The sequence below is a fragment of the Crassostrea angulata genome, chromosome 2 (genome assembly GCF_025612915.1).
Source record: "Crassostrea angulata isolate pt1a10 chromosome 2, ASM2561291v2, whole genome shotgun sequence".
Classification (NCBI taxonomy): Eukaryota; Metazoa; Mollusca; class Bivalvia; order Ostreida; family Ostreidae; genus Magallana; species Magallana angulata.
Window position 1 is genome coordinate 11918375 of NC_069112.1, and position 144179 is coordinate 12062553.

Below are 144179 nucleotides of genomic sequence, written 5' to 3' on the forward strand. Positions count from 1 at the left end.
CCAACGAGTCCTACCATAGAACTGCAACTGCTAACATGCCCAAGAATGTGAAATTCTCAAGAACAATGGAAGGCCGTCTGCAATCCATGATTCACAGGAGGAATAACTTACCAGGAACCTCAAACAGACTCAAGTGTGAATCTGCCGGTGTCCAATACTCAGACTACGGCAAGCGACGACTAGCCAGGATTGATCAGCAGTTCCTCTACAGACAAGAATACCATAAAAAGGAAAAGATTAAGACCAGAAGAAACAAACAGCAGGGTAGGAAAATGGACGGACACCATCTATATCATCACGAACATCAAACAAAGTCTGACTACCGGAAGGGACAATTGGATATGAACCTACCTGCAGCACATGATCATCCCTACCACAGGAGAGGAGCATGCCAATATCATTTGAGGCCTCGCCCAGGATGTGACTGAATGACACTATACCCATTTCATAAATGATACTGACTATTACTAACCTTAAAGCTTGAACTGAATCCATCATCATGTACCATCAGGCATATACTAAAACCATTACTGTGAGGAGATATGCATGACTCTCCAATGTTTAGCGGTGTAACATTCTAATAAATATGATAAACTTACCTATTCCTTGTTTTCTCAATTCATGTCAATAATAAGGTCAAGTCTGCAAGGCAGGAAGGGAAAGTGGCACAGGCAGGTGCCCCTAGCTCGGCAGGTCTGTCACTGGTTGTTTATACCATGTGGTTAAAGGTCATATGAAACGATATCCTGACCATATTGAGTTATATACGGGAATGAGTTCATAAGTGCCTATTTAATAAGACTGACATTGTTTTTTGAATATTTTATGCAAAATGTGAGCGCCACAGTCGATCAAAATTACTTAATCGGGAAAAGGAACATTGACTTACGCGGCTTACCTCCCTTGCTTATGACGTCAGTAAGACCCAATCGCCTTATAAAGCTATGTTGTGAATACAAATATCCATGTCATTTTGCAGCATTTTAAAAGAAAAAAAATACTATTTTATATAAAAACTTGTATAATTATACAATAATCAACCACGTCAGTATTTTTTCTCTCAAGAAATGAAATCCTGTGCGTTTTTATTTACATGTAATAGCGTGTACATAATGATATTCAGTTTCGAGACTGCAGGGAGAATAAATGATTTTCTTCATAGATCCACATGCAAGTATTATATAATTTTAATATAAGCATATTTATATGTTTTATTTTGATCTTTTTAATGAAATTGACAAATTCAAAAATAAGTCTGATCGTTTTTTCCCATTTGCACGTCCATGCAATTCATTAAGATTTTTTTTCTAAACAACTTGTAGGCCTCATTGTGCCTCATTCGCTTCACGATTATATTGTTTGTTTCACTTTCAAATTCACAAATATGTTACCATTTAATTATTTTTAGTCTAAGAGAAATTTCTTCAAATGTTTTGTTTTTGAAACGTGTACTTGAATGTGCAGTGTTTTGATTTTAAAACGTGTATAGTCGGTGTTTACTCACAGATCCCTTTTATCTCGCTTTCTTCCGCAATGTTTTCTTTCGGGTTTTTTTTATCATTATTAATGCTTGTTCTTAATAAAATCTGTTGATTATCTTCACATTCGTTCACAACTATTTTTATCAAACAACCGATTTATTTTACCGATACATTTCTAAATCCTTAAATGCCATATTTCCGCGATCTAATTTAATAAAACGTTAATACACGTGTACACAAAGTATTTCCTAAAGATATTGCTACATGTATATAACAATAAGTCAGAAATTTATATTATTTCGAAATAAAATTTAAGAATAATTTTGCGGCATTTTATAGCAGCTCTTAAATACAAACTATGTACACAATGCCTGAAACATTTTCATTGGCCTGCCTTATATACTTTTTTATGTGACAAAATAAATCAAATCAATTTGAATGCTTTAATTCCCTTTAAATGTAGCTCAATCATTATACGTACCGAAGAAGAAAAGAATGTTTCTATTTCAAAAGGATAAGGATAATTCATTAATCAGCTGTAAATGTTGGAGCATTTCTTTCGTTAAATTTCCACTCCAGTACTGAATCTTCATCATGATTTTACTTTTGTGAGAAGCTGATATTAGATTTATTCATTAACGACCAATTAAAACTAAGTCATCTGTAGGCTACTACGAAATCAAATGATTTCATTTGAAAAGAAAGACACGTTCATATATGCAAAAATTACTAAAATTTAATCAATAAACTACTGTAAAATTACACTAGTTTTAATGCATTGTTTACATCGGTGGGTCTTTGTGACGTCATAAATCCACAAAATCAAGAACGATAAGCGGTCAAGAATTTTTTCAGGTGCTCAGTTTTCACGGTTATTTCTCAGTAATGCAAAGGCAAAAAAATCTTACATCATGTATTTTAACATTTGTTTATACCAAGCTTTATATTCATGAAAGAAAATCATAGTGTTAAAAATCGTTTCATATGACCTTTAAAGAGTGATGTGCTCCGAAACAACACACAGTGTGTTGTGGCACAAGTGTGATGCAACAATGGATGCAACCAACTCATGATAACCATGATGTACAGTACCCACAACGTTATTCTTTACAATCCTATCCTATCGTATCGTGTATCAATCCTATTGTAATGTGCTTGTATACTGTTCTATCATGCATTAATCCTATCCTATCATGTGTTAATCCCATCAGGATTATCGTTTAATTTTAACAGTTTTTCCGTTTATCCTATCGTGTTAATCGTTTTATGCCTTTATATAAGCAAGTACTGACAGTTATTTCAAAGTTACGAGTCAATCAGTGTGCCGTATACAGACATTTATCAAACAAAAAATGTAAATTCCTATCCAGCATTCTATCCTGATACTAAATTCTCAATTCTTTAGATCAAATTAACCAGTAGTACATGTAAATCATATCTGTAAGCAGTGGAAGTGAAAAATGATTGTAAACTATCCAAGTTCTAAGGAACATGGTAACATGTTTACCTGTATATCGAATATATTAAATCATACGCGGACTGTATACATTAACTTGTATGTAATATAATTCGTTTTGCATGCATCATTATTTATAGGAACAACAGTAATTATTATATAATTAATATTTACTTAAAACAAAAGTATTATTTTAATTGAACCCACTATATTTTCCATGTGATATTTGATCTCGGGCTAAAATGTTCCCGGTGATCGGCTTGGGTGTGCGGTAATAAAAACAATGTCAACAAATCGTACGCGGAATGTGCATCTGTGTTAATATTTTTTAACGTGTGTGCAATATAATTTATTTTAATGTTTTTTTTATTTAGAAATAAATGTATTTATGATAGATTTTATATTTATTTAGAGCAAAAGTTGTATTTTCATTGAGTCCGTGTTATTTGCTCTCAGGCTGAAATGTTCGCAGCGATCTGCTGGATTATTGAAAACAATGTTAACAATACAAATAATTGATCATTTCAGCTCATAATATTTGTTAAGAAAATTTAACTGGTCATTTTAATACATTATAATATTGATGCAGCGATTACAACAACTGGGCATTTGCTAATAACAAGAATTGCATGTATATCTTGATTTGTACGTGTTCTTTCTCAAATTCTGCCATATTCAGGTTTATCGTGAAGATCGTTTAACGCGGTTATACATTTATCATGAAAATCGTTTATCCTTTCCTATCGTGTATCAATCTTATCATATCGTGCGTGTATACTGAGTGTTCTAACGTGCGTGAATCCTATCCTATCATGCATGAATCCTATCCTATCGTTTATCTTGTAAAAATTAACATTGCAGGTACTGTAGCATATGACACTGATTCTATTTACATGCATGGTAACCCACTTGTTCTGTACTGGATGCTTGTAGCATACAACACCATATTTGTTGTTGCTGCTTCTAGCACCAGTCCAGATGTACGTGACACTTACCATTCAAACCAGGAGCAGAGCCCGAGCGCACTTTTTTTCTGTATTTTGCATGAAATTCGTCCATAGCCACGAAATATAAGTTGCAGATGACAGAAATAGTGCCAACGCATGATTACATAGAAATACGACTTACCTCATTTGCATATGCGGGTCATACTAATCACCCAACAATAAAAAATAAATCCACCCCCCACCCCCAATTTTTCCTCTATTTTGATGAAATGAAAGTTTCATAATTGAACAAAAGGCCCAATTTCTCCATAAATTACCTTAAACAATTGATATTTATTAAAAAAAGGGAGATAGAACCCCAAATAAGCAATTTCACTTTTGACCTGATAGGACACAGACCACAATTATTTTTACCTCTTATTCCTTTTTAAGACAAAAATTCATATAAAAAATTCCACCAGCTCAAATCTTTTCAAATTTGGCATAATAACAGACAAACATTAGTCCAACAACATTTCTGAAGTACAGGAAAATCAATCAAGAGGGGGCTGAGATATGGCCCCTACAGTAACCTCTACCCTGCAATATCCACTTTCACTTCGGAATATTTGTAAACATTGGCCTCTTTACACCCTTCCTTTTGCGCCTTTAAAGATCAACTTTCCCAATTATTTTTAGCAAGTATTTTTTTTCAAACCTTCTTCTTTCCATCCATGCCCTAAAGGCACCAAATTCGCCCATTTAGCACCCCTGGGAATATTTGGGAAAAAAACATACATTTTTAGAATAGAACTACTTGTGTGGTCAATGAGCACGTGGTAAAAATAGTGGTATGTAACCTAATAATATAGAACCAGATGAAATCTTGATCCCGAACCAAAAATTAGCTATCTGGGGAAAAAAAAGATTACCTCTTTCATAATTCAATTTTTTTTTTACTAAAAACTAAAAAAAACGAGCGGCTGGTTTGTAAACCTAAATATAAATATGCTGTCTTTATTATCATTTTTAAATTGCGGTTACCAAGCATTTATATATACTGTCTATTGGATTAGATTCTATGACAAATGCAACATGTATCATATCATTCAATTGAATTACTACCTGATTCATTTTCAGATAGATCTGATATTTCACAATTGTCTGTGTCCAAAGACGCTAGATCTACATGTACATTCAAATATCATTAACATACAATCCTTAAAGCGCCTTTCACAATTGGCGCATGTGCAGAAGCGACTGAATATTCGTTCGACTGATAAAATTAGATATGAATCATAAACTGTTGCCGAAATAATCGCATTTGAAAACATAGGTAATCACAGATTACAAAGCTCACCGAGACGAGACATCACCCTTATGAGACTTCACCTTTATGAGACCACCTTTATCATATTAAATGAAAATCATACTTTATGATCTTGGATATTCATGAATTCTGTTTTGACACAATATTGTATATCATCTGTTAAAAAATTGTATAATAATCATATGTTCATCTGTTAATCAATACAATAATATAAAATTAAATATTGCATCCTATCATATTTACAACATATATCATATAATACAATAAAATACCATCATAAACAATAATGAGATATAATAATGTAACGTATGGTATGACATTGTATTGTGTTTTAAGTTATTGTATTTGATCACATAATACAATATCATAATATATAAAACAAAATAGTATTACATAACAATATCATATTAAATAATACATCATAACATTAAAACATATGATATTATATTGTATAATATAGTATGATATTGTATGATACTGTATCATTTTTGAAACATAATATGAAATTGTATCATATGATACAATATAATTTAATACAACATTGTATCATATCAAATGATACAATATTATGTGATACAGAAAAATATATAATACAACATTATATTATACATATTGTATCATATGATACATATATATTTTACAATATCATACAATACAATTTCATGTTATTATATATCATATTATAAACCAATATCATATAATACAATATCGTATGATACGATATTATATAAATAGTGCCTGTTTTGGAGGGTAACAGTTGAAATTGACACCCCGAGAAAACCATTGTCAACCGACGCAAAGCGGAGGTTGACAATGGTTTTCGAGGGGTGTCAATTTCAACTGTTATCCTCCCAAACAGGCACTATTTATTTTGTTATACTGAATGTCTTAATTTTTAAGAAAATTTTACTGCTTTTATATAGGAATAACGTGAATTCTACAGCGAACCGTACGCGCATAATTTTCGTGCATGTAACATTTTTTAATGTTACCCGTTGCTAAGTGCGATGCTAACGCTGAGGGTAATAGAAAATATTATTAACTGCATCTTAACCAATCAGATTTAAGTATTTAACATGAAAGTATAACAATATAAAATATTACAGTATCATATTATACAATTTCATGTGATATAATTCTATATTACAGAAACTAATATCATATTATACAATATCGTATGGTACAATATTATAGAATATACAATATTGTATCATAGGATACAACATTATATTTTGCAATATCTTATGTAATAGTATCATGTGATAAAATAATAAATTAATAATACAATATAATATTATATAAATAGTGCCTGTTTGGGAGGGTAACAGTTCAAATTGACACCCCGAGAAAACCATTGTCAACCGACGCGAAGCGGAGGTTGACAATGGTTTTCGAGGGGTGTCAATTTCAACTGTTATCCTCCCAAACAGGCACTATTTATTTTGTTATACTGAATGTCTTTTTTAAAATTTTCAAGAAAATTTTACTGCTTTTATATAGGAATAACGTGAATTCTACAGCGAACCGCACGCGCATAATTTTCGCGCATGTAACATTTTTTAATGTTACCCGTTGCCAAGTGCGTTGCTAACGCTGAGGGTAATAGTAAATATTATTAACTGCGTCTTAACCAATCAGATTTCAGTATTTAACATGAAAGTATAACAATATACAACATTGTATCCTAATATACAATACTATACATAACGATATCATGTTACAATATCATAACATAAAATATAAAAAAAATTGATTCAATATCATATCGTATCATATCACTTTTAATAATATTACATATGATATTATATTGTATCATATTAAACAATATTGTTTTATACCATACAATACTATATCATAGGAATCATGTTATATCATTTATCAACAAACACATCTATCTATCAAGCAGGTTTGAGTGAGGTGGGAGATTTCTTTAGCATTCTTGATAATGGAGATCAGGCTCTGCATCTGAAGCAACCTCTGCGATTCATTTATAATATAGTTAAATCAACTATGCAAGCTATCATCTATAAAACATGTGACCTGTTCCAAAAAAACTAAATCTCATCCAGCATCCAAAACCTTTGGCTCAGATTCAGCATTCAAGCCTGTCAGGTGCATTGGTATACATAAGACGCATCTCCATGCAAGTTTGGTGAAGTTCAGACCAGTAATAACTAAGATATTATCATCAGAGGGCACTAACAATTAAAACCTTAACCTGCTCCAGCATCCGCAACCTAATATGGCTAAGATTCAAAATCCATGCCTGTCAGGTGCATCTGTATCATAAGACACACCATCCATTCAAGTTTGGTGAAGTTAGGACCTGTATTAACTAAGATATATTTTTTAGCATCCTTGATAATGGAGATCAAGCTCTGTATCTGAAGCTTCCTCTGTGATTCATTCATATTACAGTTTAATCAACTATGCAAGTTTGAAATAGTACTATTATCTATTACACGTGACCTGTTCCAAAAAACTTAACCATATCCAGCATCTGAGACCTATGGCTCAGACTCAGCATTCAAGCCCGTCAGGTGCATCAGTATAATAAAACGCACCATCCATGGAAGTCTGGTGTAGTAAGGACAAGTAATAACTAAGATATGATCATCAGAGGGCACCTGTTTCAAAAACTTCAACCAGCTCTAAAAACCTTAACCTCCCCAGCATCCGAAACCTATGGGTCAGATTCAGCATTCAAGCCTGTCTGGTGCATCAGTATCATAAGACACACCATCAATGCAAGTTTGGTGAAGTACGGACCTGCAGTAACTTAGATATTGCTATCAAAGGGCACCTGCAACAAAAACTTTAACCTGCTCCAAAAACCTTTACCTCCTCCAGCATCCGAAACCTGTAGCTCAGATTCAGCACTCAAGCCTGTCTGGTGCATCAGTATCATAAGACACACCATCAATGCAAGTTTGGTGAAGTACGGACCTGCAGTAACTTAGATATTGCTATCAAAGGGCACCTGCAACAAAAACTTTGGACGCCGCTCCCAAGGGTATAGCATAAGCTCCCCCTGACATCGTCTCAGTGAGCTAAAAAGTATTTGTATGAAATTCGCACAATCTAAGCAAGCGAAAGAAAAATGAGAGTAACAGAGGAAATAAAACAATTTTTAGAAATCAACGTATTTTGTATAATCATACCTTGTACATTATTGCATTAATGTTCAGGGAATATGAAGACTTATTCCCCAAGAAAAACAAATTTCCTGCGGCAGTGCCCTGGAAAAAATATGATTTTTCTTGGAGAAATAAATCTTCATATTTCACTCACCATCATGCAATAAATGTAAACTATAGTCTTTCCCAAGTTATTGATTCCATCACCTTTTGATGATTTTTAAGAAAAATACTTATACCTGTGAAAAAAATACAGTTGAAATCGATAAAAGGGAATATATCCAAAATATCTTCATTGAACAATTATCATTTTTCACTCATAAAAGTTCACAGGAATGAAAACAAATTTCTTATGGAGATTTATAATGGGAAAAGTTTACATCTTTTCTCCATTCGGAAGTACTCGGGATAACTCGCGCAATTTTTCAACATTATCATGCCGGCTTATTAATGGCTGAAACCATGCAAAATTCTAATAGACTTTCAAATTTTGGATGTGTATTGAAACCTAAAGCAGTAGAGGGGGCGTTTCAAAACAGATAATTTGGACATTTTTCATATTAGTGGATGAAAGTAGTTTGAGCACAAAGGTATTTATGATTATCCAAATATCAAGCAAAAAGTGGTGGAAGCAAAAACTCGGGACAGAGTATAGCTGTTGAATTGTGGTCTGAAACAGAGATGCTTATACAGGGTATAAATACTAGTGGCAAAGCATGGCATATTACTGATAAGTCGAGCAATGATAGTAAAACGTTGCAAGATAACATGAGACATGCTAAGCAACAGACTCATGGTCACACAATACGCGCATTAACAACTGCGATTCATTTTACGATGGTTACCAAGTGATTACCAAGTTTGGTTGAAATCGGCCCAGTGATTCTGGAGGAAAAGATGAAAATGTCCCCCTCATCCAAGCATTCCCCCGGATGTGATGGATGAGGGGCATTCTTGGAAGACAGTCTGAGGCTGAGGAGTATCAAGTAGCATTATTTCCTGGCTATTATGCTCGGGATCGCCCTTCAAAAAAAGCTAAAAACCTACCTGGAAGTGACGTCACATACCGTATAAATAGTGCTTCCATTGTGATAAACACTCATAATTTTAAAGCAGATTTATTGTCAAATATGTATTTTATTTGAGGTGGGATAAACAATTCTCAAAACCCATACAGGGAGGGAACCTTGATACTCCTCAGCCTCAGGCTGTCTTCCAAGAATGCCCCTCATCCATCACATCCGGGGGAATGCTTGGATGAGGGGGACATTCTTTTCATCCAGCCTTCGGCATATCGGAGTATCAAGTAGCATCTTCAAAGTATTTGACAATAAATAAAAATCCTTCCAAGTAGAGAAGATTCTCAATCAATGATTTAAATAAACATAGACCGTTTTAATAAAACACATCAAATGTACCCATTATTTTCCCCACCAATTTCTATAATAATTGTCCATATTGTGGCTGCATGATTAATGTTTTCTCAGAAAATAATGTTTTAAAACCATTCTGGCTCATTTCTCTGGGATATACCATAATAAAATACATTGTTTGTTAAATCCAAACTATCTAATTTTCTGTCTGTAAGATGTTAATAGAAAGAAGAATGAATTGCATTCATTGAAATGTCAGATTTTACTGTCTGATATATAGGGTACATTATAATAAACATATAATACAGCTATAATGTAATTAAATGTATGATCTTCTAGATTCCAATGTAATGTAGAAAACAAATGTTTTCTTCCTTGAATATAAAGTACCAGTATTATATTCATGCATGATTAAGTTTTGCAACATAACTAAGGTACAATGACCCTCTATTCAGAAAAATATTTACTCTTCATTAATTACTTATATGTCAATCATTCTTTTATAAACTAAAATCATATTTATATATACATGTATGTCCTATTTTGTCTAGCTCATATAGCTATATATTAGGATCAGTTAAGTTTTCTTTGAAACTTAGATATTATCAGTAAAAGCAATAGTATTCACTTGTGTACAGAAGGATGTCAGGTATAATTTGTCTGAAGTCTTTGAACATCAACGTTCCTTCCTTTGAAAATTCTTAAATCAATATCTATGACTTTCCTGGTATGTGGTATTTATACAAAAATCAAAATGCTAATCTTTCAGAACACATCCATTTTGATATATCTATACACTGTACAACCAAACTCTGCATGAATTAATTAGTTTTAAGAAAACTAATTTCAAAACTTGCAATCTTTTCTAAATTTGATAATTATATCTTCAATATGAAATAGGTTAATATAAATGACCTATATTAAGATTTTAACCTCTAGCTAGGTACTGTTTTCTCTTAAAGAATATGGAATTCATATTTCATTTTCCATAAATCTAATATATGTATCATTATAAACAATCTATTATTTATATTCATGGAGTATATATAACTTTTCCCTATAAAGTGGGAACATTGTATGACATTTATTTTTTGTGTATTAACAATTTATGACAAGACATGAAATCTAATATTAAGTTCTTTGTAATGTCATATTTTGGTCTTCAATATATCTATATTCATGTAATCACAATAAGACCAACAATTGGGAACTGTAAACAGGACTATTTTTGCCCCATGTTATTTTCTTAGATTGTAAACATTTTTGTCCCAATTAAAACTTGCCCAGACAAAGCTGTGTTTAAAAAGAGAGACAATGTAGGGCATCGTAATTCGCCTAGTCTTCATTAATACATGCACCCACTGGCAAAGAGACAAAAAATAAAACAGGAACAAATGTGTTCCCTGTAATCGTTCTTGGAATTTATGAATGATCAGATATGTTATGTCTATGGTAACATTATTTACATATATGCCAGCAGCTAAATATGAATAAACATTTCTTCAATAGTAAATATTGTACTATAATATCTTTGTCCTTTGATCGAGTGATATGATTAAACACAATCACTATCTTGAAATAACTTATTATAATCAAATTTCATATTAAATGAAGTAAGCGAAAGTATAAATCCTGTTAATTCATATATTCAATCAAAATGACACAATTAGAAAATACAGAAAAAGAACTTTCTCAATCTTTTGCAAAAGAAATTCAATAATCTTTAATATTTAAAAGTTTTTCCCATCATTATAATTTTCTGTTGCAGCTACTACATAGCCTTGTGTTCACACAATGTCTTAACACATATATCTGTAAAGTTAATATTTTCTAATCTATTCTGATTCAAATTCTGAATAATATGTACCAGAAACGTTCTAAAATCTGTTTTAAATTTGTAGTATCATATATACTAAACACCATTAGCAAGTAAATACATGCAACATTTGTCTTTTCATGAAGACTTCAGTTCTGATGATAAGTTCCGAAGAGATAATCAATAATTATTCACATATACTGGAAACCATTCCAATGCATCAACTAATACATATATGGTAAGTATATAATAAATGTATGAAAATCAGTTTGTTCTTTGCTTTTTCTCAATATGAACATTGTAAACATGGTGCTAGCTAGTGTATCGTAATTCCAAATTAGAGTTACTCATGTAACCCATCTTGTATAAAGAGAATCTCAAAAAATCAAATTTCAGTGTCTCTAAATATATAATCAAACATATAATCTCATGTTTCATATCGTATATTCAATACTCTATTCAATAACTTATAACTGTATATTGCCAATTTACCATTCAATTATATCTCTTCCATTGCAATATTCTATTACAAATGTATTTTTACATTTATAATCCTTATCACTGGATTTTTCCTTAAAGAGGAAGGTTGTAAAACAACTGATCTCCATTGACAATTTGTCTTGGTATAAAATTACTTGACATATGGTAAAAGTTTAATTCACCAAATTCTTAAGATAGAAATAAAAGATGGTCACATATAGTCTTTTTCTTTAATATATACTGTACTCTTTCATTTCAATCTAATTGAGCATGTACCATACTTTGGTAATAAGTTTTAATGTTTATTTTTATAACAAATAGGGTTATAGTGAACATTGTATTATTTCTGGATTTTCATTCTGACCACATTGATCCTCTTTCACTCTGAACCTTTTCTTTTGTATTATATCTCAGGATTTCAGCAATGTATCAAACAACTTCATTTCTTTATATCATAAGTGTCATAACAATACTTATCAAGCCTTAGTTTCCACGAAGTCTTCATTTAAATTAGCTTAAAATAAATTCATGTATGGTGTCTGAAATCAAATCATCTAAGTCAATAAATGTTTGGTTCTTTGTTCCTCATATCATCCTCATTAATCATATAATGATGTGCAGGTTTATGACTTTTGTAATACTTATGGATGCAAAAAACAATTAAATAGTAAAACCATATTAATTATTAGACTGAATACATGTACATTAATTACCGGTACATGTACTTATTTTAAAAGTACTTTTCAAGTCAAGTATCCTAATGTTTGTTTGATTTCTCTCTATTACTAACTTAGACATATATATGGCTTTCATTCAAATTTTTTAATCGATACTGGTACTCCTGTTTTCAACATTCACTGTCACATCAGTCAAACTTTATAACTCTTAACTCAAACTTTAAATCTGAATAAAACTGCACAAACAATTGATACAATTCAAAACACTGCATGGATTGTCTTTTGCACCCATTACAAACAGTGATCAATTTAATTCTCTAATATTTTATGAATCAGTTCGTCTTTCAAAAAATTCATGACTCTCCAAGATTTTAAGCTTCTTTCTTCCAAACTTCACAACATGCACAACTTGGACTGTACAATGTAATATAAATAAATGTAATGTAGACAATCATCTTTTCTGTGACAATAACTTGAAAACACCATATATTATGTGTTATAGAAAACATACGTATACGTAAGCTTCTCATCCCAGAATTAAAACATTTCACAGCCAATGTATTGCTCTGAGAAGCAAAATAAATTCCTGTTCATTAGTGAAATTTCTTGTTTGGTCTTCAATGACACCAAATAATATTACTGATATCATCAGCTGTACTTATTTCAACCATGTGCAAACTGATGCCTTAAATACTTCTTTTTTATCATGATCAATAAACCAACATTAATTTCATGTAATGTATTGCATCAGCCTGTTCCGATGTTCTAAATTGACATCTTCTTTCACCTACATGATTTAGTACAGTTGTATTATTAACCTGAATGTTATTTTGTTCAAACTTCAGACCTTTGGTCATTTTACTATGAGCATTACATTTTGTAAATTGTGGGTCGTAAACCAATTATCTCCAGTATCAGTCAGCAGTTAAGAGAAATTCCATCTCTTGTCTCATTTATATCCCTGATATTGAGATCAATAAAACCATAATAAAAATCTGAACACAGCGTGTTCTAATTGTGCTGTACTATTTAATATATACACAGCGTGTATATTATTCAACTTGCGGTGTAAAATCTTTTATATAGTCAAGTTCTGAACACAACGTGTTTTATAAACTTACTATCAACCAATACACAACGTGTACTGTAAAACTTGCGGTAAAATATATTCACGACAAAATTCTGAACACAGCGTGTTCTTATCGTGCATTCAACAAATACACAACGTGTATTGTACAACTTGAGTTGTAAAACCACATGAACCATGTGTAAAACGAAATGCACGGATTATCAATCCTTTCAAGCTAAGACTTCGTCATTGGTAGATTTAATTCGTTTTCAAAGGCTTTACAAACCTTGCAACTAAGACCACGTCTTAGAAAATTTATTAACACCGCAATAACCATATAACCGACAAGGGTTCATGTCCCGATGTGGCCAGAAAAAATATGAGTGTTTATCACAATGGAAGCACTATTTATACGGTATGTGACGTCACTTCCAGGTAGGTTTTTAGCTTTTTTTGAAGGGCGATCCCAAGCATAATAGCCAGGAAATAATGCTACTTGATACTCCGATATGCCGAAGGCTGGATGAAAAGAATGTGAAAAGTTTTCAATGACGACGCCAACAGACAAATTTTAAGCAGAAAATCTCACTTGAGCTTTCAGCTCAGGTGAGCTAAAAACTAATATTTTTAGAACGAAATGAGAATTGTTACATACCTGAATTCAGCCATTCACATAATGCCTACCCATTCATTTCTTATTACAATGTTTCTCTTCAAGTCTTGGTGTCTGGAATCAATAAAATAGTCTGTTTACTACTTGTTTCTGAGTATTAGTATCATGTAAATGATAATGAGTCAAAAATTATATTGATTTCCTTATAAGGGTAGATTCTACCTGGGTTTTAAGAAAACCTCCAAAAATTGATGAAATACTAGTAAATTAATTAAAATATACATGCTTTGTACTGACAAATTTGTAAAAAATGTTCATGTCATAAACATTTATTCATTATTGATTCTGATAAGCCAAACAAGATATCTGTGAGCCAATGCTCAAAAATCTGTTTACAATACTTAAAAAATTTGCTCCACACACAACATCATATTCTTAGAAAATGTCTACAAGTGTACAGTTCAATATAAATCATGGCAAAGAAAGGACCAAATGGCTACATCGACATCTACAAACAAGAGGCCCATGGGCCACATCGCTCACCTGAGGAACGATAGGTATGATAAAGTCAGTTTAATGGAGTCATAATACAAACAATCTGGACAATGTACAATAATACATGTAGATCCTGTATAAATAAAATCAATTTTTCCCCCTTGGATCTCGGATAGCCCTGATTGCTGCCAATATTTACAAGAGCAGACTTTAGTCACCGCTCCTGCACATATATAGGGACTCAATGTTACGCAGGCAGGGATGATCGCACACCTACGCAACTCAACAGGTACCAACGTTAACGCAAGCAGGGATAATGCAAGCAGGGTTGACCGCACACTTGCGCCAACAGCTCAACCTCACGTAAGCAGGGAGTGCGCACACTGAGCTAGAGAGGCCAGAACACCAGCAGGGATGACCATACACTAGTGCTCCGCCGCAACCACCACAAGCAGGTATGACCGCACACTTGTATTAATGCGATACAGGGCAGGAATGACCGATACAGGGCAGGAATGACCGCATACTCTGTATCATAGAATAGAAAACACGTAGATTAGATAGAGCAGGGGTGTCCACACACTCAATCTGTCCGTATTTGTTCAAGTTTAACCCTAAACAGTCGCTCATCATAATGCAATAGACACTGTACCTATATATGTGCCAGCCTACAATAATTCATAGTATCTAAAAATTGGAAATCAAAAATAAACAAACTAATCCGGCCTAACCCAAAACTACTTATGCAGAACAACTTATATACATTGAATATTTATTATTGTATAAAAATAATCATCACAATAATTGGTTAGCAGTGGATGCATTAATTAAAATAATCAAAAATCAATAAATTAAGGGCAATAACTCAATACAGTAATACAAAAAGATTGTAATGAAAAAAAGCTGCCTGCTTCAATTTTATAGTCATATCACATGTTGAGTATTGCAGTTCTCAAAAAGATCCTTTACAATTGTTTATATATGGGATATTTAGCTGCATCAAACTCTGAACCTTCTTGTGCGACCAAAGAATTGTCCTGGAGCCAAAGTCTTAACAATTATAAAGAATCATCTTGCTGATTAGTTTCTGAGAAGAAGATTTTTAACTATTTACACCCCCCCCCCCAATGTGGCCTCACCCTACCCCCAGGGATCATGATTTTCACAACTTTGAATCTACACTACCTGAGGATACTTCCACAAAAATTTCAGCTTTCCTGGCTGATTAGTTTCTGAGAAGAAGATTTTTAAAGATTTACTCTATATATTCCTATGTAAAACTTACACCCCCCCCCATTGTGGCCCCACCCTACCCCCGGGGGTCATGAATTTCACAACTTTGAATCTACACTACCTGAGGATGCTTCCACACAAGTTTCAGCTTTCCTGGCTGATTAGTTTCTGAGAAGAAGATTTTTAAAGATTAACTCTATATATTCCTATGTAAAACTTCGACCCCCCATTGTGGCCCCATCCTACATCCGGGGGTCATGAATTTCACAACTTTGAATCTACACTACCTGAGGATGCTTCCACACAAGTTTCAGCTTTCCTGGCTTTCTGGTTCTTGAGAAGAAGATTTTTGAAAATTTCTCAAAATTTTTCATTAATTTCTAATTATCTCCCCTTGAAAATGGGTGTGGCCCTTAATTTTCACAACTTTGAATCCCCTTTGCCTAAGGATGATTTGTGCCAAGTTTGGTTGAAATTGGCCTTGTAGTTCTTGAGAAGATGTTGAAAATGTGAAAAGTTTACGGACAGACGGACAGACGGACAGACGGACGGACAAACGGACGACAGACAAAATGTGATCAGAATAGCTCACTTGAGCTTTCAGCTCAGGTGAGCTAAAAAGGAAACATTCCTCACAACAAGGGCCAGAAGAGTACAGGGACCACCAGTCCCGTCAAGTGTCTATGTCTTATCAGTAGGCTGAGTAAAGAAGAGTTCAGGACATTGTACAGAAGCAGAAGGATGGAATATTTCATACAGTTAGCGATGCTGATCACAGAAACAGTCAATTAAATGAAGATCTTGCGACCCGGGTCAAGTGAAGTGAAGTCGGGAGACTCGTACATGGATGCAGAGTCACCGAACCCCAATGCCAAACTTTACAAAGTACTCCATCATGAAACAAGAGAAAAGCTGTCAATGTGACAGCAAACCAGGTTTTCTTTTGTGTGAACATTACATGTATCTATAATCCATTTGTCAACCCTGAATTGATGAACATTACCTATCCAGGGAAATGGGGTGCCCTATATGCATAATTTTGTTTCAACAGCTCATACTGTTTTCATAAATTGTCAGAAATCAAAATCCTAGCAAAATGCACACCTCTTATATATATGTCCAATTGATCTGACTAAGTTCAACAGCTGGTATTTTTTCATAAATAATCAAAAATCAAAACACTCAAAATATGCACACCTCTAATATATGTCCAATTGATCTGCAAAAGAACAAATTCCTATCTTGAAAACTATAGGAGGAGTTAACTGTACAATAGGGGTACCCTATATGCAATGTTTTGCCGAAAAATGACCAAGTTTAACAGCTTGTATTTTTTTCATAAATTATCATAAATCAAAATCCTAGCAATATGCACACCTCTGATATATGTCCAAATAATCTGCAAAAGAACAATTTCCTATCTTGAAAACTGTAGGAGGAATTTTCTGTACAATAAGGGTAACCTTTTGGCAACTGCCCGCCTGTCATTATCACCATATCAATAACCGGATTTTTCCATTAGAAAACCCAGTTAAAAACTGCAAGCTATGGAACAATCCTTTTAAAGAGCACTCACAGAAATTCCTGAACTGTGACAAATCAATGGACTGGAACCAGCATGGGGGGGAAAAGCAATGTCTGGCATGGATCCTTTCCATTTGATGTAAGAAGTGCCATTACACCAGTCACCATGAAAATCTTTACGAGGAAGTCAGTCAATCAGGAAAGGGACGGAGAGCCGCACAGCTTAATGTTGCCATGGCTGTTGGCCACTTGGCTACCAGCCTTACAACAAAGGATATGCATGGTATACTTCTAGGCACAAACATTGACCCGGCATCAGCCACCAACATTCATCAGACCTGCAACACAGTAGGCCAAATCATCACTGATTTGAACAAAAACAGCATAAAGAAAATAAATCAGGACATTCAAGAGCTTAATGAGATATGTGGATTTGCCAATACACCTATAAGAGCGGATGAAGATGCCTCGTTTTACAATGCCACCTTCAGTGCAATCGGGAAACTGCCACTCAAGTGACATACACTTTAAGGTCAGACAACATGTTCCTCGAGAATCTTTTTTGTATCTCCTCGTAATAAAGAGTTCCAATAAAAAATATTAATTTTATAATTACTTTAAAAATGATCAAAATTTACTTAGATGTGGTTATATGTCTAGATGGTCGAGTGGTTAGAACCGTGGCAGCTCACTGTCAGAAGCGTTTATAGGTTATAGAGGTCGTGAGTTCAAAGCTCCGCCCCGGCAGAGATGTAGTTCTAATATAGTGAATATCGCTGTGGTGTAGATGAATTTATTTTTATATCAGCAATTCAAGTGTATTTTCAAGAAGATTATATAGGAAATTGCATACTCTAGTATTTTGAAGAAATGCTTGGGAAGGTACCCTAATTTTTTGCAAGAAGGCTTGTCAAAGTAGTAGTAAACCATTAACAATTTCCTGGAAAAAGTTATCTAAAATTGAGGAACGTGTCGTCTGACCTTAAGTGAAAATGTTACCAAGAAGAATGGTGTGGCTGTGTTTTGTGGCAATAAACTATGCAAAAAAGGCACCTATTTTAGAACCAAGGAAAAGGAAGTTACATGCCTAGGACATGAAGACTGCATTGCAACCATTCCTCCTGAGATCACCATAGAAGATGAAAAGAGATGGGCTGCGGAATGCATCGTTGAGCTGCAAAGTGATGACCGTCCACTTGTCATTTCCCATTTCACCAGTGATGGAGATAGTGCTGCTGCTTCTGGTGCATCTGAAAAGCAAGGGCATATGATTGAAAAACTCAAAGACCTGCGCCACTTCTTTGACTCTCAAAGAATACAGACTGCTAAGTCTCCATTCAGGAGTGACATGTTTCCTGGAAGAACAAAAGCTATGAGAGAATCCATGCAGAGAAGTTTTGTTCTGGACCTAAAGCTTAGATGCAGGACGGAGTACGAAAACTCTAAAATCACTACTCCGGAGACTTACCTTTGAAGAAACAGGCCATGTCAACTGCTGTCAGTTCCATCATCAGCTGCTACCAAAGACAGTGCGGAAATTCCTGCCAACTTTATTCCTTTTCCTGTCGCGGACTGAAAAACAACAAGTGGTACCCTTCAGTGTTGCCTCATGACTTTGAATTGAGCATGACAGAAGAAGACAGATGCTTGTTAAATATCACACTTGCACACAAAAATCAGAATCTCTAAACAGGGCATACTTATAATTAAAATCAAATCCAAAATGTATTCCTAGTAGTAGAAATTTTGAAAGTAGAATACATAAAGTTGTGCACTCACTCAACCAGGGTCATGGACATTCAACATTGGAACTTTGTGAATCTGTAGGGGCACCTGTTGTGAAAAGAAGTAGAGTGGTCCATCATCTAAAACAACAGAAAATTGGGCAAAATTACTTTAAATGAAACAAAACTATAATTAAAATATAAATTCTACAGATCTAAAAGATATCAGCTCTACAATAAAAAGTCTAAAGACACTTAACGTAAATTCCCAACAGATCCAAAATTAAACAGGAAGTAGCAAAGTGTGGAAAGGGGGGGAAGATCATCATGGGTAGGTGGGTAGGGGGTGTATGTACAAGGGTTTTTCGGAAATTATTGAGACAGCTGGAATATTTCCCCTTCTTAATGATGAATTTTGGTGAAAATTGGCATAAACATTGAAGAACCCTCAACAAGTAATATTAAAAGAATATTTAATAGTTTGTTTAGTTAAACAAGTCAGTGGTCGGGGTATCCGGCGCAGTATGAACTTGGAGATTAAAAAACCTAAACATCTTCTTTCTAAGTTTCCGCAGACTTACAGCTAATGATAAAAGAAGTCAAATTAAATAAGTTCATTTTGCTATTTTCTGCAACTATTTTTTGATCGTTTCACTTAATATGTTTGGGTTGAAATACAGATATACAGTGGGGCCTCAGATATATATGACGCCAGATAACCGGACACTTCAGTTTACGGACGATTTTATTTGGGAACAGATTTTTTTATACGTTATTTTCTCTCATTTATCCGGAATTCTGTGTTCCGGATCTGGACGGTCTGTTTTTACCACAAAACATCGTTTTACTACTAATCTTGCTTCATTTAACTGGACAGTAAAAATTGATGATACCCTACTCAGTACAAAAGATTACCCCTGTCAATTAAGTTTCACACCTTTTTTACGTGCAAGACCCTCATGAGTAGCTTGTATAAACACACTGACTTCCCAAATCACTTTCAAAATTTGGAAAATTGCGAACAACAGTGTATCTTACACATATCACACTTGGACACAAATAATTTAGCTAGATTCGGTTATCATTAATGTCCGGTTAATATTTCATGACAAAATAATGAAATAAAGCAGAGTTCTTTATATCTATAAAAACGTTCATATCAACAGACAACTCTAGCATGTGTTGCTATATGGTATGAAAGGCAAAAAAAACTAGTATCAACACTGGGAGCCATTGTACATACAAATACATTATCATTCAAGACAACAATAGACACATTTCAGATATCCGGACGCTTCACTTATCTGGACGATTGGACTTGGGAACGAAAGTGTCCGGATAACTGAGGCTCCGTTGTATTGCAAATAATTTAGAGAACAATAGAAATTTAACAACGACTTTACCTAAAATTTTGACGTCAAAACGACGCAGCGAATATACATCAAACTCATGGAAATCTCAGAAGAAGACCTTTTAAGGCCACGTAATTGCTCAGACAAAAACTAAACAATGACAAGAGATGAAGGGCTTCAGTTCAACATCATATTTTCACTGATTGCTTATCTAGAATTAAGAAAAAGGAACTATATATTATCAAAACAACTTTGGTTGGATTTTTCTATAGCGTCACAATCATTTCTGTCAGCAATGTCATGCATGAATAATTATAGACGCCGCCGTTGTGAAAACTTTATGATTGGTCAATTCCTTTTCTTAGGCGGAGTTATCAGTACATGCTTATGCAATGCCATAGCTGAAGGATTTCTCAGAACAGTTCATTTTCCCCCAATATGGAGTCATTATCGACTATCCCCTATGTTTAAATTCTGTGCAAAACTCTCTCTCTCTCTGTAAACGGGCCTTAAACCATAGCCTCAAGCTACAGTCCAGAGTACGGCGTTATTTTTTATAATATTTAAAAATTGCATGTGCTAAGCGTTCATTTCATGTAAATACCATTAATGTATAATGCACATGTATTACCTACTAACTTGCCAGTCGAAGTGAAGTGATAGATCTATATGAATTCCTCGATTCCTCGATTTCTAAACTTTTCGATCGGCAATCGACAGTCAATAAAAGAATTGAACGATGGTGTGAAAGAACGAGAAGGAAGTGGAGAGTGCAAGGGGGTTTGTATATGTGCGTCTTCATTAGGCAAGTGTCCGATTCGTTTCTCTTCTGTTGCCCTATCACTTTCGGTGTAAATATATATACTAAAATATCCCCAAACAATTTACTACAGATTTCTTTATTTTACCTGTCTTTGAACCACCGGTCACCAGCTCCATACATGTACACTGGTTTGTTTACTTACATAAAAAATACAGCTCTTGATCCGCTTTCCAAGTTAAAGGTTGTTTAATCATTAATGGGAGAAAGTTTGGGCCAAGTAAAGTTACAATCATTAACAGTTGTAAACTAAATGATTAAAATGGATTATTTGCACAAAATGTGGTATGGTATGATGTAAATCTTTTTTTAAAAAGCGTATTTTTATGCTCAGTAAATTGCCGTAAAGTTTTTTGTACATGTAAGTATTGTATGCACTATAGCTTTATATTTACTAACCCAAAATTTTTACATAGAGCTACAGCTATATATGTATGTACCGTATGTATGTTTTATCACAAGTGTACACATACAAAAAATAGCCCAATTTCGACAGTCACGAGTACCCATGTAAATTTTTCATTCTCTGATATGTTGTTGTTCTGTCCGTGCATAATTTAGTCTGAGTTAACCAGCAACCAATCAGCGGTAAGCTGTATCCACCAATAAAAAAAATTGTTTATGTATGATGTAGTTAATAGAATTAAACATGACGCATCGGAAAAGTCCAACCAAATCGGTTATAGTAATGACAAGTACTTTTTACACACTAACTGTTGTGATCAGTTCTAATATACTTCCAAACTGACTACAGTAGACATTCCCAGTAAATTGACTTTCGGGTAGAAATAACTCAAATTTTTTTCCACAAAAAATCAAGAATTAGAGAAAATGTATATTAATGTAAATGACAACATTTTAAAATAAAAATAAAAGATGAGAAATAAAGAATTCTTATTTCTGTTTGTTTGTAATGCTTTTAAACACAAGAGCAATGAGAAGCGTTAAAATGATGTTGCCAAGAGTTTGCGATTGCGCCAAGTCACAGGACTAGGGCATGTTGATCCACTTACCAGGAATGATCTAATTATGCCATGGACAAGAAACTTTTCACATTGATATACCAGGGGTGCGCTTTACAAAAGAACTTACAACTTATGACCAACTAAATAAATGATAATTAATCACGAACTAATCAATATTTTATTCTAATGGCTGTAAAATATGATTGAAATCAAAATAGTAGTAAATAAATGGTTTTATATAAAAAAATTTCATTAAATTGAATCCATGAAACTGAAAATATTTACGACTTTGTCATTAGTTGTTTTGTAAAATGCATTCCTGATTTACGTTTTGATGAAGTTTCAAGGATTTTTTGTTTTCCCCAAAAGAATAAGAGAAAATGTCTCAATAATTTCTAAACAACCCTCGTAGTTAACATGTATGAAATGTTCGTTATACCTATCATGTGAATTTTGTATTACATTTAATGATTGCTATGTTTTAATAATGTGCACTGAATGTATGGTAATGTGTGAATGATGAGTGTGTGTAAAATGTGACATGTCCTTTCATGAGGTACTCTCACATGTAAATGTTATATTTTTTATTGTTCATCTTATTAAAATGATTTCAAACAATTATCTTGATTTTCTTACCTGTCTGATGTACACAACAAAGAAGACTGAGACAATTGGTAGAAATACGGGTATACAGGTGTCAAATTTCACTGTTGTTGACAAGACAGCATCCCACATTGTTTATCCGCCATTGTTGAACTTTATCAAGGGAGACAACTCCTGAAATTAGAAACATAGGTAATCACAGATTACAAAGCTCACCGCGACGAGACATCACCCTTATGAGACATCGCCTTTATGAGACCACCTTTATCATATTAAATGAAAATCATACTTTATGATCTTGGATATTCATGGATTCTGTTTTGACACAAAATCATATATCATCTGTTAAAAAATTATATGATAATCATATGTTCATATGTTAGTCAATATAAGAATATAAAATTAAATATTGCATCCTATCATACAATATATATCATATAATACTATACAAATATAGCCCTTTCATGAGGTAGATCCATAGATATATCGACTTCACAGAAAAGCATATCGACCGAGCACGAAGTGCGAGGTCGATATGCTTTTCTGTGAATGCGATATATCTATGGATCGACAGAGCGAAAGGGCTACATTCGATATATTATTTTCGAAGTCTTTTTTTACATATCTCCATCCTTCGTTCTAGCTTCCATGTAAAATTTAGCTAGCTTTTCGCACTCGAAATTTACGAAGTCTCGGCTCTCGCCTTTCGACTCGAGATATTCCCGAAAAAGCTTAACAGATGTTGCAGTTACCCTGTAATAGTGTTCCTGGCATAAATATTTTCCATTATAACTTTCATTTCCGCGTCATTAATTTTCGCAAAACAACCTTTCACTTTAACGTCTGCAACTTCCATCTTTGTTGTTTGTTAACGCGGAGAGAATTTTGATTGGTTGGGGTGAATCACGCCAGCCAATCAAATTCATTTTAACATTAGAGCAAAATTTCCCTTATCTATATTTAGAAAGTACAGGTCAATCCGAGTTTTTAAAGCTTATTTTTAGAATGTACAGGTCAATCCGCATTTTTATACTTCGACACGTGATATCAAAATAACCAATGATAAAATTCGTTATAACGCATGAATATAATATAATAAAATACTGTAATAAACAAAGATGATATTGTAAGTATGAAATGACGTTGTATTGTGTTAAACCTTATTGTATTTGATCACATAATACAACATCATTATATAAAATACAATATTGGATTATAAGATACAATATCATATTACATAATACATCATAACATTGAAACATATGGTATTATATTGTATAATATAGTATGATATTGTATTGTATGATATTGTATAATATTTGATACATAATATGATATTGTATCATATGAAACAATATAATTTGATACAACATTGTATCTTGTTATACTTTTATGTTAAATACTGAAATCTGATTGGCTAAGACGCAGTTCATAATCCGTTCTATTACCCTCAGCGTTAGCAACGCACTAAGCAACGGGCAACATTAAAAAATGTTACATGCGCGAAAAATTTTGCGATACAGTTCGCTGTAGATTTCACGTTATTACTATATATAAGAAGTAAAATTTTCTTAAAAATTTAGACATTCAGTTTGCATCAGTTGACAATGGTTTTCTCGGGGTGTCGATTTCAACTGTTACCCTCCCAAACAGGCACTATTTATATAATATCAAATTATACAATCATGTGATAATTTAAAAGTAAAATATTATATAATACAAAATTATATTATACATATTGTATCATATGATACAATACTATACAGAACAATATCATGATACAATATCATATCATAAAATATCAAAAAAATTGATACAATATTTTATCGTATCACAGGGTTCGACACTAAGGCACGTCCGACCGACATTGTCTAGTAAATGATAGGTCCGGTCGGGTTAAATGTCTGTGAACTAGCCCGACTGGTCGTGTGAAAAAAAAAGTGTGCACATACTTTTTCTGTAATATTAATATCAATAGAAGTAAAAGCACCTTTTCCTAACAGGCTTAAATTCTACAAACCGTAATTTAGGTACAACCCAAGGACTAACCTAGAGGATGAAATGGGGGAAATACTTTTTGATCGGTAACTTCGCCGGAATTTCCTCCGAACGAAAAGTCCAAGTCGCCCTGTACACGGAGTTCATATAATTGTGTAAATTAACCCCAAGGGCAATAAAATGATAACTATTTCAGTCTAAAGACGTCTTCAAAACTCAGTTTATGCCTCTTGTGATTAATTTAGTCTGTCTTATCTCTAGGGGTTATAAATACGGGTGATGCAACCACATGCTGTACAAAACGATGTTACTTTAAGGCTAGTGTTGCTATAACAGTGAATTTGTTGGTAACTTGTAATTAACTAATAACACTGCCAAATGTATGCTAAACTAATCAAAACCCTTTGTTTACAGTTATAATATCGTTTTAAAAAATCTAAATCCTCAACATATTGATAATGGTTATTGGGTTGGACTAATGCCACCAAAATACACTAAAAAACAGAGATTGATTTTATTTGTCATTTTAGTTAACACAGTTTAATACAAAACATTTGATCTATAGATGTATGAATACATCAAATACATGTAATTTAAATTAAATAAACTTGATAATTTTTTTTCAATTTTTAGAATTTGTTTTATTTTTTAATCATATTGACTTGTTTCTAATCTAATTTAAATTATTAAAGTTTAAATCTGTGTATATCTTCATTATTGTTATGCCATTGTCAAATAATAAAAGTCTCCCAGATTTCTCAAACTTCTCCATGTTTCTCTGTTAAGGAGAATATAAAGTCTATCTCCCTAAAGTTTTGTTGGTCCCTTGTCAACCATTGAATACTTGTATCATTATTAGTACAGTTTGAATAGAATTGAACCTTAAATAGTGTTTGAATGATTCATTATTGGTAAAGATAAATCAATACAATTAAACAGAAACAGGTATTTAATATTTTATGTTTGTCATTACTTTTAGTTTATTTTTGTCAACATTGGTCAGGGCTAGTAGTAAAAGAGTCAGGGCTAGTGAAAAATTGCTGAGGTAGCCCGACTGGTCTAGTAATTAAAAAACTTAATGTCAAACCCTGTATCATATAACTTTTTACAATATAACATATGATATTATATTGTATCATATTAAACAATAGTGTTTTATATCATACAATACTTTATCATAGGAATAATGTTATATCATTTAACAACAACCACATCTATCTATCAAGCAGGTTTAAGTGAGGTAGGAGATTTCTGTAGCATCCTTGATAATGGAGACCAGGCTCTGCATCTGAAGCAACCTTTGCATTTCATTTATAATATAGTTAAATCAACTTTGCAAGCTATCACCTATAAAACATGTGACCTTTTTCAAAAAACTAAACCTCATACAGCATCCATAACCTATGGCTCAGATTCAGCATTCAAGCCTGTCAGGTGCATCAGTATCATAAGACGCATCACCCATGCAAGTTTAGTGAAGTTAGGATCAGTAATAACTAAGATATCATCATCAGAGGGCACCACCAATTAAAACCTTAACCACCTCCAGCATCCGCAACCTATGGCTCAGATTCAGCATCCATGCCTATCTTGTGCATCTGTATCATAAGACACACCATCCATTCAAGTTTGGTGAAGTTAGGACCTGTAATAACTAAGATATATTTTTTAGCATCCTTGATAATGGAGATCAAGCTCTGCATCTGAAGCTACCTTTGTGATTCAATTATACAGTACAGCTCACAAGTATCCCGACACCCACCGTGTAAAAAACACGGTGGAAAACGGTCTGTGTCGCACCGTGCACACGGTGTGACACCGTGTATGTGTATTGGAAAATTCAAGAAAAAGCACCGTGTCGCACCGTGTAACTCCGTGGCCACTGTGTTACTCCGTGGATATCGTTACCTGAGACGTTGATAGATATAGCGTATGTTTAGAAATAAAGAAATTATGGCTAAACAAGGGTTGAAACATATACATCCTTTTCATATTTTAAAAAAAATATGTCGACTTAAGTTGCACGGACCCAGAAAGTTGTCGAGGCTGTCAACGTGAAGTTAATTTTTTGTGATCTGAAAACTCGACGTAAATGGGTACCTTTTAATTCATTTGTTCTTAAATAAATTGAAATAAATTCACCAAAAATATTTAAATTCAAATCAATTTAATTCATCTTGTTTTTTTTCTTAACACACGTGATGTTGTAACTGACGATCCTATTTAAATGTCGGGAGCTTAAACGTCTTATTTCTGTTATCTGTAAACACTTTCTGATTTATTAATTAATTTACTGCCTTACTTTAAACCAATTAAAAATGAGAAATGAAAACAATTCAGACCATGTTTTTAGAAAAACATGTGCTGTTGATGTGCTATAGTAAATAACAACCCCATATTACCGGTGACTCGAATAATTTGGACTTCAGCTATTTATGTAGCAATAAATAAACAAAATATCACTTTTATATTATATATTATAGATAAATGCATGTACAAACTCTTGTTAAATTATATTCAAGCATTGTACATGTATTAAAAATATACCCGCATTTCATAAAATAATTTTCAACTTTATTTCCGTATAGTTCGTAATGGCCTCGTGATTTCACATGAAAAAATCTCACTCGTGCGATGTACGGAAGCTGATCAGATACACAGCATTGTCTTTCATCTTGGGCTCTATACACAACAGGTGTTATTGTCTGTCTCGTTAGGTGTCATTGGAATTTACAACTAACTGTGTGTATATTTGGACGTCTGAACAGGTGCACTCGAGATGCCGTTATTCACACCTTTCCGCGAACACCTGTTTGGTAACTCATCACAACCCGTCGTGTGTATGGTCTGAATATATCTTACTTCTACTTTGTTAGTTCAATGATTTTTCCTAATCTCTAACAAACAAAAAATTGTCTGTAGATATGTACACAAACAACTACACGTAAGACTATCGGCGCGTGGATCCGGGGAACAATTCAGCAACTCTATAAATGCGGGAATTTCACAAAGTATTAATTTGCGATAAGAAATTATTTACCGGGTACACATACATGTATGTCCAAAAAAAACCTGATTGATTAAAAAGATGAATGAGATAATACCGGTAACTTTTTGCAAGCATTTAGAATAAACACAACTTTACTGATGTGAAATAGCGTCAAAATTTTAACGAAAAATCTTATTACATCGTGAACTTTACAAACTTTTAGTCATTGTGTTGAAATCGTTATTAAAACCATGGATCTAAAATAAATGAATTAAATTCATACAAATAGAACTCTTATAATTCTAAAATGATTGCACAAAAGTACACAGAGAGAGAGAGAGAGAGAGAGAGAGATTTTACAACTTAATATTCCAACCCTCATGCATGCAGTATAAAAATGCAGAAACTTAACATTTCAAACACTGAATACTTCATTGTTAAACATTTTTTCTATTTTGCGGACTTAAAAAAACAATAGAACGACATTTTTTCCATATCATGGAAGGAGCACGTGGTCTATCTCGCGGGCTGATTTGATTGACAGGGATAGCACGTGGACCCTGACTGTATATATTCTATCGCAATTTAAGGGAAAAGGGTTCAATATAATGGAAACTATAAATCTAACTTATTACACTGAATTAAAAGTAAAATGTAATTATATTAAATAATACTGGTATTCTCTCTCTCTCTCTCTCTCTCTCTCTCTCTCTCTCTCTCTCTCTCTCTTATATGACGATCATTAAACAATCAAACAGCAATTATTGCAATACTGAGTAGTTTCTTGGAACACAAATAATTTCTAAACTCAAGTTGCTATAATGATGAAATAAAAAATTATCAAGTACCGATCCACGGATTCTTAGCGCTATGATTGAATATGTACCTTGCGGTACTACATGGACAAGTACACATATGTATAAAAGAAAGACAATTTGAAAATATATTAGATATAAAGCTGTATAATTATATTATTTAGAGAAAGTTCATTTGTTATCAACAACCCGTTAGATTTGTTATCGTTGAATAGAGTATACGTGAGAAAAGATCACAGTTATGGTTCTATGCACTATTGAAACTGCCAAACTACAGTAACTACGATTACTACTACGTTTAAAAACGGACTGAAACAAAAACTTATGGAACCTTTTATTTGAATTTTAAAACGGAAAATAAAGTGTTAGTGTTTTAATTGATCAAACCTTTATGTGGGCGATATCGATTTTTAATATTAACAAAAATCAACCGTGTCAATCGCATGCGTCTGAAAATTGCGTGCATAAAATTTTCATTTATTTCTATTTCTTTGTCTTTCCTTTGATTCTCTTACGTATATCAATAAATATTTTATTCTTTATAAGTTTTATTCCTAAATCCTCCTTTTTTCACAGGTAAATACCGCGTGTTACACCGTGTTATTGTCCGTGTTGCATCGCGTTGCGCCGTGTCGCACCGTGTTTTTTCTCGTTCTTTGGCCGTAACAGAGAACAATAGATCAAAGGTACCGACACTTCCACGCTCAGCGTGGACTTTCAAACACGGTGGTCGGTGTTTTTGTCGGGATACTCGTGAGCTGTACTGTATTACAGTTTAATCAACTATGCAAGTTTGAAATAGTACAATTATCTATGTAACATGTGACCTGTTAAAAAAAACTTAACCTTATCCAGCATCCGAAACCTATGGCTCAGACTCAGCATTCAAGCCTGTCAGGTGCATCAATATCATAAACGCACCATCTGGTGAAGTTAGGACAAGTAATAACTAAGATATCATCATCAGAGGGCATCTGTTTCAAAAACTTTAACCAGTTCTTAAAACCTTAACCTCCTCCAGCATCCGAAACCTATGGCTCAGATTCAGCATTCAAGCTGTTCAGGTGCATCAGTATAATAAGACACACCATCCACACATGTTTGATGAAGTTTGGACCAGGAGTAGCTAAGATATAATCATTAGAGGGCACCTGCTCAAAAAACTTTAACCAGCTCCAAAAACCTTAACCTCCTCCAGCATCCGAAACCTATGGCTCAGATTCAGCATTCAAGCCTGTCAGGTGCATCAGTATCATAAGGCGCAACAACCATACAAGTTTGGTGAAGAAGGGACGAGTAGTAAATAAGATATTATCATCAGAGGGCACCTGCAACAAAAACTTTAACCAGCACTTAAAACCTTAACCACCTCCAGCATCCAAAACATATAGCTCAGATTCAGCATTCAAGCCTGTCTGGTGCATCAGTATCATAAGACACACCGTCCATGCAAGTTTGGTGAAGTACTGACCAGCAGTAACTTAGATATTGCTATCAAAGGGCACCTGCAACAAATACTTTAACCTGCTCCAAATACCTTAACCTCCTTCAGCATCTGAAATTTAGGACCCAGATTCAGCATCCAAGTCTTTCAAGTCCACAAGTAGGTCCAGATGCATCATCCATGCACGTTTGGTGAATATAGGACAAGTAATAGCTTAGATACAGGACCTGCAACAAAAGCTTTAACCAGGTCCGGACGCTGACGCCGAGGGTATAGCATAAGCTCCCCCCGACTTCGTCTCGGTGAGGTAAAAAATGCAGTTTAAATAAAAATTACATGTTTTTTTCATCAATCATATTGAAACAAAAATGTTTTAAGGTCTCACACAACGGAATTAATTTCACTTTATGTTACTATATAGCTTTAATTAAGTTAATTGATTAACTATACTCTCAGCATATAATTCATGAAAGAGAAATTATAGTTACCGTAATCCGGTGAATATAATACGCACTTTTTTCCCAGCATTTTTTACCTTCAGAAAGGGGTGCGTATTATACATCCCTATAGGATTTGGGCATATTTTTTCCTAGCTGAAGCACGGGGTATCATACTGCCGTATTACCTATGCTGTTCACAGACACAACTGATACCCCGCTATACATCGTAATATTCCTTCATTATCACATATATATTACTATGTGACCCCTTTAGGAAATCATTGTTATAGCATGTAATTAAAGAAAATGTTCACTTTAAGTCTGTTAATAAATAAACTGTTTCAAAATGGCCTTTAAAAATTAATTTGAACTGCCTATTCTTTATCTCCGTGTACGCCGCCATTACAGCTGTTATTAATAGAATGCGGACTTGGATGGCCACGTGCTATTTGACGCCGATCTTTGAAAACAGCTTACACATCATTTGGCTCATTTTTAACCATTTTCATTTAGGCCAGCATTTTTTTATTTTTAGATTTACGAAATATTTTTCAAATTATTTGGTGAGGAGGAGGGAAAAAAAATAAAAATAAAATTGAAAAATTTCTCCATCGAGAAAAAAAATAAAAATAAAACAATTTTTCAACAATATTTTTTTTATTTTTATAATAAGAACACGTGTCAAGGAGCTGCCATTTTTTTAAATATATAAGTAATTTTGGTTGTTGGTGATGTTCTTATCATAACACATTTTATCCATGGGCACTGAAAATTTGTGTTGATATATTGTACATGCATGTATAAAAACAAAGGTTCTTTTTTTATATATACAAGTACATACTGTACATATACATTAAGACCAAAAAAATTAAGGGAGTTTTCACTTCTTCCTTGCAGAAAAATAGGAAGAAGTTTGAGAAATCATTTACTTGATAAAATTAACAATGCTATTCACAAATTCAAAATTTAAAATATTGTTTCTGAAAATAAATTGGATTAGAAGCATGTCCATAAATGTCAGTGAAAAATCAAACAAGTTTTTTTATTTAAAAAAGACTAACTAACTTTTTAAATTTTATTTATTTATGTAATTATACCTTTAATAAAGGAAATGTTTCGTTATTTTGTTAGCTTAATGACAAATAAAATCATTCTCTTTCCTTCGGTCATAAGACTCCTGTGTTTAGTGTGTTTAGGGTTATTAGTCCAACCCTATGACCCACTTTCAACCGTTATGTAGAGGATGATCTATTTCCAAACGGTTAAATTATGATTATTTTAGAATTTATTTTGCAAAAATTTTTTTTTTTAAAAGTAACTTATCATTTTCTTGCCAATGAGGTTTTTTTTTTAAATTTACGGAATTGTGATAGAAAAAGACTTCAACTTCTCTTTCTTGAGGAAATTCTGGCTAAGTTGCCGATCACAAAACTTAATCATGTTAATAGGGTCGTAAATTGTAGGGTTGGATGAAAGCAAACAGGAGTAGGCTCTATGGTGGTTTTTTGTGACTTCTAGCGCCTGTGACTTGATCGGAAAGAACTTGGTCTTTTTAATCAATGCATGAACAACAATAATTCATTTATCATAAACATTTATTTTTATTTTTACCAGAAAGAAAATTTCGGGTCGGAGGAAAAAATAAAATTAATAGCTAGTTCAGGTCCTTTTATTTTTATTTGAATTTTTAAAAAAATAGGGTCGGCGGGTTTGTAAATCGAAATTTTAAAAAATGCAGGCCTTAATGCTAATTAATTTATTGCAAATAATTATGAATATAAATGATTCTATAACCTATTCCGTTAATTGAAGCCATTGAAACAGTTGTGGTTCCCCACCGCTAACGCTTGACACCTTGGGTATCTCAGACACCCCCTTAGGCTATGTGTACTAAACACAACACAACTATTTGTGCATATATTTTATTATGTTCCAGGCCTCTAATTGATCGCTTTGATCGGAGTCATTTAAGAATTTAATTACATGTAGGTCCGTTATCTCCATACCTGTACATCGTCCGTTTTTCACTTCACAGGGATTGTAATGACTAAACAATTATATCACGCTTGTTAAAAGTAGTTGATTTTATTTACGGTAGAATATTTAATACTAGGTCTATTAAAAAATTGATTACGAAATAAAGATATTACCACGATGTATTAGTTACAATAAATCCGTATCTAAGAAAATATTGTGTTTTTCTTATTTCCGGTAGCATATTCCCGCGATGAAGTTGAGCGTGCATACAAAGTAAAACTGCTTTGTTGATACTCAGGATTACCGTTTGGTCAATTTTTTTTATGCGTATTATACATCCCAACAAGCTTTTTTTCACCATTTTCAGGCCCAAAGTGGGGGGTGCGTATTGTACACTACTGCGTATTATATTCACCGGATTACGGTAAATGCTTCAAGAAAAATTTTAGATCAGAAAAATAATACCTTATGTGGCTTCTAAGAGAGATAATTGATAGTAAACATACCTACCCTCAAGTACACATGGGTTCCACATGTTGACAAACAGGCTCAGCACCATCCAGGAAGTAGCATCATGTGCATCTAAAAAATAGTTCCATTGAAATTGGTGTAACAACTCCACCAAAGTAATAATTCTCCTAGCCACCGAGTCCAAAATCAAAATTCAACATTTCCTTAACATATATGTCACAGGTGGTGAAAAGTCTAGTCTCAACCGGGACTCGAACCCAGGGCCTCTGGCGTACCGTGCCAGTGCTCTAACCACTGAGCTATTGAGACCCGATATATTGACTGACAGTCACACACCTGTGAACCAGGTGACATATACATATTACAGTCAAACTTGTATTAAGCAGTCACCTGCGGGAGGCACCCAAAGTGACCTCTTAACAGAGGTAACCTTTGAATAGAGACTTGTGAATTTGCCAACATCAAATTCCTTTTTAGAACAATTATTCAATTTTATTTTAATCATATACTTGATATTTAGCATAATGTATCAAAATGATAGATAAAGTAATTGATTTGATGTTTTATAGTATCTATTATATTTACAAATAAGTAGAAATACATTACAATGCATTGTGCATGCAATTTTTATATTTCTTTAAATTATTGATACTAATACTATTTTCATGGGTACCGTATATATAGAAAACAAAACTTTTCATACAAATCAACAATTACATTTTAACCGACCGTATCTGAACTCAAAATCATATTACTAAATCAAGCAATTTTCTCTTGCATCGCCGCGGACATTTTTGACACCTGTACTTCATTCATGTTTATAAAACAAACATATTGTTATACTTGTTTAAACAATTCACTTGATTCCCATTCGTATCTGATCTGCCAATTATGTATTATAAATACATCGATTAATTTGGTTTCTCTCGCCTCAAGCGTATAATAATTGCTTACATTTATTACCCGACATTCAGAAGCCATGTTTAAAACCCCCAGGTGTAAATCATGTGACCGGCCAATGCATGTGGACTGTACAGTTTCGGATAAAAATACGATGACCGCTGACCACGTTAGACAGGTGACCGCTCTTTTGAGGGCAATTATATAGGATTTTTCATCGGGAGGAAATAAAATGACCGCATACGAAAGGTGACTGCTTAATAGGGGTGACCGCTCTGGCAGTTTTGACTGTACATTTAAAAAAGTCTTGCTGGTTACTTCAAGATTCTAAGACAATAGCAATAAAATTGCTACAGTTTTAAAAATTTTGTAAACATTTTGTCCTCTAAACAGAAGCAGATTAACGTACAATTGAATAAAACCAGGACAAAACTTACTTTTTTTCCAAATTTTGTGTAAGCGATTTCTCAATAAACTACTTGACTCAGATTTATTCATATATTTCAATCTCAAAACCACTTGATACTGGTATAAAGAGACTATAAAATACATTAACATTTAAGATTTTCTAATTCAATAACAAAAACATACATGAAAATACATGTATAAAGAAAAGTAGCCTCGTGTTTTAATAAATGTGAAGTACAGCAACTACTGGGGGAGCATATTTGTTTTTTTCTAATAAATGAACATGATTTTTTTTAAAAACAGTTCTTAAAAAGATATATATTGTGGTGGTTCTGGCGATAGCGGGTAGAAATTGCCTGGCTACCGCCTGAACTTGCTGACACGACGATGATGTAATTACCCTTTGCCTGTCTTCCAAGAGACAAGACGTGCTTAATTGCTCTGTGTTTTGTACCATTCGTTTACTTTTCTCTATGTGTTAGTAATCCCAAATAAAGATCATATTACATACCCATAGTGTCTTCTCTCTGTGGCATCACCAGCGACCTAAAGTAACGGTTAGGGAGATACGCTATATTGGTGCTGCTAGCTGAGGATATTTTGCCTCGCAGGCACATGGAGACGCCATTTTGGATTTTTTTAAAATTATATATATGTTCGAAAATATAACTTTTAAGGTTAGCTTTTCTTGTTTTCTTGCGTGTGCTGCTGTGAATTTGATCCATCGTGTGGTGGATTACGCGCTACATGTCAGTTGTGAGTATATATAGTTGGGAGAAAATGGTCTGAGGGACCAGGAATGAAATTCAAATTTGGACGAGCCAGTTCTGGGAATCCACAGCCTGGTAGAGTTAGTTTTACTATAGGTGTTTGTGGTACACCTATGTTGGGAGAGTGCCCGGTATAATGTCACTTGGAGTGGGGAGGAGGAGATTTCACTGACTCAGGGAGCTTTAAGGGACCAGCCGAATGATGCACCATGGTTTGAGCAATTCTATGCCCTGATCCGGGAGAGAAAAGGTCAGGACGTTGGGGTTCTGCAGGAAGATATAAGCACACTTGAGTCTAGTGTAACCTTCCAGCTAAGCTCCATTGACAGAAATATGGGTACTATTATTTTTATTATTTATTACCCAAATGTTAGCAGGCATGTTGGGTGTGATAAGCCTCAGCCTGTTGTTACTCAGCCGCCAGAAGTCGGGGTAACTGGTAATCAGCCAGCGGTGGTCGGGAGCCAGTGCGGAACCTTGGTCTCCCTGGGGATTGACCGGTGTCTCAAAATAGTTTCCATTCCTCATCAGTCGGTTTAAATGCCTCAAGGACAGTCTCAGCTGTAATCGCTTATATACAGAGGTACCACCTAGTACTATTTGCTCAGACTCTATTTGGTCCGGCAGAAGTACAGTTTATCTCAAAGCAACGGGCCGAGGCTTGGGAATTCCATCATTCAATGTCAGCAGCATTGAGACTGTCGTGCTGTCACCGAAACTGCTAAGGTCCATTGTCAGCAGCATTGACACCTTGCTAGTCCCTATAGCCTTCGGGTCTGCACCTAGTGCAGAAGGCAGCCAGGATTCCGGCTGTCATCATTATGGTGTATTTGTGAGTCAAGCTGCAGCATCTGTTGGAGGACAGTCATCAATCTTTAGTGGAGGTGGAATGCCTATGTCTCAGAAGCTGATGTCGACCACTGCATATAGGTCACAGCTGCCAAGTTTGATTCCTCCTGGCAGCAGAAGCAGTGTTAGATTATCCCTGCTGAAGTCAAGGTTGCAGGCCTCTCACACTCATTTTTGGTACGAAGGTACCAAAAAGGTACAAAGGTAAGGGAGGCTACCTCCACTGTTGACTGTTATGCAGCAGTTGGGGGAGAGGACAACTACAGTACCGATCAGACCCAACCTAACACCAGAGTAAACCCCAACTAAACCCCGGGTTTACTTTCTGGGTTTACTTGGAGTTTACTCTGGGTTTACTTTTTGAAAAATTGGGTCCACTCGGGGTTTACTTTGGGTTTACATGGGGTTTACTTTGGGTTTACTTTGAAATTGCTTTTAAGGTCATCTGTATGCACTGAAGTGTGAAGCAGACTAGTATTTTATCTTACCATCCTACTTCCTGTTATTCCTACCCTTTGTATATTCCGAATACACAGTTAGCTTCTGCTTTCAGGAGTATACTTCTGACTGGGTTTACTTTCTGGGTCCACTCTAGTAAACCCGAAGTATACCCAAAGTAAACCCGGAAAGTAAACCCAGGGTTTAGTTGGGGTTTACTTTCTGTTAGGTTGGGTCTGATCGGTACTGTATGACTATATATCCAAACTCCTAGAAGATCTTCAAATAAATGCACCAGCGGAGGTGAGGGATAGAGCGGTAAGCTTGGTAAAGAAGTATGCTGATATATGTTTGCAGTGAGTTATCTAGATTTTGGGAATTTTACCAAGATTGAGCATTGCATAGACACTGGAGATGCTCGACCCATTAAACAGTGGATGCGCCGTATGCACGGTGTTTTCAAGGGGAAGGAGGAAGGTCATTTAGAAAAAGGCTCAAAGCCAACGTTAATCAACCATCATTCTCTGATTGGGCGTCTGCACCGGTACTGGTCAGAAAGAAAGATAGGAGTGTTCGGTGGTGTGTCGACTACTGGGCATTGAATAAGGTCAATGTCAAGGACACAAACGCATTGCCTCTTATCGAGGAGTGTATGGACACACTAGGCGGTAACCGCTGGTTCTCCAAGCTGGATGCCAATGCTGCATACTGGCAGATCAAGATACACACAGATGACAAAAAGAAAACTGAGTTTATCACCAAACATGGCCTGTTTGAGTTTACCAGGATGGGGTTCGGTCTTCGTAAGGCCCCTGCAACCTTCGCTAGGGCAATAAATTTGATATTGCACAGACTGAACTGGACAATAACACTTGCATTTCTAGATGATGTCTTAGTGCTTGGGGCTTGAGCAGAAGCTGACTTGGACAATTTGAGACAGGTGTTTGAGCATGTGGTGATTTTTCCTACTATTATAAGTGTGGGGGTGAATTCATCGTGCACCGCATGAATTTGCCCATGTGCAGAGAGATATAAAGATAAATCAATTGCGAACATTCGAGATCGATGTAATTGTTCAAGAAGTATATATAAAGATATTTAACGCCTACCTGGTAAGTTGTTGATCATTCCTATCGGTTTCCCCGATTATCTCGCCATCTTAGCAGTGGGAAACACGATAAACAGCGCTGCGAGCAGGGTCAATTTTGATGTAAGTGGGCAAGATTGAAAATTCAATGCCATGCCGAGACAACATGGTAGGCGCCATTTTGAAAAATATATTTTGTATGTCATAGTTTTGTACTTGCAGCAAGCCGCCAAGTGTTCATTTGTTGAAATATTGGTTTGTTTTATTTATGATTTATTGATTTAGTGTACTTTGAATGAATTAATGGCTCAGAAGATGCAAACAGCAGGTGTTGGTAGGGGGGCCCGGAAATGTTAAGTACCTCAGGGAATAGCGTCAGGGATGGGCTTTTATCTACAGGTAGGGTACATCAAACGACGGGTGGATCCAAGAGTCATGGGGAGAAGTAAACGGAGGATGATCTCGAGAAGAGGCAGTTTACAAGGTATGGTAGATGGTTTGGATATAGACTTCGAATGTCTGAAGAGTGAAGTCGATTCTATCAGGACAGGTATTGGGTCGCTCGAGACGTCCAGTATGACGGAACAAGTATGGCGCAGCAATGTTAAGGCGTCCCTATGCTAAAATACGGCTGAAAAATGATATTATTTTAATCATCGCAAAAATACTTTGACTGGAAGTATTTCTTAAAATCTATGTTAGGCGAGAGAAATTAAATTTTTAGTTTTACGGATCCGCCGACCCAATTTTTCCGATTTTGTAAAAAAAAAAATAATGAAAAAAAATTCGTATCTTCGGAAATTTTTTCGGAATTTTCAAGTTTGACCGATCTTGGTTTTAAAATTACTTTATTTGATTTGAAATCTGCAAAACGTTTGACAAAGGGAGCTTGTAAAATCAAGTGTAAGCGTCTCTATAACATGGAGTATTTAAGATGGAGGTCAGCCATGCATGGTTTGGCTTAAAAGTTTTTATGAAAAGCAAAGAAAATGTTATCCTGAACAAGTTTTAAGGTTAATACCAATGATCTTGAAACAAACACAAAGTACACAGTGGATAGTGGACAAATTAAACTTAATATTATAAGTTCAAGCAAATAATATGTAATTTTGATTAATAAAAGTTTGCCCACTTTTTTTTTTTTTTTTTTTATTTTCCCTCCTCCGACCCAAATTTTTTACAACAAAATCCGTAAAACTAAAAATTAAATTTCTCTCGCCTTACATTTATTGCCACCGATGTTAAACTTTATATTTGATGCATTTTTGTGACGTCATATGTACTCTGTAAGCACGTGACGGGCGATTCCTAATATTGCAAATGATCTATATAAATCACATCGGCGCAGGTGATTAACGACATCAAATTATACATATTTTTAAGAAAAATCTTTTCTTAAGTCATATATACTTTTAAGTTCTTGCTTGGGAAAGAAATAGATATTTCGTTTATGGAAGATATTGTTGAAACTTTCCACAAAATCAACAAAATAATGCACATTTTTACTATTCAAAAGCGATTTAGAAAATATTGGGGTAAATCCGTAGGTTTCCCAAGCACGATCCACATTGGTACTTATATTTTCTACCAATTTTACGTAAAATATTCTAAAATTGTGTTGATCTTTCACCTGCGCCAAGCTGGTTTTTCATGCATTAAAATTTCTTCATTCAGTTGTTTACACGTAGCAAGGAGTCTCCAAATATAAATAGTCTTTTACTTAAAACGAAGCTTTAAAACTGCCGATTATTTGATACTGGTTTTCAATATGAAAAACTTCTGTACGTCTAGCATTAATGGCAGCATCTATGTAAAGGAAACATGCGGTATTATACTGGTTTGATATAATTCACTTTTAACGTTAAGATACATATTCCCTGAGAACTATCGACAGGAATGCAGATAGTGACGTCAAACTTAATTATGACGTCATATCGTATGAAGTACAGACAAGTGACTTTCTACATATCGCTGTAAAATCCATCGGGAAGCCTTAACATGCCCACGGGGGTGTTAGTTCACAGATTAGGGAAATGTTTCAAATGTCAGGTTTGTCGAGTGGAAATAAATCTCCGGAAATTCAAGGTAATGCTGCCAGCTTCGGGCCAAGTCAGTCACAAATTTCCAGTAGCCAGGGGGGTCCTTGGGTTCCTGGAGAGGCTGTACAAACAACTTCAGCAGATGGGGGGAATGCTACATTCTCTGGGGGTCCAAGGGTTGTGTTGAGCTCGGTAAGTTCTGTTTCCGCAGGGGGGCAGGCAATTCCTAGCTTTCCCCGTGTCATTGCAGAAGTCCCTAAGGCAGATGTAAGCTTCATGCCATGGCCAATGCCTGGTGACAGAAGCATTAACGCAAGACTCATAGGTATAGTACCCAACCAGTCTAGGGAAATGTCATCAGGAGTCATAACCCAGGGTAGTGTAGCTAATGTCAGTAGCAGTCAAAGCCCTGGGGTTGGGGGTCAAGTTGGGGGAGCCCCTATGCAAATGCCAATGACCCAGTCCTGTCCAACACAAACTTGGCATTTATGTCAAATTATCAGGGAACTCCGTCTGGACAACCAACAAGAGGCCCATGGGCCACATCGCTCACCTGAGGAACAATAGGTATGATAAAATCAGCTTAATGGAGTCATAATACAAACTATCTGGACAATGTACAATAATACATGTAGATCCTGTATAAATAAAATCCATGTTTCCCCTGGATATTCTTATGTTTATAATCATTAGTCCCTTTTCTAACAGGATGATTTTATAGTCATATCATATGTTGAGTATTGCAGTTCTCAAAAAGATCCTTAACAATTGTTTATATATGGGATATAAACATACATCAAACTCTGAACCTTCTTGTGAGGCCAAAGAATTGCCCTGGGGCCAAAGTCTTAACAATTATAAAAAATCATCTGGCTGATTAGTTTCTGAGAAGAAGATTTTTAAAGATTTACCATATATATTCCTTTGTTAAACTTTGACCCCCATGTGGCCCCACCCTACCCCCGGGGATCATGATTTTCACAACTTTGAATCTACACTACCTGAGGATGCTTCCACACAAGTTTCAGCTTTCCTGGCTGATTAGTTTCTGAGAAGAAGATTTTTAAAGATTTACTCTATATATTCCTATGTAAAACTTCAATCCCCAATTGTGGCCCCACCCTACCACCGGAGGTCATGATTTTCACAACTATGAATCTACACTACCTGAGGATGCTTCCACACAAGTTTCAGCTTTTCTGGCTGATTAGTTTGTGAGAAGAAGATTTTTAAAGATTTACTCTATATATTAAAGATTTTTAAAGATTTACTCTATATATTCCAATGTAAAATTTCGACCCCCCATTGTGGCCCCACCCTACCACCGGGGATCATGATTTTCACAAATTAGAATCTACACTACATGAGGATGCTTCCACACAAGTTTCAGCTTACCTGGTCTTATGGTTCATGAGAAGAAGATTTTTAAAGATTTACTCTATATATTCCTATGTTAAATTTCGACCCCCTATTGTGGCCCCACCCTACCACCAGGGGTCATGATTTTCACAAATTAGAATCTACACTACATGAGGATGCTTCCACACAAGTTTAAGCTTTTCTGGCTGATTAGTTTCTGAAAACAAGATTTTTAAAGATTTACTCTATATATTCCTATGTTAAATTTCGACCACCCATTAAGGCCCTACCCTACCCTCGGGGGTCATGATTTTCACAACTATGAATCTACACTACCTGAGGATGCTTCCACACAAGTTCAGTTTTCCTGGTCTTATGGTTCATGAGAAGAAGATTTTTAAAGATTTACTCTATATATTCCTATGTTAAATTTAACCCCCAATTGTGGCCCCAACCTACCCCCGAGGGCCATGATTTTCACAACTATGAATCTATACTACCTGAGGATGCTTCCACACAAGTGTCAGCTTTCCTGGTCTTATGGTTCATGAGAAGAAGATTTTTAAAGATTTACTCTTTATATTCCTATGTAAAACTTCGACCCCCCATTGTGGCCCCACCCTACCCCTGGGGATCATGATTTTCACAACTTTGAATCTACACTACCTGAGGATGCTTCCACACAAGTTCAGCTTTCCTGGTCTTATGGTTCATGATAAGAAGATTTTTAAAGATTTACTCTATATATTCCTATGTAAAACTTCGACCCCCCATTGTGGCCCCACCCTACCACCGGGGATCATGATTTTCACAACTATGAATCTACACTACCTGAGGATGCTTCCACACAAGTTTCAGCTTTCCTGGTCTTATGGTTCATGAGAAGAAGATTTTTAAATATTTACTGTATATATTCCTATGTTAAATTTCGACCCCCCATTGTGGCCCCACCCTACCACCGGGGGTCATGATTTTCACAAATTAGAATCTACACTACCTGAGGATGCTTCCACACAAGTTTCAGCTTACCTGGTCTTATGGTTCATGAGAAGAAGATTTTTAAAGATTTACTCTGTATATTCCTATGTAAAACTTCGACCCCCCATTGTGGCCCCACCCTACACCCGGGGGTCATGATTTTCACAAATTAGAATCTACACTACCTGAGGATGCTTCCACACAAGTTTCAGCTTTCCTGGTCTTATGGTTCATGAGAAGAAGATTTTTATAGATTTACTCTATATATTCCTATGTTAAATTTCGACCCCCCATTGTGGCCCCACCCTACCACCAGGGGTCATGATTTTCACAAATTAGAATCTACACTACCTGAGGATGCTTCCACACAAGTTTAAGCTTTTCTGGCTGATTAGTTTCTGAGAACAAGATTTTTAAAGATTTACTCTATATATTCCTATGTTAAATTTCGACCACCCATTAAGGCCCTACCCTACCCTCGGGGGTCATGATTTTCACAACTATGAATCTACACTACCTGAGGATGCTTCCACACAAGTTCAGTTTTCCTGGTCTTATGGTTCATGAGAAGAAGATTTTTAAAGATTTACTCTATATATTCCTATGTTAAATTTAACCCCCAATTGTGGCCCCAACCTACCCCCGAGGGCCATGATTTTCACAACTATGAATCTATACTACCTGAGGATGCTTCCACACAAGTGTCAGCTTTCCTGGTCTTATGGTTCATGAGAAGAAGATTTTTAAAGATTTACTCTATATATTCCTATGTAAAACTTCGACCCCCCATTGTGGCCCCACCCTACCCCTGGGGATCATGATTTTCACAACTTTGAATCTACACTACCTGAGGATGCTTCCACACAAGTTCAGCTTTCCTGGTCTTATGGTTCATGATAAGAAGATTTTTAAAGATTTACTCTATATATTCCTATGTAAAACTTCGACCCCCCATTGTGGCCCCACCCTACCACCGGGGATCATGATTTTCACAACTATGAATCTACACTACCTGAGGATGCTTCCACACAAGTTTCAGCTTTCCTGGTCTTATGGTTCATGAGAAGAAGATTTTTAAAGATTTACTCTATATATTCCTATGTTAAATTTCGACCCCCCATTGTGGCCCCACCCTACCACCGGGGGTCATGATTTTCACAAATTAGAATCTACACTACCTGAGGATGCTTCCACACAAGTTTCAGCTTACCTGGTCTTATGGTTCATGAGAAGAAGATTTTTAAAGATTTACTCTGTATATTCCTATGTAAAACTTCGACCCCCCATTGTGGCCCCACCCTACACCCGGGGGTCATGATTTTCACAAATTAGAATCTACACTACCTGAGGATGCTTCCACACAAGTTTCAGCTTTCCTGGTCTTATGGTTCATGAGAAGAAGATTTTTATAGATTTACTCTGTATATTCCTATGTAAAACTTCGACCCCCCATTGTGGCCCCACCCTACCCCCGGGGATCATGATTTTCACAAATTAGAATCTACACTACCTGAGGATGCTTCCACACAAGTTTCAGCTTTCCTGGTCTTATGGTTCATGAGAAGAAGATTTTTAAAGATTTACTCTATATATTCCTATGTTAAATTTCGACCCCCCATTGTGGCCCCACCCTACCACCGGGGGTCATGATTTTCACAAATTAGAATCTACACTACATGAGGATGCTTCCACACAAGTTTCAGCTTACCTGGTCTTATGGTTCATGAGAAGAAGATTTTTAAAGATTTACTCTGTATATTCCTATGTAAAACTTTGACCCCCCATTGTGGCCCCACCCTACCCCCGGGGGTCATGATTTTCACAAATTAAAATCTACACTACCTGAGGATGCTTCCACACAAGTTTCAGCTTGCCTGGTCTTATGGTTCATGAGAAGAAGATTTTTGAAAATTTCTCGAAAATTTTCATAAATTCCTAATTATCTCCCTTTGCAAAAGGGCGTGGTCCTTAATTTTCACAACTTAAGATCCCCTTAAACTAAGGATGCTTTGTGCCAAGTTTGATTGAAATTGGCCCAGTGGTTCTTGAGAAGATGTTGAAAATGTGAAAAGTTTACAGACAGACGGACAGACAGACATACATTTAGACATATATTGGGTACATAATGTCCAAAACTTTATTGGGTATCATTATTGGGTACAAGACATGGTTTCACACGAGAATACATTTATTGGGTTAAATTTCTATGCAGATTTATTGGGTATCAATAAATGTCCATCATCTTCTTGGGTACATAATTCTAGATACATGTATTACCATGCATTTTTGATATAAAATTATCAAAATAATTATTTGTATTTAATTCATGAAATTTTTTAAATAATTCACAAAGCATAAAAAAGTAATTTTTAAGTCTATTATTACAGTACCACAACAAAGCATGTGTTACTAGATTAGATAAAGTAATACTCAACAGAGAACGAACAGGCCTGTGACCTACTTTGTTTTAATCCAGTTTAGGAATTTATTTGATTAGGAACATTAAAAGGGGGGGGTGCTACTAGGTCATAGATTTGGGGATTACCATATAAAGTGACCTATAGGGTATTAACCAAGTAAGCATTGATCATTGTCCATGTTTCGTTGGATAATACCCTATAAGTCACAGACTTGCCCATGCTTTGTTGGGTAATACCCTATAAGTCCCAGACTTGTCCGTGTTTTGTTGGGTTATACCCTATAAGTCACTGACTTGTCCATGAATTGTTGGGTAATACCCTATAAGTCACAGACTTGTCCATTTTTTCTTGGGTAATACCCTATAAGTCACAGACTTGTCCATTATTTGTTTGGTTATACTTTATAAGTCTTTCACTTCTCTATGCTTTCCTGGGTATTGTTCTTATAATAACCCAATAAATAAAACAATAAGTTAAACACTGTCACTGTTTTTGGGGGTAAATACCTATACTAGTATCCATTACCCATTAAGTCACAGACTTGTCCATGCTTTTTGGGGTTTATTCCTTATTACATTTACCCAACAAATTTAAAGCATGGAAAAGTTTGTGGCTTACTGGGTAATTACTAATACAGAAATGTGCAATTTTAGCCAACAAAGTAATCCAGGGAAACATCTGAGTTAATTAAAGTGCTATCTTTGCAACATGTATACAATACCGCAATTTTTGCAATGATCTACATGTAATTTTCGCGACCACTTTTATATCTTAATTTTTAAAATTCACAGAAATAATATCCTGTATTCTTTTTTTTTTTTTTTTTTAGAAATTTTTCAAATCGCAAGAAATGACTGACGCAAATTAAAAATACATATTACATATCTCTCCCATTTTCGCAAATTTTGTGACACGTAAAAAAAAACACCCCTTTTATAAATTCTCCCTCACTACGCTCGTCCAAATATAAAATAATAAAGTGCTAAATGAATAAAAACAACAAGTGTTACATAGGTACGCTGTTCGCTAGCTCTAATTTATTTTACACAAAAACACATTAACAACCATCTGTCAGCCCAAAATCAACACTTTCCATGTCATAAGCCATTTTACCCTTACATCGCAACAGTGTTCGGACCTATGCACACATCATCACTGCTGACAAGACTTAGTACTTTGAAATAATTAATAATTTTGTTGTAATGTATTCAAAAGCATTGTTTTTCACAGAAACTTATTTATAAATACCTTGAAAATAGTCAGATTTTGAATGGTACGAACAATTTAGATATTTTTTGTAGTCTTATGTATTCCTTCACCAAAGTTCAAAATTGCTGGGATGCAACTTTGAAGATATATTTCAATTACTGATACATAATGCATGGCAGAGTTTGATGGTGTTAAATAATTTCTTGAAATTTACACAAATGCATGTACACAAATTATACTGAAACAAATTTATCAAATCTTACAGAAAGATAGTCAGACATCTTACATGTATGGTTAAGAAGATCAAACAGACCATTTATTAGACCTTTAAACTAGCATAATATTCAGCTCCATACAAACATGCAGAGAAAGTTTAAATATTCAACAGTTATTGTCTGACTCATAAAAAATACACATCGAAAAATTTTTAAAAAAATGTTCATATCAACATACTGGTACAGTTTGGCTTTTTTCTTAAAACAGTGACAAAGATTTTTGTATGTGAGGAATTACAATTCACATACTGTTACTCATCATAAACTTTGAAAATCTTAACACGATCAATAATTTCAATATTATATTTACTGGTATTACAATGCATATGCATGATGTTCTTTTCTATGAACACACACATATATAATTAACAATATCATCAAAGTTATATGTACACTAAGACATAACTCAATCAAAAGTGCAAATTACTCTTTTAAGATCATTCCATATTTTTTCTTTATGGTCTCCCATATCCTTTTCCACAATATTTTTCGCCCTTTTAGTTACATTCTGTAAGTCTTGGGCACATTTTCATTCATGGGAGTGTATTTGATGTGCAACAGTCTGAAAAATATTCCCTTACTTCCTTTTTCTCTTGTTTGACCATTTACTCTTGTCGATATATATAATATATAATATAAAAATATCGAATGTTTTTCTTGTATCAACATTCTGTATTGAAGAAAATTGTAAATGTTTATCTTCATAACCACCCTCTTAGGTCATGACCTACACAATGAACAAGAATATTTATTGTTTAGGGGTTGAAATCCCATTTGTTTTTAAGATATTTGGTCATCATTTCAAGTTTATGGGGGTTGAGATAATCAATTGTACAATTAATCTGCAAAATTAAGATATCCCTATCTTCGAAACTGTTGGGAGGAGTTATTTGCACAAAAGATGTACCCTATAAGCAATTGACTAGTTCAAAAGTGAGTATTTTTTGAAAAAATTTACAAAAGTTAAAATCCTAGCAATAATGCATATCTCGATAATATATATACAATTGACCTGCAAAACAAAAAACCTTTATATCTTGAAAACTGTATGAGTTGTCCAGACAAAGGGGGTACCCTTTTGGCAGCCACCCATCATTTCACCACTTCAATTACCAGATTTTTCTGATGGTAAACCCCATTAAATGCTTTCTAACACTAGCTGTGTATTTTCCTGCAATGCTTGCTACCTTCGTATCCACATGAAACGCCTGAGTACAGTCCACTGATGCATTTTCCATAGGCGGTAATGTAAATGTTCCTGTTCATAGCTCCAGCCCTATTTTTCGTTCAGCAACGAGGGACCTCTTGAATGAAAGCTCATCAAATTGCCTCTTTTCTGTTAAAGTTTTATGGTGTGAAGTCTGTACTGAAAAACTCTGAAAATTGAAAGTAAAAGAAGGGAATTTCAACAGTTTTGGAAAGAGTGTACGTCAAACAATTTCAATTCTTTCCTTCAAATGATTATTTAATTATGACACTATGTTTTAAAATTGCAAATCCTTTTTTCTAATATGTGTCAAGCATTCCGATTTCAAATGTCCCAATAAATGTATATACACTCTGCAATTTAGCAACTATTTTGCTTAAAGGAAATACTTTCTTGTCCTACCGATTCTAAAAATAGTTAGAGGTATATACCCAATATGAAACAGTCATTGTGGTTATTTACAATTCTAAGCTTATACATATTCATTCCACACACCATACAGAACCATGATTCCAAATTGGGAAAAAATCAATACATAATTATGAATTTTGCAGCATTGAGACACATGCATTAAATCTGAACAAAATTGTACAGTCAAAATTTAATTAAACAACATCTAGTTCATTAGCATCGATGTTCTTAAAAAACATATATTGAGGAAACTTTTATCTCAAAGATAAAAATACATGTAAAACATAAACATTCAAAATTTTACCAAATTTATTTTGTTCATAATCTAATGAAAAAACTCAATTATGTCTGATTTTATAAAAATTTTATCGCACAAATAATAAGTTTTTCTTTAGTTACAAAAAAGGAATTGTTTTCAAACACCATATGAAGAGGTAAAATAGAAAAGTATAAGAATTTTCCTATCCATCAATGTACATGTATTACATATAGGTATTGGTCTGTAAATAAAAAAGTTATAAGACTATATATTGTGAAACCCTTAGTTCAGTTTTTGCTCTATTTTGATGCTAGCTTGAGATTACCTCACCTATATGACATCATAAAGATGTCATAGTGATGAATTGTTTTTACTCATGTAAGTGTTATATTTGCTGTACTTTATTTAACCTTAGTTTCAGAAGAAATGCACCATTACTTAACCCATTAAAGATACATGTATGTCATAAGGAAAAGGAACTTGCTAATAAGGAGGTTTCTTTTACTCTTCTATATGATAACCATGGTAACATTTATAGAAAAACATGTCCTATGGCAAAGAGTCAGTTAACTAGAGTTTAAAATCTAGAAGAATAAAAAATACCCACTAAGTCTGTGACATATGTATAACCAATATAAAGTTTCCCAGTAATTATCTGCATGTCAAATACTGAATATACAGTTTTTACAGGTTCCTTCTTTCAAACTTGGACAAGTGTAATTAGACATCATTGTTACAAAAAATTTTTTTTACTTACATCTAGTATGTCTCATTGTTGTGGTTTAATCTTTGATGAAGTTCAATTTACAAGGTATCTAAAATGAAATGTTTTGAATTTACAAATTTGCATTTTCATGTCACAATCAGCCATATATTTAAAACTCAGAGAGAGAGAGAGAGAGAGAGAGAGAGAGAGAGAGAGAGAGAGAGAGAGAGAGATCAGCTAGACAACAAACAACTATATCTTCATACATTTGTACAACCTAAAGACCAACACCAACACCCCCCCCCCCTTTCAAACATTCAATATCAACCCCCACCCCCAAAAATTAATCTATTGTTTCAAAAGTATGAATAGATAAATACAGGTAATTACATGTATCTACATAAAATGATTACAGATAATTTCATTCAATACTTTGATTATGATTAACAAGGATAGGTTTTATGGATTTAGTACTAAGCAACATGGTAGGCTTTTACATATATTAAAGTGCGCATACGTACATCTACGTAGTCATAACACATACAAAACAGATTTGTTTGCGCAAGTTTAATGCACATCTATAATCATAAACATAGAATTGGAACGTACCAGGCATTAAATGCAACTCCCTTACAATGCAAACTAATATTACAGACCCTGAAACGTGCTACTACACCAGTTGCACGGTTTGGTTCGGTACACTTTTTGAGCAGTATGGTTCGCTTTGTGAAAGGTATGGTTCGCTTCTTGCACGGTACGCTTTGCTAAAAATAGCTGCATCCTTTGTGAATGGTTTGCGTGTTTTATTAATGAAGTAGGCGTGGCCTGAACGCTTTGATTTTTCTCAATATAATTTTCTTTAGTTTTCGTCCGATTGACTTCAGCAAGGTGGTAATTATGACAAGCCTTTTTTCTTTCTTTATATAATATATAATAAATGTATTTCAATCTAATTAAAATCAGAACTGCCATCCATTATCTCGTTTTTGATACATTGCATGAAACGTGTACTCACTGAAAACAGGGAAGCTGAGGGTAGTTTTAATTTTGATTAGTCTGTTAATATTCATACATGTATTTGATTTTATATATATGCAATTATTACAATAGATTAAAAGAAGTTTGACTTTAATCCGACATGTGTTTTTTACATGTAATTCAGTGATCTGGCGATAACAAGCATATCTTAAAATTATTATTTCTATACATGTATTGAAGTCATTAAATATTTCAAATCCATTTAAAATTGCTATGAAAAATTGCCCAGACTTTTCCCGATATATCTTTTCTCCATTCGAAATACAATCGGAATACATCGCGCAATTTTTTAACGTTATCATCCGGGCTTATTAATGGCTGTTGCAATGCAAAATCTCCGTAGACTTTCAATTTCGGGATGTGCATTGAAACCTGAAGTGGTAGAGGGGGCGTTTCAAAACAGATAATCTGGACATTTTTTATATTAGTGGATAAACTTAGTTTGAGCACAAAGGTATTTACTATTATTGAAATATCAAGCAAAAAGTGGTGGAAGCAAAAACTCGGGACAGAGTATAGTAACAAAAAAAAAATACGACAGCGATGGATAGAAACTCTCATGTACATGAATTATAATTATGAACTCGGAAGGAAATGGTTGTTGAATTATTGCAAATAGGAGCACTCTTTAAAATGAGGATTTAAGAAAGTAAACATAAAATTAAAACGTTTTCATTCAATAATTTTCTTCTACATGTAGCTATGAAGGAGGAGCCAAGTAGCACGCGGCGCATGGCGTGATCTGCTATACTTAAACTGATTGAGAGGCGAAGCACATGGAGTCCTGAAATAAAATCCCGCTCAAAAGACCGAATATAAAAACCTAAAGTAAACAATGGTTTAGGGATAAAACTTCAATTTAAGTAATATAATTACACAAGCTCTCTCTCTCTCTCTCTCTCTCTCTCTCTCTTGCCTCTTCTGTAAGATAGAAGGTCGAAAATGGGCGTGCTGTACAGGTTAGACAAAGACGTACGCAAGTTTGTAGTTTTTCTTTTGTCTTGAACAGGTGTGAAAACCCCAGAGGGCATGTTGTTTTGTACCCTGGGTTTGTTAATCACTATTCACAGGAAATGATCGCGACTTAAGCTTAATATACACAAGAAAGCCAAGTAACACGTTAGGATTCAATGTGCGTTAAAGCAACCAACAACTTTATATATGTATGATAAGTTTATTATTTGAAGGAAAAACTGATTTGTTAGTTGATTCCCAACACCTGTTCATTTCACAATTTACGACATACACGTGTACATGTATTGAAAGTTTATGGCGCTATGCAAAGAAAAGATTAAGGTCTAAGAATGGAAATAAGATTAAAACAATTTTGTGACAGTTTTAATAAAAATAATAGCATTAAATTTTAATATGTGTTATTTAATCCCATATAATTAAAATCTAGAAAATTTGGTCAGCGATAATATCCGTCCGTATTCATCGAAAGAAATTAGTCAATAATATAAGCCGTATGTGGAAGTCGCAAGCTTAAATTATTGCACGGTACAGTATGCTTTTTAGGCTGTTTTGGGGCAATCTTGTATAAATTATATTGCACACTTTTTGCACTGTACGTTTCGTTTTGTGAACGGTACGGTTCGCTTTGTGAACGGTACGGTTCGTTTTGTGAACTGTTAGGTTCGCTTTATGAACGGTACGTTTTGTTTTGTGAACGGTATGGTTTGTTTCTTGCATAGAACGGTACGGTTCGTTTTAAAGGTGTATTAGCACGTTTCAGGGTCTGTAGATATCTAGACACAGCTTAAATGAAGTATTTTCCTTCACTAGAAACTTTCTACTTCTCTACTTTCACTTTTACTTGCTTGAAATGATCGCACTAAAAACCAAATATATTTTTGATATTTTCTTATTTTTTTTAATAAAAAAACTCAAAATAAATTACTTTCAAGTCAAAATCAGAATTTCTTTAATTCATTAAATTGGTTTTCTGAAAATCCATAAGGGGATGGGGGGGGGGGGGGTGTGATGAATTTTTTATAGAATGAGTTATTTAAATGATCGAATTTGTTGGAAATTTAGGTTGTTTACATAATTGAGAAGATGTACAACAGAAAAATGCATGTTTATCATAATAATTGCAAATAAACAAGGAATATACCTTACCAGCATGGAGCTCAATATTGGTATAGTCCACTAATGCATTTCCATAGGCGGTAATGTAAATGTTCCTGTTCATAGCTCCAGCCCTATTTTTCGTTCAGCAACGAGGGACCTCTTGAATGAAAGCTCATCAAATTGCCTCTTTTCTGTTAAAATTTCATAATGTGAAGTCAGATTTGTTTTCCGGCAAAATGTGTCTGTATTGAAAATGCAATGTAGTGAATTTCACAGTTTTGGAAAGGATGCAGTACATCAATTTCAATTCTTTCCTTCAAATGATCATTTAATTATGACACTAGCTTTTAAAATTGCTAATCCTCTTTTCTGACACGTATCAAGCATTCTGATTTAAAATGTCCCAATAAATGCATCTAAACTCTGCAAGTATAGGAACTATTTTGCTTAAAGGCACTACTTTCTTGTCCTACCGATTCTAAAAATAGTTGGAGGGATATACTGACCTAAGAAAGCATTTCAATGTTAAAATATAACCTTACTAGGCAAGAAGGACTGTATTTTTATCTCTATATTTTTTTCCCTTATATCAAACATGTCAAATATCGTGATCACTATATAGTTTAAAAAATTAACTTACGTTTCTCATAAAGGTCAGGCAGACTGCTTGCTACTTCTGCAATTGATATAAAAAATACACTGATTAAATATTGAAATCAAATTTAATTTCTATTTAAATAACATAGATGATATCCCGCACAAGCATGGGAATTTGTTCATTTATATGATACAACGCTTCATGTACATGACCTTTATATATTCATTACAAATTGTTTTATTTTATATCAAATCAGGGAGTGGATGTATACTGTAGTGCATCGTATCTCTCTCTTTGCTAATTTTTTTAGGTCAATTAATTTTCATCACTGTCCCAAATAAGAATTTTCAGATAATTCAATTTCTTGTTTTATGCATGCATCATCTATTTATACAGACACAGAATTGTTAACACAATCTGTTCATGGTTCACAAATTAACGTACAAGCTCAGAGTACATGTACTACAGATAAGTAGTGGTATAAAAATGTATGTAATTTAATACTAATTTATATACATACATAATTATTTATTTGCATATCTTAATTCAAAATTTTCAGATCCAAGGTAACTGCCCGATGATTAACCCGCTCTACACTTTTCAGATTTGCCCATATAATACATTACATCATAAATCAAATTCATAGGATAAACCTTTGCCCTTCTGAAAGTTAACTAAAACTTGACTGAATGGCACAGCTTTGCCAGAAACCTTTCTGAACCTTTCAGTTTACAAAGAGCAGTTTTCTCTTGTAATTATTTTTTAAACATAGGAACCCATACATATTTAATGCACATACCTTGCCCCTGGCCTCAACAAGGTCTTGGGTGTCCAAGGTTTCTTTTCCAGAGTTGAAAGGTCTGCATGCAGTGATTTTTCTATGCTGCTAACCTAAATTCTGTTTACAAAAACTTTCAATCTACAAATTAGAATCAATATTTATGTGGGACATGTGTTTCAAATGACTGCTAGCATTCTTTTATCATTGTGTACAGCTGACACTTCACAATGAATTAGAACATTTTTCTTTGTCTCCAATAGAAATAATGCAATATAATAAGTTAACAAATTACAACGAAAGTCTTTTTTTTTTTTAAATGTATTTAGGTATGTTTAGAAAATTATTATTTATATTATCCAGGACTCAACTCTTTTTTCTACAGAATAAAAACATAGGTAATCATAGATTACTAAGCTCACCGAGACGGAGCATCACCCTTATGAGACATCACCTTCATAAGACCACCTTTATCATTTTATATAAAAATCATACTTTATGATCTTGGATATTCATGGATTCTGTTTTGACAAAATATCGTATATCATCTGATAATTTTTTTTATGATAATCATATGTTCATATTTTAATCAATACAATGATATAAAATCAAATATTGCATCATGTCATATTTATAATATATATCATATAATACAATAAAATACCGTAATAAACAATAATGAGATATGATATTGTAACGTATGATACGACATTGTATTGTGTTATATCTTATTGTATTTTATCACATAATACAATATCATAAAATATAATACAATATAGTATTATATTACAATATCATATTACATAATACATCATAACATTGAAACATGATATTATATTGTATAATATAGTATGATATTGTATTGAATGACACTGAAACATATTTGATACATTATATGATATTATATCATATAATACAATATAATTTGATTCCAACATTGTATCTTATCAAATGATACAATAGTATGTGATAAAGTGAAATATTATGAAATACATTATTATATTATACATATTGTATCATATGACACAATAATATATATTACAATATCATATAATACAATTTCATGTGATATGATAATATATCATATAAACCAATATCATATCATACAATATCGTATGATACAATATTTTATAATATTACAATATCATATAATACAATTTCATGTGATATAATTCTATTCTGAAACCAATATTATATTATACAATATTGTATGATACAATATTATAGAATATACAATATTGTATCATTGGATACAATATAATATTTTGCAATATCTTATGTAATTGTATCATGTGATAAAATAATGAATTAAAAATACAATATAATATTATACAATATTGTATCATAATATACAATACTATACATAACAATACATGATACAATATCATATAATAAAATATCAAAAAAATGATACAATATCATATCGTATCGTATAACTTTTTATAATATAACATATGATATCATATTGTATCATATCAAACAATATTGTTTCATATCATACAATACTATATCATAGGAATCATGTTATATTATTTATCAACAAACACATCTATCTATCGAGCTGGTTTGAGTGAGGTAGGAGATTTCTTTAGCATCCTTGATAATGGAGATCAGGCTCTGCATCTGAAGCAACCTCTGCATTTAATTTATAATAAAGTTAAATCAACTATGCAAGCTATTATCTATAAAACATGTGACCTGTTCCAAAAAACTAAACCTCATCTAGCATCCGAAACCTATGGCTCAGATTCCGCATTCAAGCCCATCAGGTGCATTGGTATCATAAGACGCATCATCCATGCAAGTTTGGTGAAGTTTGGATCAGTAATAACTAAGATTTCATCATCAGAGGGCACTAGCAATTAAAACCTTAACTTCCTCCAGCATCAGCAACCTATGGCTCAGATTCAGCATCCATGCCTGTCAGGTGCATCTGTATCATAACACACACCATCCATTCAAGTTTTGTGAAGTTAGGACCTGTAATAACTAAGATTTATTTTTTAGCATCCTTGATAATGGAGATCAAGCTCTGCATCTGAAGCTACCTCTGCGATTCATTCATTATACATTTAAATCAACTATGCAAGTTTGAAATAGTACTATCATCTCTTAAACATGTGACCTGTTCCTAAAAACTTAACTTTATCCAGCATCCGAAACCAGACTCAGCATTCAAGCCTGTCAGGTGTATCAGTATCATAAGACGCACCATCCATGGAAGTCTGGTGAAGTAAGGACAAGTAATAACTAAGATATCATCATCAGAGGGCACCTGTTTCAAAAACTTTATTTAACCAGCTCTTAAAACCTTAACCTCCTCCAGCATCCGAAACCTATTGCTCAGATTCAGCATTCAAGCTTGTCAGGTGCATCAGTATCATAAGACGCACCATCCATACAAGTTTGGTAAAGTTAGGACCAGTAGTAACAAAGATATAATCATCAGAGGGCACCTGCAACAAAAACTTTAACCAGCTCTAAAAACCTTAACCTCTTCCAGCATCCGAAACCTATTGCTCAGATTCAGCATTCAAGCTTGTCAGGTGCATCAGTATCATTAGATGCACCATCCATACAAGTTTGGTGAAGTTAGGACCAGTAGTAACTAAGATATAATCATCAGAGGGCACCTGCAACAAAAACTTTAACCAGCTCTAAAAACCTTAACCTCTTCCAGCATCCAAAACCTATTGCTCAGATTCAGCATTCAAGCTTGTCAGGTGCATCAGTATCATAAGACGCATCATCCACACAAGTTTGGTGAAGTTAGGACCAGTAGTAACTTAGATATTGCTATCAATGGGCACCCGCAACAAAAACTTTAACCTGCTCCAAAAACCTTAACCTCCTCCAGCATCCGAAACCTATAGCTCAGATTCAGCACTCAAGCCTGTCTGGTGCATCAGTATCATAAGGCACACCATCCATGCAAGTTTGGTGAAGTACGGACCAGCAGTAACTAAGATATTGCTATCAAAGGGCACCTGCAACAAAAACTTTAACCTGGTCCAACAACCTTAACCTCCTCCAGCATCTGAAATTTAGGACCCAGATTCAGCATCCAAGTCTTTCAAGTCCATAAGTAGGTCCAGATGCATCATCCATGCAAGTTTGGTGAAGATAAGACAAGTAATAGCTTAGATACAGGACCTGCAACAAAAACTTTAACCAGGTCCGGACGCCGACGCCGACGCCGAGGGTATAGCATAAGCTCTCCTTGACTTCGTCTCGGTGAGCTAAAAAAACTTAACAAATTGTTTGACAGGTACAAGATAATATAATAATATACATACATAATTATACAAGTGTTGTACATACCTTTTAAACTGTGAATCCAGGGCTCCACTTTTGCTCTTTGTCCAGATGTCAGTATAGCTCTGATCATCATCATCATCATCATGTGATTCTACAACAACAAAGAAATATTTCAGATTTTTTATAAAGTTATAACACAGGCACTTGACCTTATATAATTTTCTTGTAATAAAAAAATACTCTAATAATACACAATTAAGGTACACCTCGCCGCCATTTTGGATTTTTCTAGGACAGTCATACCTGCAGGAATTTCGGTGGAAATTCATTGATAAAGTTAATTTGCAATACTCTCCATCTTCAAATGGTCGTTCGACATCTATATAAGCTTCAACTAATTCAACCAAATCAATGCATTTTATCTGTCAACAATAAAAATGACCCCTCATCCTGCATCTACTGCTTTAGATATGGGATGGATGGTTAAACAGAGGACAGATTTGTTGACATTTTAATGTCATACTTAGGGTAATCCCTTCCAAAAAAAGCAATGATACAGATACCAACAATTCAAAAGGCGTTGATTTTGAATCAAGTAAAAACCATGGAAGTGGATATAAATACTGGCATTCACTACATAAATATCTAAATTGTTCGTATTATATAAAATCTTACTATTTTCAAAGTGTTTATAGATAAGTTTCCTTGAAAAAACAATGCTTCAGCATACATTACATCTAATTTTTCTGTTATATTCAAGAACTAAGACTTGTCAGCGGTGATGATTTGTGCTTAGGTCCAAACACTGTTTCACTTTCGGTTTGCCAGAGTGACTGCATAGGAGAGTTGATTAAAATCAACTCCCAAAAATGATTTATATATACAAACATTTTTCATATTCAGGTTTGGTATTTGATCGAGTCAAGTTCCCAATAATGTTTAAAAATCCATAAACATATTTTTGCCACAAGGTCATCAAATGAAAAACATTTAATTGATGTATTAAAGGGGCATTCTCACGATTTTGGCCAATTTTTTTTCCCGCTATTGATAATTATTTACAATATCCTTCAGTAAAGCATTTCTAATAGTCAACCAAAATTTGATTGTCAGTTATCGAGCAAGATATTGAACTCAAAATAAACAAAGCTCAGGTCTTGCTTTTGTTTACATTTTACAATTTCGACAAGAGAATTCCAGGTTTAGAGCTAAAATGAATGTGATAAGCTCTATAGGAATTGTTTTTTTATGTTCAAAACGAATTAGCAATTAAAAAAATCAGCTTGAAAAAGAATTTTTACCTTTAGACAATGATTCATTTTGATGTGCATCCTGCGTAAAATATGCACAAATTTCGCTCAGGATGCATTATTTCATTATAAGTGCATCCCAAAGGACACATCAAATTCAGAAAAAACACACATTTTCTCGCTAAGGAATTCCAGAACATTGATTGTTCTTTTTTTTTCACCTATTTACTAGACCCCCAATATGTTCCGAAGAAAAAATGGCACACTACAAAAACGGAAATATCATTGGTCAACACTTTATGATTAACCAATGAGAATCAATGAAACATAACATTACGGCGGGGAAATTGATGTCAATCATGATATCACTGAATAAAACAAAATCTCTCCCGAACCAGAATATATTAACCAATAAAATTATAATTGAGGGAGTTAATGTGAATTTAATAACAACAAAGAGGTTCATGATGAACGCTGATCAAGAACACGATAATAAATGGTAGTCGACATAAAGAAACAGAGAAAACTCGGAAAGGTCTTAGTGACAGCACTTCGCCTGTCTCCTAGTATGGTCATTTAGAAATTGAGTTTAATTAAATGTATATGAAAGAGTGCAAAATCAAGAGGATCAAAAACAGTTTTATGATTGAGTTTCAGGCTTAAAATCGGACTGAAGTTTATGTTTTAAATAAATTAATCCAAGCTATTAGGTGGCAGCAAATGTACCTTAATTGTGTATTTTTAGGTATAGGGTATATTTTTTTTTATTATGAAAAAGATATATTACATCATGCAGGTGCCTGTGAGGTACAATCATACTACATATCATCATAACACATGTACATACATTACACAAATGTTGTACATACATCATGCATGTGTTGACTTACCATTAAAAAGCTCATCCAGCCTTAATTGACTTCTACTTCCAGGTGCTAAATTAAAAGGGTCATCATCACATGATTCTGCTATATCAAAAGGGTCATCATCACATGATTCTACAAAAAACAAAGAAAAAGTATATGTATATGACCTAGAGGTTAGCTTATTTGTTCATTTTGGGGTCCAAAGAGGTCCATACAACTTTCCTTATACTGCACCCAATATTATATACATATAGCCATTAGGTTTCTAAAGATCCCATACCAATGAGAGGTAAATATCGGTAGCTCGAACAAGGGATATCTCGAATACCCTGCTTATGTTGAAGTCTACCGCCGGTCCCGAACGTTTTCTCTATATAAATGTAATGTTTTTAAAAACACCTGATATCTCGAATATGGTATATATTTTCGAATACCCTGCTTATGTAAGGTATATTGAAGGGCTTAAACGCTAATTTTACCTGATTTATCTCAAATTGGAGTCATTTATTTTTAACAGCTGCCCTGACATAATTGCATGGTATCATTACTTCACACGTCTGCCCACGGCAATATTTACACCTTTCAAACCTATAAAATACATTAGCTTCACAACCACAAAAAATACATTAGCTTCACAAACACAAAAAATACAAAAATTATATAATACTGTGTGTATTAGCTAGATAATTAAAATTATATGTGTTATTTGTTAAATTTCAAGCCGTATTTTTCATTTCATACGTGATAAATTTCAGTAATTACATGGTAAGTACTTCATCCCATTGCAAGTTGTAAATTGTCGAGTGACAAAAATTTTAAGTCATATTTAAAACGAAACATTAATTTAATAATTAATATAAGAATGGAATTAATCAGAAAGCCACTTTAGATATCTTGAACCCCTGGATACATGTATCTCGAAATTTTGTTGAAGTCACCTCAAGTTCAAGATACCGATGTTAAACCTGTATTTTTAATCTATTACCATTTACAATTTTCCCGAAATGTTTCTATGTTAGACCCCAAGATGTGGTTATATAGTTGATTTGGAACAGCTAAAGAAATTTAATCATTGAAACAATGTCAATTTTTAAGACAAAAAGTTAATTAAACAATTAATCACTATGAGATTTTTGTCATAATTTATTTTGCTGTTTTGAATGCACTAATAAGGCATTTAAAATGATTAATCGAAATGATTGTCAGTTGTTAAGTTTTATGCAAGATATAGTTCACTGTGACACAATTTAAGGCTTTGTAATGTAAACAAGGATTGTGCAATGATTTTGTTTACATACATTAAAGACCAGTTTTAAAACTCACTCGGAAATCAATGTGTAAAACGACTGGAAATGAAAATTTATGCTAAAAACACTCGCACATAGAAAAAATCTTCTTGAAGGAAAGTTTTACAATAAAACTTCTTTACAAACACAAGAAACATTGAAAAACTTGTTGGGTACTTAGACTAATTCTTCCATATCAGTAGTGTTGTTTATGATTAAAATAGATTTTGTCAATATCTTTAAAAATATGAAAGAAAAGAAATATATAAGACTTTAAAATAACTTACATTCTTATCCAGATAGCAATAAGGCCTTGAATGAGTTTTCTCTAGTTCCAGGTGATATGTTCATCTAGCATCTGTTTCAGTAGCCATTGCTACTTTCTGATTGGATAATCTTATCACATGTCATAGTTGTTTGGAACTCTTCTGAATTCTTCATTGTTGATGATAAAACCAAAGGCATTCCGAAAGATTTTGATTTCAACAAACAGTAAAGTCCATTAGATGGACTAGATTTTTATAGACAAATCTCAGACAAACATTTATTGGGTTTGTGTTATCCAATACCCAGTAAATGTCAATGGAACACAATGAAAGCAATTGGATTATTGGGTATACCCAATAAGTCAAAAGTACCCAATTAGTGTTCCAATGACATAAATTGAACCCAATAAATATTCTCTCGTGAACACGGACAGACAGACAGACAGACAGACAGACAGACGGACGACAGACAAAATGTGATCAGAATAGCTCACTTGAGCTTTCAGCTCAGGTGAGCTAAAAACAGGTATACCTGAGGGTAGGCAGCCAGTCATGTCAAATGTATGGCAGTCAGGGAGGACCCCTAGTCCTATATTGTCTAGCATTCATAGGTCTCAGTTACCCAGTCTTATACCCCCAGGTAGTAGAAGTGGAATAAGTCGGAGTATTCCCACTGAGGTAAAGGGTGTCAAGTATAATGGGGATGTAGAGTGGGGTCCATTCTACTCAAAGTTTTCAACCATTGCAGAATATAATGGCTGGTGTGATGCATATTGTTTGTTTGCACTTAGTTTGACACTAGGGGGGGGTGGCTTTGAAGTATTTTGACATTTTGCGCCGCAGGGGTACTACACTTACTTTTCAAGAGGTAATACTTCGCATGGAGGAGAGGTTTGGTCAGCTTCCCAGTTAGAGTTGAATTCAATTACTCAGAAACCTGAAGAGCCAATAGACCAGTGGGGTGATAGAGTAATGGACTTTTGGGAGTGGGACCTTGCCTGAAATTTTTCAGGAACAGTTGATAATGAGATTTGCTTTAGGATACTTAGACTGTGAGGTGGATCAGCAATTAATTGACTGACCGCCAGATACCCTAGAGGAGGCTATTAAGAGGGTTAAGACATTCCAGTTTAGTCGTTGTGCAATTGCTCATCACCAAAGGGCTGTAAGGTCAGTCCCAAATGAAGTTAGGTACCGAAGGTCAGTATCACCTGTAGAAAATCGTTCACTCGAGTATGTGTCAAGGGGGCATCTAGTAGATAGGTCTGGCGATGCTGTAGATAAACAAAACGCAGGCCAACACCACAGCCCAGTGCCATCTCTATGTTACTAGTTTGAATCGTCAGGGGAATAGAAGGCCAAAAATTTGTTATGGTTGTAAGCAGCCAGGTCACATGAAGCGAAACTGTCTGCAACGATCACATAACAATTATGCAGGTCCCCCAATCCCAACTATCAAAAATACAGAGCACAATGAGCCAAATGTTTCTGTTTCACCACAGACCATGAGGGGTTGGGTTACATTTGCAGAAAATCCGTCAGTTAGTGCTGCACATGTTTTACCTAATGTTCAGTCTGGTAATCGGGGTGAAGGTTCAGGGGCATGGCATGTGTTGGTTGGAATTGCGGGTATGGAGGTGAATGTTATAGTTGACACAGCCGCAGATATTACAATACATGTAGTATCACAAAAGGTTTGTCTCTATGCAACCCAAGCCGCACATTGTTGAGGAGTCAAATATAAGACTTGCGGGTGAGGTGACTGGTATGTGTGCTAAATTTTTGGGTAAAGTTGAGATTACAGTTGGTGGATATAGGTTTGTTCATCCAATTTATGTTGGTCCATTGCAGGATAAAATGTTGTTTGGAATTGATTTCCTTAAGTTACATGGTGCACAAATTTCCTGTGAGACAGGAGCTCTGAGAGTCAAAGGGGTACCAGGCATTATTGAAATGTCTAGTGGTGTGGATAAGTTGGTGCTAATTGCTGTATCATCTCGGCGGGTGCAGATTCCATCGCATACTGCTCAAGTGATAGAATATGATTTGGCTAATGAGATGTCAGATTTTATCATTGAACCAGCCAATGTCTTTCCATTGGGTATTGTTGCTTCCAGGACTTACAATAATTCTGGGAATAAGGGCAAGTTGTGTGTCATAAATATGACTGACCGCGGTCATTTTGTTAAAACAGGAAGTGTTGTTGGTATAGTGACAGCAGCTTGTGCAGTCAAAAACAGCGAGGCGTCAGTGCGTCGGGTGTCAACAGAAGGGCAAAAGGATTGTGAGCATGTCAGCTCGCTTATCAGAGATCTGAAGGAAAACGCTCTGACCGCCAGGAAGCAGTCAGTCTTGTAACTAAGTTTGCAGATATTTTCGCAGTCAGTGATTTAGATTTGGGCAATTTTGTAGAGACTGAGCATTGTATTGACACTGGCGATGCGCACCCCGTAAAGCAGCGGATGCGCAGCACACCTGCAGTTTTTAAGGAGAGGAGTAATCCAGTCCTCTACTTCAGACTGGGCCGCTGCTCCAGTGCTTGTTCGTAAAAAGGACGGAAGCGTGAGATGGTGCGTTGACTATCGTGCACTGAACAAGGTCACAATCAAAGACAGTTTTCCTTTGCCACTAATAGAGGAATGTATGAATACCCTATCAAGAAACAAATGGTTTTCAAAGCTTGATGATAATGCAGCTTACTGGCAAATGAAGATACACCCAGATGATATGAAGAAAACTGCCTTCATCACGAAGTTTGAACATTTTGAAATATCGCAGATGAGATTTGGTTTATGTAATGCCCCTGCAACATTTGCCAGAGCTATCAATTTAGTGCTGCACCGCCTTAACTGGAAAATTGTTCTTGCATTCTTAGATGATGTGCTAGTGTTGGGCAAAACTGAACAAGAGCATTTAGACAATTTGCGCCAAGTTTTTGAGGGTTTCCGCAGTTTTGGGTTAGAGTTCAAACCTCGCAAATGTGAGCTTTTTTGCCCTTAAGTAGAATTTTTGGGGCGCACAGTAAGCAAAGATGGTGTAGAGATGGGGAGATCAGTATTTAGAGACAGTACGGGAATGGCCCATGCCAAAAGATGTCAAAGCAGTTGAGAGGTTTCTCGCAAACTATCACATTATAATATAACGTTCTGCATTTCTCTAAAATTGTATTATACACACAACATGTTCCAAGTTTTAAAAATAATTTTTAAAAAAATTAACCTTTAAAAAATCCTATCAATATACCCTAGTTTTTGTTTTGGGGACTGTACATTAAGCAAGGAAAAAAATTCCCAATTTCTATCAAAACGTTGCATTTTTCCCAATCCATTGGCCCTGGCCCCAGTACCAAAAATGGGTGTGAGAGGCCTGGGAGACGACAAGTCGGTGAGTCAGCTTGGAAAGGCAATGCTCAGCAAGAATCCGGAGGAGGGTTCTGATCATGCAGCTGGGGAAGGGATATCTCTGTCTTCATATTCTGTAGAAGACATGGTTAAGCTGCAGAGTGCAGATAAGGTATTGACTTTCCTTCACGCATACTTAGAGTCTGGGGTTTTGCCAAGTGAGAGTGAGTTGATGACCTCTAGTCCTGAAGAGAAATGTTATTTTTGTTTCATGTTAGATGATAGGGGGGGTAGTTTGGTATAAATCTGCTGAGGATAAAGATGCCCTGCAACTTCTTGTGCCTAAAACTATGCGCGAAGAAGTGATGTATTAGTGCCATGACATTCTTTCATCAGGACACCAAGGTATTCAGCGTTCTAAAGTGAATTTTAAGTCGAGTTTTTATTGTTGGCGGATGGTCGCTGACATGAAGAACTATGTTCTCACATGTGATGTCTGTTATAAAAAAGTGGGGTCCATTACCAAATTGTTCTGCTTTGAAGAGTTATCAAGCAGGTAGTCAAATGGAAAAATTCATCTTGATTTCCTACGACCATTACCTCACACAGAGAACGGAAATGAATACATACTCATGATGGTGGAAAGCTTTACAAAGTGGGTGGAGTGTGTCCCACTACCATCACAGACAGCGGAAGTGACTGCAAGAGCTGCCATCAATGAATTTTTATCAAGGTTTGGGTACCCGTATGAAGTGTTTACAGATCAGGGAAGGAACTTTGAGAGCGAGCTATTCCGAAAAATGTGCGAGATCTTGTGGATCCATAAAACGCGGACTACACCGTACAGACAATCAGGGAATGGCCAAGTTGAGCGTTACAACCGCACCCTTATGGTGTTACATTGATGGCTGTCCTAAGAGCTGGTATCAGTACTTGGGCCAATCAGCAGGTGCTTTGAGGTCTGCTATCAATAGGCACACTGGGTACACAGCAAACAAATTGATGTTAGGGAGAGAAGTCAAAGTGCCCGCAACTATCCTGTATCGACCAATGATTTTCAAAATGGGAAGGAAGGAGAAGTAGATAAATATGTGTGTGATTTGCAAGAATATTTGCAAAAGTCACATGAGACTGCCAGGGATAAGTTAAAAGCCACACAAAAAAATGAAGCAGGATTTTGATATAAGAGCCAGAGAAGACTAAGATTGACTTTTTTGGCAGAACCATCAGTGAGAGTGGAATAGAGATGGGAGACCAGTATATAGAGTCAGTATGGGACGGGCCCTCCAGGCCTTGAAAAGTTTTTAGGTTTTGCTAATTACCATCACAGTTTTATACCCCATTTCTCTTGCATTGCTGCCCGCTGTATGCAGTCACTAGGAAATGTGGTTTCCGTTGGAAGACAGAACAACAAAGTGCTTTTGAGAGTTTTAGAGCATTGATGACAGAACCTCCTGTGTTGACTATACCTAATAATCATGGTCAATGTATCAGACACTGATGCTTCGGACTACACAGTTGTAGGAGAGCTGAGTCAAATTCAGAACGGGAAAGAAAGAACTATAGACTATGGCAGTGCAGTGCTATCATCCGAGCAGCGCAGATATTGTACGACGCAGAAAGAGCTGTTGGCAGTTATCAAGTTTACTCGCCAGCAGCAACAGTTCTACTGGTGGCGAATGGTAAAGGACAAAAAGCTGTATGTAAAGACATGTGCTCTCTGTGCGAAAAACAAGAGAGCTTCATTGCCAAATAGATCAGATATGAATCGTTATCAAGCTGGAAGCCCGATATAAAGAGTACATTTAGACTTTCTTGGACTTTCCCTCGCATGGAGCAGAGCGATGAGTATATTCTCATGATGGTAGACAACTTTACTAAGTAGGTTGAGGGTGTGCCAATTCCTTCACAAACCGTGGAAGTAACTGCGAGGGCAGCTATCAACGACTTTTTCTCAAGGTTCGGGGATCCCTTCCAGATCTTTACTGATCAAGGCCGTAACTTTAAGAGTGAGCTCTTTTGTAAGGTTTGTAAGATGCTGGGATTCCACAAGTCTAGAACAACTTCCTATAGGCCTTCTGGCATAATAATTAAGTAGAGTGCTATAATTGCACTTTGATGGATGCAGTTTGCTGTTATAAAGACAGTCAACCTAAAACTTGGGATAAGTATCTTGGTCCACTCGCAGTGGCATTGCAGTCAGCCATAAACCGTCACACAGGGTATACACCAAATAGACTTATGCTGGAAAGAGAGGTGAATGTACCAGCAACCTTGATGTACGGGCACCCTCTGAAGTCTTTTCAAAATGGGGAGGAGGGTGAGATAAACATGTATGTGCAGAAGTTAGAGCAGACCGTGCAAAAAGCACACGATGCCACCAAGCAGAAGTTGAAGTCTGCGCATAAATTTATGAAAACCGCACAAGACATCAGACTGTGTACATGTCCATTCAGGGTTGGCGATTTTGTATATTGGCGCCGCAATGCAGGGAAGAAAGTGGAGTCTAGCAGGGAAGAAAGTGGAGTCTATCTGGAAGGGTCCAGGTATAATTGTAAAGGCCAAGTCAGATACTGTGTTCATAGTAAAGTAATGCAGAGAAGTTCTGACCATGCATCACGATAAATTGAGAAATGCGATGCTACAGAAATACCTCAGTGGCTCTATAACTATCAGAAGCAGGTCATTGATGAAGAGTCAAGCAGTGAGTCAGACATAACACACATGTACCAGTGCCGAAAAGTGTCAAGACATTGAAGTCTGTTTTGAAAAAGGCAGAATACACTGCAGTCTCACAGACTACTTCAAGTCAAACTATTGACTGAGGGCCTTACATTGGGACAAGGAGTAGAGCTAGAAATCACCAAGCAGTTACCAGTGAGTCTGTGAAGTTGCAAGATAGCAAGGGCACTAACAAGTTTAAGTATCAGAAAAGGAAAACTTACTGTTTGTGTAATCAGGGTAATCCCAAAGTTTGATGTTATTGTGTGAAGAGGGCAAGGACTGGTCTCATTCCAGGTTTGTTTGAATTTCTGATGACAAGGTCAGGACAAAGCTTAAATATTTGTTTGCCCTGAGTTTTTACCTGGTCCGTGAGATAGTAGGTTTCTCAAGTTGAGTGTTATGTTTTATGATGTGGAAAGGTACTCCACGGTGATGCAGGGTACTGTGTACTGTTTTGTTTGTCTTAGCATTGGTAGAGTGTACCAGATGCTTGTATGTACCTTGGGCTGCATTTGCAGATGAGTGTTTAGATATCCAGTGTACCAAGATGTACAAGGAGTCCATGTACCCATTAGCTGGTTAAAAATGTTAAGGAACATGGATCTTACTTGTTGCTACTCTGGTACATTGTAGTCCCTACCTTACTTGCAGTGCCGGAGTCTTGGACACTATGTCAAAAATTTGCAAAGTGCCTTCATCTTGGAAAAATGTCTGGTGTCTAGATACGGAGTGATGTATGTCATACAGAGTGGTGGATGTCATCGTTAAAAATTGTACCTCATAGTTAATGTCATCGTTGAATCTCTTGGTGGATGTCATCGTTGGACTTCGTTGTAGATGTCATCTTTGGACTTCGTGCTAAGGGAATACTATGTGGACTACCTGATGTGTTGGGGAAAATGGTGGAACTAGACAAGTCAGAGGGGCCAGGAAAAGCAGGAGGTTGGACCAAGACAAATTAGATGCTAGAATCTGAATGGGAAGTTTGTGAACTGTGATGTTGACTGTGAAATCTGTGTTAGTATTTTTTAAAGACAAAAAAAAAAACATGTAAAATGTTTTATTTTGTATGTTTTAGGTCCTAAGCTATTAGGATTTAGATATTGTATGTTTATTATAGTTTGCCCTATTGTTCGGGTCGGGATGCCCTCTTTTAAAATGGGGAGGAGTGTGGTGGTCCTGGTGATAGTTGGTACAAATTGCCTGGTTACCGCCTGAACTTGCTTACACGCAAGATGACATATACATTGCCCTTCCTTTGCCTGTCTTGGAAGACACAAGACATGCTTTATTGCTCTGTGAATTGTACTATTCGTTTACTATTCTATATGTGGCGGTAATTGCTAATAAAGATCATATTACATACCCATAGTGTTTTCTTTCTGCGGCATCACCAGTGACCTGAAGAAACGGTAAGGGATAAACACTATAATATCATCAGATAATCTGGTTCTGCAGAGAAGGTCAAAATTGTACAGATGGACGCTAGACAAAAGTTCTCAGAAAAGCTCACAAAAGCTTTCAGTTAAGGTGAACTAAAAAGAGCTAAATTATAGCATCATGCATTGAGAGAGAACTCACAGAATTTCCCAGACTGTGACAGTTTACTGGACTGGAACCAGCATGGGAAGGAAAAGTGAATCCTGGCATGGATCCATTCCATCTGATGTAAGATGAGCCACTACAACAGACACCGCAAAAGGTTGTATGAGGAAGTGAACAGATCCTAAGGGGACAGGACATAGAGCCACACATGTAGCTATAGCTGTTGGTCACTTTCATATACTACCTAGGAAGTTTATTTTTGCAAATGTAACATTGCAAAGAGTTCAGTAACAAGAGGCCCATGGGCCACATTGCTTACCTGAGTAACGACAGCCATTAAAAATCAGTTTAAATTATGGAGTCAAACAAACTTTTTGAACAAAGTAGTAAAATAGACTTGAATCAGCACTACCTAAGGGTTATCCACACAAGATTCAGCTTGTCTGGTTGATTAGTTTTTGAGAAAAAGATTTTTTTCAAAGTTTAAACACAACACCCCCCCCCCCGCAATCCTACCCCACCTTTCCTACCAAGGATTATGATTTGAACAAACTTGAATCTTCCTACCTAAGGATGTTTCCTCACAAGTTACAAATTGTCTTGCCAGTTGGTTTTCGAAAAGATTTTTAAAGACTTTTCTCTATATAGATTCATATGTAAAAATTCAGTCCCCCATTGTGATTCCTGACTCCACCCTTCCTGCAGAGATCATGATATGAACAACCTGAAAAAACACTTCCTAGGGATGCTTCCACACAAATTACAGCTTTTTTGGCCAATTGTTTATCTTTTATAATTTCTTTTTCAAAAACCCACAAATTTTTAATGATCTATTTTTGATGATTTTAAATCTTTGATGATTCTAAATGATCTCCCCTTTAAAAGGGACCTGGCTCTTCATTTGAACAAAATTTAAAATTTGATGCTTTAAGCCAAGTTTGGTTGAAATAGGCTCAGTGGTTCTAAGATTAGATAAAAATTAAAAGTGAAATATTTAAGCAACAACACCAACAGTGACAATGACAACGATGGACAAATTTTGATCTGAAAAGCTCGGCTCAGGTGAGGTAAGAATCACTTAAACTCTGACCCCAATCAGATAATAGACAATCGCAAGCAAGAATTTCCTCAGTCATGAATATGCACAATACTTTTAAATTTTGGTCACAAAATCAAATTAAAAAAGTCACATATTTGCAACTTTATTAGGGAAAAGAGTATCAATTCATTTCCCATATAACTCAATGTAACTAAACACCCCTGGCTAGTTAAGTATTTTACTTAAAGATGTATGTCTTTGGCCACATCTGAAAGTTCACTATCAAAAAACAAGAGGCCCATGGGGCCACATCGCTCACCTGAGCAACAATGGCGTTCAAAAGATATTGTTTCGTATGGTCCCTCGGATGTGAAGAAGAAAATTGTACCTCAATGTGCTCAATTCCTCAAATTAAAAACATTCAAAAATTTTATTTGTCTTCTCCATTATAATTAAATGACTGTTATTTACTTCGAGTACAAACCAGGATAATTTTGCGCTGTAATATTTTCTTAGGAATAGCGATAATTACTTTATCCCCGCAACAGAAATGTGTCAGAACTATGGAAACTGTTTTAAAGATGTCGTTTTTATTAACCCGTGTCTGAAAAACTATCAAAATTGATGTAGATTTCACATTATTTATTGTATAAAGAAGGGGCCCCAGAGAGTAGGTTTATACAGAATATCATTCTTTATTTTGTTTGTACAAGTATTTAACATACTCTAATTCGACATATAGAATTTCCAATGTTCAACCAAAATTTCAGCTTCAATCGTAGAATTATAAGCAAGATGCATAGCTCACAGTTCGCCTAGGTTTGAGTCATATTTTTTCCACATGAGTTTATTACATTCAGCTTAAGATTTTTAACTTGGTATTTCCTATCCAGCATTTAAAATGGAAAAAAAGAATGGCCTAAGATTTTCAATTCTTTTATTCACTCAAGACCGGTTCAATGGTATTTGAGGTTCAAAATCAGTTTATACAAATGTACACAAACACAGTCAAGGATCACATGTACAGTAGGAGTAATAAAGACGAAATCAGCAATCGTCAATTCCAAATACGCATTATTTTGCAGCAATATTTACAGCAAATACAAATATACTGGTCCATCAAATATCCTGAAATTTTAATGAGATTGGCAGATTAATAACTGCCAATCTTTTGTTTTGCCCAGGCCAAGTCTTGTCTACCCATTTACCGGATGCCGAGCCCGATTGAAACACGCCTTTCCTTTATTATTATTTTCGCAATAACCCAGATTTGAAACAGAATTAGACCTTAATTTTTGCAATTTATATTTTCCTTCCCATAAGGATAATTTATGCTAAGCTACGTTGAATTGGAATCAGTAGTTCTTGAAAAGAAGATTTTCAAAAATGCACCCCCCTTTTTCTACAGTTTCAAGGTTTTCTCCGCTTTGAATACAGATCGAACTTTTATTCCTGCAATCTATATTCGCCCTCCCATAAGGATGCTTTGTGCCAAATTTGGTTGAAATTGGATAAGCGGTTTTAGAGAAGAAGTTCAAAATGTAAAAAGTTTAAAGAAGGACGGACAGACGGACGGACGGACAGATGGACAGACGGACGACGGACAAAAGGTGATCAGAAAAGCTCACTTGAGCTTTCAGCTCAGGTGAGCTAATTACTAGCAATATATAGGGTCACATGGCATTCATATGTCAAAATTGAGCTTGTTTACAACTTATCAAATTTAAACAGTGATAAATTTACTTTAAAATATAAATTATTTCATTTATATATATAGCACATCACCTAGCCCTATCTGTTTCTGCTCTGCTAAATCTTGTACAGTGGAGCCTCAGTTATCCGGACGCTTTCGTTCCCAAGTCCAATCGTCCGGATAGGTGAAGCGTCCGGATATCTGAAATGTGTCTATCGTTGTCATGAATGATAATGTATTTGTATACAATGGCTCCCAGTGTTGATACTAGGTTTTTTGCCTTTCATACCATATAGCAACATATGCTAGAGTTGTCTGTTGATATGAACGTTTTTAGATATAAAGAACTTTATTTTATTATTTTGTCATGAAATATTAACCGGACAATAGTGATAACCATATCTAGCTAAATTCTTTGTGTCTCAGTGTGGTATGTGTGTGATACACTGTTGTTCGCAATTTTCCAATTTTTGAAAGTGATTTGGGATGTCAGTGTGTTTATACAAGCTACTCATGAGGGTCTTGCACGTAAAAAAGGTGTGAAACTTAATTGACAGGGGAAATCTTTTGTACTGAGTATGGTATCATGAAATTTTACTGTCCGGTTAAATGAAGCAAGATTAGTAGTAAAACGATGTTTTGTGGTAAAAATAGACCGTCCAGATCCGGAACACAGAATTCCAGATAAATGAGAGAAAATAACGTATAAAAAAATCTGTTCCCAAATAAAATCGTCCGTAAACTGAAGCGTCCGGTTATCTGGCGTCCGGATATCTGAGGCCCCACTGTATTAACAATTCTAAGGTGTCAACATCCAAGTGCATTAGTACCCTCATTCTAATACTAATCATTTTACTCACCTCAGAATTTGTCAAATTTGACTTTTTCATTAACCTTATAAATACCTTATACATCATTGTGTATGAAACACAAGTCCGGGATTTTGATTTATATCTACGCTGTGCTCATCCGAGTATGAGACTCTCTCTCTCTCTCTCAGCAAGTACTGAAATGAATGTGGAATTACAGTGAGATCAAATGAATTGACTGCTTCTTATTAACTTTAACAAATCAAATACATGGACAATTTGAATAAATGTGTCTGTTATTATGTTAACTTAAGGTCAGACGACACGTTCCTCGAGAATCTTTTTTGTATCTCCTCGTAATAAAGAGTTCCAACAAAAATTTTTAATTTTATAATTACTTAAAAAATGATCAAAATATACTTGTATTTGGTTAGATGCCTAGATGGTCGAGTGGTTAGAACCGTGGCCGCTCTCTGCCAGAAGCGTAGAGGTTCTAGAGGTCGTGAGTTCAAAGCCCCGCCCCGCCCGAGATACAGTTCTATTTTAGAGAATTTAGCTGTGGTGTAGATGTATTTATTTTCATATCAGCAATTCAAGTGTATTTTCAAGAAGATTATATAGGAAATTGCATATTCTGGTATTTCGCAGAAATGCCTGGTAAGGTACCCTAATTTTTTGCAAGAAAGCTTGTCAAAGTAGTTGTAAACCATTAACAAATTCCTGGAAAAAGTTATCTAAAATTGAGGAACGTGTCGTCTGACCTTAAGGATGAAAAAAATTGAATAAGATTTTTCAATAAGAATGGATTCCATTCAGAATTTAAAACAAGAGGCCCATGGGCCACATCGCTCACCTGAGGAACAATCAGCTTAATGGAGTCATAATACAAACTATCTGGACAATGTACAACAATACATGTAGATCCTGTAAAAATATAATCTATTTTTCCCCTGCATATTCTTATGTATATAATCATTAGTCCCTTTTCTAACAGGATGATTTTATAGTCATATCACATGTTGAGTATTGCAGTTCTCAAAAACATCCTTAACAATTGTTTATATATGGGATATAAACCTACATCAAACTCTGAACCTTCTTGTGAGCCGAAGAATTGTCCTGGGGCCAAAGTCTTAACATTTATATAGAATCATCTGGCTGATTAGTGTCTGAGAAGAAGATTTATAAAGATTTACTCTACATATTCCTATGTAAAACTTTGCCCCCCCCCCCATTGTGGCCCAACCCTACTCCCGGGGGTGTCATTATTTTCCCAACTTTGACACTACACTACTTGAGGATTCTTCCACACAAGTTTCAGCTTTCCTGGCTGATTAGTTTCTGAGAAGAAGATTTTTATAGATTTACTTTACATATTCCTATGTTAAAATTTGACCCCCCATTAAGGCCCCACCCTACACCCGGTAATCATGATTTTCACAACTTTGAATCTACACTACCTGAGGATGTTTCACACAAGTTTCAGCTTTCCTGGCTGATTAGTTTCTGAGAAGAAGATTTTTAAAGATTTACTCTATATATTACTTTGTGAATTTTCGACCTCCAATTGTGGCCCCACCCTACACCCAGGGGTAATGATTTTCCCAACTTTGAATCTACATTACCTGATGATGCTTCCACATAAGTTTCAGCTTTCCTTGCTGATTAGTTTCTGAGAAGAATAGTTTTAAAGATTTACTCTATATATTCCTATGTAAAACTTTGACCCCCCCCCCCCCCATGTGGCCCAACCCTACCCCAGGGGATCATGACTTTCACAACTTTGAATCTACACTACCTGAGGATGTTTCCAGACAATTTTAAGCTTTCCCAGCTGATCAGTTTCTGAGAAGAATATTTTAAAAGATTTACTCTATATATCCCTATGTTAAACTATGACCCACCCTACCCCTGGGGTCATGATTTTCCCAACTTTGAATCTACACTACCTGAGGATGCTTCCACACAAGTTTCAGCTTTCCTGGCTTAATGGTTCTTTAGAAGAAGATTTTTGAAAATTTCTCAAAATTCTCATTAATTTCTGATTATCTCCCCTTTTAACTGGTATTACAGTAGTTTTGTAAAAGAAAGGTTCCACAATTTTTACATTTTATTACAGTTTAGTCATTGCAGTAATAAACGGAGCTGATAAACTGTAAAATTATAAGAAGGTAAAGAGAAGAACTAGGTACGGTCTCCTTAAGAATTGGCACGTTTTTTTTATGGGAAAAAATATATTGCGATTCCGATATGTTGTCCGCATATAATATAAAGAGGAGGTCATAATAACTTGTAATACCATGTTAGAATTGGCCCATTCATGCGCATGCGTAGGAAATGATCCATCAAAGTAATGGCGATATGCCATTTTATGGCCTTTTTACTGGTCAATCTGATGTAAATGAGTTAAATTGATCACCTCGACCTCGTCGCCTGGGATGATTTTCTGTACAAGAAGAGTTAATTGCAACGTGTACATGTACTTATCCTGAAAGTTTCGTCCTGGGCGACGTTGTCAGAAGGGTTCAAATATCAATTTTAGTTTTAGATAGTCGCTAATCGTAATGCAATTTGGAGTAACCACTTCTCGTATTTCGTCTATTGAAGCAAAAATGAGATCAAATTTCGGTCAATAATCACAAATATCCATTTTTTTTTGTGTAAGAGAATTTTTATCTGTTAATTAACACAATAATAAAAACACAATCCAGATAAAACCGAGCCATTCCGACGGAGGGGATGCCATTTTGGTTGTAATGGATGCTGTAAACAATGTTAATCACAAAAATGTTGAATGTCTTTTATGAACGGGGGAGGGGGGGGTGTACTAGAATATAGAGCTGATGGGCATTATTAAACTTAAATATTTAAGCATACGATTCATTTTACTGATAAAAAAAAAATGATTATAAACGAATAATTGAATATATCAATATATATAAGTATTCAGGGTCTTCAGCATACCCTAGGTACATGTATAAGTTCTGCATACCAGCCCATTTTTTTTAAGTAACTTAAAGATATGGATTTTCAGCATGGGTTTAACTTAAAAATGACCCCCCTCCCCTCCAAAAAAAAAAATTCAGCTTTTTTAAATTTTACTTATTCTTTGTGAAAATAAAAGTCAGGGCAGAATTCAAACTCATGACCTGCAGGTTGGTAGATGGAAGCCATGTTGTGATGTACTTAAACTGTCATAAAAATCATTCACAGGGTGTTGAGGATCCTTAGTTAAATCATATCTAATATCTCTTCATGTATATTTGAAAAAAAATCAGAAATCAAATGTGTGTGATTAATACTAAGCTTATTAATATCACCTTTTGTTTTTTAAGGATGGATGAGAAACAATCTAGATGTGTGCTTTGAAATAGAAAGGCCCCTCCTGATGAAAGACGCCCAGCTAGTACATTTCTGTTAATATTATGCAAACATTTTTCCTTAAATGTTAAGTTCAAACAGATGTTCTCTGTAACAAGTGTCGTCATAAGTGTCGGAAAGTCAAAGATTCAGTGACAAGGGAATCTATGTTCCCGAGAATAGCTCCCCAAGAGGAAACAGAGGATCCAACATTTGCGTCACCCAAGCAGAAGCGTCCAAAACATGCATTCCCAAGTCCCCCATCTGTACCCTTGCCTTTTCCATCATCACCACAGAGCCATGGTTACTGCTTTGTTTGCAAGAAACCAGGACCAAAGCTTGTGACTGTTTCCCATCATGTTCGGCTGTTAGTGTTTATAAGGAGAGAAATCATCATTCCATCTGGAGCAAGATGCTGTGTGCAACATCGGAAAAATGGTTGATGCCGCTATGCAGCAGATCAGGACCAATGAAAGCACAACGCTCAACAAAACATTCAACCTCAGTCTCATAAAGGTATCAACAATTTGCATGAAATCAAGATACATAATAATGTAAAACTAAAGTAATGATTAATGTTGATGAAGAGGAGAATTGTGATAGTGTTGATGACAACAATGATGATGTAGCATGTAAACGATGATAATAATTTCATTTTTTAGGACTTGCGAGAGAAGGCATTCCAACAGTCAAGGCTTGACTTTGATGATGAAAGCTGTATGAATGACAATGAGTATAGAGTGCTGACAGGATTTTCTCGACAGGAATTTCACGACATTGTATTGTCAGTTACCAGCATCAACTCAACTAGAAATCGGAGCAAGAGGACATGTATTGCCATCCTCCTGATGAAACTTAGATCAGCTCTTTCTAACAAATTGCTTGCTGTTTTGTTTCATAGGACTAAATTTCAAGTAAGAATTTTATAATTGATCAATATGAAAATAAAAAAATTTTAACATATTTTTACTTATGTTTTTTTTATTATCTGATAAAGGAGATTTTCATTAATTAAATATGATGTATTCCAGGTTCGCCGAGCTATAGTTTCTGCATGAACATCACTTATGAGAGACTTTGTGCCACACAATCTTGGATTTAACCACATAACACGTGAGGAGGTGATCCAGAACCACACCCGACAACTGGCCAGAAATCTCATGACTAAAGACGTTACATCAAATCCAGCAATTTTGGTTCTCGATTGAACATATGTGTACATACAGAAAAGTTCAAATTTTGCTTTTGCTCATAGATCATATAGCATTCACAAACATAGGCCTCTTGTGAAACCCATGATTGTGGTGACAGCGACTGGGTACATTGTGTCAGTTCTTGGCCCCTATCTAGCAGACAGTAAGAACAATGACGCCAGCATACTGAGGCACATGATTTACCATAATGCTGAGGAACTCAGGAACTGGCTTCAAGAGGAGGATGTGTTTGTAGTGGACCGTGGCTTCAGAGATGCCCAAGATGTTCTGGAAGATGTTGGGATAAAGTTAGAGATGCCAGCATTTATGAAACTGGGATAGAAGCTGCTCTCAACTCTTGATTCTAACTTATCAAGAGTAGTGACAAAGGTAACTTGTAATACCGTAATGTCGCATGTATAACACACACTTTTTTTCAGCCAAAATTTGATCAAAAGTTGGGGTGCATGTTGTACATAGGACTAAAATTTTACCCCATTTTTCAAGCCGTGATTCTTGATACCACAGGAGTAGTGACTGCCGATATAGTGTGTAATGCAAGTTGTATGGATGTATACTAAAGAACAAGGGACGTTATTAGCCGTATTTGGCCGCAAAAATTATCATATTTTCATCGTCTTAGTTTTGTTTTTGATGTGGTGCATTGTACTAAGTTCGATACTGGCTAAATTCTACAGGCACCAAAATGACGTCATTTTTCATTATGACGTCACTAGTGTATGCTAAACATGGAATGATTTCCAAAAATCGTTATAATATATAGAAATATGAATAATCTTTGCTGAAATTAAAACCTTTCACATGCATTAACCACTTTTATATTTAACATACCTATTTTCTGTATCATAACAAATTCATATACTGAAAATGGTGACGGTTAATAACTGTGAACAATGTGAATTTTAGCAAAAAGGATTAGAAAATAGCACATTTTAACAAAGTAATTCAAACAACGCGATCCGACACGGACAGTTACTCGGCTTAACACGTGGTTTTTACCGGTGAAAGAGGGTTTATCTTATAAAAATCTAAAATAATTTTTTTGTATACGTAAGAAAAGCCAAAAGGAAGAAAGAAATAGAAATTGCAACCGAAAAATAAATAAATTGATAAATAAATAAATAGAAAATTACAACACACACACTATTTAGATGTAAACGATTATATAATTTTTTTACAGTGGATTTTTGTTGAGATCATAACAGAATATAATCGCCGACATATTGAAAGGATTGATCAAAGCACTAATAATTTCCTCTTTAAGTAAACAGTTTATGTTTAAGTCCATTTGTATCCGTCATATGTGATCGAAGTAGTTTAATCAATCGTAAAACCAGAACAGACGTTAGACATATTGTCATATTGTCTTCGTCTTCCGTGATCTTTTCTTACTTTGGACGAGTACCGATGGTCGGCCGATTAAATAGACAAGTTCGCAATTCCTGTAACTCCGTGGGCATTGCTTTAATTTATCGAGGAAAGGGGTTCCGCGCCTGACTGCCGCTTATATATTAACTGATAGCCGGTAAATGTTAAACCGTATACGGTTGATCGTCAGTGCATCAGCCGATTTGTCAAAATCGCCCCAAAGACCAGTTGACCCTCGATCGTAAGTCGACCGACATTTAAGAAAATCCAAATGCCGAAATGTTGATCGACTGAGCGACGACAGACATTAGAACTGTCTTCCGAAGATCGGAAGAAGATCGAGAATTGCTCGATGGACTACTAGTACTATTGAACGACTGGTTTGACTGAAGATATTGGCCACGGACGCAGAAAAAAAAATGTAACTTTGCCCGATGGACACAAAATTGATCGGCCGACGAAAAATGTCGTCCAAGACAACGGCTGATGAACTGCCGACTGTCACCTGATTAATCCCATTTTTAACCCCCCCCCCCCCCCCCAAAAAAAGTCCGCCGTTGCTCGTTTTTGGAAATAATTAATCTAAAATATTAATGAAAACAATTATACTTTCTCGATAAGAACAATATATGCAGTTAATTTCAACTTATATTTTCTTACTATAAAACATTTTTATATTTACTAGTATCTATTTTTTTCCCTATAAAACATGCACATGTTTCATATACCTGTATACTAAAGGAATAAGATATTATTCTTTGAATATTATGAGGTGATAATTTCGGTCGGGGCGTGACCAAATCCAATAAAGCTCGAGGGGCTTTATGATAGATTTGATCACACCCCGACCGAAATTATCACCTCATAATATTCAAAGAATGATATCTTATTACTTATATATTCATATAATTTTCAGCAATTGTACGATTAATTATTTGAATATAAATAATCAAACCCCACTTACGCCCCAATTATACGTCATTTGAATTTATTGGACTGTACAGTACCAAATCGATACGTAGTGTTATCACAGGCAAAGACACTGAAAAATGTAAATATTCATTTTTTTAGCACGCAGAATTAGTGAATCGGTAGATAAAGTGTCTTTCCTGATCTTGTCTAAAATTTTAGTCTTCATCTTTATTAAACCACTTAGAATCCTTTTGTTTATAGGCTACATCACTTGTTCCAAGAAACGAGAGAGAGAGAGAGAGAGAGAGAGAGAGAGAGAATTTGTGATAGACTAAACTTTACGTACATTTAATTTTAAATCACTAATATAAGCTATTTATTTAGTCTAGTTGTCATATATTAAATCCTTTAATCGATAAAATAATGCACAATAGCATATTATGATGAAATTCAACCAAGCAGTTTCAGAGTCCACGTGCTATATATATATACTCAGCCCGTTAGCTGCATCACATGCTCCCTCCGCGAGCCGGCAACAAAAACGTGTCGTTCCTTTGTTTTTCAAGTCCGAAAATTATAGAAGTATGCTCAGCAATAACTTAGTCTTACATTGTTTATTATGTTTGATATGATTCTTACATTGCGAGTGTGAATTTAATTTGTATATATTCTATACGTTGAACAGAAATAAACTCTCTCTCTCTCTCTCTCTCTCTCTCTCTCTCTCTCTCTCAATGTATGTTTGTGCATACTAACAGTGACTGAATTACTAAAGTCTTATTTGAATAAATTTTATTTATTCTAGACTCACGGTTTAAACAACGATCTCCACACAATGACTAAAAGTTTGTAGACGATCTATGACCAGGTTTATAGGGTTTATCTATACAAAGCACACGTAATTAGATTGAAAAGAAAATGCATTGACCTGTGCTCATTCTTAATACTTGCTAGAAGTTAAAATATATTATTCATCTGTTTAATTAATCAGTTTTCTTGTATATTATTGTACCGGTTGGTAAATGATTTTCTTTGTGAAATTCCCGCATTTTTAAAGTTGCTAAATTGTTCTATCCACGCGCGTCGATTGTCGATTGTCTTAAATTACATGTAGTTGTTTGTGTATTAGAAAAAATCAAGAAACTAACAAAGTGTAAGTAAGATATTAAACAATAAAATGCTTTCTATGGTGATTCATGCTGTTAATGAAGGTGGCGACATTGCAGAAAAAAATTACATTGCCCGCGTTCTTTTTCTCTGCATTGATCGCTAATTTATTGTTTATATTTACATCTTTCTATCAACAAATTAATAAATTGGTTGAAAAAAAAAGTCAGAAAAAATTATTGTTATGTACATCAGTACGTTAGGTATAAGAAACAGCCAAATCGTCTCCTATTGGAATTTGATTCTGACATCACCATGATTATTTCGTGTAGTCCGGGATTTTTCTTAGGTTGCTGAAGGTTTTGACCGATCAATAAACTAGTAAGAACTGGATCGTTTATATTTCAGTTCTGTCAATTTCAACAGAGCTATGAATGTACAATCCATTTTCGTAATAAAATAGAGGGAATCATACTTGGTGGATGTAATAATATATTCATTTACCTCTACTGGCTTTCGAGTATTTCTCTGCAGTATCGATTCCCTAACTATGTCGGGTTAGTTAATACGAAATTCTTATTCTAAGCAAAGGGAATGGAAAGTTTGGAAATAAATACTAATACCAAAAAAAAAAAAAAAAAAAGAGAAATGTTTGGTTGTGTTAAAATCCAGTTAAGCCTGTCCGTCATGTTTATAACGCCGCGTTAAAGGCTTCGTAAAATGTCGACGTTTCTTTTAAAAAGGCGCAGTGTTTAACGTAAAATGTATCATACTTACACTAAAGTTATACGAATAAATTATATACCATTGAGTTTTGTTTATTCTTGGCTTTTGAAAATGGTAAGTATAATTAGATTTTAAAACACGGCATTTTTTGGCCAATAACGTCCCTTGTTCTTTACTGCATCAGAAAAACCTTATTCTTAGTTTTATTTCCATGTATTAAAATATTTATACTCTCTCAACACTATTTCTAGCATCAAAAATATTGAAATATCGCCAGTGCATTCGCCATTACGTAAACAGTCACCTGTTGACTCGGCGCGTGGTCAATGTTTGTTAAACAATTTCCGGTGTCAGAAGCATGCACCTGTCTTGTGTCGAACTTCACAGGGTGTTTTCAAGTGCATGAAGATTAGCGATTATTCTGATTTTGGTAAACTTGATTACTTCGTGTCCAGTTATGCAGTTAAACTTTATTGCTTTACATAGACACTGTTAAAAATACATCGATCATGTGTACGACTTGATAACGACGATATACGACGTATATACGTTTCTTCAGAATGATTATTTAACAACAATCAATGAGACAGTTTGACTATAATTAATCAATTAAATCATTTCTTTTGATGTTGTTTTGGTTTATATCTGCAAACATTATTACTTTTAAGCACTAAGCTCAGTTGCTGGTATTCTCTACGTAATATGATGATCTTCAACTTCTCCACTCTCTTTACGAAGAGTCTAATGGTATTTGATACCGCCCATGTAAATCATGCCATCCTTTTTAAGTAAAATATAGTAACTTTGACTATAATGTCGCTTGGACCATGTTCCGATCACGAAATTACAATAATTGCTATGCTATGTCACGATCACAAAATTAAAGAGATTGCGCATGGATTATAAAATTATCATGAAACAATGACAGTTTGGGGGGAAATGGCGGCCGTTGATTTTGCCATTTTTTGGGTGCGTGTTATACATAGGACCTGGTGTTTTTTCGCCAATTTTTCGTCAATTTTGGGGGGTGCATATTATACATGAGTGCTTATTATACACGATACATTACGGTAGTACATATTTTTTTTTAGAAATAATATACCTATGTAATTATACTATTGAGTTAATTTCAAAATATTTATTAATCTTCATGAACACAGGTAATTCAAACTGAATTGTGAATGTACATCTGATTGTTGAATATTTGAAGATTATTTTATACATGTATTTCTCACTCTTCAGGTGCGATGGGTAGTTGAAGCATGTAATGGACGCCTGAAACAGTGGCAGTATTTGTCCAAGACCTTGCCAAACTCCCAGATTCCATTCATTGGTGACTATGTTATAATAGTTGCAGCGCTCTGTAACAAGTATAGGCCTCCAATTAATAGATCATCAGAAGAGGATGAACAAGCTGCTGCCAAAATGCTCCATCTTTCACAGAGAGCAAATACACTACAGGTACTTTTTATGTTTGTTAAATATATATATATATATATTTACATTTGCCAGTGTCTTTGCCTGGGATAACTCTACGCATCGATTTTATACTATATAACCCACAACTTCAAATGACACCAAATTGAGGCGCTAGCCAGGTTTGCTTATTTATATTTAAATATTTGATCGTATAATGGTTTAAAATTATATAAATATAAGTAACAAGATATCTGTGAGCCAATGCTCACTAGTGACACCCCCGCTCTGATGTGAATATGCAAAATAAGCAAAGTCAACATTTAACAGAAAGCTGGCATCCGATTGGTACAGAAATATATCCCACAATATGGAATGCCTAAACAAATAGTGTGTTATAAAAATAAAAAAATAAACAAAGTCATTATTTAACAGGAAGTTGACGTCCGATTGATACATAGAGGATATCTATATTGTGTGATTTTATATTTGCTTTATCCAACGAGTTGAAATTGTGTATATATTCGTGAGGCTTGCCGAGCGAATATAACCATTTCAACGAGTTGGATAAAGCAAATATAAAATCACACATTCATAGATATTCTATTTATCTCATACAATTTAATTTATATCATGAAGCTTTTGAGACAGTCCCCTATATATGACCCGAATTGAATTTTCAAAGATTAAAAGCGATGATGCAATGTCGTGTTATCAAGTATTGTTACCTTGCGCAATACAATTTAGTACGTCATATCTGAGATAAATTCTAACTCTTTTAATGTAAAGTTTCACTGAAATAAGCCTTGAAATAATTTTTTAGCTCTGAATAATTTTTCTTAGAGCTTATTCACTTGATTAAATGGAAATACTGATCAGTCAGAAGACTTGAATATTGTTGACATACACGAAGTTGCGAATGCTCGTTAGTTTGAATTGACTCGAACAAGGAACCTTTGTTGAGGCTTTATAAAGCAAACACTAGCCTTATTATTAGAAATTGACAAAAGTGAATAAGTCCTTTGAAACATTATTTCGGTAAGTTCTTGATAAACACAACCAGAGCGCTCTGTTTTTATCGCGTCTTTAGGATGGACACTTTGATAGATAACGTGATTTGCAGTTTTATAAACTTCCCAAAGCAAATTGAAAGTTGGAAGGGGGCTAACCTTATCAAAAATCTTGAAAAGCACAGAAAAAAGGGTCTTGTAGTAAAGATTATCTGTAACTTTGCAAAAAAAGTGGGGGGTAACCCCCCCGCACAATATCCCCCCGTTTCCGACGCCTATGCTACGCAATTATCAGATTATGTGTTTTCCTTCATATTTTTAAGTTAAATCTTTCACAAAATCCATTTTAAATCAATTTTTGTTATATATATGCTGTAGTTATGTTGAAAGTACTAGCAACTCTCCGAAAATAGGTCACTGAAGCGTTGAAGCGAGGGGTAGTGTCAAAAATAGTTCGGACTGGAAGTATTTGATATAGCATCACCCGTGTGATATAGCAAAGGTTTATCACACGGGTAATATACACCACACGTATGAGATAAAAAAAATATATCCCACAATATGGCATGCCAAAACAAATAGTGTGTTAAAATTTCAAGCATCTGCGATAAATAGTTGCTGAGAAATCTCTGACGGAAATTTGTTTGAAAATTTTGGCTAAAAATAAACAAAGTCTTCATTTAACAGGAAGTTGACACCCGATTGGTACAAAAATACATCCCACAATAAAGCATGCCTATACAAATACTGTGTAAAAATTTAAAGCACCTGCAATAAACAGTTGCTGAGAAATCTTTGACAAAAATTTGTTTGAAAATTTTGGTTAAAAAATAAGCTAAGTCGTCATTTAACAGGAAGTTGACGTCCGATTGATACAAAAATATATTCCACAAAATGGCATGCCAAAACATATTGTGTGTTAAAATTCTAAGCATCTGCGATAAATAGTTACTGAGAAATTTTGACGGAAATTTTTTTGAAAATTTTGGCTAAAAATAAACGAAGTACTCATTAAACAGGAAGTTGACGTCTGATTGGTACAAAAATACATCCCATGATTAAGCATGCCTATACAAATACTGTGTAAAAATTTCAAGCATCTGCGATAAACAGTTGCTGAGAAATCTTTGACAAAAATTTGTTTGAAAATTTTGGATAAAAAATAAGCAAAGTCGTCATTTAACAGGAAGTTGACGTCCGATTAGTACAAAAATATATCCCATGATATGGCATGCCTTAACAAACACTGTGTAAAAATTTCAAGCATCTGCGATAAATAGTTGCTGAGATAAATGCGACAGAAATTTTTGTTACGGATGGACAGACAGACAGACGGACGGACGGATGGACAGACGGACGGACGGACGGACACACAAGGGTAAAACAGTATACCCCCTCTCCTTCGGAGCGGGGGTATAATAAGGGATCATTCTTTGAATATTATGAGGTGATAATTTGGTCAGGGCATGATCAAATCTATCATAAAGCCCTTCGGGCCTAATTGGATTTGATCATGCCCAGACCGAAATTATCACCTCATAATACTCAAAGAATGATTCCTTAATATTCCTTGAATAATTTCGTCCATGTAATGACATGCTTAAATCTAGATGTAGGACAAATTCTGACTTTTGTCATATATATAATTAGGTTTTTTTTTACAGGAACGTGTTGAAGGTGAGGGACTGGATAGAAGAGGAATGCGTTGGTCAAAAGTGGATGTGGAGAATGTAGCTCCAGATTTTCCATGCTATGATGAAAGTGAACTGCGCAAACTTACGCTCGGGGTATATCAGCTGCGCATGGCCCTCTCCTATGCTCAGGAACACACTGACGCAGAAGGTGGATTTGAAATCCTCATCAATGACAAGATTCCTGGATTGTTATGCGCCAAATTTTAAAGCAGACATATATCCGAAAAACAGTACAGATGCTGGGTCAGTTTCTGTGATGGAGTGGTTGATGGATGGTTTTGCAAATGTAAAGCTGGCACCAGAGTTGAAGTTGTTTTGTGTACAAGAGCAGAGAGAGAGAGAGAGAGAGAGAGAATACATGGTTGGAATTGGTGTGCCTTTGATTTGAACTTTTGTTACCAGGGTAGTTGTCATTATTTGTGAATTTAAGTGCTACATGTATAATGTATTTGTTATTTAATTTCCTTGTTCAATAAACTTGCTTTCTTCATTTTAGTGTCTTTCTTTGATTTTTTTAATTTTGATAGAAAATAAAATCTCATCATTTTTTAATATTAGTATTTATAACAATGAAAAAAATCTTGAAAGAAAAAAATCAAGCGCAAAAAGGTCATATGCAATAAACGTATTAAGCCTAGTTAGTGGTTTTATGTTTTAGTTCAAATATACTTTTTTATAATCAAATATCCATACCATAAAATATGAAATAAGATATTATTTTTACTGTAAATGACTTTAAATTCTAGCTTAATGTGCTTTGTCAGGCAAAAATCTGCATTCCTGCGATATGACAAAGGCAACTTAATATGCAATTTTCAAGGGTTCTTTGTAATTCATGGAATTCAAATCTATATTCTATAAAGTAGAGATGTCCATTAAACATCTGATGCATTTTCATCAAATTTCATAACTGTTTTGGATTTCAACCAAAACATTACCTAGTTCTTCCTTGACAAAGTCACAAACCTAGAAAGGTAATTATTCTGGTTTGAGACCACAAATATGCCTCACAGTAAAATGACAAAGAATAATATTGTAATAATTTTACCTGCATCATAAAGAAAAATGCCTATCATGATGGATCAGATGGTTAGGGACTCTCTGTCAGCATCATAAAGGGACAAAATGACCTCATTGCCCTGGTGCCTCCACCTCCCAAGACAAAGGCAGCAAACAAATGAAAATCCTCCTAAGTGCACAAATGAGAGAAATTCAGTGTTACAACTCATGCATTATCGATACATCAATTTGGTATAGTACACAAATGCATTTTCAATTAAGGCAGTAACGTTAGCATTCGGCTTCATAGCTCCGGGCCTACGGCCCTAATTTTGTTCAGCAATGAGGGACCTCTTGAATAAAAGCTCATCAAATTGTTTCTCTCCCATTAAAATCTCATGATTTAAAGTCAGATTCGTTTTCCATCAAAATGGGTCTATATTGCAAAACTCCTATAATAAAATTAAACGTAATAATTTTTACAGTTTTGGAAAGGGTGTATATCAAACAATTCCAATTCTTTCCTTCAAATAACTTTGAATCTACACTTCCACACAAGTTTCAGCTTTCCTAGCTAATTAGCTTCAGAGAAGAAGATTTTTAAAGACATACTCTATATATTCCTATGTTAAAATTCAACCCCCCAATAAGGCCCTACCCTACCCCTGGGGATCATGATTTTCACATCTTTGAATCTGCATTACCTGAAGATGCTTCCACACAAGTTTCAGCTTTCCTGAGTACTTAGTTTCTGAGAAGAAGATTTTTAAAGATTTAAAGGTTAACTCTATTATATTCGTATGTAAAATTGGAACCCCCCCCCCCCCCCCCATTGTGGCCCTACTCTTGCCCCCAGGGATCATGATTTTCACAAGTTTGAATCAACACTACCTGAGGATGCTTCCAAAGAAGTTTCAGCTTTCCTGCCTTATTAGTTTCTGGGAAGAAGATTTTTAAAGATTTACTCTATATATTCCTATGTAAAATTCAACCCCCATTGTGGCCCCACCCTACCCCTAGGGGTCAAAATTTTCACAACTTCAAATCTACATTACCAGAGAATGCTTCCACATAAGTTTCAACTCTCCTAGCCAATTAGTTTCTGAGAAGATTTTTAAAGATTTACTCTATATATTCCTCTGTAAAAAATGACTCCCCACTGTGGCCCCATCCTTCCCCTGAGGGTCATGATTTTCATAACTTTGAATCTACTCTACCTGAGGATACTTCCACACAAGTTTCAATTTTCCTGGCGAAATGGTTCTTGAGAAGAAGATTTTTAAAAATTTTAAACAATTTTCAAATTTTTTTAATTAACTCCCCTTGAAAAATGGTGTGGTCCCTAATTTTCACAACTTTGCATATCCTTTGCCTAAGGATGCTTTCTGCCAAGTTTGTCAAAAATGCAAAAAGTTTAAGGACAGACAGACGACAGACAAAATGTGATCAGAGGAGCTCACTTGAGCTTTGAGCTCAGGTGAGCTGATAACAAAAACTAATAGTCATATTTTGACTATACACACAATGGTAAGAGAAGAGATGGTGGGTTAGGTGTGACCTGTGGATACATCTTTCATTGAAATTTCTGAGCAGATAAAATAAAACAAGTGAAAAGCTGTCAATGTGACAGCAAACCAGGTTTTCCTTTATGTGAACTGTATCCATAATCCATGTCAACCCTGTATTGATAAACATTACCTACCGTATCCAGTGAAATGGAGTACCCAAATATGCAATATTTTGCCAAAAAATGACTAAGTTCAAAAGCTGGTATTTTTTTCATAAATTATCAGAAATCAAAACCTAGCAATATGCACACCCTCTGATATATGTACAATTGATCTGCAAATCTTGAAAACTGTAGGAGGAGTTATCCGTACAATGAGGGTACCACTTTTGCAGCCGCCCGCCCGTCAGCCCACCCACCCACCTGCATGCTATTTTCACTATTTTGATAACCAGATTTTTCCGTTGGAAAACCAAGTTAACAAATACATACCTTCCCCCCCCCCCCCTTTCCCAGCCAAAACCCTTGCCTTACATGCAGAGGACAAGAAATATTAAATATTAAAGATGACATGAAATTTTTTTCCTAAGCATGCAGTTACAGACCCTGAAACGTGCTAATTCGTGCTAACCAGTTGCACGGTTCGGTTTGTTATGCTTTTTGAACGGTACGGTTTGCTTTGTGAACAGTATGGTTCATTTTGTGAACGGTACGGTACGCTTTGTGAACAGAACGGTTCGCTTCTTGCACTGTACGCTTTGTTAAAAATAGCTGCACGCTTTGTGAACAGTTTGTGCGCTTTATTATGAGGTAGGCGTGGCCTAAACACTTTGATTTTTCTTGATAAAATTTTGCTTAGTTTTTGCTCGATCTACTTCAGCAAGGTGGTAATTATGACATATGATAATGATTTTTTTTGTTTATTATGTGATATATTACAAATGTATTTCAATCTTAGACTATTTAAAATCAGAACTTCCATCCGTTCCCCTGTTTTTGATACGTTTCGGGAAACATATACTCGGTGACAACCGAGAAGCAAAAGTAATTTCTATTTTTGATTAGTCTGTTTACTTATTATTTAATAATATTTAATATCATTAAGATAGATGTAAAGAACTGTTTGACTTTAATCCAACATATTTTTGTTAATTCAGTGAGTTGTCAATAATTTTACAAAGCATCTTAAGTTTTTATTTCTGTACATGTACTTGAAGTGAAGTCATTAAATATTTCTAATCAATTTAAAATTGCTTTGAAAAATTTGCCCCGACTTTATTCCGATATTTCTTTAGTTTCCTTTATCGTTCTCTTGATTCTCGGCTAGTTGTTATTTTTACAAGCATCTTTCTTTTTCTTTATTCATAATTCGTATGATCATTCTTTATTGCGTACTATTGTAGTACTACTGCCGATCAAATTCCCTTAGTGAATAGACGATGTAAAATTACACGCAGTTAATGATAAGATAAACAACTAGAGCAGAGCTCGTGGCAAAGCCACGAGTAGGTCTTCCGTTGTTTCTGCGGGTTGAAAATATATGTGATATGGTGTCAAACGACTATAATGACTAAACTTTCAGTTCTGCTTTTGTTATAAAAACGTGTTGTGATTGAAAGCCTGTATATAAAACATGTTTTGAAAAGAAAGGAAGAAAATGCTGTATGAAAACTATTTGTCGCACACAGTTTGTGTAATCATTTCAAAAATTCTTTAAACAATGAGACATCATGTTAAATGGCGAGTTAAATTTTCAAAGGGTGGCAAGCATTGTTATAAACAGTATGTACTCATGACTCATGTCAGGAATTGTATTTTTCTTTTAAAACCGAACACGCCTACAAAACACGTAACCTTTTCTCTAAGATAACTCCTTTATTCAAATCTTTCTAAATTTTTGAAGACTATATGCAAGTTTAGAATTGTTACGTGCGGACAAACTTTAGTAATTAGTCAAAATTGATGGCATCTCTGAACTTTTCTATAGGGAAATGTGTGTCGTCTGATATCATTTAATGATACGAGTAGACTTGGACATTCAAAATAATATATAATCAGCTAAAAAAAAAAAGGTCAGCGGGAGAATTTATGCAAAAGCGAGGATCTAAATTTTACACCAGATGGTACTGTTTCATAAAGACACCGCTATGTAACGTAATGTAATTAAATAACCTTATTTACAGAATGAATAGCACCTCTCTCGACGATGTAATAATATGCAAAATCCTTATTTTTATGTCAGTGGGTTGATTTATAAAATTGAAAAAAAAAACTTCAATTGCGCTTGCGTAAATTGGAATTCTGGGAAGGAATTAGACAGTCCGTGTTAGAGAAATTCGAAGAAGTTATGAAACTGGTCAGTTTCTAGATCAAACTGCGCATTGATGTATTAAAAAACTATTATGTGTATCGTCTTGTAGCCACGGTCCGGAATCCGTATGTGCAGTCATACATTGTATGTATATCGATACACCTTTACCTCCTCACCTACATCCGTACAAATGAGGGTGCAACCTTCATATACACATGCATAGTATTATAGTTCTGGAAACTATTTATCTTGTATTTTAATATATTGGGTATTCATTGTTCACCTAAAATTATTATTCCACTGGCTGTAGCTAACCTTGTAATTAAATTAAGTTGCATTACAACCTCATAATACACAACTTCAATTAATTTTTTTTATCAATTTTCATACAATTAGCAATAAAAATAAAATCCCCAATAACGCACTTAAGTGTAACTTTGAGAAGCGCATATATTTTTTGGAGGCAGATATGTTGCTATATTATAGTCTGCAAGCCAAGTGAACAATTATGGTCTTTCAAAGAAATAAGAAATCTGTCGATACTTGCAGTACTTTGATGATTTCTATGGCGATCGACTGCATTGCATAATGTAGTCGTATTTCTAAAGAACAAAATTTCCTTTGACTTCCAAATTTCAATTATAATATATTATGAATTATTCTGTTCATAACTATAGAAGTTTAGTGTGTTTAACGGGTTAATTTATTAGCCACACTCTCAGGTAACAATTCCACATCTTAAATGTAAAGATGATTGACTTCGAATAATAGTCTTATTGTTAATAAAAGCACCTTCCAACTGTTACTCAATTACATATGTTCTGAGTTGTGTGTGCTAAAGCGACACAAGATTTTCGGTCGCACGTGGCGATTGAATTAACACAGACTGACCGAATAAACAATCGGGTGGGAAAGTGAAACACGTTGAATAGAAAATGTTACACATAAGAAGAAGTCACCAAAAATGATTTTCGACAGATCTGGATATCTTTTCGTCAATTTAAAAAAAATCCAGCGCGAGCACTTGTCAGCGGGGCGGGAGGAGGGGGTGGGGACGCAGCAATGAATTCGCTTCCACACTCAAACGAACAACCATGTATAAGAAAAACTACAGAGTGATTGATATGGGACCGATAGAATCTAATCTTCAGTTGTTTAAAACTCATGTGAATATTCTTTCAAATAATCATCAAATGCCTCAATTCAGGACAATTCCGGACATTCTTTTATCGTGCTAGCACCTACCGCAAACATGTAACATGGAACTTTGATTATAATTTGAGTTGATTTTTAAACTACCTTGTACGCTATAGTGTAATTAAATCAATGCTCAATCAGCTGTACAAGCAAAATAAATTTATCTTTTCATCTTAATCCTATATAATAGTTGAAAACATAATAAGTATAGTTCTGTCCGTGCAAAATATGAAACATGTAAGCGTAATAAGGTACATGTAGAAGAACACGAGCCGACTGCGGATCACTTGTCCACTTGCGCTATATCTCCTCGGCCATGTGCGAGGGATGATCATCATTTAATATTGGGGAGGGGCGGGGGGGTTAAATTTTTTTAGATATACAAAACAGCCATCAATTTATGTCTGACAATGTTTCCGATTTGGAGTAATATCGTTCATTAATTTTCATTTTCACTCAAATGTTTAATTAAATAAATACAAGATGGACAAACTTTTATAACATAACATTAAAACAGTTCTTGTATTTACGGCTATATAAACTCAAACACATTCTTCTTCATCTAAGTGTGCGTCGCGGTGTGCGAATCTTGTGTATTAGATAACCGCTTACCGCTAGGTAGTGCAGCCGCGACCATAGTGACCGATTTTCTCGGCCGCGGGCGAGGGAGAGTTTCGTTAACTTGGCCAAATTGCCGCGAGTACTGGTCAACACGTATTACTTTTTCCCTCATATTATGCAATACCCGAACACAAAAACAGTTTTATGAGATCAATAAAGTCACAAACAACATTTTTTGCAGCGACGCCCATATCGAAAAACTTACCGTTTTAGAGTCATTTTAGGAGCTAGCCCCTTTTTTATGGTATCAAATGAAAGCTCTTAATATTCTGCACAACTTTTGTTCTATATATGTCTAGAAAAAATTTACAACTAAAAAGTTATTTAGCAAAGATATAAGCAAAATTTAACATTTTTTGAAACATTAATTTCGATGTAATTTTTTAAGAAGTATACGTGGGTTAATCAAACATGTAAAACTAGGAGGACAACGTTCAAGATGTCTACATTAAGGATTTGTAAATTAAAACTACTTGCTACGGATCAACTCGGAGCCTTTGCAGGTACACGAGACCCACTAAAAAAATATTCAAAGGGGAATAACTCAAAACAGGAAGTAGCGATTTCAAATTTTTTTGTGCTATAGTAAGCTATTGTCATTGCCAATAAACCCTGAAAATTTGAATAAAATCTAATGACAAACAAGCGAGATATTACAGTTTAAAGAAACGTCTAGAAGAAAAAGAAGAAGAAAAATAATAATGAAGAATTTCCAACAGAATCAGTACAAGGTCTTCCGTTGGAAACGGAAGACCTTAATGATTTTCAGATAATAAATCTTGTAATCAACTGTTATATAGTTTTTTGACACGAATTTTTATTCATTCAAATATTGACTCTATGATTTTCTGCACTTGTTCGTATACACAGATCATACCTTCAATTAACCCATCATCGCTTTTCTTATCTGAACTAAGATGGCGTGTATAATCAAAATATGACTATTTGTTTTTCCGTTAAACTATACATGTACATGTAACATATTTCTTACCATATGTACGCAACTGGATATACACAAGTCAATAGCATTTAATGGCGATATTTATATCTTACATATATTATATTATATATATTTCTGTTGAACAAGTGTCCGCTCTTCACTGTATGCATGCGATTTAATTAGCTGACGTTTTACAAATGCTGACTAACCTGTTTATATTTTATTTACCTTTTAACACACATACTAGTTGTAAACAGGACACAGAAAAATATACCCGGTAATCAACAAATGAATGTTAAAAGTGTTAAAGATATTAAGAATATATCTAGTAACAAAATTAATACGACAGCGAGGGAAAAAGACTCTGATCACCAGTACATGAGTAAGGTAATCATGAAGTTGGAAGGAAGTTATTGTTGAATAATTTCAAATAGGAACACTCTTTTTCATAGATATTTAAGAAAACAAAAAACAAGAACGTTTTCATTCGATTATTTTTTCTACCCATATAGGAGGAGCCAAGTAGCACACGGCACATGGGTGATCTGTACTGTTATACTTAAACTGATTGACCGGCGATCCTGTGATAAAATCCCCCTCATATGACCAATTATACAAACTTATAGCAAAATAATATAGTTTTTTTTACATCACACATATTAGATTGAAAATAAATCTCAAAAGAGCTGTTTTTGTGCTTACATCCACTTGCAAAATTCCATTCAACTATTTACAATGTAATTATTCTTTTTTTTGGTACATTAACGTACCCGGTAAATGATATTTTTATCGCAATTTAATAATTGTGAAAATCCCGCATGTATAGAGTCGCTGAATTGTTCTACGGATCCACGCGCCGTTAGTCTTACGTGTAGTTGTTTGTGTACATATCTACAGACAGTTCTTTTGATTTTTAGAGATTAAGAAAAGCGATGAAACTAACAAAGTAGAAGATATATTCAGACTCTACATACGATAGATTGTGATGAGTTACCTAACAGGTGTCCGTGGAAAGGAGTGAATACTGGCATCTCGTGTACACCTGTTAATAAAGCATCCAAATATACAGATTTAGTTGTAAAGTACAATAATTGCCAAAAAACAAAATAAGACAATAACACCTGTTGTGTATAGAACCCAAGATGAAAGACGCTGTTGTGTTTCTGATCAGCTTCTGTACACTTAAACATGTATCGCACGTGTGATTTTTGTTCATGTGAAATCACGACGACATTACCAGCTATGCGGGAAATAAAGTTGAAAGTTATTTTATGGATTGCGTGTACTTTTTTTCGTTCAATGCTTGCATTTAATTTATTAAAATTTTGTACATGTATTTATCTATAATTTATCATATAAGAGTGATTTTTTGGTTATTTATTGCTACATAAATAGCTGAAGTACAAATCACTCGAGTCACCGGAAATATGTGGTTGTCATTTACTACATGTACAGCACATCCACATATATTTGAAAACATTATATTAAATGTTTTCTTTTCTCATTTTTAATTGGTTTAAAGTTTAGTTGTAGATTAATTAACAAATCAAAAGGTGTTCTATCAAAAGGGTTTTTTCCGATAACAGAAAATAAGACGTTAAGGCAAGCTCCCTACATTTTAATCGGATCGTCAGTTACAACATCACGTCTGTGATAACATTAACGTTGAAAGCACCGATAATTTTCTGTGTCCGAGTAACTTAAGTCGGCAATCTTTTTTTTCAATTTGAAAAGGATATAAAATTATATATTATAATATTTCAACCTTTTGTTTAGCCATAATGTACTTATTTCTAAACATACACCTTTTTTATCTCTCTCTCTCTCTCTCTCTCTTTCTCTCTCTCTCTCTCTCTCTCTCTCTCTCTCTCTCTCTCTCTCTCTCTCTCTCTCTCTCTCTCTCCTGAGAAGGTAAGGTCCAGTATGTGCGTGTACCCAGTGTTTCAAACATTTCATAAAAATAATCAAAATAGTATAACCACGAATTGTCTGAACATTAAAAGTTTACAATGTTAAGGAAATCGGCAATGCAAGTGTTGTCGAAAACCAAAGAAATGATAACGGTCTTAGAAAGGAAATTAAATTAAAATATTTCGTAACTGTTTTAATGTGAATAACAGTTTTAAATCTTAGTATGTGTTATTTAATCCCATATTAAAAAATCTAACAAAATATTGAACTTAACTGGTCAGCAATAATCTCCATCTGTATTTATCGAAAAACATTAGGTCAATAAGCCATATATGGAAGTTGCACGCTTATCGCACGGTACGGTATGCTTTTTTGTCTGTCTGGAGGCGGGTCTTGCATAAATTATCTTGCACGCTTTTTGCACGGTACGGTTTGTTTTGTGAACGGTACGGTTTGTTTCTTGCATGGAACGGTACAGTTTGTTTTAGAGGTGTAGTAGCAGGTTTTATGGTCGGTAGTTTTTATTCCGTGTTCTGTGTCTGTAGAGATGAAGATTTTTAAACTTAACATTGTATGTGCATTAACACTATATGCCCCCACAACCTGAACCCATGACCCAAGGCAATGAATTTCACAATTTAGGTAGAGGAGTTTGTGGACATCATAACGATGCATGCAGTTTTTTTCTCACATGTGTGGGAGTAGAGAAGAAGATTAATGAAAATTTTGCTTTTTTTGCATATGTTGCCCCGCCTGTGACGCCCTGGGGGTGGTAGATCCATGAATTTCACAATTTTGATTCCTCTTACCATAGAGAAACTTCACATCAAAAATGGTAGCAATTGGCCTTGTAGTTTTCATGAGGAAGTTAAAAATGTAAAATTGTTACCGCACAACACATAATGCACAGACGCATGACGACGGATGAAGACCAATTGCAATAGGTCACCTGTGTGACTTTGGTGACCTAAAAAATATTTTGAGTGGTCTGATATGACCTTGACCCTTGACCTTCAAACTTCATTCAAGATCACTGCACACCCTCTAGCCATAGAAACTCTATGGGTGAAGTATGAGTCAGATTGGACCACGGAGATAGAAGATATGCCCTGGACAGGGATTTTATATATAATTTAGCCATGACCTTAGCCTTAGACCTAGAAACAAGTTTCAAGGTCATTATACTCTTTATCCAAGGGCATTCTGTGGGTGAGGTATGAGCCAGATTAGACCATGGGGAGAGAAGATATGATCCGGACAATGATTTTGTATATACTTCTGCTTTGTTATTTACCTTTGACTTAGAAACACAGTTCAAAGTCACTGCACACCTTTTCCCAAAGACATTTTGTGGGTGGAGTATGAGCCAGATTGGGCCAAGGGGAATGAAGATATGCCCCGGACAAGTGATCACAGACACACAGACGGATGGAGGGATTGACAGACAGACTAATCACTATAGGGCGCCTGCGGAGAACTGTAAAGATTATTCACAAAACATATCAAATGTAGACCTAATTCAGGCATTTTTAACTGTCCACAGTTTGGGGTATATTAATTAACATTTAAAATATTTTTGTCGGACTGTGTTTTGCCAGTTTAGCTACTGATTTGAAATACCAAAAAGTGACCCACAATATACTTAAGCAGTGATGTCATTAAAACTACTGTCAAAGTCGCTCCTTTAAAAATTGAAATATTTGTGACAAAGATCTGTCCCCTTATATAATCCCTTTCTGCGGATACCAAACAACTAGTTATAAACAAGCATTTTACAACCAAGTTGTAAAAAGAGAGTACACCAACAACAAATTATAAAATCATTAACATGGTTATTGCTCTGATAAAACACAGCTAAAATTCCAGGTAACATCTTGAATTGAGAGCAGACTATAATTGCTATCACATCACAAATCTCACCTATTTTTCTATACCTACTTTCCAAATGTGCACACCCACCCATGTAAAATGTAACAATTTCATATACAAGGGAGTTAAATTATTATTAAATTGATTTCAAACAATGACCTTGATTTTCTTACCTGTCTCAGATGTACAAAACAAAGTGGACAGAGGTGATTGGTAGATATATGGGTATAAAAGTCTCAAATTTCACCGTTGATGACAAGACAGCATTGTTTATTTGTCACTGTTGATCTTTATCAAAGGAGACTACTCCTGAAACAAGCAAAAAATTGCAGTCTAAATAAAAGTTACATGTTTCTCTTAAAGTCTCACACAAAAATATAAATTGACTATGTGTTACAGTATCTCCAACATTAATTTTTAAAATGTGCTTCTCATGTTCCTGCTGTGTAAAAAGTTCATCAATGACATATCGTGCATGCATATTATTCTATCATGGGTAAATCCTATCAGGTTAATAGTTAAATCAATTTTAATTACAAGTTTTTCCATTTTATTCTATCAAGTTAATCATCTCTTGCCTTTTTATCGCAATTCTAGCAGAGGTGTGTACACGCTGCGACTGATGGACTGATGTGTTGAGTGAAGACACAATGCTGTCATTTACATAAGTATCAGGACTACAAAAACTATATCACTGCAATAATTGACTAAGAGTTCTCACAATAATCGCTTCTTGTTTTTTATGGTGTTAACAATTGTCAAAAACAAAGTTTGAACAGGTTCTTCATTTCATTTTTCAGCATAATGGTTCATCGATAAATTCAATCATTTTTGTGGATTAATTTAAGTTGAGAAAGTATTTATTTTGTTGTAGCCTTTTTCAAAGAATTTACAACTGATACTGACAATAACTAGAGGTACTGTGAGCAAGCTCACAATTGATACCCCCCACTAAGAACAAATCATAATTCATGTATTTTTTCTATTATAGAAAATATTGGATGAATCTATTTCACCGTCCATTGTCTATAAATAACAAGTACTCTATTTTTTAAACTGCTAATGCTAATATGAGTACAGAAACCAATTTCTATTCTTTAAATTCCATTTTATTTCAAGTTAACCGTTAATGCATGAGGACATTTGCATCCTTTTGTTAACAAACATGACCGGAATCAACGAAAATCCACATGTCAAGCAGCCATTTAATATAAACATTTTGAATTATTGGTATACTGAGCCCGATTTTTGTTCGAAATGTTTTTTCCACACACTTTTTTTTTTTCCAAATAAAAAAATATGAGGAAGGCCAGTTTCAGAGACACGGGGATGAGAATCTTAAAAATAATTTTATGTGGCCTGAGACAAGTATTTTAACTTCTAATTATTTCCATTAATATAAGACATGACACAGACAAAAATTAAGCATTTTTTAAACAATGACTTTGAACTCTCTCAATTGACCTTTGGTCCAGGTCATGATACACCCTCAGGTTATAAGCAATCTTTATGTTAATTAAGAACTTCCAATATTTGTCCATAAGAAAGAAATGGACCGAACACGAATTTTGCACTTTTTCTGCCAGTGACCTTGACCTTGCCTGAAGGACCTTAGGTCACGGTCATGACACACCCTTATGTCAGAAGCAATCTTTGTGTCAAGTAAGAACTTCCAATGTTTCACCATTAGAAAGATATGGACCGAACACGAATTTTGCACTTTTTCTGCCAGTGACCTTGCCCTTGCCCAAATGACCTTGGGTCAAGGTCATGACACACCCTTAGGTCATAAGCAATCTTTGTGTAAAGTAAGAATTTCCAATGTTTCTCCATAAGAAAGATATGGACCGGACTCGAATTTTGCAGAGACAGACGGACGGACAAGGTGCTTCCTATATACCCCTGAAACCTTGTTTGCGGGGGGTGTAAAAATAACAAATTGCATTTTTATCCACTTCTATTAATCAATGGCCCACTTCTCTCACAAGGGTGCATTAGTTTATTTTCAAACATACACAAAATTTTTACGGCACAAACATGCTCAATTTTGGACTGGATTGTGATTACCGTATTTTCACGACGAATCGTCGATGCAGACGACTAGTCAAATTGCTCATTTTTAGCCAAAATTTTAACAAAATCCTACAATAAGTCAATTCAGATGACACGTCGATCTTATCACTTCAAAATGGCGTATAAAACTGCAGTAACATTATCAGTGTATGATGCCATGATGTCCCCGATATTGATACCAATTATTATTAATGATTAACATTTAAACAATTTTACTTTATACTTATGCATCATATTTTCAAATACCGGCAACATATACAAAGTCGCTTGCATTGTAAACAATTCCCGATATCACGTGCCATCATGTGCAAAACTAAACTTACTTTGACAGAAATATTTTATTCCCATGTTACAGTATTAAAATCATCACCCACTCTGACCATCGCCAGTGTATTCGCCATTACGTAACCAGCCACCTGTTGACTCGGCGCGTGGTCAATGTTTGTTTAACAATTTCCGGTGTCAGAGACATGCACCTGTCTTGTGTCGGACTTCAAAGGGGGTACTCAAGTGCAGAAAGCTTAGCAATTACTATGATTTGATGAAACTTGTTTACTTTGTATCCAGTAATGCAGTTACATGCTATAGTTTTACATAGACACTGTTAGAAATAGATCGATCATTTGTACGACTTGAAAATGACGATATATACGACATACATACGTTTCTTCACAATGTTTATTTAAACAATAATCAAATGGTTTGACTATAATAAATCAATTAAACCATTTTGTTTGATGTTGTTTTGGTTTATATCTGCAAACATTATTACTTTTAATTAAGCACTAAGCTCGGCTGCCATCCTTCTCTACGTATGATGATCTTCAACTTTATGAAATTCTTTAAGAAGTGGCAAATAATATTTAATACCGCCCATGTAAATCATGCCGTCCTTTTTAAGTAGAATTGTAAGAACTTTGACTCTAATATCGCTTGGGTCATGTTCCAATCACGAAATTACAGTAATTACGCTTGGGTTATAAAATTATCATTAAACATTGATGGTTATTTGGGAAAATGGCGGCCGTCAATTTTCATCGTCTGTGCTATGCTCCGATCACAAAATTAAAGAAATTGCGCATGGGTTATGAAATTATCAAGAAACATCGATAGTTTTGAGGGAAATAGCGGCCGTTGATTTCGCCATTCTTTTTGTGCGTGTTATACATAGGACCTGCTGTTTTTTCACCATTTTTTGGTCAACTTTGGGGGTGCGTATTATACACGAGTGCGTATTATACACGAGACCTTACGGTAACAATAATCAAAGAATTGGACAATAATTAATCAATGAACTATAATCACTCTTATAACTGTACTCTTTATATACACAGGGAGTGAAATTGCCGTATAGATGTCAGCCTTAGCAAGATTATTAGCACAACCGGGATCAGCCTACCGTATAAACAATAGAGTTGATAATTGCCGATAACGTATTTCAAGATTGATTTCGACCATAAAATATTTCTTATTTATACTTTCCACTAAGAACTCTTTACTAATAAAATAATAAAACTTTAAAACATTCCCCGGACCTACTGCAATATTTTTTTCCATTCAAGTTTGGTTTCAATTTTACTGTGCAATATTATCTTCCCACTATAGTGATATATGGAATCATGTGACAATGTGTTTATAAAAACGGAACGGTAAAACTTTTAATTGATTAAAGACAATGCACCATTGTTTAATAACTGTTATTAATATGTATTCTAGTGTTAACAGATGAGTGAAAATGATAATGATTAAAGATGAACATTGAATTCAACAACGTAATTTTCAATAACACAGCCAGCTCAAGATGATTAAAACCAAGATTTTTAATACTATTTTCTGACCCCAAGCCTTAGACAAGTCGATCAAGACGATAAGTCGAGTGTTCTGCTTAAGAGAAAAAAATATGCTCAAACATGCTACTCAACCTAAGATTGTAAAATTCAGATGCAGATCGAGTTGCCAATTTAAAAATTAACATGACTGTTTTTTTTGCGGAGCTGGTGATGATGTTTCAAAGATTTTCAATACACAATTATTATAAGTTAATATGTGAGGACATATGCTGAAAAACATCTACTGTTTCAAAGATTTTCAAAACTGGGACAATTATTGTAAGTTAATTAGTGAAGACATATGCTGAAAAAAATCTACTGGATTTCACAGCATGTCAATCCGAATTTTTCTGTCATTTTGCAGCAAGCTTTTTGTGATACAAGTTACAACTCATGAGATAATCTGCATATAGCACATTTTGAACAGTTACTTATATTCATTTAATAGTTTAACAGTTTATGATTGTTTCCATTCCAAATTAATTCTTCCAACCCATTTACTTAAACACCTTGACTCACGGTTGAAACCCAAATAAACAAGCATTCTGAGAGTATTGCATAAGCAATAATCGGTTTGTAGAAATTTGTGAAAAACAATGCACTGTTATGCAGAATATCATTTCTAACCAACTTCTGTACCCCGATTCAACAGACCAACCCGATAACATACCCGATTGTAATAATACAAACAAGAGGCCCATGGGCCACATCGCTCACCTGAGGAACAATAGGTATGATAAAATCAGCTTAATGGAATCATAATACAATTGAAACAATCTGGACAATGTACAATAATACATGTAGATCCTGTATAACTAAAATTCATTTTTCCCCCTGGATATTCTTATGTTTATAATCATTAGTCCCTTTTCTAACAGGATGATTTTATAGTCATATCACATGTTGAGTATTGCAGTTGTCAAAAAGATCTTAACAATTGTTTATATATGGGATATAAAGCTACATCAAACTCTGAACCTTCTTGTGAGGCCGAAGAATTGTCCTGGAGCCAAAGTCTTAACAATTATAAAGAATCATCTGGCTGATTAGTTTCTGAGAAGAAGATTTTTAAAGATTTACTCTATATATTCCTATGTAAAACTTTAACACCCCCCCCCCCAATGTGGCCTCATCCTACCCCAGCGATCATGATTTTCACAACTTTGAATCTACACTACCTGAGGATACTTCCACACAAGTTTCAGCTTTCCTGGCTGATTAGTTTCTGAGAAGAAGATTTTTAAAGATTTACTATATATATTCCTATGTAAAACTTCGACCCCCCATTGTGGCCCCACCCTACCCCCAGGGTCATGATTTTCACAACTTTGAATTTACACTACCTGAGGATACTTCCACACAAGTTTCAGCTTTCCTGGCTGATTAGTTTCTGAGAAGAAGATTTTTAAAGATTTACTATATATATTCCTATGTAAAACTTCGACCCCCCATTGTGGCCCCACCCTACCCCCAGGGTCATGATTTTCACAACTTTGAATTTACACTACCTGAGGATACTTCCACACAAGTTTCAGCTTTCCTGGCTGATTAGTTTCTGAGAAGAAGATTTTTAAAGATTTACTCTATATATTCCTATGTAAAACTTCGACCCCCCCCCCATTGTGGCCCCACCCTACCCCCAGGGTCATGATTTTCACAACTTTGAATTTACACTACCTGAGGATGCTTCCAAACAAGTTTCAGCTTTCCTGGCTGATTAGTTTCTGAGAAGAAGATTTTTAAAGATTTACTCTATATATTCCTATGTAAAACTTCGACCCCCCCCCCCCATTGTGGCCCCACCCTACCCCCGGGGGTCATGATTTTCACAACTTTGAATCTACACTACCTGAGGATGCTTCCACACAAGTTTCAGCTTTCCTGGCTTTCTGGTATTTGAGAAAAAGATTTTTGAAAAATTCTCAAAATTTTTCATTAATTTGTAATTATCTCCCCTTTAAAACGGGTGTGGTCCTTAATTTTCACAACTTTGAATTCCCTTTGCCTAAGGATGATTTGTGCCAAGTTTGGTTGAAACTGGCACAGTAGTTCTTGAGAAGATGTTGAAAATGTGCAAAGTTTACGGACAGACAGACAGATAGACAGACGGACGACAGACAAAATGTGATCAGAATAGCTCACTTGAGCTTTCTGCTCAGGTGAGCTAAAAACCCTGTCGATTTAATTTACAACACAATGCTTGACAATATTTTACAGAACTTATTTGTTTGTTAAAAACAATTCAAGGAATGGTCCAAGTAATGCACGAAATTATTACTGACTACATACTTTCCTCGTTTATTCAATACACACCGAATCTGATAATGAACCCGAACATTTAAAATTGGAATATAAAAAATTAATGTTCTCAAAAAAATGTCATCTTAATGCTACAAAAGTGTAAACTTGATCTGTAGTTTGACATTTTGAAGCTGTTCAGCAAATTTCATATTATTCCGCAAATGTATATTAAAGAAGAAAAGTGTGAAAACTGAAGTTGGACAGACGGACGGACCGTTACCTGATAATTTTGCTGTTTTCTCTTCCTTTACGATCAAGGACTTGTAATTTTAGAATTAAAGATCTAAAATGTTGAGTTTTTTCATTCAGCAAAATGTTTGCAAGAAAAAATATTTTACCATTACAGTGAGTCATGAATTCAGGGTCACATCAGGCGTGTAAAGCATTATGAGCAAAGCGTGCAAGAATCATGTGAAATGTTTCATCAGAATTCATTCCGAACCTTAGGCTGCTACGCGCGACTATTGTCGAGCCGAAATTTCAGGTCCCCCACTGCTACGCGCAACTATTGTCGTTTTTCCGAGAGCGAGTTATCTAAGGTTTCCCCAAGCCTCGCTTTGAACAAAAACACGATGGCTGTTGTTAGGAATGAAATTTGATTGGTCAATTGATGTTTTCGGAAGGTTTCTAGAGTTTTCCAGAGTTTAAAATAAATGCTATAGAGCGGTAAACTTCCGAGAAATGGACTTTGTGCCAAGAAATGACCGAGAATTTGATGCCGATCTCGAGGTAGGCTGGTCGCGTGTTGGTCCACCACCATGGAATATCCCATTCACCAGAGAGGAAAAATTAAACGCTAAAATGGAGGATTACGAACCTTTATCATTTCTAAATTATTTCTTAATGATATGTTTATGGAAATTCTTGTTTAATTGATCAACATCTTTACCGAGATACGTGTGCAGTCCGAGAATGTGAATAAGACCAACATTAAAAAACATTGATAAACTGTTTGATGTATTTCTTTATTTTTCAGTTATTTTGACCTATCAATTGTTTACCTGATGTTCAAAAATGATATGAATAAAAATGAATCCCACAATGTATGACTTATTGATATACTAAGGAACTTATACAGTCATTTGGGTTCTAAAATATGACAACTGAAGAATGGAACAATAAAACGCATTGATTTTAATTGATTTTCACATTTGAACGTACCTAGATTGATAAATACAAGTTAAATGAGGAAGATGAGCATTGCATTGAAATCTTCAACATTTTCTCTTGCACTTAAATATAAGTTTGGTAACTGTAGCATAAATAGTTGCTGAGATATATTATTTTAAAACTCGATGGTCAATTACCATTAATTGCGATTAATTAATTCAGCAGTGGCGGCCATCTTGGCGAAAATTAATGCAGCAGCCTAAGGGTTAAACTTTTAGAAAATTATATACATTATCATCTTTTGAAGAGACAGTACAGCTGAAAACACATGTGTGAATAACTTCAGATTTACCCATTGAATCGTTAGGAAATAAGAAATAACATTGATAGTAACAGTTGAAATACATAAAAATCCCTTTCACATACCTAAATAATGTAACTATGAGCTTCCAGTATTTTAAGGGTCGTACAAACTGGAATAATCTTACATCATTCATTTGTGTTACGTGTGGATTTTTGATTGACAGTATAATTGACACATGCTGAAAACTACAAGATCTTTGCCCGACTGCACAGTCATCATGGTATACGAGGTAAAAGGAACTCTCTAAATGGAACACATCATTACTTTCTTCATAAATTATTAATGGCCGGTTTACCAATTTTGGTTCATTTTAAAATGAACAGACAAAAATCAGGGGTTCAAAATTCCTCAAGCCCAACGTCCCGGACTAACAAATTCCAGATCAGGACTCGGCATTTAGAATCGCCGAAGTCCAGGGACTTGGCATTGTGTCTTGCTTATCTTTTTTTAAATTAAAAAAAAAGTTCGTAATTATAAATTTAAATTAAAAATAAATCAAATTCCATCATGAATTTAATAAAAATGTGTTATTTTTTTGCCTTAATGAACACATAAGCATTACAAACATTTAGAAAATACAATCCTCATTTTATTTTCTGTTGCGGTATGACCTGCTTTTACACATTTACTCATGTTTCTCCCCTATGACAAACGGCAGTAAGTTTGTTGAATTTTGGATTTACAAGCAGTACTATACGCAAAGGAATGACAAATGAAAGACCCTGTGAGGAACATGAAGCCGGGGGTGACTTGAGGTGTGATAAAAATAATAATTCCTCAGACAAAACTTATGAAAAGAAGAGAATTCATGAATTCCAAAAGCAACTGGCGTGACGATAGGCCTTGGCTTAAATACAATGATATAAAATGTATAAAATAAAACATTATTTTAAACGTATAGTTTTTATTCATTGCAACAAATTAAAATAAATTATCTCATTAGTTTTAGCGATGTTTAGGTTGATATAATTTTATCTATCAATCATGACAATGTGGACTTGGGAATTTCTTCCTCAGACTCGCCTAAAATTTACTCTTTAAGTCCTAGACTTGACCATCATAAAAAAAATGTTGAACCCCTGTAAATATGTCAAATAACCCCTCAAGGGGCCTCACTTACAAAAAGGAATTTAGGTTGCAGCAACTCCTATCAGAAACACGCGAAATACAATAAACGTGTACAAGCAATTTAACTCGGAAATCCTTATGCATTGTACTCATTAAAAGAAGTTGTTGGTAAATATGGCGTTATGTATACAAATTAGTGTTAAATCTAAAGCGAACTAGCGTGGCGCGGCGCCATGCCCCATTTTATCAGCGCCATGCCCTTTTAATAGTAAATAAAAGTGATGCCCTTTTTATTGAAAGTAAATTTAATTCAAAACCACCATTGCCCTAGCCTCTGTTTTGATTGCAAAGTTAAACCAACACTCGCTGGACTTCACCCACGGGTGACCTGAGACAATAGACGATACAGGTAAACTAGAGAGGCCCAAGCTGAGGGGGTATACACAGCTGCCCTTAATGGGCGATTTGACACCTAATTACTGGTACAATAATTTGATAAATAACAACTGAACTATCTCCTTGAAATTAGTAGGCTAATTGTACAAGCTAGCTTATCATTGAGACATCGTAAGGTTATCTATACTCTGTCCCCGAGATTTTGCTTCAACCACTTTTTGCTTGATATTTCAATAATAGTAAATACCTTTGTGCTCAAACTATGTTTATCCACTAATATGAAAAAAGTCCAGAATATCTGTTTTGAAACGCCCCCTCTAACGCTTCAGGTTTCAATACACATCCAAAAATTGAAAGTCTAACGAGATTTTGCATTGCATCAGCCATTAATAAGCCCGGATGACAATGTTAAAAAATTGTGCGATATATTCCGAGTGTATTCCGAATGGAGAAAAGATGTAAACAATTGTTTTCGTTCCTGTGAAATTTTATGAGTGAAAAGGGATAATTGTTCAATGAAGATATCTTGGATATATTCCCTTTCATTTATTTCAATGGAATTTCTTTCACATGTATATGTATTTTTTTTTAAAAGTCATCAAAAAGTGATGGAAGCAATAACTTGGGACAGACTATATATAGAATTTTTAATGCATTATACTTTAAAACTAGTCAGACCAATGCCATGACTGTTCTAAGGGATATAAATGAATGTAAATCAATTTAAGAAAGAAAAAAAAAGATTGATTCAGAAAATAAAATATTGAATAAGACTTTTGTGAATGCAAAAGCAAATCATTTATTGTTCAATTATCTTGTTTCATTACAGATCTCGAGGTAACACTTGATTACGATGCAAAATTTTCCTTATAATACGCTTGTTTCAAGGATTAATGATTTATAATATTACCGTAGAAAAAGGTGCCCCTTTCAAGGTTTTATAATATTAACCGCGGAGAAAAGTGCCCTTTATACCATTATTTAACATGCCCTTTTCAAATCGTAGATTTAACACTACAAATGTTGGGTCCAAAACATTCAATATGTAAAATGAAATTAGATATGCAAAATTTAAATACAATTACCAGAATACCCAAACATCAAGTTAATATGTAAAGTCAAAAAATGTACCAAATCAGTGATTATCAAAACTACCTATTTTTTGACGAAATGCATGACTAAGGCACTGCAAACTTTACTCTATAAATTATGGGGAGTTTTTTCACCTTATCGCAAGAGTGCCCAGGGAAAATGGATAATTTCACACAACAATATGTAAAGCTGCTAAAAACGTCATAATCCGTGTAACGGAAAAAAGTTAAAATATTTTGTTTTAAAATTAAGAAAAAAATCTTGCTTTACTTTAAGCATTAATTGTTTATTCTTTAGTGTTTATTATGTTGAATCAAAAATAGGTTGACAGTATGAAAATTTATTTCAATCTCCGTAATCTACCGAGTTCATCCAGGAAAATCCTGAGCTCTTGGGCTCAATTGTACATGTGTATCCAATCTCCCAGACTTACCAATTTATTTAAAAATGATGATTTCTTGATGAATGAAAAGTGATCATTAGATAGGATAACTGCATATAATATTATACATATTATAATTGTGTAAATAAACTGTAAAGTAGATGAACTTGAGTCTCATTTAAAGATGTGAAAATCCATGTATGATCAAACAGTCAAATTATAGGAAATACAATGTAAGGATAAACTGCATTTAACAGTTAACCCAGGGATTTATCAGTACCTTCTCAGGAGCTGAAATTCGGCCCAATTTTCAAATAAAAATAGAATCATTTTTTTCCCCCAATTTAGCAGTATTTTCCCCGAATATGTATCACACTGCATGTGAACCGGCGCGGTGGCGTCATAAAATCAACTTGAAGATCTATGATGCAAAATTTGGTCGAGAAATAAAACCTTATGAAGCAAACCTAGCCAAAATAAATAATAGCGTGGATGGTAGTGCATATGAAATACTTATTACCTTTAAGGCCACAGCTTAGATCATTTTTCGATTCAATATAAAAGTTCTATATTCGATTACAACATTGTTCAGCTTCCCCGCCATCATGGCCATCACGGATTTCTTGTTGACTTCCGGTTTACAAACCCGATCTAATTACATATAATTTTATGATGTGTCGAAAGTCTTTATTTGCTGGTACGCGTGATACAGAATATTCCTTTTTTTAGAAATTTTAGAACATTTTAGAAAGCTTTTAAAATTATCCAAACATTAAATTTCTCTCTATATTTGGGACCTCTCTCTCTCTCTCTCTCTCTCTCTCTCTCTCAAATATAAAGATAATATTGATACATTTAATAACGTTATGTGTTTCATATTTGGCTTAGATTTGTGTGAGTGGGGTGTGTGCTTTTTTTTTGGGGGGGGGGGGGGTAATTTTTTGTTTGTTTTTTTAGGATGTGCATGGTTTTATTAATAAAAAAATACAAAAAAAATTCGCTTTAGTGCAGGTGTTGCATACAATTTTCTCAGATCGGATGGATGTAGGTTAGGGGACTGTGGTGATGACTTTTTTCTCCAATGTAATTTTTAAATTATTTTCTTTTGCAAAGTTATTGTAATTTAATTACTTTTAAAAATCATATAAATCACACTGACAGTACATGTAATGTCAATGGTAACAACCTCTAACAACAACAACATTACAAGAATTAAATTACATTTATATTGCATTAAATTTACAATTACATTACAACAATTAGAATTACAACAACCAGTATTTGTTGATTTTTTTAAATTTATTACTTTCCAAAGAAATTGACCCCATCCCGAATTTCTGTCATTTGACTACTACATGTAACCAATATTTTTCTTTCATTATTATATATCATTATTTTTTTTATAGCATACGATTCTGTTATAAAATATAACAAAGTTTTTGATAAACGCAGACTGGAAAGTTTGATTAGATTCCACAGTTTCTGTTATCTATATGTATTTCTATCACAAGCGGCATCTCTCTCTCTATCTCTCTCTCTCTCTCTCTCTCTCTCTCTCTTTATCTCTCTCTCTCTTCTCTCTCTCTCTCTCTCTCTCTCTCTCTCTCTCTCTCTCTCTCTCTCTCTCTGTTTGTGTATATCTCTCCTTGAATGCCTTAATTTTTCTTGTCCTTTCTATTTTTCTCCTTATCTCATCTTTGCATTGGCTTGATTCTTGTCTATTTCTCTTTTGTGTCTTTCTGTCTCTCTCTCTCTCTCTCCCTCTCTCTCTCTCTCTCTCTCTCTCTCTCTCTCTCTCTCTCTCTCTCTCTCTCTCTCTCTCTTTTTGCCTCCCTCTAGCAATTTCTTTTCTGATTTATTGACTTCAATTAATCCCTCTCCATATGATTTTCTCTCTCTCTCTCTCTCTCTCTCTCTCTCTCTCTCTCTCTCTCTCTCTCTCTCAGTCTCTCTGTGTATATCTCTCCTTGAATGCATTAATTTTTCTTTTCCTTTCTATTTTTCTTCCCATCTTATCTTTGCATTAGCTTGATTTTTGTCTATTTCTCTTGTTTGTCTGCCTGTCTGTCTGTCTGTCTGTCTTTCTCTCTCTCTTTCTCTCTCTCTCTCCCTCTCTCTTTCTGCCTCTCTCTTTCTGCCTCCCTCTAACATCCTTTTCTGATTTTTTGTCTTCAATCAATCCCTCTTCATATTACTCAGCTCTCTCTCTTGATGATCTCTCTCTCTCTCTCTCTCTCTCTCTCTCTCTCTCTCTCTCTCTCTCTCTCTCTCTCTCTACTTTATGTCTGATCCATGTGTACAAAACAATTATAGAAATTTGCACATTTATACATTTATTTATTTTTTGTTCTGTCTAAATCGATTTCTTTTTTTTTTTAATTCCATGTGATTTTCACGTCATCAATCCTCTCTTGGGCCCCTTTTTTCCCCTTTTTCTCTGTCTCTGACTTGATAATTGCCACATGTGTGTTTCAGCAAGGTTTCATATTTCTTATCTGACTCAGTTTTGGTACAACATTCCAGTGTGGATTTTAACTCACCAACTAGGCTAGCGATAGAGAGTTCATGCACCCCCCCCCCCCTTTTTCCTCCGAACACAGGATAAAGGATTTTCATGTTACAACAAATAGAAGTTGAAAAAAAGTTTTATTGAATATTAAAAAAACCACTTTCAAAGAAAGAAGATATATGTACATGCACACAGAATGAGTAGATATAAATGATTAATCTGCAATTCTCTGTATTCAATTTGTAACAGCTAATGGTCATATGTTATCTTGAATTAATACATCATTAGAACAAGAAACTAAAAAATAAAGATGGAAACTAAACCAGAGGATCAATATCTTAATATTAATTATATCCCCAGTCACTCTCATCAACTTTTATTATGTTTATTATGATTCTAAGTGCATATCATGCATGTATTCTCCCTCTCTCTCTCTCTTTCTCTCTCTCTCTTTCTTTCTCTCTCTCTCTCAATTACAAGAGATTCTGCTAAAAACTAGTGTTTTCTGAAATATAACAAAGAATGTAAAATCACACAGAATTCAGTATTTTAATAGCTTATATAATTTCAAATTATGATTCCAATGAAGAGGAATGGTGCTTTTCAGTAAAACAAAAAAGTGCCTGAAATTTTGTACATTAAACAAATCAAAATGCTAAAAACAGAATGGACTTAGCAATTTTCCTTCCAAACTCCCATCTACACATGACCACACAGTTATTGGATGGATATAGGCTGTGAATTTAATCTAGATATTGATCTTTATAACTCCCAATTTTATGTGATAAAACATGACACTGTTTTTTGTTGACTTCTGAATTTCATCTTATTTTGATTTTGATAAATCCTATGATCTCATAGAAACAGTATAATTCATGGAAAGAACACATCTAGGGTAGTCAAAGGATCAGTCATTGTAAAAAATACACCAAAAATGTGATTTTATAAGACCCTCTTATGATCAAAAATGAGATATTAATCATTAACAATAGTTTAATAGGTTAAAACAGGACATTTTTATTGTTGATTTCTGAATTCCAGAGGAATGGTGCTTGAAAGAAATTAAAGAGTTTGAGAGACTATTAGAGAAAAATGAAAATGATGTAACAATTTTGATTGACACATTTTTCCTCCTAACTCCAATCTGCATATGAGCAAATATTACATGGAAATAGGCAGTGTATGAGATATTTTCCTAGATGTGTATAGATGTAGATAGAATAAAACACATATAGGGTGGACGATGGCCTGTGAACCACTTATCGTAAAACAAATCGAACACAAAATAGGCTTTTCTTATGCCATTTATATGAAAAAACATGACATATTGATCATTAGCATTTATTTTGATGGATTAAAACAGGATATTTTTAGTGTTGATTTCTGAATTTCATTTTATTTGGATGAGTTTGTAATGTTAAAATCCTAAGATTTGATAGAAACAGTTTGCTTGAGGTTTGATCAACAGACCTGCCAGCTGTATAGTATGTATATGATTTGGAGGAATAAATTTTGATGATGTGTAATGATCGATGAATGTAAAGTATCATCTTGATCACTTTCCTAATGCAGAGGAGATGATCTTGATCGAAATGAAAAATCTGAAAGAGTTGTAGAGAAAACTGAAGATAATAAAAAAGATTCGACTTTGAGTGTTTTCCTCCAAACATTCCAATCTGCACATGAGCAAAATGCATAATGTGTAAGATAAATTCGAAGATGTGTCCTTGGAATGAACTCATCTAGGGGATCTAGGGAAGTCAATGACCAAAGAACCAGTCATTGTTAAAAAATGAACACAAAATGAGAACTTCTATAATTGTCACTTTTTAACAAAGCAAGAGATTATGATCATCAACACTCAAATTAATAGGTTAAAACAGGACATTTTTTATTGTTGATTTCTACATTACATATTATTTAGATGAGCTTGTAATGAATTGTAATTCTAAGAGTTCGCTTGAGATTTAATAAGTAAAAAGTCCAGCTATGTAGTGTTAATCGCATGGTGTTATATTATTTGGTGGAATAAATTTTGATGATGTGTAATGATTGATGAATGTAAGATGTCATTTTGGTCAAGTTCCCAATGCACTGAAATGCGCATGGTGCTTGTTAGAAATGAAAAATTCGAAAGAGTTGTAGAGAAAAATGAAAATGATGTAACTGTTTGGACTTTCCTCCAAACTCCGATCTGCACATGAGCATATAGATATTTCATATACATGTTTATTTATTCACCAATAAAAGGCCCTTACGGGGTATATACATTAAAAACAATAATAGCATGACTACAACAGATAATGAACAGATAACAGAAAATCTAGAATGTTCAGGTTCATATTACAAGCAACCATATGCAAAATGATGCATCAATACAATGAAATCTATGTGCGGGTTATACGCATTTAACTGTGTGATATAATGCGTGAATACTATATACAGCTATACAGTTCATGGAAATAGGCAATAATGAGATATTTCCATAATGTGTTCATAGAATAAAATACATCTAGAGTGGCCTGTGGCCTCTAAACCACTTATTGTAACACAAAATGGAATTTGCTTATGCCATTTATATGACAAAACATGACATAATGATCATTAACATTTATTTTGATAAGTGCAAACAGGACATTTTTATTGTTTGTAATCAGACAGTCCTTTGATTTGATAGAAACGGTTTGCTTGATGTTTAATGAAGAGGCATGCCAGCTATATAGTTTTGATTGCAATGTGTTATGATTCGAAGGAATGAATTTTAATGATGTGTAATGGTTGCTGAATGTAAAGTATCATTTTGATCGCTTTCGAAATGTAAAGAAATGGTGCTTGTTAAAAATGAAAAGTTAGAAAGATTTGAATCGTCATGCTGCAAACTGAAAATGTTCAAATTACGCTGGACTCGGACATTTTCCCTCAAAACTCCAATCTGCACATAAACAAATGGATAGTACATGGTAATAGGCAGTGTGAGAGATATTTTTCAAGATGTGCTTATGTTAATGAACACATTTAGGGTAGTCAATGGCCATTGAACCCCTTAATGGAAAAACAATGAAAACAACATGGGATTTTCTTATGCCTTTTTAGTGACAGAACATGAGATATTGATCATTTACACTTAGTTTACAGTGTTAGGGAGGTCAGTACCTCAAAAGCTAGTAATGTCAATTATCCGAAAACCACTTGGATATAAGCGTGATGATCTAGCATGTTCATTTATTTTATTTGTGACCTATTTCACATGCCATCTTTCGGAAATATAGGGCCCAAAACAGAAATGATAACTATCCTGAAATTATTGCTAAAATTTGCCAAAAATTAATTCATTGAAGAAATCAAACAAATATTTATAATTTGAACTAATATTTAGTTATGATTTCAATACATTATGATGTTGAACACATTTAGTGACTATAAAAGTAATATCCAAGTCAGAGTTTAAAAAAACACATTGCTTTACTGATGCCTTTAAATGTAAGTACAGCAGCAAATGTAAAGATTGTTATAATACTTTGGAGTAATCAAATCATAACGCAAATAAAAAAAAATAGAAAGGTAATGACATTTTTCGAAAACTTTGCATACAAACAGTCATGCATTTAATGTCTAATGTCTATAAATTAAGTAAAAGTAGGGGTAACATCTAAAAAAGATAAAAAAGATATTACATGAAATAAGCTTATTTTAGGCAAAAATACGAGTTAAATTTTTCTTCACTTCTATGAAATATAACGTTTTCAACAATCTGGCAACACTCATGATCGACCGCGTCCTGGGCGACCTCGTGTGACGTCACTTCAACAGGACAAACACATTAGACTGGTGCATGTGATAAATCGTTTTCCAGACAGCAAGTTTGACTGACCGTAGCATTTCAGGGCCGAGAAATCGACTAATTAGTCCAAGAACTGTGCGTAATCGTCTGCGCGAGCAAAACATTAGACCAAGACGTCCAGCGGTGCGCCAGGACTGCTTCAACGTCATCGTATCGCGAGACTAGCGTGGTACACACGACATCTGCGATTCAGAATACAGGACTGGGCCAAAATTCTGTTCACTGATGAATCCAGATTTCATTTGGATAGCAGTGACGGCCGCTGTAGGATGTATCGTCGCGTTGGGGAGCGTTACCAGGACGCATTTGTTGTGCAATGTCGACAATTTGGTGGAGGTAGCGTTATGGTGTGGGTTGGAATGTCAGCACGTGGAAGGACCCCTCTACAAATCTCAACGGCGTACGCTATCGAGATGAAATTATTCAGCTTCATGTGACACCCTTCATACAGAAGCATCAAAATCACACCACTCTGTAGCAAGACAACGCAAGGCCCCACGTTGCACGTGTGGTCAGGGACTTGTTTGTTCAACAGAATGTCGATGTCTTGCCTTGTCCAGCTGTTTCCCCCGATTAGTCGCCGATCGAGCACGTCTGGGATGAAATGGAAAGACGTTTACGCCGTTTAACAGTCAGAGACATTGGCTGATTTAGGCCAAGCTTTAACCAACATCTGGAACAACATCCCTCAAGCATTTCTGAACACTTTAGTGGCATCAATAAGGCGTCGCTGTCAAGCATGCGTGAACGCAAATGGTGGTCACACGCGTTATTAATTTTGTTAATTCAATTTCAAATAACAGTGACTTTCGAGTGTGCTGAAATTGACGTTATTCGACGTTGACATTAATGTGTTATGAGATGTTGTTACGAATACATGTATTAACAGTATTACAAAAAAAATGTGTTCATTGTAATTTTTAAATGTTTTTTCATATATTAAATAATGCACAATTTCTTTTTTCCGCTAGTATATTTGATAGGTTGAATAGGTGTCTCGAGGTTTACTGTAGAGACTTGCCAGCTATAGAGTTTGATTACAATTTGGTATATAAATCAGATAAATAAATTTGGGTGATATGTTAATATGGTTGCTGATTGTAAAACATCATCTTGATCATTTGACTTATATCAGTTATAAATGAAGAATCTGAATGATTTAAACAAAAACCTCCTTCTGCTCATAGGCACGCGAATAGTGTATGGAAATGAGCAGTGTGTGAGATATTTTCCAAAATTTGTTTGTGAGATGGAACACATCTAGGGTAGTCAATTGCCTCTGAACCACTAATTTAGAAAAAAAAAGCACGAATGTGATTTTTATATTTATATATGACAAAACATGGGATAATGATAATTAAAATTCAATTTAATAGGCTAAGACAAGACATCTTTATTGTTAATATCTTACATTCGTAATATTTGGACGAGATTCCAATGATAAAATCGTAAGGTTTGATACAAACTGTTTGCTTAGGTTAATTGAAGACACTACCATGCATATAGTTTTGATAGCAATGTGTTATGTGATTCGGAAAAATAAAGTTTTGATGATGTGTACTAAGAGATGAATGAAAAGTGTCATCATGATAACTCTCCTAATGCAGAGCAATTGCGCTTGTAAGAAATTGAAGAATCTGAGAGAGTTATGGAGAAAACTGATAATGATGTAAGTGATATAGGACTTACACATTTTCCTCTTAACTCTAATATGCATATGTGAACATATATAGTACACGGAAATAGGAAATGTATGATATATTTTCAACGATATGTTCATAGAATAAAACACAAATAGGTTGATCGAAGCCTGTGAAGCACCTATTGTAAAAATATGAACACAAAATGGGAATGTCTAATGCCATTCATATGACACTTGACGTTTTAATCATTAACACTTATTATAATAGGTTATAAACAGAACATTTTTATTGTTGGTTTCTAAATTTCTTCGTTTTCGGACGAGTTTGTAATGATAAAATACGATTTGATGGAACTAGTTTGTTTGAGGATAAAAGAAAAAAACATGTCATCTGTATAGTATTAAGTCGCAATGCATTGTATGATTTTGAGGAATAAATTTTGATGATGTATAATGATTGACGAATGTAAAGTGTCGCCTTGATTCCTCTCCTTAAGCGTTGGAGTGGTTCTTATTAGAAATGAAGAACCCGTATGAGTTGTAGAGAAAATCTTAAAAAACGATTCAACGGATTGGACGTCGACATTTTTCTTTTAAACTTCCTTCTACACTGGAGCACATGAATAGTGCAGGAAAAAAGGCAGTTTATGAGATATTATAAGATGTGTTTATAAAATGGAACACATCAAAGGGGGAAATTTGCATGTGAACTACTCATTGTAAAAAAAATGAACACAAAATTTGATTTCTAGTGTCAATTATATGACAAAACATATTAAACATGCATGGTCCATTTTATTTTAACAGTACTAATTGATATTCCATTCAGTCTAATTATCTTACAAAGTAATAGACTTTCGCCTTTTTACACCAGCAGAATCGGTCTCATGTCAAAGTTAGAAATATTTAAAGTGAATAAGAATTAATTCTTTATAGGTTTACAATATATTCAAACCAAATGCATGATTGGAATGTGCAGGATAGTGAATCGTTTAGTTTCGCCCATCGCATGTTTTGCATCAATTTTTAAAGCGCTAAGCATAGCTCAGCGCTTTATTGTCGTTAGACTTCTATTTCCGGTGCAAGGAATAACTGCCCTCTATGAGCAGAAATAAACATCATTTAAACTGGTAAGAGGTATAGGGAACCAGTTATCTGGGTGACGGAAATGGCCGAGTAGATACGATTGGTTTGCGGGGCTTACGTACATCAGCACGGGAAGCTACGCAATGATGAAAAAATATAATGCGTATTCATGATCAGAAGCTAAAATATAGAAAAATAAAATCGATTCTTTGCAAGAAAATGTCAAAAACTGTGATAAATTACTGTTCAAAAGGTATAATTTGTGATTTTAACATATCTTTTTTCTGGCAAGTATCCATATACAAGTCGTGTTCAGCTTTAATTCACATTATCTTCAGAAAGTAACATATATTTAAAGAAATCTGGCCTTCGATACTTTAAATTGATATTCATTAAACATAAACCAAAATTTCAATAAGGCTCATTTCCGCCTACGCTTGCACACAGTAAATTTTCTTAGAACCAAGCTAGGTTAGCGGTTTTTAGTACTTTCAGTACTTTGATTTACAAAGCAGACTTCTCAAATAAAAGTGAACAAAATGTTGACAGGTTTATTTTTGATATTCCAAACCATTAGGACCTTTACTTAAATGAAAAAATGACAATAATAAAAATCTATAAAACAAAATAGAAATTACAGCAGAGTAACACGAACTACTAAAACAATAGAGAAGGAATCAAGAATGTCAAAGTCGTAATACAGTCATTCCCGCATCGACATCAGGTCAAATTTTAAAATGAGGAGAAATTAATAATGCGATACCCGTTTTATCAGATTTGTTTTGTTAAATAATCTTGTACTTCAATTCTAATTGAAATATTGCTTAATTGACCAATAACCATCGTTAAAAAGCTTAAACAAAATTTGATATAAAATCGGACCAAGTACCTTTAAGATAATAATCATTAACACTTATTTTAGAGAGTTAAACAGAACATCTTTATAGTTAATATCTGAATGTTATTTTATCCCGATGAGTTTATAATGATAAGATTTGATAGAAACAGTTTGCTTAAGGTTAATTGAAGAGAAAGGCTAGCTATCAAGGTTTGATTGCAATGTGTTTTATTTTAATATATAAATTTAGATGATTTATAATGATTGATGAAGGTTCATCAATATCACCTTTCTAAACGGAGGAACGGAGGAAATCTGAAATAAAAATCTTCGAATAGATTGGTTTAAGATATATTCCCTCCAAACTCTCGTCTTTACATTGGCACATGGATGTTACAGGGAAATTTTCTAATATGTGTTTATAGAATAGAACATAATTATGGTAGTCAATGGCCTGTTTAACACTTTTTGAAAAAAAAAATGAGCGCGAATTCTATTTTAGTATGCAATTTATGTAACAAATCATGAGATATTGGTCATTAGCACTCAATTTAATAGGTTAAAACAAGAATTTTTTTATTGTTGTTTTTTTAATTTTATCGTGTTTCCTTGACTTTATAATTATAAAATGCTAAATTTTAAAAGAAACAACTTTCTTGAGATTTATTGAAGAGACCTGCTAAGTATTTAGTATTTGATTGCAATGTGGTATATGTTTCGAAAGAACAGTTTTAGGTGATGCGCAATAATTAATGAATGTAAAGTGGCATATCAAATTCGTTTATAATGCAAAGGAACGTTGCTTGTTAGAAAAGAAGAATCTGAAAGAATTTAACAGCTAACTGAAAATGTTCAAACAGAATGGAATTATACTTTTGTTTGTCCAAACTCCAATTTGCACATAAGCACATGCACTGTATATGGTAATAGGCAGTGTGTGAGATATTTTACACGATGTGTTCATGGAATGGATCCGGAACACCTTTAGGGTAGTCAATGGCCTGTGAACAACTTAGTGGGAAAAGGTGAACACAAAACGGTTTTTGGCCTTTTTAATGATAGAACATATTGATCGTTAGCACGTATTTTAAAGTTTTAAAACGTGACATTTTCATTGTTGAATTCTGAATTTAACTTGTACTTATTAAAATGAAGAATCTGGAAGAGGAAGATTTGCATCAGAAAACTCCAAATGTTGAAACAGTTTGGACATGGCTTTCCCCCAAAAACGTCCATCTGCACATGAACACGGATAGTGCATGAAAAATGGTTGATAAGATAGTTTCCATAATGTGTTCATGAAATGGAACACAGCTAGAGTACTAAATGGCCAGTAAACTACTTATTGTTAAAAAGAGCATACATGAGGAATGTTGAAACGCCGTTTTTGACAACACTTGAGATATTGATCATAGACACTCAGTTTATTATGCTAAAACATGACATTTTGATTTTTAATTTCTGACTTTTATTTTATTTGGATGAGTTTGAAATGATAAAATCCTAAGATAGAAGCGATTTGCTTGAGGTTTATTGAAGAGACCCACCAGCAACACGTATTTAGTTTTTATCCAAAAACTCAAAATATTAAAACAGTTTGGCGTTTTCCCCTTTTACTCTATAATCTAAAATATTATAAGAGAAAAAACAAAATGTTTAAGGGGGATTTGCGGCCATCTTGTACATTTGAGGATAAGATGTCTTGTTTCTGCCTGAAACTGGCCAAAATGTTGCCAAAAGATATAAAAGCAATTCATATGAAGTCCTACATGTCTTTTTGTTTGTAAAATATGCATACAAGAACAGGACAACGCATTTTTAATCCCTCTGAACAGCTGTCGAACTACGCAGGCGCAGACTAAATATTTTGAAGATTTAAAAATCTGAAAAAAATATGAAGGGGCCCGGGTTCATTGGTGTCCTCTCTACAACCATTTGTTGAGAAAAAGTTTGAATTTCGAAGTCAGTTGAAACATGATATATTGATCAATAATAATTATTTCAAGGTGTTAAAACATGACATCTTCATTGTTAGTTTCTGAGTTTCATCTTATATGGATGAATTTGACATTATTAAATATAACAATTTGATAAAAAAAAAAGTCTACTGGAATATAAATAAAGAGACCTTCTAGCTATATAGCGTGATGGCAATCAGGAATATGATTCAAAGGGTTAAATTTTGATGATATGTTATGATTGATGAATAAGATATGTCGTCTTGATCACTTTCCTACTGCGGGGGAATTGTAGGAGTTAGAAATAAGAATTACATGTTCATTTAGTACATGATCATTTCGTGCAGATCGTAATTTTTTTTTAGGTCGATGTAGGTTAAGAGGGTTGGTTATATTTCAGTCATTTCATCATCTACATGGCTATAAAGTCCAATGAATTTCTGTTAAAATTTGAGGTAATCATACTTTGTGGATGTGAATATAGAACTGTTATTATTACAGTTTCCTAGCCAGAAACACTCCATAATACGTAGTACGATGATTTTTGGATTCAAATGCCAGATGTTGTCACCATATTGGTTGTTTGTATTTCTATAAAAAAGTGTTAGTGTAAGAATGAATACTGAAAGCTTAAGATTTGCTGGTCTAATATTCCTTGAAGTGAATATTAGATACATATTACATGGACACAGACAAAGAATATCACTACGGTATGATCTGTCAAATTTGATTACCATGTAACAATAGGTGGAATACTGTGCAGCGATAAGTTGCATTGTCTTTTTGTTTGACTAAGTGGCATTGCCAAGTACAACAGCCAGGTGTTAGATGACAAGTTGCCTTGTCGGTTGGTTGCAAGGTCTGTTGACATTGGAATAACCACACGGCAGATAGAATATTTGTATGTATTGAATGAAAGCTTTTTCGTTTGTCTAGTAGGCACTCGGTAGGTGCCATTATTACTCCTTTCTCGCATTTCCTACAAACCTCGGGTGAAGCAGGCACGGAAGGAGGCGTTTGGTCATGATCAAACACAATTCAATGCACTAAGGAAGGCCTGAATTCTGTTCTTAAGATATGTTGATATAACAAAAACAAAAAAAAGAAATTTAAGTGAAAAAAATGCATTATCCTATTTAATCCTGTAAATGCCATGAAGAACAATTTCTTTCTGGCCCCTGAATATTTGGAGGGGTTCTTTAGTTTAAAAATGTATACTAGCCATCTTCATTACATGAAACAGGAATGAAACAATACCGTATATCAGTTTTTTTCCGCGTGTATCCAGTTTCCGCTTTGTTCGCGACGATTTCCGAATCGCGGAAAATAAATCAGAGTAAATTTGATACAAAGTTTTGTTTTTTCTCTTTCCTGATAAAGTAAATATGTAGGTAAATTATGGTGAACTATGTTCAGTTAGTTTAGTTAGAGGTAGAAATTGCGGTTTCGGAGAACAAGCGCCAGATAATAGATTTGTAAGCCTCGTTGTTTATTTATCAATCCATTGACAAGCTAATTAAAACGGTCGCTTTCCTTGCGTAAACTGATGTCTAGATATACCTGAGCTACTGGTATATGTAACGGTACATGATCTATTTATCTATGACTGTTTGCGTCTCTGAAAATAATTATCAGTAATGGTTTCACATTAAAGGGAAAGGAAACTAAAAATATGTTGTACAATAAATCAATTAATTATCATCTACTATAATTGTAAATCGTATTTATTTTCATTAAAAACCCCGAAACAATGAATAAATCAAGAAAATCGATCGCTTAATTTAAATTTCCCGCCGCCATGGGGGCTGCCATTGAACTTTAATCTATGACGTCACACCATCTATTCCGGTTTGTCTTATCAACATAACATCAGTATTAATAAATCATGATATTCGCTCTAAATGACAAGTTCTGGAAAATTTGAAACAATTTTGATTTGAGACCGTTCTTTTACCTTTGCAAACTACAAAGAAACGTCAAATGGAGCATGTTCGTTGAAATCTAAAAGCGGAGGTTAGTGTCGGAGAAATCTCCGCGTTATCAGATGCCAAGTATGATAGAAAATGTCTGCCGTCGTTATTTCGTCATGGTAATTCCGACTTTAAAGAATGAATTTTAAACATCCCGATTACAATTATAATATTTATTCAGGTAGCGAAAAACTTGACTTGGAATAAAAAATCTAATCGAGGTCGTTTTCAACTTTGAATGATAGCAGATTAACAGCTGTCATTTACTTATAAAAATGCATATATTTATGCATACAATGATACATGTATTTATTCTTTAGATTGACGTGTGAACTCAAACATTATCAATTTTGTTTAGTCGATTATTTGAGTAACAGAAAGGTATGAACCAGCGTTAATTATACTTAGAGCACTGTGTACATTCATTTGTATATGTAAACCAAACCGGAATAGATGGTGTGACGTCAAAATAATTATTTTTTTTTTTGTTTTTAATACAAAAGAGTTCTACATCATGTCAGCCTCCAGTAAATACGATTTCTCCAACTTCAAACATTCATTAAAGCTTAATTACGTATTTTATTTTCAAAACAGCATGACCACATGTGATAATTTACACCACTTTATTAAAATAAATAAATTATGTTTTTGACTTTCCTTCCCCTTTTAGGAAATCGTTTACTTGGTTTCAATGTCCGAAAGAACGATTATTGAGATAATTTTCCCCTCTCACCTCACATGTTTAAAAAATCGTAAATTATATTTTCAATGTGACTTTGAAATAGTGAAAATTTGATTCGCGTAAATTTTGTATACCGTTTTAGGCTCTGATTCGCGGAAAAAAACATGACGCGGAAAAAACCTGATATACGGTACATACATGTATGTAAAACTATATCGGCAGTAAAATGAAATTAGGAAATATTATTTTCATATCGTTAAAGCCTTGCAATTTTTCAATATTTATTGATTACATATTGATGATTGATGAGTGTGTCATTGCTTAGATATTAAACAAAGTTCTTGATTTCGTTTTTACAAACTTGTTCGCGATATCAACTTTTTGCTGCTTATTTAAAACGTCATCGCTTATATGAAAATGCCCTAAACATTGACTTTATGTGGCAACATTTTCGTTTATTTTCTCTGTACATGGGCGGATTAATTAAAGTTTTTCAGATCAAGAAGAGAGAGTTAATGATTTAATCTTCATATTTTTACATTAAAGTCATTAGCATTGGACTTCTTTCACAAATCGTTGTGTTGATTACACATGAAACCCCTCTGGCATCACCTCTCTCTAGAAGCCTGAGAGGATAGAGAAATGATGCGTGTGTCGATAATTCGAGAACACTTTCAAATATGACCATATCATAGCATCGGTGATTTTCTACTGGATAATATTGAACGAAGTTATTGAAATTGTGAATAAGGACGGTGAATTGTTTATTTACAACACCTGCAATCATTCATAAATTGCTCTTAATGAGTTTGTGATGGTATTTTTTGCTTTTATCAGATATATTAGAGAGGTTGAGATTTCAAACGTGTATGGGGATGTGTACGTGAACTATGGGAATCACCTAAATTCTTCGCGTATTATGTCATACGTTTTTGTGACGACATGGTTTCTACACGTTCTCTAAATTTGTAGAGCGTCGTCTACACGTAATTACAAACGTGTAGCTTTTTACAACAAATAACATATTATTGATGAGTGAATGTATTCTTGTAATGCATTATATAAATCTAATGCTTCATTTCCATGAATATTTATGGGAAATTTACCATTTATTTGAAATTAACTAAACAAAATTCAAGAATTCATGTCACAAAACTGCGTCAATTTACCTACACGTTTATATCCTACAAGTTAAGAAATCTTAACTGATAAATTACAAAAAACGTGTACGTGTACGTGTAGTTTTAAGACACGTACGTGTACCCGTACACGTTTTAAATCTCAACCTTTCTATTATCATTATATTCTGTTATTTTGAGAACTTGTCGCTATTTCAATACTTGGTGGATCCACCAATATAAAACCATACGAAATGTGAAATGAAACAAGAGTTCCAAATTGGTGGACCCACCAAGAATGTTAAAAAGTTAAAAGCTGTTAATAAATCGCTGTGTTGAATATAAAATTGGTTAGGCAACCAAATGGATACAATTTTTAGCTTCTATGCAAGACAAGTATTCTTAACATTCGCTTATGTAGACTAGTGAAATGATTTACCTAGGTGGACTCACCAAAACAAGCATTTTCAATTTAAATTCATAAGTACTTGGTGGATCTACGAAGACCTATTACCTAAAATAGATTACAAAGCTAGTGTATGCACAAAATAATTAAAAACCCCAAACACACTTGTTTTATCAATGGCAAATAAAACTCAGATTGTGTAGCGGTTCTTTATTGACTAGATAATTTTACCTCTTTTACCTTTGGTGGAATCACCAAACAATGTTTAAAGAATTCCTGATTTTTAGGCATTCGAAAGGTTCTTGTTTTTGTCATATGCTCTATAATTGATTTATTGGTGGGTTCACCAATTCTTTGAATGAAATGCAAAACTGTATATGGACAAATTCACAGTTGATTTTGTTGAATGACCAGGATCTTGTGTGAATAAGATATTTGATGCTGATCAAAAAGATAGAATCGCCAATACTTATAATTGATGGACCCACCAAGTTTATTATGAGATATTCGACGAATAAAATTGATGGAATCACCAATATTTTGACTGTTTTTGTGGAATATGTAGGTTTAAAGATACTGTACATTGTGCTTTTGTGTAAAAAAAAAGTGTGTTCACCAATTTATGCCAAAAATGAAGAAAATTCATGTTCATTTTTGTTATTGCGTTGTGTTCATTTTTCATTTTGCATAGAAAAAAGGTGGACACGAATAAAAAAAAACCTCTTTCTGAATAGAAACAGTTAAAGTGTTTTTTTTTAATGTAATGATTGATGAATGTAAAATGTCATCTCGATCACTTTTTAATGTGGAGGATTACAGCTTGTAAGAAATTGGAGTCTGCAAGAGTTGTAGAGAAAACTAGAAATGATGTAACAAAGTGGACTTGGAAATTTTCCTCGAAATCGCAATCTGTACATAAGCATATGGATATTACAGTGAAATATCCAGTGTATGAAATATTTTTCAAGACGTATTCATAGAATGGAACAAATTTAGGGTCGTTAATGGCCAGTGAACCGCTCATTGTAAAAAATAAAAACAAAATAAGAATTTTTTAATGTCATTTATTGATAAAACATATGAAAATATTGGATAATTACCCCTTATTCGAAGATGTTAAAACTTGACATTTTTTACAGCCTTAAAGTTTTGTTCGCAATGTGTTATATAATTTGAAACAAATAAATCTTGATGATGGGTAATGATTGATGAATGTAAATTGTCATCATAATTAATTCATAATACGGATCAATTGTGTTTGTTAGAAATAAAGAATTTGTGATGAAAATGCCCTTATAGACTCGACCAAGACATTCACTCCAGACTCCCATCAGCACATAAGCATATTGATAGTATTGGAAAATAAACGATGTACGAGATAAACGAAAATCTCAAAATGGGCAAACAGTTTGGACTTTGACGGATATTGCAGGGTAATGAGCAATGTATGAAAAAATTCCCAAGATGTTTTGTGAAATGAAATGTCTAGGGTAGTCAATGGCATGTGAACCACTCATTATGAAAATGGAAACACAAAGGCTTTTCTTATGCCGTTTATTTGACAACACATGAAATATTGATCATACACACACATGAATAGGTTACAACGTGACATATTTATTACTGATTTTTCATCTTATTTGTATGAATTTGTAAAGATGAAGTCTTAAGACTTGATAGAGAAACTTTGCTTGAGGTTTAATGAATAGACCAGCCAGTTATTTAGTTTTGATCGCAAAAAACACACAGTTTGAACTAACACCTTTTTCCTTCGTACTCCGATCTGCGCATGAGCACACGAATAATGAATTGACAAATGCATTGCATAAGTTATTTTTCAATAGAGAGTATCGGTACTTGTTATAAATGAAGATTCTAAAATATTAATCAGAAAATTTAAAATGTTAATACACATTGAACTTATATTTCCCCCAAACTTTGATCTGGACATGAGCACAAAGATATTGCATGGAAACAGACAATGTATGAGATATTTTCCATGATCTGTTCATGGAATGGGTTTATGGAATATAAACATTTAGGGTAGTCAATGGCCAAAGTACCACTCATCGTTTACATATACTCAAAATTGGATTTTCTAATCTTTTTTAATCACAAAAGATGAGGTATTGATCTTTAACACTTAATTTAATACGTTATAACGTGACATCTTAATTGTTGAATTCTGATTTTCATCTTTTTTTTAATGAGTTCGTAATGATAAAGTCCTAAAATTTGATATATACAGTTTACTTGAGGTTAAATGAAGAGACCAGCTATATAGTGTTGATAGCAATGTCGTATATGATTCAGAGAAATAAGTTTTAATAATGTGTAATGATTGATGAATGTAACATGTCATCTTGTTCTCTTACGTAACGTAGAGGATAGGTACCTTTAAGAAATAAAAAATCTGAAAGATTACAACAAAAATATCAAAATGTTCAAAATAATTCGACTCTATTTCCATTTATACTCCGATTTGCACGTGAGCACGCGAATAGTACAAAGAAATAAAGTGTATAAGATATTTTCCAAATAATATTTTTAAAACGGAACACATTCAATGTACATATGTAGTCAATGGCCTATGAACCCATACATGTATCTTTAAAAAGGCACAAACTTGGATTTTGATATGAAATTTATGATAAAACATGAGATATCGATCAGTAACACTTAATTAAAAAAAAATAAAACAGGACATTTTTATTATTGGTTTTTGAATATTGGCGACTTATTCCAATGAATTCTAAGCGATAAAATTCTAACATTTAATAAACCAGTTTGCTTAATTTTAGTTGAAGAGACATGCCAGCTATAAAGTCTTTTCCACAATATGTGATCTCTTGGATTTGATAAAAACAATTTACTTGAGATTTATTGTAGAGACCTGACAGTAATATTAGTTTGCTTGCAATGTGTCATATGTAAAGTGTCTATTCATCACTTTCCTAATGCAGAGAGGTGCTTGTTCTAAATTAAAAATCTAGTTCTGTAACAAATTTTACTTGGAAATGTTTTCTCCATTCTACACTCTGCACATGAGTAGATGAAATCTGTTTTGAGAGGTGTTCATTGAATGGAACAAGTCTAGGGTATTCAATGGCCTGTAAACAACTTATTGTAAAACAATGAACACGAAATGAAATTTTCTTTTGCCTTTATATCGCAACACAAAAGAAATTGATTATAAACACGTATTTTAAAGTTGTAAAACAAGGCATCTTTATTGTTAATTTTTGAATTTTATCTTATTCTGATGAATTTTTAATATTTTGTCATTATTTTTAAAAAAAATAAAAATAGTTTGCTTGAATTTAATGAAGAGACCTGTCAGCTATATAGTGTTGATAAGAATGTGTTGTATAATTCAGAGGAATAAATTGTGATATAATAAGTCATGATTGATGAAGGCAAAGTGTCATCTTGATCACTTTCTTAAGGCGGAGAAATTATGCTTGATAGAAAATATGCTTGATAGAAATGAAAAATCTGAAAAAGTTTTAGAAAAGACTCAAAATAGTCTAATATATCGAACAAATAAATATCAACCGCAATGAGGTATATGATTGGGATGAATACATTTTGATGATGTTTACTGATTGTGAATGTAAAGTGTAATCTTGATCACTTTCGAAATGCGGAGGAATGATGCTTGATAGAAATGAAGAGTGCATTTAAAAGATTTCTAAATGTTGCAACAAATTGACTTTAAATACTGTTGGTGCTATAAACACGATTTTAGTAGCCACTCAATTTGATTTGATTAATCAACATTCCACAATTATATTATACATAATGTCCCGCTTGTCCATATATAAATATACAATTTTGTATGTTTGTAATTTATGTTTGAGGTAGAATATAGATATTTGATATCGTTACATAATATACATTTCATGTACTCAAGGAAAAAAACATTAAATAAATGTAATAATGATATGAGAAAAAATGTTTTTTAGCCCATCAAGTAAATTTTGTAATGTAGCTCTAGTGATTGTTTAGTTTTATTTAGTTGCTTAAGGGGGCTGGGGGTGGCTGCCATTTTAGACAATATTGATCTCCTTTAAAAGAAGAGCTCCATATAAAGATAATAGAAAATGATAAAATTTTATATTAAAATATATGAATTTTTTCTTTATCAAGTAGTAGTTGATAGCTTCAGAAATCGCCTATAATTTTTTAAAATAAATCTGATGGTTTTATATTATATTATATTTTGACCCCCAGCCTCCTTAAAAGAACAGATATTGATAGATGCTTAATCAGTGTAATTGTAAACAAGTACGCAAGATATCTGCCATGATAATATGTAACTTAAAATATAATCATCAGATAAAAATTACATATACTCCCAAATTAAGCTGAAGATATACAAATAATAAAATTACAATTTCTGTACTCAGGGTCTTTTTTCTTTAAAAAAAACTCATACTTTTAAACAGTTTCTTATTTCTTAGTTAAACTGAAAAAGATTGAAATAGGAATCTTTGCCGTAATTCTTTGTATATAAATACTCTATAAATGACTTTTGTAAATAATATCCAGCATGTATTTTTGATCTTCTAGGATAGAAGAAATATATTTTCAGTGTTGTATTCATATTGAGCGTGTGCTAGGAATGAAGAAGGATCAGTGCTAATTCAAACTAAAAGTACATGTTTTTGTTTTAATATCAGAAGTATTTTCTAGTAACTAGTAAGGTAAATATAAACATGCTGCTACTGGAAAATAATCTTTGATACAAACTAATGAGATATATCTGTGCTGAAACGCAAAATCCTAATGGAAGGGAGGTAACGTTATGTGGGTCATCGGTTCACTTAAAGTGCACGATTGGAATGTGGTTTTTCGGTAACTCAGTGGAATTAGAAGGATTTATCTTCTTTTTTTGCAAAGAGACTCAAATAAAACGGAAACGATTTTTGTCAATAATTTATCCAGACTAGGACTTGAACCTAGATAAACCATAATGAGTTCATGGCTGCTTTTCTTTAAGCTATCTGGATGTTAATCAAAAATCGCCGTTTCTTTTTTTATATATTCATTTCATTAATATCGTTGATTTTGTGTAGTTTTAAACATGAGTAAAATATTGCTTATTTTGTAGATAGCGATTTGATTAGTTGTTTAACTTAATCCCAAATCCCGTCAAGGGTACATTTGAGTTTCATTATGTAAACAAGCTTGTGCCATGGATTTGTTTACGTTTGTTTAATTTCAATAATAATCTGTGTTAAGAAAATGTCCTCCTTGTTAGTATGTTATGTACACAAATAAACATTATTAAGTGATTTAATCGAAACTGTATTTTCTATCCAGCAATCAAAATGTAAAAAAAAAATGAGGTGTTGAATTCGTTTACATTACAAGGGGAAAGAGTGTCGATAAATTCAGATATGTTGCTTATCATTTATACCACTGTCAGTTAATAAAGCAATACTATTATGACGAAGAATACATGAAAATGTTTTTTCCCATATACATAATATCTTTGGAGAGCTATACCGTATAACATACACGTTTTGTATAAACAATTTAATACTTATCTTTGAGAAGTTGAATAGCCTTCTGTTTGCCATACCGAAATCTTTATGTTTATCCATCATAATCATGATTCATGGTAAATCACTATGACTCCACAGAGAAATTTTTAACATTAAATTGACACATAAACGAATCATCAAATACATAACAGAACAGCATTTCGAAGCGAACATAGACGCCATTTTGTAATGACCTATTTTATAACATTTTTGATGCACTGAGCATGCGTAGTTATATATATCAAAACAAACTGTAAAACTTGCACAGGTAAAATAGAAAAACAGTGATTATGAATAAAAGCAGGAGATTTAAGGCGAGATCTTTCAATCAAAGATGTAATAGTATTCCTTACATAGATAGATAGTACAGGCATCTTCTTATATATCTAATTTAAGAATGAGAATTGACAAAAACCAGCATAGTCCAGCAAGCCAGTGTTTTTACCCTATTCGATATACACTCCGAGAGGGTACCCACCTTTGATGTCTAATTACTCTTTTTTATTATTGTCTACATTAAAAATTTATACACCAATTGAAAGCTGAAACATTGTAGTTTCTTTTTTGTGAAAAAGATTTACGGATAAGTAAACGACACTCAAATACAAAGAGCATGAACTTGCAGGCTGTTTAAAAAACAGCCTGCAAAATCATGACGGCGCTAAGCACTATGTTTTACATACTTCAGGTACAGCTAAGGTGGTAACCGTATATATATATATATATATATATATATATATATATATATATATATATATATATATATATATATATATATATATGTGTGTGTTAATATTTTAGATGTCATTCCATACATTTTTTAAAGGAGAATTAATTTCATGTTCCTTTTTTTCAGATTTTGAGATAAGTGTCACCAGTCTAGTGTTGGCCCTCCTCCTCCTCCTCCTTGGCTGGGTCATCAAGACCCTCTTCCGGAGGTGGGCCCGGATCAGGAGGAGGAGGAGAGGGGACACTGTCCCTAAAGAGACAGCTGTAAGTAATAATTTGTTTTACATTCATATTTTAAATACCTCTATTATACAATCTGTTACATATTATTTTAAGATTGTGTATTGAGGCTTCCTCCAAATAAAATTTGATTTCAGAAGATACTGAAATCACAAAATATATTCTGGTTTAATTAAAAGTGTAATAACATTGTTTTATTTTTTTTCTTTATTATTTAGTCACAGTAAAAACCTTTAGCCACATATTATACTTGTCAGACATGACCCTCGTATTAGTACCATATTTGCCTTTAAATACTTTATGAATGTAACTTTTAATTTCTTTACCGAAACATCTTTTTACAGGTGTAAATTTTAAAGTATATATTTTGGTTCAAATTCTTAAAGAGCACATCGATCTTTTTCGTGATAAAATGACATCTATTTTGAGTCAAAGTGTAATCAGATTCGTTGTAAAAATGAATCTTATTGTTAACAGGATTGGAGAGGATGCCTAAAAGTCTGCACCACGCAATCATATTTACTGAAGCCAAACAAATAGTATTTTGTGTGTGATAGATTACTCATTATTCTAAGGTCGACTCGAACTCTTGTATTATATCAAAAAAAGCAATTTGAAATAAAATACGCTTTTCATGGGTGTCAACCATCATTGTAGAGGCGTACCGTAAGATTTATGAGTTTGCTATAGACATAAATACCATTATATATAAAAAAAAAATGTTCCTATCATCACTTTTTTTCTATTGTATGAGATCGTTCTAGGTCAACTGGGGTCAGACGCACACTGTGTCATGTCGTAGAGGACATATCTTGAAACTGTGTCATATATTGTTTATCGGTGTACTGGAAAGATACTAGAGTGATTGCCCTTTGTACGTATGTGACATGATACCATGATAATTTTTACTCGTCCATTCATTGTAAATTTTGTTTTCAGTTTTTTTTATGCATTAGAACAGTGACCCCATTTCGGTCATTGTTCAAACGAACGCGGGATTGCTCCCGATAGAACATACTGATTTGCGATGGATATAATATAATTATCATCGTGGAGATGATTTTAAAAAGTGAACTTAATATTCGTATACGATAATATTTGAATCCAAAGCCGCTAGTTTTAAGTTACGGTTATTAGGGATATTAATTATGACTTGCCCCGCGTTTCAGGTTTTTTTACTTGCAAAACGTCTACAAACGAAAATACCAAACAACCTTCAGCAGCAACTTATAAATTATTTATTCCATACACAATTCTAAAGAGGTAATTAAATAAATTTTATAAATGCTTTATACTTGTATTCGCTATCTTCCATGGAAATAAGTGGCATGGAAAAAATGTTGTTCAATGTTCATCAAATACGCTGTAGCCTTAGCAATCGAAAATAATTAACAAACTGTATATTGATAGATTGACATATCAACAAACATTCAGACCCGCAATGTGTTTTCTTACCAGATCTATAAAACGTAGACTCAATGACTGAATTCTTTACCGTTTTCCGTCTGGGTTATTTTGAATCACGTGTGTACGTTATGTGTAGCCATATAGATGAACACTTTAAGTGTTTAATTTTTAAAAGAAATTGTGTACATGCAGAGCAATGCAATGCTAGGACAATAAAATTCCAGCAATGTATATGGTGAGGCCGGTCAGACTGATACTGGTTCTGCTTGTTCTACAAATAGCGAATGTAAGACGAAGTATTTGGGTGTTATATTTTATACAAATCTTAAAAGCTTGCATTACTCAACAAAGTATTTTATTGGAATTATTCTTAGTTACCTTAGCTGCATATATGTACCGCTCGGTCTGTATCCCGGAAAAATTGACTACCATCCGAAATTTTTCATACAAGGTCTACAGACTTGCAGCTACATGTAACATTACCTTTAAAAATACATTTTAGAATTTGCCGCTGTTTATAAATTCATTAAAAAGACGCGCAGAATCAAGTGGTAATATGTCGTTTGATATGGGATTTATGACGTCTATTTATATTGTTTTCCTTAAAATTATTTCATTATTTCAAGCTTGTGGGTGGAATGAAATCAGTTTCACATGTTATATGACATAAAGATGTCCTCTCCCCACTTTTTCTCGAAGCAACTATTTTTATAAAATTTTCATAAAAAAAATTGAATTATCATGGAGTTGCCCCCCCCCCCCCCCCCATTTTGGTAGCATGTAAAAAAATGAAAATCATGAAATTATGAGTGAAATTTTGAAAAATTCAAAAAAAAAATCTGTTTTTTTTTCTTGTCAAGATTTGTTGGATGAGTTTGCCCCCCCCCCCCCACTTTCAAAAACGATGCTACGCGCTTGGAAATTACTCATTTCTTTATTCCCCTCTTTAATAAACAAAACAAACTAACAAACATAACCGATCCAGATAAATATAATTACATGTATCAAAAATAAACTTAAAAAACAAACTACACATTCATCCTTCACCCACAATATTGCCACAACGATATTTCTCATCGTTGTAGACCCGGGTAACAATCTGTTAAGTAGGTGCTTGCACGAAAAAGAACCCCTTGCTGATCTACATTTTCATTAACGCATACAAAGAAAAAAGATATTTTGATTTATTTTTGAATTTCTTTTGATGTAAAAAAAAAGAGAAGAAATTGGTTCTCAGTCTCTCTTTATGCCTGTTTGTTAGCGGTTAATCCAAGTTCATTTTGAATATCCTTTTGTAATTTTTTTTTTGAAATTTAAAAAATGCGATGTAAATTTTTTTCATGCAATATTTCGGATAAAGCAATGAAGAGTTGTTTCTTGAAATTTTATTAAACCATAAAATTGTAAAATGCTAACATTGAAAATTGTGCCCGATTTCTTTCTTTTTTTTTAAGGTAAAACTTTATTGATTTAAAAAATGATTCTTTGAGACAAACAAATTGACATAATCAATAAGAGTTTGACAATCTCTAACTGCTTTCTATACTGTACATTAACGTTATCTACTATATATTTGCAATTACTTTGTAAATGTATGTCCATGAATTTAATTATTATAAAGTCAGAAACTATAAGTAACATGTAATATTACATGTACTATGACAATTTGTATAATATTGTATGTATTATCATTAGGAGAGGAACTTGTAAGTTGTAAGAACTTGTTTCCGATCCTTTTGTGTTACTTACACAATAAAATATGTTCAAATCAAATCAATCTCTAACTGCAGGTCTGTAGCTTTTAGTCAGAAAAAGAATCGGATGGACGACCTAGGACACAGATCGTCCATCCGAATTTCTTGAAAATTGCCATTATTTTCGTACGCGGACGCAATACTCACCGAGACTAAATGGTTCGTATCTTAAGTTTAAAGTTTTAACTGCTTTGAAAGGTAATATTGGTTTTCTGATAATTATGAACATGAATAATTAAATAAAAATGGTTAAAAGTACAGTAAAATTTCCGGCATCGGTCTTCTCCGTGCGCGGATCTAGAAGGGGAAGGGTTCCAGACCCCCCCCCCCCCAGCGAAATTTCTTTCAATTACGTGTACATTATAAACTTACCAAATATGCCTCGGACATCCCTTGGCAAACTCAAATAACCGTCTGACTTTTCAACCCCCACCCCGGAAAAATTTTCTGATCCGCGCATGTTCCACCTCCTCGAAATACAAAATTATTCTTCAAAACCCCTTGTAAAATTTCCAGGATCTCCGCATGCTAGTAAAAATGCTAGTAAAACGTTTGCCAATGGTCTTTTTACCTTCGTACCGGGCATAACCACAGTCCCACTCTTTGAATAAAATGCGGCGAATCAAACTAGGGACAACGTGTTAAGATCTGTATTTGCTCATCAACATGTAGTATCATCGTGCAAAATACACTGTTCAATTATAATTTTTTTTTTTACTTTACTTGTAAAATTCAACACCTGTTTCGTAATTTTTTCTCACAGTTTATTTCTTACGTAGTTACTTTTTTAATTTAGTGATTGACACTTTTCAGACTTTATATGTGAATTCAAAAAGACAGAGTGTCATGTCTCAAGGACTGTTAACCTCTTAAAACAACATTTTGCAATTATCAGATTTTCATTTCTTGGACATCAAAGACTCATTGAGTTTATTTAATTATTTTATATCTGTGAACTTTTCACTCAGCTTACTTATATCATTACCTGTCAATTGCAATTTATACTCATTGTTAAGATTCTTATAAATAGTTATGTACAATTGTCAATGCGCAGTCTGGAATACGGCGGCCAGCCCCGGCCACGTCCTACTCTCCCAGAGTCTTGAGTCCGGAGGCCACTTCTGGCCATATCCGACTTGTTTGTAACATGTCTGTCTGTTAAATTGTTGCCATCGTTGAGTCTCGTCCAATAATGTGGAATCCTGCATCAATTGCCTGTTTATTTTTCTGAAACTGTATACTGGTGGACCTTCGGAAATATGGCAAACCTACCCTTCGTTTTAGCTTACGGCCCACAGCGCGCCCAAACCATTTACCTTATACACTTTACGCCAACATTCCCTCACCCGGTTCGTACTGCACACGACCGATGCAGATCCAGACGAATTCTCTATCACCGTAAAATCTACGCGGTCACAGAAATATAATACTTTGTTTCTATGGTCAGCTATCAATTTTTTGTAATACGTCACAAGTATGACGCAGCTACGACGGAAAACCTTATCGTTGCTTGCAACGAGCTCGTCTCTAGTTGTACATATTATTAAACACATTATCTGCCCAAAATACATCTTAAAGTTGATGTATATTATTTAATTTGTTTTTAAGGCGCAATGGAGAGTTTAGCAAAACTGAAAGAAAAATATGCCACCAACAATAGACACAAACTAGTGTCAAATAAAAGACCTAGTGAATCAAAAGTAAACAAATATGATTTTCAGTTTGGCATTACTTATGCATAATTAAGCGACACTTATGAATGCATATTGTTTATGTTCTTTTTTAATTCAGTATAGTTATAAATAAGGCCACACCAATGTAATTTCTTGTTTGTCAGACATCCATTAAAAAAAAAGGTACGAGCGAGCGAGCAATTAAATGAAGAAAAAAATATTTTTAGGAGGTACATATTTAACTAAATATATATTTTTTTCTACTTGTTTCTGGTCTATAAATAAAAACTTTAAAATGCGAAAAATAGAGTGGAAATAGAACAGAAAACAGCACATAATTTTCATGGATGCGGAAAATTTATAACTAATATAATTTGTTTAGTTTAATTCAAAAACAAGCTTGCAGGGACCGACAAACAATGATGTTTAAATTTTTAATTATATTTTTTATAATGATGTAATGGGTTTGTGATATAATATAAAACTTTTTTTCATTTAGACAATAGGTATTTCTTGTGTTATGGGATTTAGCAAACTACATAAAGTTCAACATTTCAGGAAGTGGTCATCCATGTTATGCTGGTTTCATTGTTACTTGCTTCATTTTTAAACAGCCAGTTAAGGCTTTGTCACTGGGGAAAGCTCTTTTGAGTGTTTTGTTTTCTTTGACCATAACATGTATGGCAAAAATAGGATGCCTTAAAAAACCAGTGTTGAATATTTTTTGACTCAGCGTGATAGAGATAAAGGCGGGGTTATTCATGATGATTATAACTTGTTCATCCGCCCGTCAGCATCGTTTACTCACGCAGTCGACGTTAACTTCTTGTATGTCTACCATTTTTATATCTCTGACGATTCGGATCCAAAACAAGCTTAACAATATGAATGAAAGTTTAAACGTTTTTTTTAACAATGTCAGCATTATGTTCTGACCAGCTCAAATTTGAAGATAACTGTATACCAATATGTTTATGTTCACTGACATATTCAAGCTGACAATTATCAATGAAGTATTTAAAAAAATGTCTGACCATGGTATTTAAATGGTATGACTTACATGATGGTAAAAAACATTGGTGATTAAAATGGTCTGATTGGTGACTGATGTAACTGCTAGAGTTTAACATCCATTTTATAGGATGTTAATTGGGTGTAACTTTACACGCCCATATCGTTTGTAGGACACCCATTATGCTAGCTGTTATTTTGGGTGCAACTTTTCACACCCATTTTGGGGTTTATCTATTGGTATATTTTACAAATGTCGTCACTGACGGTATACTCACCCCTTAACTGTGACCTCTATTATGACCCCTGGGTGGAATCTGGAAAGCCCTATGAGTTAATACCCTATGACGTCAGTGACTGTACACTCCCCTTTTGACTATGACCCATATTATGACCTACCATGGAAAGCCCCATGAAGTCATTATGACTGTACATTGTACCACTGACTACTTATCAACACCAGTTACATCAAATCCATCATTTTGGTTTATGGTAAACATTTTAGGATCTTTGTTCTTTAATTTAAACACATTCCCATTCTCTTTTTTTGCATTTTTTTTATTTTTACATGAACATTTGTTATAAAAGATGGGGTAAATAGTCATCATTATAATACAGAGTATAAACATAATACATCCAATAATTAATATTGTTAAATTAAAGAAATGATAACCCGTTGCAACATCACCCAGATAGAACGATGCTGTGCTGGTGGCCTTCGGAAATGTTTGGATCCACAATGTTGTTGATGAGTCTGAAAAAAGAAAAAAAATATTTAAACCAGTGCTACATATATCCAAGAAAATAATGTTTCAACTTTTAAAAAATATCATTGATATTTAGTGCTATTACACAGAAGAAAAAATATGTTGAACATACCAAAGTTTTGTTTGGATGAAGACTTTTCTCCCGAGGGTTATTGTTGGTTCTCCCTGCCGTGGTGTCTGTAAGTGATTTATCGGAAGTTGTTTCAACAGGTGCTTCATCTTTGGTAGTTGGACTGGTTTGGAGGGTGGTTTTAATCTTGATAGTGGTAGAGGCTTTGATGGTCTTTTTGTTTGGTGTTTCATTGGTAGTTTCAAAAAATGGTAGTTGTAGTAGTTTATAAGAGAGAGAGAGAGAGAGACAGAGAGAGAGAGAAAGCCAATGGACAGACAAACTGAGAGAGTAAGACTACATATTGCTTTACCGGTACTTACATATAATATATGTATATTAATACTCTAGTCAAAACTTTGTGTTAATCTATTTCTGGAAAATGACTTACCAGTTCAAGACAGGTTTAGTCCATTGATACACAAAGTTACATATTCGCTTCTGTCCAGACTCTTAATTTTTATTCTGCATTAGACCTCTTGAGAAAAATCCCATGAACATCTCTATTCTTTGTCCAAATATGTGGGTAAGATCCATCTTTGGGCAAATATCACATACTGATAAATCTGTTCAAATAAATATATGGATGCATGTCAACATTTAAACTTTTTCCCTTACCTTTAAATAAATTAAAAAAAAAATTATTAAATTAAAACAGATTTTTTGTGTAATTCCTATTTCACACATACTTGAAACATTAACTTTCTGATCCCGTTATTGCTACTATGAGGAAAAGAAATACAATGGATTAAACATAGTTTTAATACACTTAATCACTTTGGGAAATGCTTCAAAGTTGAGGCCGGAAAACTTGTCAGCTTCGTCCCCTGGACCCTACCAGAGCTCTGCCATGGACCCGATGGGACCTTAGGCGGTCCCCAGACCCCTCACCCGATCCCCGATAACACAAACTCCTGGATCCGCACCTGATGACAGCATTCATACACGAAAAAGTGCGGGATGTATATATAAAGGGCCATTCCAAGTTTTTTTTCTATGTTTAGCGCCCGCGGACGGATTGGTTTTGAGATGTAAACATTTTAAAAAAAAAAACCCCAATTGTTCATAAAATTAGATCGCTTTTTCATATGTCGGGCTCAGGATTGCATTTAAAGGGGCATGGTCACGATTTTGGTCAAATTTTATTTTTATGTTTTTATTATTTACAATGCTTTAGAAATGCATTTCTAACGATCAAATTAAATTTTAATGTCATTCGTAGTGTTATAAGCAAGATACAGGGCTCACAATTCTTTAACATGTAAACAAGGCTCGTGCCCTTTTTTTGGTTCAATATACCAGTAAAAATCTTTATCCCGATTATTTGTCTATCTTTTTATTTATTTTAAGCATAGATGAACAGTTCCTAACGTTTAACACATTCGTTTTAGGTTTATATCTGAAATTTTTACTTCAACGTTCAAAATGTAAACAAACGCTTTGTTTACATAGTGAAGAATTTCAAGCTCTGTAACTTGCTTATAACTCAACAAATGACACTCAAATTTCGGTTGCCTATTAAAAATGCCTTTCTGGCACATTGTAAATATTAAAATCGGAAAAATAATTTTTGACCAAAATCGTGACCATGCCCCTTTAAAAAATCCGGATCAGAAATCAAATATAACAACATTCAAAATGGAAATCATATAGTAGGTATTTGTTATTATTGTTACAAAATGAAGAACACTGCATGAAAAAAACAGCTTTACAACCCATATAAATATATTGTAAATTTTATATTTACATTGCCTTTAATTGTATTTACAAAAATTTACTTAACTAAGACAAAGAAGTTAAAGGTAACCTTTACTTGACTTTACATAAAAGTAAATGAATTGTAATGGCCTATTTTACAAAGCATTTTTTTCCAGTATAGTTAATCTTTCAGTTTTGCAAAACTGGCTTTACAACAATTCAATTATGAAATTTACTTTTAAGTTATGATAATTAAATATAGTTGTAAAGACATCTTTACTTTTGTAAATTTAATGTAAAGTTTGATTTTACACTTAAAATTTAAAAAATTTGTTTAGCGATAATACCATTCAAGCTTTCAGAGTACCTTTTAAGCTTATTACATAAATGTCTTTAATCATTAGAAAATTAAAATGCTTGAAATAAAAACCAACAACACCATTTAAAACATCATCATAATAACTCTTTATTTCAGTAGAGACATGATATAATATAATATTATATAGTTCATAAAGGATGACATTTATTCAATGCAAAAAAAAACCAAACTGATGGCTATTTGAATATTAAGACTGTTTAGAGCAATTTTCCCAGTCCTGAATTATAGATGTCACCCTTAAGAAGACACAATCTACATAAACTGTTCAGGAAGCGTTGGAGGTTCTTCATCCTTAAGACTTCCACGAGTCCTTTTAGAAAGCAGTCTTTTACTCCTGACTGGACAAGTCTCCAGGAACTTTTTGTCCAGACTGTCTTTAACACTCCGGAAGCTTTCACTTTCCCAGGAAAAGGGGTGGGAAATAAAGCCATCATCCCCTTCCTTGTCGCTACTCATGTACTTATGCGCTGACTTGCTGGAAAGTAATCCACGCACAAGCTCCTTCTTGTCCTTGGACCAATTTGTTTTCTTGTCCAAGGCAGACAGCCGACGTCTAAGTGTCTGCAATGATGAACAAAGATAATGAACTTTAAAAGTTTAAATTCTTTTGAAAAAAGAAAGAACAAAAAGCCTGATATGCCTCTTAAATCAGCTTCTCGTATCACACAATCATAATAAAGGTAGAATCCCAATAATTAGAATTAAAATTATTTAGAAATATCTGAACTGTTGAAATTAAATATGACATGTTAAAACCATTCTCAAATCTAATATTACCTCCTTTTTTCTCTCATAGGTTGCCTGCCTCTTTTTGTGAATTTCTGCCTTGTTTTTTGACACTCTGTTTTCTGTCTCCTTCTTCGAGGTGAAAAATCTTTTGATGGCACCTGCAAAAAAAATTAATCAATAAGAAATGTTCTCAATATAAAAAATCAAGCAAGTAGTTTTGAATCAATATTGTTATCAGGCCAGAGTAAGCTGGTTCACCTTCTCAGTAGACTGAGAAATAAATCATATTAAATAACTGTATCACGAAATCATGCATGTAAGAAATCACTTGATCCATTAGTGAAAGACAAAGTAATTTCAAGCCAAACAATGAAGAAACTCCTTCAGTGCTCGCTTAGTTTGTCTAAACTTAGAAATATTCACAAACGTGATACATTTAATGGAATTAGAAATGTGTTTATGGAGCAATGTGAGGGGTCAAAGGTCCCTAGAATCTCAAGTCAAAGGCAGTTATAGACAAACTAATTGCATATTTAAATGCATGATATGTTTTATGTGGCTGACTACTAGTAGTAGTGATGACTACTGACTAGTATATTAGTATAATATCATATAATAAAAGTGAGCATGTTTTGCTGTTTAGGTTTTTCCAATCAATATTTTATTCACAGGTGAGCAATGTGGCTCATGGACCTCTAAATTTTATTGTTTAAGGTGTATAATTAAAAAATGATTTACATTGTGTATAGAATTTAGATTACTGAACCATTGAAACATTTTTTTACCATCTAATTCAATGAATGATAAAGATTATGAAATTTCGAGATTTTTTGGTTGGGGTGGGGTTGTTAAGATGATTGTACTAAATTTATTTCTATAGAAAGGTATCATTTTATTTTGATTTATTAAATCCTAAGACTCAACATTACTCAGTGAAAAATCTTTTTCTCTGATTGAAACCATGGTTTTGAAATTTTAAGGCATTATTTTGAGAAAATTGTGTAAAATTTAATGCCGCTTTTCATAGCAATAGAATGTAAAATGTCTCATAAATGAATCTATGTTGGTTTAATGATAACAATATTAATTTCTTTGTTAATGTGAATGATTTGTCATATAAAAGTGATACATTCATTGGTATGTTTTTGATTTTATCCACGAAATATTCGTAATAAATCTCTAGTTCGAATTTTGAATGAATTTCATTTGGGTTATATGTATATATAAATGGTGATCTTCAAATTGGTATGGGAGACTGGCAACTTTTTGTAATTTTTGAAACACTTACATGTTTGACTTGTGAAATATAATGACAAATTTAAGTTTGAACCCATAATTACAAAGGGCTGGAGATACCTTAAATAGATACACATCCAGTAGCCCCAGTAGTACCACTACCACTAGTTGTACATACTCCCCGCCTCTGGATGAGAACTGGCCACCCGCCAGTTCTGCACCATTTACCAACGTTGAGGATTCTATCCTGACGACTTTCAGGTAATTAAATTGATTTGACTATATATATATATATATATATATATATATATATATATATATATATATATATATATATATATATATATATATATATATATATTGTTAACTCTCTCTCTCTCTCTTACACATATGACTAAATGAACAATTAGGTATATAAATGAATAAATATATATTCTATCTGATAAATAACATTAATTTTAACATATTTTTTGTATTTGTTTAAGAGAACGAGTCTAAAGAAATACGAAGTTCTTAACCGGAGGTTTACAGAGCCACGGGTCACTGCCACGCGGGAATTTAAAGTTTTAAAGGCTCTTCAGAAGAGAATAATGCAGGACATGGAAGAAAGTGAGATAATAGTTAATTATCTCACCGATAAATATGGCGGAGATGAACCAGAGAAAAAGCGGGCTTGCGATATGAAAAAAACAATTATCAATTTTTATACAGTGAAACATAAAATTACTATTCGAAGTTAAATTGGGTCTCCAGAAACAAATGTTTCTGGATATAGAACAGCTTGAAATAATAATCAGGAGATCTCACCGGCAAGTATGGATATGAGATCGAAAAGTGTTTATATAAGTAAGAAACTTGTTGTAAATATTGCTTGTGAAATGAAAAAAAGGTATTGACCTTTATTTTTTATGTACTTAAAGTCTAGAGATTTGCAGAGAACTAGTGTTGTTGAGCATAGGATTAAGTTGAGTGATGGAATGCCGTTCAAGGAGGCGCCGCGGAGAGTTCCACTATTTAAGAGAGAGATTCTAGATCAAGAAATAGGGAAACTACTTGATCAGGGAATAATTGAGAAATCCAGCAGTCCATGGTCGTCGCAACTTGTTCTTGTACAGAAAAAGGATCAAAGTTGGCGAGTGTGCGTGGATTATCGTAGACTGAATGCAAAGACGATAAAGGATGCATATCCGATTCCTAGGATAGATGATAACCTGGATGCGTTGGCTGGATCAGTTTGGTTTTCGTCATTGGATTTGAATATGGCGTATCACCAAGTGCCTATGTCAAATGAGGACAAGGAGAAAACTGCCTTTGCTACACCAAGAGGAGGGTTATACCAATACAATGTTATGCCCTTTGGATTATGGAATGCTCCAGCTACTTTTCAGAGAGTTATTGAGAGAACATTAAGTGGACTACAGTGGAATGTGGCTGTACTTTATCTAGATGATATAATTGTGTATGGGAAGAGTTTTGATGAGCATTTGGAGAATTTGAAGAAGGTGTTAGATAGACTGGATGGAACTAATTTGAGGCTTAAGGCAAAGAAATGTTCATTTTTTAAGAAAGAAGTGTCATTTCTCGGATATGTGGTTTCTGAGACAGGAATCAAGACAGACCCTGCCAAAACTGAATCAATTGAAAAGATACCAACACCAAACAATGTCACAGAATTACGAAGTTTTCTTGGATTAGTATCTTATTATAGGAAATATATAAAGGATTTTGCCAGTATTGCAAAATGTTTGCACTCTCTAACGAGCAAAAACAACAAATGGATATGGACAGAGGAGTGTGATCGAGCTTTTGAAGAACTAAAGAAGAAATTACAAACTGCGCCAATTTTAGGATATCCAGATATTAATGATGGAAGTTTTATTCTAGACACAGATGCAAGTAATGAGGCGATAGGATGTGTTCTTTCACAAATTCAGAATGGAAGAGAAAAAGTTATAGCTTAGGCCAAAAAAAAAATATGTGTGTTTCCGGTTTCCCGACCGACCCCTTTTTTTCCCGGCCAAATTACCGACCCTAAACTTTTTTTTCGGATTTTACCGGAAAAATTTGTCTTCTGCGTTTCCGGTTTCAACATTTACAAAATCAAAATGGCGGCGACTGTAGCTGCAACGAGTCTGTTAGCGATAAGACTTAAAAAATGCAAGCACATTTCAGAGAAGAACGCAATTTTGTGCCTGGAAAACCGTAGAACTCTTCTTGATATTTTTATTGATTTACACGGTGATTTGCCAAAAGACTCGAGACTTTCAATCGTTTGTTACAACTCAGATCCATCTAAAGGAACATCGTTCGACGTATACCCCAATATGCTGGTAGGCGATCTTGTCGGGACTTTTGCCATTAAAAGTATTGAATATTCCTGTTCAACGGAAGAGCAAACAGTAGCATTGGGTGAAATCATAAATAATGCAGCTGAGGCGGCCACCAGTAAAACGGTCGATGCATTTCAAGTCCTCATGGCGGGAGGCAGAAAGAATGTTTCATTGAAGACATCAAGGTTTGTATTAAAAGAGAGCTAGTTGTATAATTCATGGCATGTATAAATGAATTTTACCAGCTCCTTTAATCAGGCAGGGAAGTGTTAAATTATGATTGTCAATGTACACTGAATAACATAAGGTCATTGGACATATAATTTTGTTAATCTACTAGAATATTTACAATTTTAGAAAGCATATGCCTTTATTATTTTCATTCTATAGTCTGTAGTTTTCATATCTTGCATCTAAATTTTGAAAATTTACACTTCCAAATTAAGTAATTGAATATGAATGGTACAGTTGATTTTAAACATTTTTATTATTTATACTGAACAAATGGTGTTTTATTTAGAAATTGAAGTTTGAATAAAATGTGTGTGTCTGAGGCCTGACAGATATATGTCAATCTGTCCATCCTTTTTTGGCTGGTTTTAAACTGTCTCTGTATTGCTTTAATATCATTAATAACAATAATTAATGTCTCAATGGTGTGTACTCAAGACTTACAAGGCCTAAAGAATGTTTATGTATCTTTTTTCAGTTGCGGTGTTAAAGATGGCATCAGTAGAAAGGATGAAATTTATAATAAGCTGGTTGAAAACTTTTTCAATTCAAGAAACCTAGATTTTCCAAGAGCTTCCTGTGAACAAGATGGATCATACTTTGTACAGGTCTTTATGCTTAATATGTTTTTAACTTTCAAATTTTAGAAAACAAAACAGTTTTAACATGACAAACAAGGATTCTTAAGGTCTGATAGTTTAAAGTCAAATACACTATGTTTTTAATTGTCATTCTGTATAAAATAAATGTGTTACTCGGCATTCCAATGCCAAAAAAAGTTTTAAATGTTGTTCCCATACCATATGAGTTATATTTTACATTTACTTTTAATATTAGAGCAGGAAAAAAGGTATACATGATATATATATATATATAGCTCTTACTTACACTAGTATGCTATGCACTGCAGCACGTCAAAACTATAACATGTACAAATAATAGATGCTTGCTTAATATTAACCTACAAACTAGTATAATTTATAACACTTGTAGTTCTGTGGTCTTGTCTTGATACTGTATCCAGCTTACACACCTTTTATTTAACATGGCGTTCTGGTGATATCCACTTTCAATTCTATTTATACTTAATGTTCTCCTCTAGTATAGAATATAGTATATTATATATTTTCCATTTTTGTAAAAACATTAGTGTTGCCTTAATTTATACCTTGCACAAACTATAATATTTATATCAAGCAGCACCGATAAGATTCTGTGATTTGTTTATAATAAGATTTGTACCCTGTTTGATTCATATACCAGTATCAGACTCAATAAAAATTTATATTTAAGGCCCTAGTATATAAAATTATTCATGTGTTCTACTTATTTCAGGTTCTCTGCAATGCATTGTGGTACGTCACTAATCATCATCAAACAATAAATGATGCCTCACTAAGGAAACAAACTCTACTGCCAGTTCCAAATATCTTTAATGACTACGATGGATATAACGAAGTAAAAAGGAAAAAACTAAAATCCTGTCCATTGTCTGCATCACTTCTTGATAGCCATGCCCAGGCTCTATATTCTTTACTGATGAAGCCTGTGGTCAATAGTTCAGTCTCTTGGAAACAAGGTGCAGAAGATATTAAGCAGTTAGCAGAATGTTTTACTGCTTACAAAGAATATCTAGTTGTTCAGAATAAAACTGCCCAGGAAAATCAGAGTAAGTTGTATCCTGTTCGGACCATTGACAAAGAAGCCACCATTGAACACAGATATGGTAATTTGTCAGGTCAAATTAGAGAGAAATATGTGGACATAAATGAAGCTGTAACCAGTGCTGGAATTATGGCACCAGTGGTTTTTGACGAATACAAACATTTGGATAAGCCTTTTGAAAGTAACTTGGAGCGATTCCGCTATTTTCAAGATCTTCAGTTGAAATGTCCTGTTGATATCATTCGTTTTAGTCCTGGTGGATCGTCAGTCTCAACAGTCTGTATAGTCCAAGTTTCCAATCAAAATAGATCAAACGCTGAAATGTTGACACAAGGTGCTCGATTACTACAAACTGTCAGACCAAATTTGAAAGAATATCATACACGAGCTCAGACACGATTGTTTAAAGAAGAATGAAAAATGTTGCTTCTGTATTACCATCTGTTGCAAATCTCATTTATCAAGAGCTGGCATTGGATTTTTCTGCAGCAGAACACCCTGTAACCCAAGAGAGACTTAGACTTATTTTTCTTGGTCAGAATGACCTCATTCCTGATTTAAGAGTGCTCAACCCAGGAAGACCAAACAACAAATTTGATGTTTTCTTTGAAACCTTATCAAAAGAGGTAGAAAAGATTACAGCTGCAGACGATAGACGGCATGGGACAGCACATTTATCAGAATTTATCTCATTGGAAGAAATGGTTGAGAAAACAGCCAAATCTTGTCCAGAGGGCACTGATATTCCATCAAAAAGC

General features: G+C 34.2%; 1 protein-coding gene, 3 long non-coding RNA genes and 1 other non-coding gene across 8 annotated transcripts; all 5 read right to left on the reverse strand.

Moving 5' to 3' along the window:
* Positions 1-18723: 18723 nt before the first annotated feature.
* On the reverse strand, positions 18724-67664 carry LOC128170379 (uncharacterized). Its single transcript, XR_008241817.1, has 7 exons — positions 67583-67664; positions 67368-67402; positions 33248-33319; positions 23108-23248; positions 19390-19475; positions 19079-19182; positions 18724-18860 (listed from the first exon to the last, which is right to left on the reverse strand). It is a non-coding gene; the product is annotated as an uncharacterized LOC128170379 (long non-coding RNA).
* On the reverse strand, positions 33445-33517 carry Trnat-ggu (transfer RNA threonine (anticodon GGU)). Its single transcript has one exon. It is a non-coding gene; the product is annotated as a tRNA-Thr (tRNA).
* Positions 45463-60345, reverse strand: LOC128170378 (uncharacterized). Of its 2 annotated transcripts, none has more exons than XR_008241815.1 (8): positions 59958-60345; positions 58409-58516; positions 56332-56419; positions 53032-53151; positions 52275-52310; positions 51683-51825; positions 48575-48632; positions 45463-47316 (listed from the first exon to the last, which is right to left on the reverse strand). It is a non-coding gene; the product is annotated as an uncharacterized LOC128170378 (long non-coding RNA). The 2 variants fall into 2 exon arrangements; XR_008241816.1 differs by having other exon boundaries at positions 51683-51876.
* Positions 67665-70335: 2671 nt separating the features above from the next.
* On the reverse strand, positions 70336-106464 carry LOC128170380 (uncharacterized). Of its 3 annotated transcripts, XR_008241820.1 has the most exons (5): positions 106385-106464; positions 95423-95558; positions 92464-92511; positions 84943-85083; positions 70336-71284 (listed from the first exon to the last, which is right to left on the reverse strand). It is a non-coding gene; the product is annotated as an uncharacterized LOC128170380 (long non-coding RNA). The 3 variants fall into 3 exon arrangements; XR_008241819.1 differs by lacking the exon at positions 92464-92511; XR_008241818.1 differs by lacking the exons at positions 95423-95558; positions 106385-106464 and having other exon boundaries at positions 92464-93075.
* A 30637-nt stretch (positions 106465-137101) lies between these two features.
* On the reverse strand, positions 137102-138124 carry LOC128173895 (uncharacterized; the record flags this gene model as incomplete). The annotated part of the gene is made up of 2 exons (XM_052839569.1): positions 137102-137791; positions 138008-138124. Coding segments are annotated over 2 exons (426 nt in total), but the record flags the coding sequence as incomplete, so codon positions are not given.
* Positions 138125-144179: the final 6055 nt, after the last annotated feature.